This window comes from Jaculus jaculus, chromosome 19, assembly GCF_020740685.1.
Source record: "Jaculus jaculus isolate mJacJac1 chromosome 19, mJacJac1.mat.Y.cur, whole genome shotgun sequence".
In the NCBI taxonomy this organism is placed as follows: domain Eukaryota; kingdom Metazoa; phylum Chordata; class Mammalia; order Rodentia; family Dipodidae; genus Jaculus; species Jaculus jaculus.
In genome coordinates, this window is record NC_059120.1 from 54,436,995 (window position 1) to 54,576,760 (window position 139,766).

At 48.3% G+C, this 139,766-nt stretch overlaps 5 protein-coding genes and 1 non-coding gene across 13 annotated transcripts; 4 read left to right on the plus strand and 2 right to left on the minus strand.

Annotated features, from left to right (window-relative positions):
* The first annotated feature begins 712 nt into the window (after window positions 1-712).
* Tars2 (threonyl-tRNA synthetase 2, mitochondrial) lies at window positions 713-21,833 on the plus strand. Of its 6 annotated transcripts, none has more exons than XM_045138197.1 (18): window positions 713-853; window positions 1,076-1,272; window positions 3,189-3,312; window positions 6,243-6,367; window positions 7,723-7,840; window positions 7,929-7,993; window positions 8,241-8,319; window positions 11,419-11,565; window positions 13,239-13,337; window positions 13,679-13,878; window positions 14,602-14,764; window positions 15,166-15,303; window positions 15,479-15,556; window positions 18,139-18,239; window positions 18,479-18,634; window positions 18,730-18,802; window positions 20,371-20,485; window positions 21,498-21,833. In XM_045138197.1, the coding sequence occupies exons 1-18, from the start codon at window positions 767-769 to the stop codon at window positions 21,644-21,646; spliced, it is 2,214 nt and encodes a 737-aa protein (XP_044994132.1). In that variant the 5' UTR covers window positions 713-766; the 3' UTR covers window positions 21,647-21,833. The 6 variants fall into 6 exon arrangements, 5 of the variants coding, with proteins under 5 accessions (XP_044994132.1, XP_004667089.2, XP_044994135.1 ...); XM_004667032.2 differs by having other exon boundaries at window positions 719-853; window positions 18,475-18,576; XM_045138198.1 differs by having other exon boundaries at window positions 720-844.
* Window positions 21,834-22,198: 365 nt separating this feature from the next.
* Window positions 22,199-30,243, plus strand: Ecm1 (extracellular matrix protein 1). Of its 3 annotated transcripts, none has more exons than XM_045138202.1 (11): window positions 22,204-22,449; window positions 24,056-24,118; window positions 24,199-24,300; window positions 24,405-24,485; window positions 24,583-24,672; window positions 25,707-25,757; window positions 26,304-26,629; window positions 27,052-27,426; window positions 27,917-28,137; window positions 28,454-28,541; window positions 29,445-30,243. In XM_045138202.1, exons 1-11 carry the CDS (start codon window positions 22,374-22,376, stop codon window positions 29,676-29,678), a joined length of 1,707 nt encoding a protein of 568 aa, XP_044994137.1. In that variant the 5' UTR covers window positions 22,204-22,373; the 3' UTR covers window positions 29,679-30,243. The 3 variants fall into 3 exon arrangements, with proteins under 3 accessions (XP_044994138.1, XP_044994137.1, XP_044994136.1); XM_045138201.1 differs by having other exon boundaries at window positions 22,205-22,449; window positions 25,704-25,757; XM_045138203.1 differs by lacking the exon at window positions 27,052-27,426 and having other exon boundaries at window positions 22,199-22,449; window positions 25,704-25,757.
* An 11,112-nt stretch (window positions 30,244-41,355) lies between these two features.
* On the minus strand, window positions 41,356-68,978 carry LOC123455978 (basic proline-rich protein-like). The gene is made up of 3 exons (XM_045137993.1): window positions 68,965-68,978; window positions 66,752-67,383; window positions 41,356-41,597 (listed from the first exon to the last, which is right to left on the minus strand). The coding sequence occupies exons 1-3, from the start codon at window positions 68,976-68,978 to the stop codon at window positions 41,356-41,358; spliced, it is 888 nt and encodes a 295-aa protein (XP_044993928.1).
* Window positions 67,183-84,226, plus strand: Adamtsl4 (ADAMTS like 4). Its single transcript, XM_045138641.1, has 18 exons — window positions 67,183-67,199; window positions 70,285-70,390; window positions 70,596-70,653; window positions 70,930-71,273; window positions 71,379-72,042; window positions 72,215-72,317; window positions 76,639-76,775; window positions 77,168-77,372; window positions 77,961-78,133; window positions 78,272-78,383; window positions 78,486-78,671; window positions 79,424-79,553; window positions 80,022-80,226; window positions 80,901-81,077; window positions 82,006-82,212; window positions 82,325-82,504; window positions 83,193-83,337; window positions 83,460-84,226. The coding sequence occupies exons 2-18, from the start codon at window positions 70,371-70,373 to the stop codon at window positions 83,594-83,596; spliced, it is 3,183 nt and encodes a 1,060-aa protein (XP_044994576.1). The 5' UTR covers window positions 67,183-67,199; window positions 70,285-70,370; the 3' UTR covers window positions 83,597-84,226.
* A 20,665-nt stretch (window positions 84,227-104,891) lies between these two features.
* On the minus strand, window positions 104,892-109,757 carry Mcl1 (MCL1 apoptosis regulator, BCL2 family member). Its single transcript, XM_045138525.1, has 3 exons — window positions 108,982-109,757; window positions 108,292-108,539; window positions 104,892-107,457 (listed from the first exon to the last, which is right to left on the minus strand). The coding sequence occupies exons 1-3, from the start codon at window positions 109,646-109,648 to the stop codon at window positions 107,341-107,343; spliced, it is 1,032 nt and encodes a 343-aa protein (XP_044994460.1). The 5' UTR covers window positions 109,649-109,757; the 3' UTR covers window positions 104,892-107,340.
* Window positions 109,758-130,086: 20,329 nt separating this feature from the next.
* On the plus strand, window positions 130,087-130,219 carry LOC123456158. The gene has a single exon (XR_006634372.1). It is a non-coding gene; the product is annotated as a small nucleolar RNA SNORA33 (small nucleolar RNA).
* Window positions 130,220-139,766: the final 9,547 nt, after the last annotated feature.

Here is a 139,766-nt window from a genome sequence, read left to right on the forward strand (position 1 = left end):
TCTGAACATGAGTTCATTCGCAGTGGCTGGAAGCCCTGGCACGCCCATCCTTTCTGTATCTCTATCTGTCTGTATCTCTCACTGCTCGCCAATAAATAAAAATTATATATATAGGGCTGTAGAGATGGCTTAGCAGTTAAAGTGTTTGCCTGCAAAGCCAAAGAATCCTAGTTCGATTCTTCAGGACCTATGTAAATCAGATGCACAAGGTGACGCATGCATCTGGAGTTTGTTTGCAGTGGCTAGAGGCCCTGGCGGGCCCATTCGCTCCCTCTTTCTCTCTCAAATAAATAAAATACATACTTAAAAAATTAATTAAACTAATCAAATTTTATATATATAATCTAGTTAATGTCCAGGATTTACACTAGGTTCTGTTTTCAATGTCGGTGCTCGTTTCCTGTGAACCTTAAGGACAACGTATAAGAAATTCCATGGTGAAGAAAAGTAACTGATATTTCTACTGTTTTTTTCCCCTCTCGCCCTCTAGAGCTCCGCTCGCGTCCTCAAAGCTGCGGCTCCGCCGTAGCCACTTCCGGGATTGCGGGCGTGTGTAACAGCTTCCATCTTCCGGTCAGCCGGAACCACTTGCACGGACTCTCGTGCTGTGAGGGGTGTGCGTCTTCGGAGCTCCCGGAGGCGGTGCCAGGCCAGAGTGGCCGCTGCGCTACCCAATCGTCAAGGAGATTGTTGAGGTAGAAGCCAATGAGAAATCGAGCGTGGAAGCGGCGATGACCCGAGGATGGAGGCACCCAATTGAAGCAACATGGGGCTCTGTCACAAGTGGAGACCGCTGGGGCTCCAGCTGCGGCTCCTGGGGTTGCAAGCCCGCGAGCTACACACGGTGCGTGAGGTATGCAGAAGTTTCCGGCCGTGTAGCCCCAGCCAGAGCCCAGGGCACAGGCTCAGCCAGGGCTAGCTGTCCCTAAACCTGCTGAGTCCCTGTCGTCCCCCAGCCTAAGCCCTGTATCTCCCACTCCCCCTTAAAACCGGGGATTACATGCCCACGAACCCCTCCCACCCCCAGAAGTAATCACAGGATGCGTGGTTCCTCCTAACATAGTTTTCCTTCAAGGCCTCTGTGCCGACCCCTCCACATGGGTTGGCAGAGCGACGTGGCCTTTTTGAGGAGCTGTGGACCGCTCAAGTGAAAAGGTTAGCAAGCATGGCACAGAAGAAACCCCAAACTATTAAGATATCACTTCCTGGAGGCCAGAAAGTGGATGCTGTGGCTTGGAACACGACCCCATACCAACTAGCGCAGCAAATCAGGTATCCGGCCAGCACTGTATCAACCCCAATTGCCCTTCCATTTTCTCTGCATCTGAAGGGGAACGAAAACATGATCTTCTTGTATCTGTGTCCTCCCTCCCCCCACACCCCGCCCTTGTCTGTACTCTCATTAAGAGAACATTTTCTTTTAAAATTGTATTTGTTTTGGGTGATATATGAGAGCAGGTACACACCTGAAGCTGGTCATAATTTTTGGCTTTGTTTTGGAGGTGGGGTTCGAGGTAGGGTCTCCCTCTAGCCCAGGCTGACCTGGAATTCACTATGCAGTCTCAGGTTGACCTTGAACCCAAGGCGATCCCCCTACCTCTGCATCCTTGAGTGCTGGGATTAAAGGCATGCACTACCATGCCCGGCTTAATTTCTGGCTTTTTAAAAGAGGTCTGGGGGGCTGGAGAGATGGCTTAGCGCTTAAGGCATTTGCCTGCAAAGCCAAAGGACTTGATTCCCCAGGTTTGATTCCCCAGGACCCATGTAAGCCAGATGCACAAGGTGGTGCATGCTTCTGGAGTTCGTTTGCAGTGGCCCTTTGTGCCACCACGCCCAGCACATCTTAATTTTTTATTTAAATATTTTAAATTTTTATTTAACCCGGGCATGGTGGCGTGCACCTTTAATCCCAGAACTTGGGAGGCGTAGGTAGGAGGATCACCGTGAGTTCAAGGCCACCCTGAGACTCCCTAGTGAATTCCAGGTCAGCCTGAGCTAGTGTGAAACCCTACCTCGAAAAAACAAAACAAACAAACAAAAAATGTATTTAAGAGAGAGACTTAGATAGATAGATGATAGATAGATAGAGATGTATGTATGTATGTGTGTATGTGTGTGTGTGTGTATATGTGCATATGTATGTATGTGTGTATGTATGTGTGTGTATATATGTATGTATGTATATAGATGTGTAGAATGAGCACAACAGGGTCTCCAGCCTCTGCAAACCAATCCAGATGCATGTGCCACTTTGTGCATCTGGCTTACGTGGGTACTGGGGAATTGAACCTTAGACTTTGCAGGCAAGTGTCTTAACTGCTAAGCTATCTCCCCCCACCTTATTATTATTATTTTTTTAATCTTGAACCTCTGACCTTCCTGCCTCCACCTCCTGAAGGCTGGGATTGCAGGCTTTCGTGCACCAGCATTCCTGGTGTGTGCAGCCAACTGAGTTGTATACCCAGCCCCTCCCTTCTTGTTTTTCTTTTTGAGACAGGCTCTCTCTGTACTCCAGGCTGGTCTGGAACTTGAGAAAATTCTGCTGCAGCCTCCCAAGTGCTAGGAGTACATGTTTGAACTCTCCCCCCACCTCCCGCCTGGCTAGTCTCCTTGCCAGACATGATGGCACAGGTTTATAATCTCAGTATTCAGTAGGTAGAAATAAGAAGATAAAGAGTTCAAGTCCAGCCTGGGCTATCACAGAACCCTGTCTCAAAACAAAACAAAAAACTAAGGGGTTGGGAAGATGACTCAGTGGTTAAAGGCACTTGCTTGTAAGGTCTACTTGTCAGGATTCAGTTCCCAAGCCACCGACATAAACTGGATGCAAGCATCTGGTGTTCATTTGCAGCAGCAAGAGGCCCTAGCATGCCCCCCCCACCCACACACACATGCATGCAAATAAATAAAATGCCTTTTTTTCCCCCTTGTTTTGGTTTTTCAAGGTAGGGTCTCACTGTAGCCCAGGCTGACCTGGAATTCACTATGTAGTCTCACAGTGGCCTTGAAACCACAACGATCCTCCTACCTCTGCCTGGTGTGCGTTTTTATTACTCTGGTGTGGGTTTTATTACTCTGAAACCTCATTTCCACTTTACAAGTTTAGAGTTGCTTTGATAGTAGCCTCTCTCTTTCCCGGTGGATTGTAACCTTCACTTTTTCTTCATGTGCACTCCCTCCTGCAAAAGTTTAACCCTGGCTGATACTGCAGTGGCTGCTCAAGTGAATGGAGAACTTTATGATTTGGAGCGGCCCTTAGAGACAGATTGTGACCTCAGATATCTGACATTTGATTCCCCAGAGGGGAAAGCGGTAAGTTTCTTCCACGTGGAGAGCATGTTGCCTTGTAAACTGAATAATATTTAAGCAGGATTCCCTAATTTTTCTTTTGCCTTAATTTCTCTGGAAGTGGGACCTAATTACAGACCTTATTGAGCATTCGGCACTTCCTAAGCTGAAAACATACAATTAAGCAAGTGCCATTTGTACTAGTGAAAAAAGGGAGAGCTGAAAAACAGATGTTAATATACCTATTCATCCTCCATAAGTCTTGGTTATATACAGGTTAAGTCACCCATGGTGTGTTTTCAATTTGATTGTTTTCTGTAACTGAGCACACATCCTGGTGACCTCCCCACTTTGTCCTTTCATGCCAACTCAGGTAACATAGACCTTGTCTATTAAAATTAGAAAAATGGAAGCTGGGCGTGGTGGCACACACCTTTAATCCCAGCATTTGGGAAGCAGAGGTAGGAGGATTGCCATGAGTTCAAGGCCATCCTGAGACTACATAGTGAATTCCTGGTCAGCCTGGGCTAGAGTGAGAGCCTACCTCAAAAAAAAAAAAATAGAAAAAAGGAATTCTTTAATGATCTGAGTATAAATAAGGCTCCAAATCTATGAGTGGTTCTGTCACAGTAGATTATTCCTGGACTAGAAAACTGTGGCACTATAAAACCAAACAGAAGGGCTGGAGGGATGTCTTAGTGGTTAAAACATTTGCCTGCAAAGCCAAAGCACCATGGTTTGAATCTCCAGGACCCATGTTAGCCAGATGCATAAGGGGGTGCATGCATCTGGAGTTCATTTCCAGCGGCTGGAGGCCCTGATGTGCCCATTCTCTCTATCTGCCCCCCCAAAATAAATAAAAAATAAAACCAGAGGGCTGGGAGAGCTCATTGATAGAGTGCTTTCATACCGTGGTTGAGAGCCTGCGTTCAGTCTTCCCCAGCACCACAAAAAAAGAAAAAGAAGGGGGGAAGACAACAACAATAACAAAATACCACAACTCGTAAGAAACCATTGTTTGGGGGTTTTGTTTGTTTTTTAATATTTTTATTTATTTGAGAAAGAACCAGACAGAGTGAATATGGGAGCACGGGGCTTCCTGCCACTGCAAATGAACTCCAGCTGCATGCACCATTTTGTACATCTGTCTTTATGTGGCCATTGCAGAATGGAACCCAGGCCATTAGGCTTTATAAGAAAGCTCCTTTGAGGGCCAGAGAAATGTCTTAGCGGTTAAAGCCTGTGAAGCCTATGGACTCCGGTTTGAGGATCGTTTCTCCAGGACCCACATTAGCCAGATGCACAAGGGCGCGCACACATCTGGAGTTCATTTGCAATGCCTGGAGGCCCTGGCGTGCCCGTTCTCTCTCTCTCTCTCTCTCTCTCTCTCTCTCTCTCTCTCTCTCTCTCTCTGTCTGCCTTTCTCTCTCTGTCTGTCACTCTCAAATAAATAAAAAATGAATAAAAAAGTTTTTTAAAAAAAGAAAGCTCCTTTGACCACTGAGACATCTCTCTAGCTGTCTTCTAGGTGTGTGTGTGTGTTTGCACATGTGTGTGCAGATGTGCATGCCCTGTGCACATGCATGCATAGGCTGGGGTGTAACGTCAAGTGTCCTCCTCTGTCACTTTTCCACTTTCTGTCCCTGAAACAGAGTTTCTTATAGAGTGTTGAGCTCCCCATTCTTTTTTTTAAGTTTAAAAATGTTATTTATTAGCCAGGTGTGTTGGTACACGCTTTTAATCCCAGCACTGAGGTGGCTAAAGGAGGAGGACCACCATGAGCTCAAGGCCAGCCTGCACTAAAGTGAGACCCCTGCTTCAAAATTACAAAAAACCCAGCACTCAGGAGGCGGAGGTAGGAGGACCGCCATCAGCTGAAGGCCCATAACATCTGGTGATGCCCAGCTTTTTACACAGGTGCTGGGAAGCCAGATACACAAGAACACATGCGTCTGGAGTTCATTTGCAAGGCTAGAGGCCCTGGTGTACCCATTTCCTCGAGACAGTGTTTCACTCAACCAACTAGAGCCGCTGACTTCTCAGTCAGACTAGCCGACCAGCCAGCCTTAGCCATTCTCTAGTGGCTGCTCCTCACAGAACTGGGATTACTGGCCGGCCTCACCCAGCTGTTTATCTGAGCGCCAGTGCGAGGGGACCACACTCTAGCTGAGCCAGGCCTCAGGCCCTCATGCTTGCCCTGGAAGCGCTCGCACCCATTTTCCCATTTTGCTTTTTCCTTCTTTATTATTATTATTAATTTATTTTTTGTTTTTGTTTTTCAAGGTTGGGTCTCACTCTAGCCCAAGCTAAACTATAATTCACTATGTAGTCTCAGGGTGGCCTAGAACTCGTGACAGTCCTTCTACTTCTGCCTCCTGAGTGCTGGGATTCAAGGCATGCATCACCACACCCAGCTATTTTTTTATATATTTTTTTTTATTTGAGAGAGGGAAAGAGTCAGAGGGAGAACTGGCACACCAGGGTCTCTGGCCTCCAGGGCTGAGGCTTTTTTGTAGCCAAAGAAGAAAGGTTGCTGGCTTCCTGCTTCTGTTCTTCTCCTTTACTTAATGACCTTTTACTATGTAGTAGTCACCCTCAAAATCTAGTGCTTGGACTGCAGGGATGGCTCAGCAGTTAATGGCGCCTGCCTGCAAAACCTTATGATCTGGGTTCAATTCCCCAGTACTCACGTACAGGCAGATGCACAAAGTGGCGCATGTCTGTAGCTCATTTGCAGTGGCTGGAGATTCTGTCTGTCTTTCTCTGCTCTTCTCTCTCTCCTCACAAATAAATAAATTAAAAGTTTTTTTTTAATCTAAATTCTTCATTTTGTGTAGTCTGTCTTAGAAGAACCATACCAGTGTTCCTACCAGCTTCTCTGAGAAAAGGATCAGAGATCTGGGAGTTAAAAGGAAGTTTGTGAACTTAAGCTTTTGCTTTTCTTGTGGTCTCAGATATTCTGGCACTCTAGTGCCCACGTTCTGGGGGCAGCAGCCGAACAACTACTGGGTGCTGTTCTCTGCCGAGGTCCAAGTACAGAATGTGGCTTCTTCCATGACTTCTTCCTGGGAAAAGAGAGGTGAGTAGTTCAAGAGAGGCCGATGATTTTGGTTTCTAAGACTGTTTTCTGGGACCTCAGGCAAATACAATTTGGAGGAGAAAGCTGGAGGAGGTCCTCTAAAGGCCTCAACTGTAATATTCGTATCAGCTTTCCCCACTAGGTCATGTCTCTCTCCTAACACTTTTTTAAAAAATATATATATTTTTTTTGGCCTGGATATCCATGACCTCACAGTGTCTGACACTACCTACACAAGACCATCATAATAGGAGGAAAAAATCATGACATCAAAATAAAAGAGAGACTGATTGAGATTAGGAGAATGGAGTTTCAAAGGGGAAAGTGCAGGGAGGGAGGGTATTACCATGGGATATTTTTTATAATCATGGAAGTTGTTAACAAAAAAAATTTTAATATTTTTATTTGAGAGAGAAAGAGGCAGATAAAGAGAGAATGGATACATCAGGGCCTCCAGCCACTGCAAACTCCAAAGACATGTGCCACCTTGTGCAGCTGGCTTATGTGGGTCCTGGGGAATTGAACCAAGGTCCTTTAGTTTTGCAGGCAAGTGCCTTGACCGCTAAGTCATGTCTTCAGCCCCTAACACTTTTTGACTCTATATATTTTTCAGATTCATTCACTTAGCCTGTTTTATTTGTTTTCAAAGTAGAATCTCATTCTAGTGGAGTTGACACTGGCCTCAAATTCTCAGCCATCCTATTTCAACTTCCTAAGTGCTGGGACTAAAGGCATGCACTACCATACCTGGCTTCGACCTTTATTTATTTATTTATTTTTAAGCTTTATTTTATCACTTATCCAACACACATCAGAAAGCATATCAACAGTGCATCTTATAGGAAGTCAGCTTACAACAAAACTGAACAAGGCAATTTTGTATATAGAAAAAGTTTTCAGCAAAAAGTATGCAATACAGTTCATTGAAACACAGTGTTCATACATTTTAGGTGTAAAATAAAAGTCCTTTGTTACTCAGCAAGAAAATGCAAGTTTGAAAGACTTAAATGAAAATCAGAAATTCAGGGATTTGAGAAAAGAACCTCTTGGTACACATCTATCTACATTTATAGTCCCACTTAGTAATTAAAATAAAAAACCCTCACAAATAAGACACCACACACATGCACACACAAATTAAAACCTCCCGGAGTGCTGGGATTAAAGGTGTGGGCCAACACACCCGGTTTCCAGGAGGTTTTAATTTCCAGATTGCCATCAGCTGGGGACCTAGCATTTTTTAACACCAAGTTTATGGGGGCCACCTGAATCAAACCACCATACTTTCTTAGAGGCAGAACTTTACTCCCTAGCCACAAGCTAGTCACTCCCAGCCAATGAAGTCCTCTTTCCAGGACAGTCCGGGGGTCTGACTTACCTGCTTTGGAACGGATTTGCCAGGAGATTGCAGCGGCTGCTCAACCATTCCGGAGGCTCGTGGCTTCCAAGGATCAACTTCGCCAGCTCTTCAAGGTAAGGTGACAGAGCACAGCTCTAAGAAGAGGAGGACGCTGTCTGACAGGACATCTTTGACTTTGCTGTTGTTTCTGCCTTCTTCCAGGACAACCACTTTAAGCTTCAGCTAATTGAGGAGAAAGTAACAGGTCCAACAGCAACAGTATATGGGTGAGTCTTGTCAGGGGTAAAGAAAATGGGGAGTTAGGGAAGCCGTGAGAAGGCCAAAGTGGGATAAAGGAAGGAAGAGAGAAGATAAATACTCCAGAGAGAGAAATGAAAGATAATTGGTTTTTTTTTAATGTGCCTTTGTGTTCTTTGCCTACAAAACAGTTCCTTTCTGTCAGCTAAAAGCCTTGAATGAGAAAATGATAGTGAAGAATCTAGAAACCAATACCTGGCCTCCTCTTTCTTCCAGATGCGGCACGTTGATCGACCTTTGCCGGGGTCCCCACCTCCGGCACACGGGACAGATTGGAGGGCTGAAGCTGCTCACGGTCAGTTGTGGGGTCACGTGTAAGCCGGTGCTCCTGTCTGTGCAGAGCTGGCAGAGACAGGGAAGACAGTCCTCTCTCCCAGCCCATTTTTGCTCTCATGCCTAAGGAGGGAAGGGAGGTGAAAGACACTTTAGTCCTCCCCCATTCTAGAATATGCTAGTTTTTGTTTATTTTTAGCTTTTTCAAGGTAGGGCATCAGTCTGTAGCTCCAGGCTGGCCTCAAATTTACAGCAGTTCTCCTACCTCAGCCTCCTGAATGTTGGGAGTAAAATGGGTACTATCACACCCAGCCTTAGGGTTTCTTTTTGTTCTTTTTTTTTTAGTTTTTTGAGGTAGGGTCTCACTCTGGCTCAGGCTGACCTGGAATTCACTGTGTAGTCTCAGGGTGGCCTCGAACTCACGACGATCCTCCTACCTCTGCCTCCCAAGTGCTGGGATTAAAGGCAGGCATCTCCATGCCCGGCAGGGTTTCTTTAAAAAAAAAAAAAAAAAAAAGGCCTTTCAATGTAAATTCACTGTGTAGTCTCAGGGTAGCCTTAAATTCATGGTGATCCTCTTCTGCATCTCAAGTACTGGGATTAAAGGTGTGTGCCACCATGCCAGGCTATTTTATTTATTTGAAAGAGAGCAAGAGAGAGAATGTACTTGCTAGAGCCTCCTGGCACTGCAAACAAACTCCAGACACATGTGCCACCATGTGCATCCGGCTTACATGGGTACTTGCAAGGAGTTAGAAAGGGGCAGAGGGAGAGAATGGTCACGCCAGGGCCTCTAGCTGTTATAAATGAACTCCAGACGCAGGTGCCAGCCACCTTGTGCATCTGCCTTATATGGTTATTGGGGATCTGAACCTGAGTCTTTAGACTTCACAGGCAAACCCCTTAACCACTAAACCATCTCACCAGCCCCCAAAATATATTTAAAAAAAAAAATTTGAGCAAGGCACTTGGATTGCCACGAGTTCAAGGCCACCCTGGGACTGCATAGTGAATTCAGGTCAGCCTGAGTTAGAGTGAGACTACCTCGAAAAAGAAGAAGAAAATGTTCTTTCTAGATCTCACGAACTAAGGATGGGACCAGGTAGCAGGGACGTAAGAGATGTGTGGAACAAAAAGCCCTGTACTGCACCTTTAACCATTTACACGGTCTTCACACCAGTGAAGTATGTGCTGCAGGGAGATCCTGCTGTTGTTCGTATCTTTAAAACGAGACTTCCTGCCATGCGTGGTGACGCACACCTTTCATCCCAGCACTCAGGAGGCAGAGGTATGAGGATACATTTTTAAAAAACAGTTTGAGCGAGGCACTTGGATTGCCACGAGTTCAAGGCCACCCTGAGACTACATAGTGAATTCCAGGTCAGCCTGAGCTAGAGTGAGACCCTACCTCGAAAAACAAAAACAAAAGAACAACAACAAAAAAGACAGATTACCTGTACTGCTGGGAAATCCACAAAGTAGCGACAGTGTAAACGGAGCTAACCCTGTTGGAAGTGTTTGAGGAAAAGTGCTGTAAAATGTAGATTCTAGTCGGGCATGGCTGCGCACACCTTTATCCCAGCGCTCGGGAGGCACAGGTAGGAGGATCGCCGTGAGTTCGAGGCCACCCTGAGACTACATAACGAATTCCAGGTCAACCTGGACTTCTAGAAACTCTACCTCAAAAAAACAAAGTAGTTTCTCTCAAATTGTTTGCCTATAACCCTAGCACTTGGGAGGTAGAGGCAGGAGGATCATGAGTTCAAGGCCATACTCAGCTACATAAGGAGTTTGAGGCCAGCCTAAGCTCTATGAGAATGTCTCAAAAAGGAAGAAAGCAAGCCTGGTGTGGTGGCGCATGCCTTTAATTCCAGCACTTGGGAGGTAGAGGTAGGAGGATTGCCGTGAGTTCAAGACCACCCTGAGACTACATAGTGAATTCCAGGTCAGCCTGGGCTAGAGTGAGACCCTACCTCAAAAAAACAAAAAAAAAAAAACAAAAAAAACACAAGACAAAACTTTGTGCTTTCTTATTACTTATTAGTGCCATCATTAAAGAAAAGGACCAGGTATGGTGATGCACGCCTGTAATCCCAGCACTCAGGAGGCAGAGATAGGAGGATCACTGTGAGTTTGAGTCTAGCCTGGGACTACAGAGTGAGTGCCAGGTCAGCCTGGGCTAGAGTGAGACACTATTTCTAAAAACCAAAAAGAAAAAAGAAAAAAGGAAGCCAGAGGTGGTAGCCCACACCTTTAATCCCAGCACTGGGAGGTAGAGTAAGAGGATTGCTGTGAGTTCAAGGCCACCCTGAGACTCCATAGTGAATTCCAGGTTGCCTGGGCTAGAGCAAGACCTCACCTTGAAAAACAAAAAAAAAGGAAAGTCAGAGGATTTTGAATTTCCTATGACTAGAAAAAGGATATTATTGAAAGGTTGACTTTTGTAGCAGCTGTGTGGCATCTTGATAAGAGGTGGATAGACTGATATTTGACCATAGTTTAGTCATTATTAGGAGGGGGTGAACAAAGTACAAGGGTACCAGTAGGGCCATGAGAATGGGGAGAAAAAGACAGAGGATGTAGACAGGGTGGTCTAGAGGATGAAGGTGCCATCCTATTGGTGTTGATGGAAGGAGAAAGTATTGTGAAAGTTGAGATGGGCTGGTCGACAAGGGTGTTCCTATGCTACTTAAAACTGAGGCTTGATAATGGTGGATAGTTGGATGTTTATTTTTCTAGGTGATTAATATAACAATGTTAGGCTGAAATGCTTGGACTCAGGTCACTTTCCCCAGTTAGAAGTGAAGTTTCTCCTCAGAGAATGGGCCTCACAAGTTATGCTCCCAGTTTACCAGCAGGTCATGATTAGACTTAGAAGAAATTCAGGATCTGAACAGAACCTCAAGTGTGGGTATTATCGTTAAGTCACTGTAAATTTAAAAGAAATTCGGTACCTGGAGAAAAAAAGTACTCAAAAGTTATTCCAGTAAGAATTGATCTTTTTTTTTAAATTAGATTGTTATGCTCTATGGAAAAAAAAAAAAACAACTGAGGCTTGAAAGAAACGTCATGTGCCTTTCAGTCCTTTCATCTGCCCTCCATTCCCTCTCCCTTCTCACAGAGCTCATCGTCCTTGTGGAGCTTGTCAGAGGCCCCTGAGACACTACAGAGAGTGTCGGGAATTTCCTTCCCCACAGCAGAGTTGCTGAGGGGCTGGGAAGTACAGAGGGAGGAAGCAGAGTTGCGGGACCACAGGCGCATTGGGAAGGTACAGACCTTGGCAAGAGAGGGAGGTGGGCATACGGGTTGGAGAGGGAGGAAGGAATAACCCATAGTAAATCCCTCCCTCCCCCCACTTTCCCCTTTGAAACTCTACTCTCCATCATATTCCCTCCCGCTCTCAATCAGTCTTTTTTTTTTATTTTGATGTCATCATCTTTTCCTCCTATTATGATGGTCTTGTGTAGGTAGTGTCAGGCACTGTGAGGTCATGGGTATCCAGGCAGTCGTAAGGAGTTCTACCTTTGCTTTGGCTTTTACATTCTTTCCTCTACCTCTTCCACAATGGACCCTGAGCCTTGGAAGATATAATAGAGATGTTTCAGTGCTGAGCACTCTTCTGTCACTTCATAGCACCATGGTGCCTTATGAGTCATCTCGAAGTCACTGCCATCTGAAAAAAGAAGCTTCTCTAACCAAAAGTGAGAGTAGCATTTAATATATGGGTATGAACATTACAAGAAGTGCTTACTGGGTAGTTTGGTGAGCATACTATATACATTTAGCCAGACAGCAGCAGACATTACACCCCTAGGGCTCATGACTACCTCTGTTGTGGGTTTTCAGTATCAGGGATATATTCCCTCCTATGGAGCGGGCCTCCAGTCCAATTAGAGGGCAGTTCATTTTCACCATAACAGACATGCCACTATTGCACCCACTGGCTCATTTGGCTGGCTGGCCAAATTTAAGGCTTGCAGTGTCCACTGTTGAGGCAGGGTTTCACTCTAGCCCAGGTGAACCTGAAATTCACTCAGTAATCTCAGTGTGGCCTTGAACTCCCAGTGATCCTCCTACTTCTGCTTCCCCAGTGCTGGTATTAAAGGTGTATATCACCATACCTGGTTAGTATGATTTCTAAAAAAATATTTTTATTTGCAAGCAGAGGGAATGAGAGAGAGAAAATGGGCAGGCCAGGGTCTCTTTCCACTGCAAATGAACTCTAGATCCATGTGCTGCTTTGTGCATCTGGCTTTACATGGTTAACTGAGGAATTGAATCCAGGCCATCAGATTTTGCAATCAAGCACCTTTAACTACTGAGCCATCTCTCCAGCTCTGGTTTGTTTGTTTGTTTGTTTTGTTTTTTTCTTTTTTTTTTTCTGAGGTAGGGTCCCACTGTAGCCCAGGATGACCTGGAATTCACTCTGTAGTCTCAGGGTGGCCTTGAACTCACAGTGATCCTCCTACCTCTGTCTCCAGAATGCTAGGATTAAAGGCGTGCACCACCATGCCTGGCTGTTTTTATTTTTTAATATGTATTTGATTTGCAAGCAGAGGGAGACAGAAAGAAAAGAGAGAATGGGCACACCAGGACCTCCAGCTACTGCATATGAACTCCAGACCTATGTGCCACCTCGTGAATCTAGCTTTTTGTGGGTTCTGGGGATTTAAACATGGGTCACCAGGCTTTGCTGGCAAGCATCTTAACTGCTGAGCCATCTCTCCAGACCCCCTGACCTCAAACTTGCTGTATAACCAAGGATGCCTTTGAACTCCTGATCCTCCTACATCCCCATCCCAAGTGCTGGGGTTACAAGCATGCACCACCACACCTGGCCAAGAAACGCGGTTGTGAATGTTCTCACTCAGAATGAGCAGCTCCATCGTTTGTTTCTCCCTCCAGAGCTTCCCCTCACTGACAGCCACCATTCTTCTCTAGGAGCAGGAGCTCTTCTTCTTCCATGAGCTGAGCCCCGGGAGCTGCTTCTTCCTGCCTCGCGGGACAAGGGTGTATAATGCCCTTGTGGCCTTCATCAGGGTAAGGAGGGCCCGAGTCCAGGAAGAAGGAAATGAATGACAGCCTCGAGAACTTAAAGATGTTCGAGTTGGGCTAAGAGAGTTGATACATGCCCTCAGTAGGCTGAGGCCAGCCTGGGCCACATAGCAAGACCCTGTCTCAAAGGGAAAATGAGATGGTAAAGTGTTGCTGACCATTAGCAAGACCCTATAGTTGTGTGATTGGCAGTGAAGGAACGTAGGAAATGGATACGACATTTAAAAGCTTGTGGCTTTGGTCAGCATGGTCTGGGAGGCCAGGAACATGACCCAGCAGCCTGCCTGCATCAGGTCCTTCCAGTTACATTGACTTTCCCTTTGCAGGCTGAGTACGCCCGCCGTGGCTTCTCAGAGGTGAAAACTCCCACACTGTTTTCAACAAAACTTTGGGAAAAGTCAGGGCACTGGGAGCATTACAGGAAAGACATGTTTGCCCTGCAGTCTCCAGACCCTAACTCTAACTCTCAGAGCGGCCATGCCAAAGGTACACTCGCCCTCAAGCCTATGAACTGCCCTGCCCACTGGTAAGTTAATTGCAGGAGGCCTGGGTACTCCCAGGGCTGGGGTAGCAGTCAACCAGCTAAATGTAGAGGGGTAGAAAGCATCTTGGGAAGTTGATTTGAACCTTGATCCTGCCCTGTAGCAGGCTGTCAGTTTGGGAAAACCAGTCCTCCTCTTGGAACTCAGTCTCCTTACAAGTAGCTGCATGTCCATCACAGAATGTGGACGTAACAAGTGATGCTGTTACTCTGTAACCAACAGGTTGGCCTGGGGCCCAGGCACTGTGATGAATGAGACTGACAGCACTTAGCGGGAGGACGTGCCATGCGGGAGAGGGGGATAGCTCGTGTTGCAGAGGAGCTACGCAAGCAAGGCTGGGGGTGGTGGGACATGCCTGTAATCCCAGAACTTGAAAAGCACAGGCAGACAGCTCATGAGTTTGAGACCAGCCTAGGCTACGTAGTGAGAACCTGTCACACAAAAAAAGAACTATAAGAAAAGAGAGAAGCCAGGTGTGGTGGTGCACGCCTTTAATCCCAGTGTTCATGAGGCAGAGTTAGGAATGCTGTGAGTTCAAGACCACCCTGAGACCAGAGTGAATTCCAGGTCAGCCTAGGCTAGTGAGACCCTACCTCAAAGAGAAAGAGAGAAAGAACAATAGGAAGAGACGAAGTAAGCCAAACTGGGAGCAGGACCGGTGTGCCAGGCTAGTTACCCCCGCCTGAGCCTTCTCTGCCCCACCCCAGCCTGATGTTCGCCCACCGGCCCAGATCCTGGCGGGAGCTGCCTGTGCGTCTGGCTGACTTCGGTGTCCTGCATCGGGCAGAGGCCTCTGGCAGTCTAGGAGGACTAACCCGACTCTGGGGCTTCCAGCAGGATGATGCACACATCTTCTGCACATTGGATCAGGTGGTCTCTCTCTGCCTTCCCAAAGCCTGTCTCAAACCCCTCTTCAATCTATTTGTGATGCTTCACTTCTCTGACCTGTAGTTGTCCATGCTGCCCTCGATTCATAGCCAAGGGTGACCTAGTCCTCCTGCCTCTGCCTCCTGAGTGCACCACCCTGCCTGGAGTGAATGGTACTGGGTATGGAGCCCAGGGCTCGGTGCGTGCTTGGCAGGCATCCACCAGCTGAGCTTCATCCTCAGCCCCCCCCTCCCCCCGTTGCCCTGTTTTACTATAGATACAATCTGCCCCTGCTTTCTTCTGTTGCCTCTCTGGGCTTTTCTGTCCATTTCCCCAAAACTACTGTGAACCTGAATAACCATCTAACAGGCACATGCTCACCCACCCTTATTTGCTACCCATAGCTGGAAGCAGAGATCCGAGGCTGTCTTGACTTTGTCCGCTCTGTGTATGCCGTTCTCGGCTTCTCCTTTCGCCTGGCACTGTCCACACGGCCATCCGGCTTCCTAGGGGATCCTTCCCTGTGGGACCAGGCTGAGCGAGTGAGTCGGCCATGGGGAAGCAGGGGCAGAGAAACTGCTCCCCAGTGGAAGAGGAGGGGAGATGGTAACCAACGTTCTCAGAAAGAAGCAAATGTTGAAGAAGTCACTTACTGTGGGCTGAAGGGCTCTCCTGCTCATGAAGTCTTAAGGCATATTCCTCTCATTCACTCTATAGGTCCTTCAACAGGCCTTGGAAGAATGTGAAGAACCCTGGGATCTTAACCCTGGAGATGGTGCTTTCTACGGGCCCAAGGCAAGCTGGGATCCTGCAGAGAGTTTTATTTATTCATATTCAGTTTTTTTTTAAATATCTTACTTGCCGGGAGTGGTGGTGCACACCTTTCATCCCAGCACTCAGGAGGCAGAGGAAGGAGGATCACTGTGAGTTAGGGACCACCCTAAGATTGCATAGTGAATTCCAGGTTAGCCTGAGCTAGAATGAGACCCTACCTTGGAAAACAACAACAAAATTAATTAAAAAAAAAAAATATATATATATATATATATTTTTTTTTAATTTTGTTGTTGTTTTATATATTTATATATAAATTTAATTAATTTAATCATATTCAATTAAATATATTATATATAAATATGTATATAATATAATAATTACATATATATGTAAAAAAATATATATATATTAGGGGCTGGGGAGATGGCTCAGTGGTTAAAGGTGCCTGCCAGCCTGGGTTCAGTTCCCCACTGCCCATGTAAAGTCAGATGCAGTGTGGCACATACTTTTGGAGTTTGTTTGCAGCAAGTAGCCCTGGTGTGCCCATAGCCTCTGTCACTCTCTTTCTCTCTCTTCTTTTTCCTTTGTCTTAAATAAGTCAAACATATATATATATATATGCATATATATATACATATATATGTGTATATATATGTATATATATATGCATGTGTGTGTGTGTGTGTGTGTGTGTGTGTGTGTGTGTGTGTGTGTGTATGCATATATATATGAGACTACATAGTGAATTCCAGGTCAGTCTGGGCCAGAGCCAGACGACCCTACCTTGATAAACCAAAAAAAGAAGAATGAAGCTGAGTATGCTTATACATGCCTGTAACCCTGGCTAGTTAGGCGGCTGAGGCATAAAGTTGTCATGTTGAAGGCCAGCCTACATAATTTAGTGAGAGGCTGTATTTCAGTTTTTAATATATTTTATTTTTATTTATTTTTTTGAGAGAAGGAAAGAGGCAGAGAGAGAGAGAGAAAGAATGGGTGTTCCAGGGCTTCCAGCCCCTGCAAAGGAACTCCAGACACGTGTGCCACCTTGTGCATCTGGCTTACATGGGTCCTGGGGAATTGAACCAAGGCCCTTTGGCTGTGCAGGCAACTGCCTTAACTGCTAAGCCATCTCTCCAGCCCCTCAGTTTTAATTTTTTTATTTTATTTGCAATCATGTGTGAGTGGGGGGTGGGGTGCATGACAAGAACTCCTGTTGATGCAAATGAATGCCCCTCCTGCTGTATGTGGGTAGCTGGGGAGTTGAACCCAGGATGACAGGCTTTGTAAGCAAGCACCACTGAGCTGTCTCTCCAGCTCCTGTCTTAATTTTTTGTTTGTTTGTGGTAGGGTCTCACTCTAGCCCAGCCTACCCTGGAATTTACTATGTAGTCTTAGGGTGGCCTCAAACTCATGGCAGTCCTCCTACCTCTGCCTCCCTAGAGCTGGGATAAAGGCGTGCACCACCACTCCTGGCTTTACTTTTTTTTAATATTTATTTATTTACTTGTGAGGAAGTGGTGGGGAATTGGCACACAAGGGCTTCATGCCACTGCAATTGTACTTCAGTTGCATGCAACATTTTGTGCATCTGGCTTTACATGGGTACTGGGGAGTTGAATCCAGGCTGGCAGACTTTGCAAGCAAGCAAGCTTTCATTGCTAAGCTATCTCCCCAGTTCCCTATTTTTCAATTTTTTTTGTTTGTTTTTGTTTTTGTTTTTCAAGGTAGAGTTTTGCTCTAGCCCAGGCTAACCTGGAATTCACTATGTAATCTCAACAGTGGCCTCAAACTCATGGTGATCCTCCTACCTCTGCTTCCCACGTGCTGGGATTAAAGGTGTGCACCACCACACCCGGCTTCCTATTTTAAAATTTATTATTTATTTTTTTGTTAGTTTTTCGAGGTAGGGTCGTGCTGTAATTCAGGCTGACCTGGATTTCACTATGTAGTTTCAAGGTGGCCTCGAACTCATGGTGATCCTCCTACCTCTGCCTCCCAAGTGTTTATTTATACTTTTGAGGTAGAGATTTCACTCTAGCCCAGGCTGACCTGGACTTTACTATGTAGTCTCAGGGTGGCTTCAAACTCATAGCCATCCTTCTTCCTCTGCCTCCCAAGTGCTGGGATTAAAAGCATGTGCCACAATGCCCAGCTTTTATTTCAAATTTTTTTTTTTTCCAGGTAGGGTCTCACTCTAGCCCAGGCTGACCTGGAACTCACTCTGTAGTCTCAGGGTGCCCTCGAACTCTCGGCGATCCTCCTACTTTTAACTCCCAAACGCTGGGATTAAGGCCATGTGCCACCACACCCAGCTTTATTTCAAATTTTTGAAAGGTCTGGTGATGTAGCTTGATGTAAAGTGTTTGCCTAGCTTACACAAGCCCACAAGTTCAGTCCATAGTACTGGAAATAAAGAGTTAAGGACCTGCATTGAGCTGCATTGAGAGTTGGAAACAGGAGACAGGTAGGCCACCCTGAGACTACAGAGTGAATTCCAGGTCAGCCTGGGCTAGAGTGAGACCCTACCTTGAAAAAGCCAAAAAAGAATGGCATTGTCTCTAATTTTCCTCTTGCCCTTCCACCTTCCATCTCTTCCCCAGATTGATGTCCACCTCCATGATGCTCTCGGTCGGCCCCATCAGTGTGGGACAATCCAGCTGGACTTCCAGCTGCCCCTGAGATTCAAGCTCCATTACAAAGGGTACAGAACTGTGGCCCGGCCCCCTTTCCCTTGACAGCCCGTGGAAGGAGGCGAGCAGTTTCCCTGTGTACCTTTCTCACACAGTGCCCTCCCCTCCCCGCCTCCAACTGAGCCGCCCTCTACACCCTCCCCTGAGTGTTGAGTATTTCTTGATAAGTAGAAGGTGATTTGAGGAGCACGGTTTGTGGCACTCTTCCATCATTCCACCCATTCCTCTTCTCCTTCTCCTTCCAAGGCAGGCAGGGGCCCTGGAATGTCCAGTCCTCATTCACCGAGCGGTGCTTGGTTCTGTGGAAAGGCTGTTGGGAGTACTGGCCGAAAGCTGTGGGGGAAAATGGTGAGAAATCTGACACCAGATTTCCCGTTCTGGTCCTCCAAGTCAGTCCGTGTTCCAGGTGCTATCCCTAGCCCTATCCTGTTTTCTTCTCATGTCTGCGCCATGCAGCCAACCAAAGTAAACAATTTGCATTCCCTGTTCCCTCCCAACCAGGCCCCTGTGGCTGTCCCCATTCCAAGTGATGGTCATCCCCGTGGGGACAGAGCAAGAGGAGTATGCCCGGCAGGTGAGGAGCTGGAAGCAAAGGGAGGGGCAGAAGCAGGAGCGATACAGAGTCTGGCCCTCTGGCCCTGGGGAGAGACAGGCTGTGCAGAGTAGTAGGAAGGGGCGCATCCCTTAGACCAGGCTTGAGTGGCAGCTCTTCCATGTGCTGGAAATTCTGTATCTGAAAAATGAGACCAGGGCTGGAGAGGTGGCTCAGCAGTTAAGATGCTTGCCTGCAAAACTTAAGAATCTGAGTTTGATTCCCCAGTATCCTCATAAAGCACTAAGTGGCACATGCATCTGGAGCTTGTTTGCAGTAGCAGGAAGCCTTGCAATGACCATTCTCTATCTTTGCCTCTCTCTTTCTCTCTCTCACACATAAATAAATAAAGAAATAAAGCAGCTGGGCGTGGTGGCACACACCTTTAGTCCCAGCACTTGGGAGGCAGAGGTAGGAGAATCGCCATGAGTTTGAGGCCACCCTGACACTACATAGTGAATTCCAGGTCAGACTGGGTCAGAGTAAGACCCTACCTCAAGAGGAAAAAAAAAAAAAAAAAGGAAAGAAATGAGGCCGGGCAGAGTAGCACACACCTTTTATCCCAGCTCTTGGGAGGCAGAGCTGAGAGGATTGCTGTGAGTTAGAGACCAGCCTGGGCTAGAAGTGAGACCCTACCTCAAAAAAAAAAAAGACTAATATTTGCCTTATAGAGACATGTGAAAATTAAGTAAATGAGGGGCTGGAGAGATAATTCAGCGGGCACAGTGCTTGCTGCATAAGCCTGCGGACCTGAGTTTGGATCCCCAGCCTGCACATAAAAGCTGGGCACAGTGGTATGTGCCTGTAATTCCAAGACTGAGGAGCGCAAGGTAGGCCCTAGGGTGTGCTAGCTAGCCGGCGTTCTAGCTGATTCAGTGAGCTCTAGGGAGCCCTGTTACAAAAGAAGGTAGAGGAGCCTGAGGAGATGGCTCAGCAGTTAAAGGGGCTTGCTTGCAAAGCCTGACAGCCCAGGTCCCATTCCCTAGCCACCCTTTTAAAGCTAGATGCAAAAAATGGTGAAAAATCTGGGGTGGTGGTGCACGCCTTTAATCCCAGCACTTGGGAGGCAGAAGCAGGGGGATTGCTGTGAGTTGGAAGACACCCTGAGACGACATAGTGAAGTCCAGGTCAGCCTGGGCTGGAGCAAGACACCAAAAAAATCTAGAAAAAAGTGAAAGGATGGGTGTGGTGGTGCCTGTGAGTCCGAGGCCAGCACGAGACTACGTAGTGAATTCCAGGTCAGCCTGACATGAGACCCTGGTGTGCCCACATATACCACACACCTACTCATGCCCCCCCCCCAAAAAAAAAATCCAGGCATGATAATGCATGCCTTTAATCCCAGCACTTGTGAGGCAGAGTTAGGAGGATCGCAGTGAGTTCAAGGCCACCCTGAGACTACATAGAGAATTCAGGTCAGCCTGGGCCAGGGTGAGATCCTACCTTGGGGGAAAAAAGAAAAAGATGGGCAAGGGTGGAAGAATAATGTCTGACTGGCCTACCTCAAGCTTCAGTGAACTTTACTTTTTGTCCCCAAACCTGTGTCCCAGGTACAGCAGTGTCTGCAGGCTGCAGGACTAGTCAGCGACCTAGATGCCGACCCTGGACTGACCCTCGGCCGGAGAGTCCGCCGGGCCCAGCTCGCCCACTACAATTTCCAGTTTGGTGAGAGACTGGGTTAGCCTGGGACCTTGGCCTGGGTTGTGCCGTCTTCTGCCCACTCCGTCTCCGCAGGTTGGCTGTGTGCAGACTTGGGTGCTCCTTACCGGAGCCGGATTCATTTGCCCACTAAATTCCTTTCCAAGGCTCCTCCCCAAAAGCACTTCTGCCCCTCAGACCTTAACCCTACCCTAAGAGGTTTCCATTAAGCTAATTAGCCAAAGCTAGCATCAGAGAGAAAGGGACAAGAAAGGGTTAAGAAGGCATTAACTGGAGCCAGGCATGGTAGGCAAGCTTATGATCTCAGCCCTCAGTAGCTAGACCAGGAGAATCGGAGCAGAGGGAATCCCAAGATCAGGGTCAGCATGGGCTACAAAGCAAGGCTGGATAAGAGATACGGGGTGTGGCTTGTTTAGGGCACTTGCCTAGCGTATAAAAAGCCCTGAATTTGATAACCCTCCATGGGGGGAAAAAACCCAAGGCGTTTTTAATTAATTGAGCATCTTTGTTCTGTATGTGGGCTGAGTCATGTCCGAGGGGAGTAAGGCTCCTTTGTCTGTGCTCAGAAGCTCAGAGCTCATGACAGCAAGGGCTCCTGGGCCAGACCGCGATGATTCTGCAGTGCGGCACGCCCTCTTACCTCGCCAGCCCTCTGCCCAAGCTGTGCCCGGTCCCTGGGGCTTGGACGTATGTGTTCTACCCCTGCTGTCTCCCCTTTCCTGCAGTATACCCCTCCCCGCAGTTCACAACATAGTTTCTCTGTGTCCTTCTCCATCTGTCTGTCGTTCTTTTACTACTGCCTGGGCCCTGGGTTCCTGAGCTGAAGGCATGTAAGAGCCTGGGCCATCTCCTTACCTCCTCGGTGAGCACAGGACAAGTGCAGTGTGGGCGTGGCTAAATACACACTTCTTTAAGAGCCCCTCTAGCGTGCGCTCCCGCCTTCCTCAAGACTTAGGCTCGAGTTTCTGCAAAGCACAAAGAAAATTTGTTCTGAGACGGCAAACCTGTCCTCTTGTAGTGGTTGGCCAAAAAGAGCAGAGCAAGAGAACGGTGAACGTCCGAACGCGAGACAACCGGCGACTCGGCGAGCGGGACTTGGCTGCGGCTGTGCAGAGGCTGCTGGAGCTGCAGAACACCAGGGTCGCCAATGCTGAAGAGACGTTCTGAGCCCTCGTCCCTAGGTGGGGCAGAAACCTGTGAGAGCCACCAGACTTCCTAACACTTCAGCCCGGCTGTCAACCCAGAATTCCTCCCAGTCCCCAGAAGTGCATGTGTCTTCTGAAAATCGACTTGGTTTGGTGCTGCACAGAGGAGGGAACTGTGTGTGGATATGAGGAGAAGGAAATGGAAAAAAAAAAAAACAACAAAAACTTGCAGCTGCTTGTTGTGTCTTAATCTCTTGTCTCCTAAGGGTGTAAAACGGAGTTCCTCTTTGTCCCATACCCGCAGACGGCTGTCCTTCTGTCGGGTCCTTAGGGCCCTGTGCCCACCCCAGTTCAAGGAGAGTATCAGATCGCTGCGCCGAGGGCAGCAAGTAGATTGGGAAATGGAAGCACTGAGGGCTCTGATACCCCTTGCTCCATGATTCCTGGGGTCACAGGAATACTTCCATCACCTCCATTCCGGTCCTTCCTCTAAGGAGGCTCCAGAGTGAGAAGGAGGGGCTGCCGGGGGCGGAGCCGCGGGTCTGAGTCACTCAGGGCAGGAAGCTGAGGCATAGCATAAAGGAGGCCGGCGGCCGCCTTGAAGTCTTGAAGTTCACAGCAGCAGCAGCAGCAGCAGCAGCAGCAGTGAGTAGTAGAAGGAGCGCCTTCCAGCAGCGCAGCCCTCACTCAATCCAGGTCTGCCCGACAGCCTAGCTCTGCGTGGCCACTAAATCAGTCCTGACCCCAGGATGGGGACAGTGTCCAAAGCAGCCTTGGTCTTGGCCTTTTGGGCCATGGTTCTTGGCTGCTGCTCCTCTGAGCGAGGTAAGTAGGAAGTGGGCTTAACAGTTGGGAAGGGGCCTGGCTCCCGACAGCTCATCACCTGCATTTTTCTGTACAAGCCTACAGTGAGTCTGGGACACTTGAGCCTTTGTAGCCAGGGAGCCTGTGATAGGGGAGGGGTGCCTGGAGATTGTTGCTAAGAAACACAGACTTGAAGTCAAGCCGACAAGAGAGGGCAGGTAACTTCAGTGAGCCTCTGTCTAACCTGGAAGATGTGTGCGGAGGGACTGTGAGGGAGGAGAACGGAGCCCTTGGGCTGCTCCAAACCGGTCCGCAAACCCGGGATCCTTGACTGACTCACTGGTTAGAGGAAGAGTTGGGGGTGTCCATCCACACACTTTCCCACCATCGGGCACATACACTTTCTGCTTTGATGCCTGAACAAAGCAACTCTTGACTTGAGGGAAGGAAATCCCTGGGAGAGTATCGGGGAATCCACTGGACCTAGTAAAGCTCTGTCTCATTGTCCCAGTTCCTAGTCTGGTGCCCACGGGTCAGCTCCCAGGACTTCCTCTCTCTACCTGCCCCAGTCCTGAGAGAGATGGGCACAGGAGAAGCCAAGACGAAAAGGAGGCACTTCAGTCACAAAGTCAGGCAGTTGTGGTGGCGCATCCCTTTAATCCCAGGCCAAGGTAGGAGGATCACCACGAGTTCAAGGCCACCCTGAGACTATGTAACGAGTTACAGGTAGCCAGGAGACCCTACCTTGAAAAAAGCAAAAAGTCATCAAAAAGCCTAAAGATGATGCTGGGCGAGGTGGCACACACCTTTACTCCCAGCACTTGGGAGGCAAAGGTAGGATCACCGTGAGTTCCAGACCACCTGAGATGAGATAGTGAATTCCAGGTCAGTAGGAGCCAAGTGAAACCCTGTCTCGGGGTGTGTGGGGGGAGGGAGAGCTTAAGATGCTTAAAGGGCAGGGAAAGAGGGCAGGTACCCCACCTTCTGAAAACTAGAGAAACATCACAACAGAGCAGCTGTGGGAACAGCCACAGTCCTGAGGGAGACACTGAGGAAATTGGGGCCTCTCCAGTGCCACATTTCCATTTAGGGTCAACCTCAGCTGGGTAGAGCCACCACAATGCCAGGGTTTCTCAGAACCCAATAAGTCACATCTAGGTTTGCTGGGGTGGGGTCAGGGAAGATGGGGCAGGTGCAACACAGAAGTGGTTCCCATGTCTTAGTCTCTAAATTCTTGACCTCCATAACCTCCCATCCATTAGGGCCAGGAAAAGCCCTTTTCAAAACTTCCCCTGGTGGTGCATGCCTTCTATCCCAGCACCTGGGAATCCTCCAGAGGTAGGGTCACTATGCGCTCAAGGCCAGTCTGGGACTATACATTTCCAGGTCAGTCTGAGATAGAGTGAGATCTTACCTAGAATAATAATAAACATTAAATTAATTTTTTAAAAATGCCCCTGAGCCAGGTGTGGTGGCACATACCCTTTAGTCCCTGCACTTGGGAAGCTGAGGTAGGAGGATCACCATGAGTTCAAGGCTACAGAGTGAGTTCTAAGTCAGCCTGGACTAGAGAGAAACCTTAACTTTTGGGGAGGAGGGAACCTGCCCTGACTTTTCCTTCCTCCAGATCTCAAAGCTTCAGGGCCAAGAGAGCTGAAACCAGAGAACCTCTTCCAGAACTTTGAAGAAGGTAAGAGTTGGAGAAACAGCTACAAGATTGGAACTCAGGAAGAGTTGTAGATTCTAACTGTCTTCCCCTCTTGCCTCCAGTTGGCTATGCAGCACCCCCATCCCCGCCCAGACCCCGCCATCTCCCTGCAGATCACTCTGACCCTTCTCTGTATGATGCTGACTTTGAGGAGCAGAGGGAAGGTAAGGAGAGCAGGTCTCCAGGTGGGAGCGGGAAAGACAGCCACCCACCCCTCTCCCCACCTGGCTCGAAGGGCTAGGCTGTTCACACACACCCCATTTTGTAGTGCGGCCCCCTCCCTCTCCAGAAGCCAGCCCTGTCCAGGAGGAAGAGTGGCCCATCCCCCAACACCCCATTGAAAAGCAAGGTGAGCGCTTGCCTGCTCCTCCACCTCCATCCTACCATGGTCTCCATGACTCTGCTCTGACCTGCACTCCCCCGTGCTCCCCCCCCCCGTCTTGCAGTGCACCCCCCTCACCGTCAGGAAGCCTACCCCCTCCAGGAGGAGCTGCCCCCACCCGAACTGGGACAACAACCTAGTGAACAGAAAGAAAGTAAGAGACTCTCAGCGTCCTTGACCCCAGAGTGCGGGTTTGGGAGGAGGACGGGTTGGCAGGCTCACCCGCTTCCTACTGCTCAAGCTCGGCTGAGTTACTGCTTCTCCAAACCTTAGTTTCTTAAGCTGTACAGTGGAAGAAATGATGTCAAGGTCTGGGGAAGTAGGTCAGTTGGAAGAGTGTTTGCCTAGCATGCATGAAGCCCGACATGAGTTAAACCAGGATTCCAGGGGTTCAGGCAGAAAAATAAGAAGTCCAAGGTTGCCTTTAATCCCAGCACTCGGGAGGCTGGAGGCAGGAGGATCGCTGTGAGTTCGAGGCCACCCTGAGACTACATAGTGAATTCCAGGTCAGCCTGAGCTAGAGTGAGACCCTACCTCAGGGAAAAAAAAGAAAAAAAGTTGTTCAAGGTTCAAGGTTGCTGGGGTGGTGTGGTGGTGGTGTCTCATACCTTAAATCCTAGCACTTAGGAGGCAGAGGGCGGAGGATCACTGTGAGTTCAAGGCCAGCCTGACACTACATGGTGAATTTCAGGTCAGCCTGGGCTAGAGTAAGACATTGTCTCAAAATACACAAAAAAGAAAAAAAAAAAAAAAAAAAAACAGGGCTCATGCCTTTAATCCTATCATTTGGGAAGCCGAGAAAGGAGGAGCTCCGTCAGTGAGTTCTAGGTCAGCCGCTCTAGGAAACGTGAGACCCTGTCTGGAAAAAAAAAAAGGAAATCATGCCTATTGATAGTTCTGTGATTAAAGTGATGTAAAATAGCATTTATTTTCATTTGCCTCTACTGAGTTGCTCCCCGTGAATAGCCAGCGGCTATTTTCTAGAGATGCTCATCCCAGCTTGATGTTGTTTGTTTGTTTTGGTTTTTCGAGGTAGGGTCTCACTGTAGCCCAGGCTGGCCTGGAATTCACCATGTAATATCAGGGTGGCCTTGAACTCATAGCGATCCTCCTACCTCTGCCTCCCCCGTGCTGGGGTTCTAGGCACCAGCATGGTGTTTGCTTACACATCCCCTTTCACCCCAGTAGACCCACCTCTGTCACATCAGGAGGAGATCATCCAATCCAAGCAGAAAGAGGGTAAGTGACTGCGCTGGTCTGTCCCATCTTCTGCAGTAATGCTCAGTCCCTGGGGAGAGGAGCAGGCCCAGAGCTTCCAAGTGCAGCCCAGGGAGCCAAGGCAGAGGAAGGGTAACTCCTTGTGTTTTTCGGTTCTCTTTTTCCTTTCAGTCAGTTACTCTGAAGATAAGAAGCACAGATTAACTAACTTCTTCCTTGTTTTTGCTATGCCCTCCCAACCCTTCTTCTTTTTTAACCTTTTATTTTTATTTTATTTATTTATGTATGTATGTATTTGTATTTGAGAGAGAAAAGGCAGATAGATAGAGAGAACAGATAGATAGTGAGAATGGACAAGCAGGGCCTCTGCAAGTGAACTCCAGATGCATGTGCCATCTTATGCATCTGCCTTTATAAGGGTCCTGGGGAACAGAGCCTGGGTCCTTAGGCTTTGCAGACAAGCCCCTTAACCACTAAGCCATCTCTCTAGCCCCTAACACCTTCTTCATTAAGTTCTTTCAGTTTTGGTCTATTCCTCTCCTTCCTACCCTGTTTTCCTGATTCTAGAAAAATCAGCCCCCTTCGTGGGACAGGGCCCTCCAGAACCTCGTTCTTGGAATCCAGCCCAGCACTGCCCACAGAGCCGCCGTTTCCGAGGGGGCTGGGGCCACTGGCTGGATGGCTTCCCCCCTGGCCGACCTTCTCCAGACAATGTGAACCGGATCTGCCTTCCTGAACGCCAGCACGTGGTCTACGGCCCCTGGAACCTGCCGCAGACTGGCTTCTCCCACCTCAGTCGCCAGGGAGAGGCCCTCAACTTGCTGGAGACTGGCTATTCCCGCTGTTGCCGCTGTCGCAGCCACACAAACCGCCTGGACTGTGCAAAACTTGTGGTAAGGGGACTGACAGTGGATGCTGGGCCTGTCTTTCTTTCTTTTTTTTTTTTTTTTTGGTTTTTCGAGGTAGGGTCTCACTCTAGCCCAGGCTGACCTGGACTTCACTCTGTAGTCTCAAGGTAGCCTCGAACTCATGGCGATCCTCCTCCTACCTCTGCCTCCCTAATGCTGGGATGAAAGGCGTGCGCCACCACACCTGGCTTGGGCCTGTCTTTTAACCCTTCAGACAGTACGTGTGTGTTGTAAGAGCTAGACACTTCAGCCTGGCTGCGAAGGAACCTTAGGGTCTTGCCAGGAGAGCAGAAGGCATTCTATGCGGTTTCCTTAATCTACCTGCCGACGGGCCCTTTGCTGGAGCCTGGGAGGAAGGCAGGAGTGTGGGCCGTGGGCTGCTGGCCTGACCCCCCCTCTTGCTCTAGTGGGAGGACACAATGACCCGGTTCTGTGAGGCTGAGTTCTCTGTCAAGACCCGGCCCCACTGGTGCTGCAAACAGCGGGGGGAGGCACGCTTCTCCTGCTTCCAGAAGGAAGCGCTTCAGCCAGATTACCAGTCCCCCGCCTGTGCCGGCCACCAGCCTGCCCTTTCCTCGGGCCCCGAGCTGCCTTTTCCCCCTGCGTTGCCCACACCGGACAACGTCAAGAACATCTGTCACCTGAGACGCCTCCGCTCGGTGCCACGCAACCTCCCAGCAACTGACGTGGTCCAAAAGCAGCTGTCCGCCCTGGTGCGGCTGGAGGCCGAGTTCCAGGCCTGCTGCCGGCAGGGGCACAACCTCACCTGCACACGGAAGGCCGTAAGTGGGCATCCCAGCCCTCTGGGGAGCCTGCCTGCCTGCCTGCCTGCCCAGATCCACCTGCTGAGTCTATTGGCCCATCCATGCACCTCCCCGTGAGCACGTCCACGTTCGTCTGTGTGTGGCTTGCGGACTGTCCGCCTACCGTCGTGTCTGTCCGCGTCTGTCCGCCTTGAGCTCCGTCCACCCGCGACCTCACCTGTCCTGCCATCCATCCATCCACCCACCCACCCATCCATTCATCCATCCATCCAGCTCTGGCCTCCCTTGACCCTCCCCCACCTACTGCTCCAGTTCATCTCCAGTGGCCAACTGGAAGGCTCATCGGTGCTTCCTCCTGTGCCTCCGCAGCCGCCTCCTTGCCCTCCAGTTCTTAGCCTCACCTCTGCCCGTGGGGGTTCATCTCATAGCGGAGGGTGTTAGGAAAGCAGATGGTGAGGAGGCAAGGGCCAGACACCCAGGCCGCTGACGCCCCCTCTCTGGCCCACAGTGGGAGGACACCCTGGACGGCTACTGTGAGAAAGAGCAGGCCATAAAGACCCACCAGCACTCCTGTTGCCACTACCCTCCGAGCCCCGCACGAGACGAGTGCTTCGCCCGCCGGGCTCCCTTCCCCAACTACGACCGGGACGTCTTGACCCTCGACCTCAGCCGAGTTACCCCCAACCTCATGGGCCAACTCTGTGGAAATGGAAGAGTTCTCAGCAAGCAGTGAGTCTTGCCCAGATCTTCCCGACACTTTTCTGCCCCCAAAATATCCCTCCTGGGGTTCCTCTGAAAAAAAGCAAAAAAAAATCACAGTATCCCAGTACCATTGGGAGTTTTCTTTGGTTGGGGTGGGGGGGCCGGGAGTTTTTTGTTTGGTTCCCTCTACACTCCAGGCTGGCCTTGAACTGTCAGTCCTCTATAGCCTCAGCTCCCCAAATGATGGGATTACAAGTGTGAGCCACCACACCACACCCCAGTACCATCTGGGTGCTAAGGAATGCAGAGAGCCTGAGGCCTGCCTCTCTCATACCCACTACAGTAAACAGATACCTGGACTGATCCAGAACATGACCTCCCGCTGCTGTGAGCTGCCCTTTCCAGAACAAGCCTGCTGTGCTGAGGAGGAGGTAAGTGGGTGGGGAAGAAGGTCATGACCTCCAAAGAAGGGCTTGGATATAGCTCAGTGGTAGAGTGCATGCCTAGCATATGTGAGGCCATGGGTTCGATTCCCTGCCCTGCAAAATAATAACCATGACATTTCCTGAGAAATGCAAGGAATTAGGAACAGGGGCTGCCCCTCCTCTTTAGAGCCTCAGATTCCTCATAGAAAAGGACTAGTGGAAGAGTGTTTTGTTGTTGTTGTTTAATTTTTATTTATGAGAGAGAGGGGGAAGAGAAGGAGAATGGGCACACCAGGGCCTCTAACCACTACAAATGAATTCCAGACACATGTGCCGCCATGTGCATCTGGCTTACCTGGGCTATGAGAAATCAAACCTTGGTCCTTAGGCTTCATAGGCAAGCGCCTTAACCACTAAACTATTTCTCCAACCTGAGATTTTTATTTTATTTTAATTTTTTGGTTTTTCAAGGAAAGGTTGCACTCTAGCCCAGGCTGACCTGGAACTCACTATGTAGTCTCAGAGGGGCCTCAAACTCACAGCGATCCTCCTGCCTCTGCTTCTGCCCTCCCTAGTGCTGGGATTAAAGGCGTGCACTGTGACGCCTGGCCTGAGATCTGTTTTTCATGATTGCGGAAGTCTCCCTTTCTGACATGACCTCCAATTCCTAAGTTCCTATTGTACCTTTTCTGGGCCTCAAGCTTCTGTCATTCCAGATGTACACATCTGTCCCTCAGCTGTCAGTCACAAGGAATTAGCTATGCAAGGAAGCTCACATGATCTCTGGGCCTCTGGAAGGGATCCAGCCGGGAGGGGCAGAGCACCTGACAGGAGCACGTCGGGCACACAGGTACCCCAGCCTGACCTCTGACCTCCCCTATCATTTGTTTTATTATTCTCCTGTTGCAGAAACTAGCCTTCGTTGATGATCTGTGTGGTCCCCGACGGAACTTCTGGAAAGACCCTTCCATGTGCTGTGACCTGAACCCTGGAGATGAACAAGCCAACTGCTTCAACATCAACTATCTGAGGAGTGTGGCTTTAGTAGCTGGAGACCCTGGGGATGCCAAGGGGCCACCTGAGCAGGGGCCAACTCGGGGAGCAAATGTCAGCCCCACTTCTGAGGCCAAAAATGAAGAGTGAGTCACCCAGAGCCTCGGGGGATTAGATGGAGAGAACCGCACCCGGCTCCACCCTCCTTGAACACTCATTACAGCAAACGCCTCTTGGATTTGGTGTCCTCATTGTCTGCAGCCCACAAGCACACCCTCCTGAGCTGCCTTGGATTCCTGCACTTCCCGGCCCTGCCCCAACTGACTGAGCAGAAGACCTTCCAAAGGCCATGGCAGGACCATAGCTGAATGGTTTGACGTCACCGCTGGACACAGTGAGCACAGTCAGGTTTTGAAAGGAGCGCCAGGGCTGGGTAGGTGACATCGTGGTTTAAAGAGCTTGCCTGTGCAACCTGAGAACCCAGGTTTGGCTCCCCAGAGCCCACGTTAAGCCAGATGCACAAGGGGGCACACGCATCTGGAGTTCGTTTGCAGTGACTGGAGGCCCTCGTGCGCCCATTCTGTCTCTGTGTGTGTGTGGTAAATAAATAAGAATAAAAAATGAAATCCAAATCTGTGGGAACCCTCCCTGGCGCCTGTGGGTACCTGTTGGCTATGGGGTCCTCTTCTTTCTAATAAGGTCCTGCACAATCTCTCTCTCTCAAATAAAAAATTTTAAATAAGGGCTGGAGAGATGGTTTAGTGGTTAAGCACTAGCCTGTGAAGGCTAAGGACCGCGGTTCGAGGCTTAATTCCCTAGGACCCATGTTAGCCAGATGCACAAGGGGATGCACACATCTGGAGTTTGCAGTGGCTGGAAGCCCTGGCGTGCCCATTTTCTCTTTCTCTCTCTGTCATTCTCAAAACAAATAAAAATAAACAAAAAATTTTAAAATAAAAAGGAGTAACACCTTGTGAGCTAGCTGTCAAGATGCAAGGAGAAAAAGATAGTCCATGTCCTTAATGGGCCCCACCTGACATTTACTTTTGAGTGCTAGGGGTAAAATCTTGACAAAGCTAAACATATATTCTACCACTGCACCCAGCCAGAGTTACTTATTTATTTATTTTTATGATTATTAATTTTTTTTTGAGGTAGGGTCTCACTTTAGACCAGGCTGCCCTGGAATCCACTCTATAATCTCAGGGTGGCCTTGAACCTAAAGCGATCCTTCAACCTCTGCCTCCCGAGTGCTGGGATGAAAGGTGAGCGCCACCACGCCGGGCTGTAGTTTTAAATTTACAGCAGCCTAGGACATGGACAAAGTGAAGCACATGTTCCACTGCACTACATATCCAACCCAGCCTGAAATTTTATATTAGTTATTATTTTTGGGGGGAGGGTGAATTTTTCCAGGTAGGGTCTCACTCTAGCCCAGGCTAACCTGGGACTCACTCGGTAGCACCAGGCTGGTCTCAAACTCACAATGAGTCTCTTCTTCAATGATAGAATTAAAGGCATACACTACCCTGCCTGGTTCATATATATATATTTAGTTTTCTGAGGTATGGTCTCACTCTATCCCAGGCTGTATTTATATATTAAATTTGTTTATTTATTTACAAGCAGATAAAGATAGACAGGAGGGCAGGAGAGGTAACTTTGTAGTTAAGGCACTTGTCTGCAAAGCCAAAGGACCTAGGTTCAATTCCCCAGGACCCATATAAGCCAGATGCACTAGGTAGCACATGTGTCTGGAGTTCATTTGCAGTGGCTGGAGGCCCTGGTGCACCTATTCTGTATCTGTCTCTTTCTTAAAAGTTTAGAAAATACAACCTGGCTGGGCGTGGTGGCGCATACCTTTAATCCCAGCACCCAGGAGGCAGAGGTAGGAGGATTGCCATGAGTTCAAGGCCACCCTGAGACTACATAGGGAATTCCAGGTCAGCCTGAGCCAGAGTGAGACCCTACCTTGAAACACCCTTCCCCCCTAAAAAAATACAACCTGTCTTGAAGTTGCTCACAGTCCATGATCCTGTTGCAGGTATAACCTCTTATTTATCTGTGATATAGGGTGGCCAGGATGCTCTGAGCAAGAGCTGGGTGGGATGAGATGGGATGTCAAGCCTTGTCCAGGAGAGAAGTAGATGCAGGTCCAAGAGCAGGCACAAGGAATGCTCCTTCCTGTTCAGCCACACCCAGCTTGCCTGGTTTTTTGTGTGGCTGTGCGGATCGAACTGGGGTCCTTGGGCTTGAGCATCAAGTGCTTTTACCCACTGAGCCAACGCCCCAGACCCTCAGGTTTGGATTTGTTTTTGTTTTTTGATCTGTTGAGGTAGACTCTCTGTAGCCCAGGTTAACCTGGAACTCACTCTGTCATCCCAGGCTGGCCTTGAACTCACGGTGATCCTCCTACCTCTGCCTCCTGAGTTCTGGGATTAAAGCACCACCACACCTGGCAGTTGCTTTTTTTTGTTTGTTTGTTTGTTTTGTTTTTTGTTTATAGAGGTAGGGTCTCACTCTAGCCCAAGCTGCCCTGAAATTCACTACGAAGTCTCAGGGTGGCCTCGAACTCAGCGATCCTCCTACCTCTACCACCTGAGTGCTGGGATTAAAGGTGTGTGCCACCACACCCATCCAAAAAAAATTTTTTTTTTTTTTTTTGAGGTAGGGTCTCACTCTGGCCCAGGCTGACCTGGAACTCACTATGTCTTCTCAGGGTGGCCTCAAACTCAGCGATCCTCCTACCTCTACCTCCCGAGTGCTGGGATTAAAGTGCACCACCATACCCGGCTCTAAAAAACAATTTTTTTTAAATGACGTATGTCCTTTTATCTTTTGTGCATGTGAAATAAATAAACATATAAATCAAAAGGGGCACATGCATCAGGAGTTCCTTTGCAATGGCTGGAGGCCCTGGCACACCCACTCTCACTCTTTATCTGCTTCTTTCGCTCTCTCTTAAATAAATAAACATCTGTGCATATATGTGAGTGTGTGCATGTGTGTATTCATGTTCACAACATGTATGCCTGTGGGGATCAGAAGGTGACGTCAAGTTGTCTTCTTTGACCATTATCTTGTCTTTCCAATTTTTAAAATTAATTGATTTATTCCTTTGGTTTCTTTACGATAGGGTCTCATTCTAGCCCAGGCTGACCTGGAATTCACTCTGCAAACTGGCCTCAGATGTCATTGTTAGTACTAAAGGCAGGCACCACCACGCCCAGCTCCCTTGATCATTTTCCACATTATTTATGGAGATAGGATCTACTTAAACCTACAATTCTCCTATTTGGCTAGTGGAGCCAGTCAGCTTGGCCCAGGGTTCTGCCTCTCAAACTCTGGAATCACAGGTAAGCTGTCACACCCACCCAGCATTGGCATTTCTGTGGATAATGGGGTTCCAAACTCTCACTGTTTGCCCAGGGGGGTGGGGGATTTTGAGGTAGGGTCTCTAGCTCAGGCTGACTTGGAATTCACTATGTCATCTCAGGGTGGCCTTGAACTCATGGTGATCCTATCTCTTCCTCCCAAGTGCTGGGATTAAAGGGTGTGCTACCACACCTGGCTCAATAAATTCTTTTTTAAAAAATATTCTATTTGGAGCTGGAGAGATGGCTTAGCAGTTAAGCACTTGCCTGTGAAACCTAAGGACCCCTGTTCGAGGCTTGGTTCCCCAGGACCCACATAAGCCAGATGCACAAGGGGGCGCACGCATCTGGAGTTCGTTTGCAGTGGCTGGAAGCCCTGGCACGCCCATTCTCTCTCTCTCTCTCTCTCTCTCTCTCTGCCTCTTTCTCTCTCAAATAAATAAATAAAAATGAAAAAAAAAGTTTTTAAATATTTTATTTGGGCTGGGGAAATAGCTTAGTGTTTAAGGTGTTTGTCTAGGAAGCCTAAAGACCCTGGTTCGATCCCTCAGGACCCATGTAAGCCAGATGAACAAGGGGGTACACATATCTGGAGTTTGTTTGCAGTGACACCCATTCTTTCTTTCTCTGTGCCTCTTCCTCTATCTCTCTCTCTCTCTCAAATAAATAAATAAAATGTTAAAAATAAATAAACTTGGCTGAGGTCAATGGAAATCTTTCTGTAAAAACAATTTATTTATTGATTTGAGAGAGAAAGAGGAAGTGCAAGAGAGATTGAGAGAGAATGGGCACACCAGTGACTCTAGCCACTGCAAATGAACTCCAGATGCATGTGCCACTTTGTGCATCTGGCAGACATGGGTACCGGGGAATGCTTAAACTTTTCAAGCAAGCACCTTAACTGCTAAGCCATTTCTGCAAACTATTTTAAAAATTTTTTAAATATTTTTAGGAAGCCGGGCACAGTGGTACACACCTTTAATCCCACCACTTGGGAGGCAGAGGTAGGAGAATTGCCATGAGTTCGAGGCCATCCTGACAGACTACATAGTGAATTCCAGGTCAGCCTGAGCTCGAGTGAGACCCTACCTCATAAAACCAAAAATGTATGCATATATATACATATATATATATATTTAGAGTAAGAGAGATGGCTTAGCAGTTAAGGCACTTGCCTGCAAAGCCAAAGGACCCAGGTTTGATTTCCCAATACCCACGTAAGCCAGATGCACAAGGTGGCACATGCATCTGGAGTTGGTTCACAGTGGCTAGAGGCTTGGCCACACTTATTCTCTCTCTAGCTGCCTCTTTCTCTCTTAAATAAAAATAAATATTTTATTTATTTATTTATTTATTTATTTATTTATTTATTTATTTGAGAGAGAGGCAGCTAGAGAGAGAATGGGCACACCAGGGCCTCTCACAATCAGGGCCTTCAGCCACTGCAAACAAACTCCAGATGCATGTGCCACTTTGTACATGTGGCTTAAGTGGGTACTGAGGAATTGGACCTGGGTCTTTAGCCTTTGCAGGCAAGTGCCTTAAGTGCTGAGACATCTCTCCAGCTTCTATAGGAGAACTTCTTATTTATTTATTATTTATTTATGACAGAGAGGGAGAGAAAGAGAGAGGGCTGGAGAGATGGCTTAGCAGTTAAGCACTTGCCTGTGAAGCCTAAAGACCCAGGCTCGATTCCCCAGGACCCACGTTAGCCAGATGCACAAGGGGGGTGCATGTTCATTTGCAGTGGCTGGAAGCCCTGGTGTGCCCATTCTCTCTATCTCCCTCTTTCTCTGTCTGTTGCTCTCAAATAAATAAAAATTTAAAAAAAATTAAAAGAGAGAGAGAGTGGGTGTGCCAGAACCTCTAGCCACTACAAATAAACTCCAGACACATGAGCCACCTCGTGCATCTGGCTTACGTGGGACCTGAAGAATTGAATCTGGGTCCTTAGGCTTCACAGGCAAATAAATGCCTTAATGGCTAAACCATCTCTCCAGCCCAAGGAGAGCTTTTTTTTTTTTTTTTTTTAATTCTGAGACAGGGTGTGGCTGTGTAGCCCAGGATGTCATTAAACTCAAGTCCTCAAACTTAAGTCCCCTTGCCTCTCTCTCCTCACTGGTGACACTTCAGGGGTGCACACCACACACAGGCTTCATGCATGCTAGATAAGCATTGTAGCTGAGCTATGCACACAACCACATTGTTGATATTTTACTATGCACGCCTCAAAGCATTTCTAACATATCACCTCTCAAGAGACAACTTAAAAAAATATTTTATTTATTTATTTATTTGAGAGAGAGAAACAGGTGGGCAGCGTGGAGAAAGGGTGGGTGGGCTGGGGCCTCCAGCTGCTGCAAATGAACTCCAGACACATGCACCGCCTTGTGCTTCTGGTTTATGTGGATCCTGATGAATCGAACCTGGGACTTTTGGTTTTACAGGCAAGCACCCTAACTGTGAAGCCACCTCTCCATCCCTTATGAAAACTTTTTTTTTTTTTGGGGGGGGGTTTCAAGGTAGGGTCTCACTCTGGCCCAGGCTGACCTGGAATTCACTATGGAGTCTCAGGGTGGCCTCAAACTCACGGTGATCCTCCTGCCTCTGCCTCCCGAGTGCTGGGATTAAAGGTGTGCGCCACTACACCCGGCTGAAAACTTTTCTAAAAAATATTTTTTATTTATTTATTTGAGAGAGAGAGAAATAAGGAGACAGAGGGAGAGAGAGAGAATGGGTGTGCCAGGGCATCCAGCTACTGCAAACAATCTCCAGATGCGTGTGCCCCTTGTGCATCTGGCTTACATGGGTCCCAAAAAGTCAAACCGGGATCCTTTGGCTTTGCAGGCAAGCGCCTTAACCGCTAAGCCGTCTCTCCAGCCCTTATGAAAACGTTTAATGAATCCTTAAAGAAGCCTTTGTGCAAGTGGCTGTGAGCTTTATCTGATACAAGGTAGAGTTGATGAACAGTGCTGAAGACTGCTGGGGTTAGAAACCATTAATGTGCATTGGCATAAATTGTGAGATTTTTTCCCCCTCACAGTTTACTTGTCTGGGTGTGGGAGAGAACTGGATAATTAGATCTATCCAAAAACGGGAGTTTATTGGCAAGCTGCTTTTGTTCTTTCTCTGATGAAATAAATAAATGTAAACATGGCCAGGCGTGGTGGCTTGTGTCTTTAATCCCAGCACTCAGGAGGCAGAGGGAGAGCTAGGAGGATTGTCTAGAGCTAGACCCTACCCCTCAAAAAAAAAAAAGAAAAGAAAGAAAGAAAGAACGTAAGAGCCAGAAGGGTACCGCTCCCTACATATAATTGTCTGGACAGAAATTGGCCTCCATATCCAAGATCTCACAGTGCTAGTAATACCCACACAAGACCCTCATAATAGGAGAAAAAGATGATGACATCAAATTAAAAGAAAGACTAATGGATACAGGGAGGGGATATGACAGAGAGCAGAGCCATGAAGGAGAAAGTGGGGGAAGGGAGGGAAATACCATGGTTTGTGGCTGGTAAGTATAGAAGTTGCCATACACACACACACACACACACACACACACACACACACACACACACATCCATCCATACATACATTGTGGCCAGGCTTCAATCCCAGCACTTGGGAGGCACAGGTAGGTGGATTACCATGAGTTCAAGGCCACCCTGATATTACATAGTGAATTCCAGGTCAGCCTAGGCCAGAGTAAGACCCTACCTCAAAAAAAGGGGGGGGCAGGGATGAAAGAAAGGATGGTACCAACATATGTTGTTTACATACTAAGTTATGTCCATATCTAATAAAAATAAATTAAAAAAAAAAAGTAAAGTAAATGTGGACTTTGGTACCATTCTCTCAAAAATTGAAGCCTTTTAGGTGCTGAGAAGAAGTGACGGAGGAGTGCTCAGCACTGCAATATCTCGATCACACCTTCCAAGGCTCAGGGTCCATCGTGGAAGAGGTGGCGGAAAGAATGTAAGAGCCAAAGGAAGGGTAGGACTCCTTACAACGTGCTCTCCCAGACACAAAATGGCCTGGATATCCATGACCTCACAGTGCCTGGCACTACCTACACAAGACCATCGTAACAGGAGGAAGAGATCATGACATCAAAAGAGAGACCGATTGAGAGGGGGAGGGGATGTGATGGAGAGTGGAGTTGTGAAGGGGAATGTGAGGTGGGGGAGAGAATTACCATGGACTATTCTTAGGCAGCAGCATTCAACCTAGAAGTCTTTACAATCGCTTACTTGCCTATGGTGTGCATAGAACATAGAAATCTCTAGATTTCCCAGAGTGTAAAAATGGTGTGCGTGTGTGTATTTGTGAGGGGTCTATGATCCAAAAAGGCTCCTCATTTAACCACCAAAATAGATTCACTGCAACACATCAGGGCTTGGAGGATGAGCAGTCACATCCCTGCTTATTGACAAGAGGGAGTGTGACGCAGAGGTTGAGGTGGGGACTCTGGACCTTGCCTGGGCTGGCCACCTTTGGGAAGTGACTTAGTTCTTCAGTCTTCCTTCATTGAGTGGGGATTCTTTCTTGCACAGGTTGTTGTAAAGGTTACATGAGTTGATGCATGCCAGTGCTTAGGCTATGCCTGGAAGTCATGACTAACAGTGATGTGTCTGGACAAGCATTTAAGCACAAAGACCAAAGATTTTAAAAATAAAATAAAGATTTACTTATTATTATTTTTTTTTTTTTTAGAGAGAGAGAGAATTGGCACACCAGGGTCTCAGCTACTGACATCACACTCCATATGCGTGCGCCACCTACTGGACATGTGAGACCTCGTACTTGCCCCACCTTTGTGTGTATGGCTTTCATGGGATCTGGAGAGTCAAACATGAGTCCTTAGGCTTTGCAGGCAAGCCATCTCTCCAGCACACCCACACCACGTTTTTCTTTTAAATTTAAAAATTTTTTAATTTATTTATTTGAGAGCGACAAACAGAGAGAAAGAGGCAGATAGATGAGAGAGAGAGAGAATGGGCACACCAGGGCCTCCAGCCACTGCAGATGAACTCTAGATGCATGTGCCCCCTTGTGCATCTGGCTAACGTGGGTCCTGGGGAATTGAGCCTCGAACCGAGGTCCTTAGGCTTCACAGGTAAGCACTTAACCGCTAAGTCATCTCTCCCACCAAGCCATCTCTCCCGCCCTTCCCACTCTTTTTATTATTTTTCTTTGGAGAGAGAGAGAGAGACTGTTGCAGTCAGGTTCACATTGCTGGCAATAGTCACCCGACCAAAAACAGCTTGTGGGGAAAAAAAAAAAGGTTATTTTGGCTTATAGCTTGAGGGGAATCTCCATGATGGCAGGGAAAATGATGGCATGAGCAGAGGGTAGACATCACCCCCTAGTCAACATCATGTGGACAATAGCAACAAGGAGAGCTTACCAAACACTGGCAAGGGGACACTGGCTATAATACCCCTAAGCTGGCCCCCAACAATACACTGCCTCCAGGAGGTGTTAGTTCCCAAATCTCCATCAGCTGGGAACCTAGCATTCAGAACACCTAAGTTTATGGGGGACACCTGAATAAAACCACGAGCGAGTGAGAGCGAGAGCCAGAGAGCGAGAAAGAGAAACTGACACACCAGGACCTCCAGCCAATGAAATTGAACTCCAGATGCTTGTGCCACCTAGTGGTCATATGCGACCTTGCACTTGCCTCACCTCACCTTTGTGCATCTGGCTTACCTGGGACCTGGAGAGTTGAACATGAGTCCTGAGGCTTCGCAGGCGAGGGCCCTAACCATTAAGCCATCACTCCAGCCCTTTTAAAAAATCTTTTTGCCAGGCGTGGTGGCGCACGTCTTTAATCCCAGCACTTGGGAGGCAGAAGTAGGAGGATCGCCATGAGTTCAAGGCCACTCTGAGTCTACAGAGTGAATCCAGGTCAGCCTGGGCTGGAGTGAGACCCTTCCTCAACAAACCAAATTAAAAAAAATCTTTTTATTATTTTTCTGTTGGTCATAGTGGCACACACCTTTAATTCCAGCACTGGGGAGGCAGAGGTAGGAGGATCACCATGAGTTCAAGGCCACCCTGATACAACATAGTGAATTACAGGTCAGCCTGGGTTAGAGTGAGACCCTACCTTGAAAAATCCAAAAAAAGAAAAAAACTTTTTTATTATTTTTCTTTGTCAGAGAGAGAGAGAGTGAGCGAGCGAGCCCTGGGTGCCATCTCCAGAGATAACAACAGCAACTACTTCCTGGGATTGCTGTGGAAGGCAGTGACTCACAGGACCCGCTCTCCCTAGAGGCGGACCGTAAAGCCGGAGCTGCCATTTAGAATCAGGCTGTTCCTTCCAGATTCTCACAACCTTCCCAATCTGAAACCTTCCCAAGCACAATGTGCTTTCTCATAGCTTTGCACACCGTCACGTTTGGTCTGTCTCACCACAGCTGCGCAAGCTGAACTAAGACCCAAAGAGACTGAACCCAGAGCCTTGGTCTGTGCTCTTCTTCTGGGGATCTGAACTTGGGTCCTCATGCGGATGTGCCAAGCCTTTTACCCAGTGAACCATCTCTCTCCCCAGCCCTTCCCTTCTTCTACTTCTCTTCTTCTTCTTCTTCTTTTTTCATTTTTATTTATCCACTTGAGAGAGAGAAAGAGAAAGCTGGGCGTGGTGGCACACACCCTTAATCCCAGCACTCAGGAGGCAGAGGTAGGAGGATCACCATGAGTTCGAGGCCACCCTGAGACTCCATAGTGAATTCCAGGTCAGCATGAGCTAGAGTGAGACCCTACCTCGAAAAAAAAAAAAGAGAGAGAGAGAGAGAGATGCACACAGAAAGAGAACAGACACACCAGAACAATCTCCAGATGCATGTGCCACCTTGTGCATCTGGCTTTATGTAGGTATTGGGGAATTGAACCTAGGTCTTTGGCTTTGCTGGCAAGTAAGTGCCTTACCCACTAAGCCATCTCTTCAGCCCTTCTTTTCATTTTCTTCTCTTCTTCCTCCTCCTCTTTCCCCTCCTCCTCCTTTTTTATTTTCATTTTTTATTTTTCAACCTTGAACTCACTCTATAGTCTCAGGATGGCCTCAAACTCACAGTGATCCTCCTACCTCTGCCTCCTAAGTGCTGGGACTAAAGGCATGTGCCACCATGGCAGGTTTTTTTTTTTTTTTTTTTTTTTGAGGTAGGGTCTCACCCTAGCCCAGACATATCTGGAATTCACTATGTAGTCAGAGGATGGCCTCGAATTCACGACGATCCTCCTACCTCTGCCTCCCAAATGCCAGAATTAAAGGCGTGCACCACCACAACTGCACCCCCCTTTTACTATTCATTTATTTGAGAAAGATTGAGGACAGAGAAGGATGTGAGTGTACCAGGGCCTCCTGCCACTGCAAAGGAACTCCAGACACGTGCACTGTTCCGTGCATCTGTTAGGAGACAGAAATTGGCATGACAGCTTACAGTTGATAGACCCTAAAGTGAATCATTTTCTTTTGGCTAAGTGTAGGAATTGGCCTATAAGGAAAAAATTAAGTCATTAGCTCTTTAATACTGGTCAGAAATGTCAGAAGGATCTGACTCCTTGAGGGAGTCCATCCATTCCCTACTGAGAAGGCCCTTCCTAAAGAGTTGCCCCAGCCAGGCATGGTGGCACACACCTTTAGTCCCAGCATTTGGGAGGCAGAGGTAACAGGATCACTGTGAGCTCAAAGCCACCCTGGGACTACATAGTGAATTCTAGGTCAGCCTGGGCTAGAGTGAAACCCTACTTCAATAAGCAAACAAACAAACAAACAAACAAAAAGAATTGCCCCATTTTAGACTGGAGAGATGGCTTAGTGGTTAAGGTGTGAAGCCTAAAGACCTAGGTTTGATTACCCAGATCCCATGCAAAGCCAAGATGCACGTGGTGGTACATGCATCTGGAGTTTGTTTGCAGCAGATGGAGTCCCTGGTGCACCCATTTTCTCTCTCTCAAATAAATGAAATATTTTTTAAAAAGAAGAAAATTGGCGTGGTGTAGTCTAGCACGCCTTTAATCTCAGCACTCGGGAAGCAGAGGTAAGATTGCCCAGAGTTTGAGGCCACCCTGGGACTACATAGTGAATTCCAGGTCAGCCTGGGCTAGAGTGAGACCCTACCTCAAAAAAAAAAAAAAAAAATCAGGAAGGAAGGGAGGGAGAAAGGAAAGAGGGAAAAAAAGGGAGGGAGGAAGGAAGGAAGAAAGGAAGGAAGGAAAGAAGGAAAAGAAAGAAAGATAGATAGAAAGATGGAAAGAAAGTAAATCCAAGCCTGGCGTGGTGGCGCACACCTTTAATCCCAGCACTTGGGAGGCAGAGGTAGGAGGATCGCCCTGAGTTCGAGGCCACCCTGAGACTGCATAGTGAATTTCAGGTGAGCCTGAGACAGAGGGAGACCCTACCTCGAAAGAAACAAAGAAAACACAAAATCCAGTAGAGGCACCGCCGGCTAAGGTCGCCTCGCTGGTTGGCGCTCGTGCCAGTCTGGAACCTCCCTGGTTGTCTGTGGAGCCTGGGCCGGTGCCAACACCCAGGGACTGCGGCTGCCCTCCACGCTACTGGGGCGCAGGATCCCCGACCTCGACTTTCTCCCTGGGGAAGGCTCGCTTCCTCGCGGGGCCCCCGACCCCGACCCCGACCCGGGCCCGCGGGCTGCGGCGGGTTCGCGGCCGCCCTGGGCGGGGCCCGCGCCTGCAGACCGCAGGGGTGTTGGCGGCCGCGCTGGAAACGCTGATGGAAACGCTTGGACTCGGCCGAGCTGGAATCGCAGAAGCCGCTCGCTTGACTCACAAGAAATCTTCATGCATAAAATCACAATAGGGTTTTTGTTAGATGTTCACTGGGGAGGGAGGGAGGAGGGAGTGGCTGAGAGATGGTGGGAAAGGGCCGCGGGAGCAGGCTGCACCCGGGAGCCGGAGGAACGGGGAGCCGGAGGAATGGGGTCCATCCAGGGGCCTCCAAAGTCCCCTTCACAAACCTTTACTTCCCAGCACGTAGGAGGATCACCATGGGTTCGAGGGCAGCTTGGGACTACATAGTGAATTCTAGGTCAGCCTGGGCTAGCATGAGACCCTACCTAGAAAAACCAATTATATATATATATATATATATATATATATATATATGTATGTATGTATGTATGTATGTATGTGTATATATATATGTGTGTATATATATGTATACATATATATATGTGTGTGTGTGTATATGTATGTATGTGTATATGTGTATATATATATATATATATATATATATATATATATATATATATATATATATATATCGTCGGACCCAGCTAAACCAGACAGGTGTACACCAGGGCTATACTAGCGATATGCTATGTCAGTGTGTGCTACACGCCCGTACATTCATTCATTCATGTGTACCCGGATGCTCATTCACAACGGCCAAGTTATAGAATCAGCCTGGGTGACAAAAGCGGATGAACAGATAAAGACAGTGTGGTCATAAATGCACGAGGAAGGGCTGGAGAGATGGCTTAGTGGTTCAGGGTGGCCTCAAACTCACCGAGATCCTCCTGAAGCAGGATTTTGGGGTTCAAGAGGGGTTCCCCAGAATTTATGAACCCCCCAAGTTTCAGGTTCTGTCCTATCTTTAATAAAGAATTAATAAAGACATGGGCTGGAGAGATGGCTTAGTGGTTAAGACATTTGCCTGCAAAGCCAAAGACCTTGGTTCAATTCCCCAGGACCCACATTGGCCAGATGCACAGGGGGGTGCAGGCGTCTGGAGTTTGTTTGCAGTGGCTGGAGGCCCTGGCATGCCCATTCTCTGTGTGTGTGTGTGTGTGTGTGTGTGCATGTCTGCCTCTTTCCCTCTCTCAAATTAATAAATTAAAATAAAAAATATCTTAAAAAAGAAAGAAAGAAAAGAGCCAGGTGTGGTGGCACACACCTTTAATCCCAGCACTCAGGAGACAGAGGTAGGAGGATCACCATGAGTTCGAGGCTAACCTGAGTCTACATAGTGAATTCCAGGTCAGCCTGGGCTAGAATGAGACCCTACCTCGATAAACCAAAAATAAATAAATAAATAATAATAATAACAATAAAGACAGACTCAAGAAGGATAAATTATTTAGGGAGAAGTCACAGTTTGTAGGGCTTACCTAAGGGAAGTTGGGATCTAGGAAGAGGCTGGAGCAGAGTCACACATGTGGAAAACACAGTATAGTCCGTGAGATTCGTTAAGAGAAATTGAGGATTTTTTAAAAGGAATACACAGGTGTAAGGGAGCTAGTATTGGGAGATTTAGAAGATCACCCATAGCATCCACCCTGAGTTTCCCCAAGGAAGAAAGTTAAAAGGGTAATTGGTGGTGGCTTGAGGAGGAATGGCAGAGACAGGGTTACACTCAAGGTTACCCTGAGTTTAGAGCCTTTACACAGGCCTAGAGTTAGAGAAAGCTCCCACGTGGCAGGTCCTGGTGTGTAAGGAAAATGCGCATGCACATGGTAGATTCAAAGACCAAAGGAAATTCATACATGTAATCCAAGTGGGAAATTATTCCAAACTGTAAAACGGAGGCCAGGTGAAAAGTTCAGATCAAGAAGCAATGCTAGGGCTGAAGAGATGGCTTAGTGGTTAAGTGCTTGCCTGTGAAGCCTAAGGACCCTGGTTCGAGGCTCGATTCCCCAGGACCCACGTTAGCCAGATGCACAAGGGGGCGCACGCATCTGGAGTTCGTTTGCAGTGGCTGGAGGCCCTGGCGCGCCCATTCTCTCTGTTTCTCTATCGGCCTCATTCTCTCTGTCACTCTCAAATAAATAAATAAAAATGAACAAAAAAAAAAGAAAGAAAGAAAGAAAGAAAGAAACAATGCTAGGGCTGGAGAGATGGCTTAGCAGTTAAGGCGCTTCCCTGGGAAGCTTAAGGACCTAGGTTCGATTCCCCAGTACCCACATGAGCCAGATGCAAAAGTTGGCACATGCGTCTGGAGTTTGTTTGCAGTGGCTAGAGGCCCTGGTGTGCCCATTCCTTCTCTCTCTCTCTCTCTCTCTCTCTCTCTCTCTCTGTCTATATGCCTCTCTCTCAAATAAATAAATAAATAAAATATTAAAAGAAGAAAGAAGCCGGGCATGGTGGCGCACATCTTTAATTCCAGCTCTCGGGAAGCAGAGGTAGGAGGATCACCGTGAATTCCAGGCCACCTTGAGACTGCAGAGTGAATTATTCCAGGTCAGCCTGGGCTAGTGCTAGAGCTCAAAAAATCAAAATAAATAAATAAATACAAATTTAAATAAATTTTAAGAGCTATCTTCCTCCTATCCTCCTCCACGCTTACCTTGACCTTCCGAGTGCATGCATCACCATCCCTGGCTTACACCCAGCTTAAAATATATATATTTATTTGAGAGAGAGACAGAGGGAGAATGGATGCACCAGGGCCTCTAGTCATTGCAAACAAACTCCAGATGCATGCACCACCCTGTACATCGGGCTTAAGTGGGTCCTGGGGAATCGAACCTGTGTCCTTAGGCTTCCCAGGCTAGTGCTTTAACCACTAAGCCATCACTCTAGCCCTCTGACTTTTTTTTTTCTTTTTTTTGAGGTAGGGTCCCACTCTAGCCCAGGCTGACCTGGAATTCACTATGTAATCTCAGCGCGGGCCTCAAACTCACAGAGATCTTCCTACCTCTGCCTCTGGAGTGCTGGGATCAAAGGCGTGTTCCACCACGCCCAGCAACACACCCAGCTTATTACGCTGGTGCTGGGAATTGCCCTCAGGTGTACGTGCTTGCTCGGCCAGTGGTTTATAACTCTCTGAACTTTCTCCCCAGCCCCATAATGAAGTTTTAGTAAGTCATGAATGAAATCAGCTGAACATGGTAGTCCACACATGTAATCCCAGCACTTTGGGCGGGAGGGAGGGCTGAGGCAGGAGGATCTCAAGTTCCAGGCCAAGACAGTTGAGACCCTATCTCCAAAACAAGTAATTAATAAAACCCCAGTTCATTGTGAAGGACTGACGCTGGAGAACAATGGATAGGTGGCAAGGAAGGTGTTACCTCTTGTCACTGCTGTATCCCTAGCCTTGCTTTCTTTTTCTTTCTTTCTTCCTTTCTTTCTTTCTTCCTTCCTTTTTTTTTTCATTTTTCTTTCTTTCTTTCTTTCTTTTTTTTTTGAGACAGCAAGGGAGAGAGAGAAAGAAAGAATGGGTGCACCAGGGCCCCTTGCCACTACAAAAGAACTCCAGATGCATGGCCCACCTTGTGCATCTGGCTTATGTGGGACCTGGAGAACTGAACCTGGGTTCTTGGGTTTTGCAGGCAAGTGCCTTAACCACGAAGCCATCTCTCCTTTGTTTCTTGTTCAGGGTGTGTGGTCGTTTGAATGGATGGGTGTATCCCCCCCAACACCCCAATAGATCTGGTTTTATTAAAGCTTCTGGGATTCCCAGCTGCCTGGCCTGCAGAGGTGTCACTGAGGATGGATCTGGAATTCCAGCCTTCAGGTATGCAGAGCACTTGAGCGCCGCCTGGGGTTCCTGGAGTGTGCTGCTGGCCTGAGGTGCTGGTGGCGTGTCTCGGTGTGGGCCTGTGTGAGCCGGCCAGCTTCTTCCACCATTGTGGAATTTCTCCTGGATCTGTAAGCTTCAAATAAATCCTGTCCCGCCCATAAACTGTGTCTGTTTTGGAGGTTCATCCCATCAACGTGATGCTGTCTACGATAGGGCGTGACAGAGATGTCAGGTCCTCACTTCGGTGGCCCGTTTCCCTGACCTGTGCTCCCTCCCCTGAACCCCAAAATCTTGGTGTCTGAAGGCTGCACCTCCTTGCTAAGGTCTTGCCTTGCATGAAGTCGCCAAAGCAAATGTCTGCTCCTCTGTTCACGCTCCTGAGCCCAGCGCCCCGTGGGCTCCTGCAAGCTCGCATCCAGCTCTGCGCTGATCTCCGTGGCCTCAGGAAGGAGTCGGGGGTCCAGCAGCAAGGCCTGTCTATGCTTCCAGTAAAGGCTTAGCCTAAAGTCCACGCCCCACGCAGGTGGAGGCTATGGTGACAACATTCTCTCTAATCTTGCCAGAGTCTTGGCTTGGGTTTGTTTGACCCCAGCCAGGTCGGAATCCCTCCCGGCCTCAACCATGGGCCAGTGGCGGCGGAAAGCAGCCACACTTCAGATCCTCCAGAATCTGGGGTCACGAGGTGAAGAACAGTTAACCCTGATGACAGGTCTCTGGCAGGCTGCGCTGCAGGCTAGGGCTGCCTGGTGCCTGGCCACACACCGCGGGGACAGACCAGGGTGGCTCAAGGTCAAACCAAAGAGTGGTTCTTGTTCTCCTCTGGCTTCTCCCTGGTTCTCCCTGGTGGGGTCTGTGGAGTGGCCTCCTTTGAGGTGTGAGAGAACAATCCTGTAGATAAATAAAAAAATACCAAAACCAAAAAAAATTTTTTTTTCAAGGTAGTCTCACTCTGGAACAGGAAGAACTGGAATGCACTATGTAGTCTCAGGGTGGCCTCGAACTCACAATGACCCTCCTACCTCTGCTTCCCAAGTGCTGGGATTAAAGGCGTGCGCCACCACGCCCAGCTCAAAATATTTTAAAAACATTTTTTTTTTATGGGCTCGAGAGATCGCTTAGTGGTTTAGGTGCGTGCCTGCGAAGCCTAAGGACCTAGGTTAGATTCTCCAGGTCCCACTTAAACCCGATGCACATACTGGCGCATGCATCTGGAGTTCGTTTGCACTGGCTAGACGCCCTGGAGCGCCTGTCGTCACTCTCTCTCCCTCCCTCTGACTATAATAAATAAAACCTTAAATTATATATATATGTGTGTGTGTGTATACACACACACACATATATATATATATATATATATATATATATATATATATATATATACACATATATGTGTGTATGTATGTATGTATATATGTATATTTGTTTGTTTGTTTTGTTTTCCTAGGTAAGGTCTCACTCTAGCCCAGGCTGACCTGGAATTCACTATGAAGTCTCAGGCTGGCCTCAAACTCATGGCGATCCTCCTACCTCTGCCTCCCAAGTGCTGGGATTAAAAAAGTGCGCCACCACACCCAGCTCTTTTTCTTTTTTTTTTAAATGAGAGAGAATGGATGTGCCAGGGCCTCTAGCTGCTGCAAGCGAACTCCAGATGCGGGCTACCATGTACATCTGGTTTATGTGGAACATTCTGGGGAATTGAACCTGGGTCTTTAGGCTTCACAGGCAAATGCCTTAACTGCTAAACCATCTCTCCAGACCCATTATCACATAATCTTCAAGGCCAGGCCTTGTGGGAGAAATCATGACCCAGGAGGCAAGGTTAATCACTGTACAACTATGAATTGACTTTTATTTTATATTCATTTATTTATTTTGGTTTTTCAAGGTAGGGTCTCACTCTAGCCCAGGCTGACCTGGAATTAGTCTCAGGGTGGCCTCGAACTCACAGTTATCCTCCTACCTCTGCCTCTCAAGTGCTGAGATTAAAGGCATGAGCCATCACACCCAGCTATTTTTGGGTTGGTTTGTTTGTTATTTCTCGAGGTAGGGTCTCACTCTAGCCCAGACTGACCTTGAATTTAATCTGTAGTCCCAGGTTGGCTTCGAACTCATAGTGAGCCTCCCACTTCTGGCTCTGGAGTGCTGGGATCAAAGGCGAGTGCCGCTATGCCTGGCCTCAGGTAGGAATTTAGAACCCGATGATTGAAAATGCAGCCTTCCTATAGACACACTATGACACCAGCTGGGTGGACTAGAGGTGGAAAACCCACTGGGAGAGACAATGTCACAGCACCACAACAGGGGCTTCTTAGAAGGAGTGGCATTTGAGCTGCTTGAAGAATGAGCAGGAGAGACGGGCGTGGTGGTGCACACCTTTAACCCCAGCACTCGGAGGCAGAGGTAGGAGGATTGCTGTGAGATCAAGACTAGCCTGAGACACTACATAGTGAATGCCAAGTCAGTCTGGACTAGAATGAAATCCTACCTCAAAAAACCAAAATAGGGGCTGGAGAGATGGCTTAGCGGTTAAGCGCTTGCCTGTGAAGCCTAAGGACCCCGGTTCGAGGCTCGGTTCCCCAGGTCCCACGTTAGCCAGATGCACAAGGGGGCGCACGCGTCTGGAGTTCGTTTGCAGTGGCTGGAAGCCCTGGCGCGCCCATTCTCTCTCTCTCTATCTGCCTCTATCTGTCTTTCTCTCTGTGTCTGTCGCTCTCAAATAAATAAATAAAAAATGAACAAAAAATATTAAAAAAAAAACCAAAATAGAAAAGAAAAGGAAAAAAAAAAAAAAAAACAGCACTCAGGAGGCAGAGGTAGGAAGATCGCTGTGAGATCAAGACCACCCTGAGACTATGTAGTGAACTCCAGGTTAGCCTGGGCTAGAGTGAAACCCTACCTCAAAAAAAAAAAACCCAAAAATAAATAAATAAAAATAATAATGAGCAGGAGGTGAAGGGTGGGGAGGAGAGGGTGTCTCGTGGACATGAGTCAGGTTTTCCATTGATAACCATCACTGTCATCCACACAACAGGTGAGGAGGGTTTAAGTCACGTGGGTCCCTGAATGTCAGGTAAAATGTCAGGTAAAAGTCTATGACAGTCTGTAGCAGAGCCCCATGCTCACCTCTAAGCCCAAGGTGAGTCAGTTTCTGGAGCCGTCATAAAGACATCGAGCAAGATCATGTTCCTGATGGCTAATATCGATCGCCAACTTCACAGGAATCACTTAAAAGACGCATTTCTGGCCATGTCCAGCACCTTAACCACTGAGCAATCTCTCCAGCCCCCTTCCATATTCTTTTTGTTTGTTTGTTTTCAAGGTAGGGTCTCACTCTAGCCCAGGTTGACCTGGAATTCACTGTACTGTCTCAGGGTGGCCTTGAACTTGTGGCCATCCTCCTACCGCTGCCTCCCGAGTGCTGGGATTAAAGGCGTGAGCCACCCTGCCTGGCCCCCTTCTATATTCTTGACTCTGGCTATGTCAAAGCCAAAGAAACAGAGAAACCAGTACGAATTATTTAAAATATATTTTGCCGGGCGTGTTGGCACACGCCTTTAATCCCAGCACTTGGGAGGCAGAGGTAGGAGGATTGCCGAGAGTTCAAGGCCACCCTGAGACTACAGAGTTAATTCCAGGTCAGCCTGGACCAGAGTGAGACCCTACCTCGAAAAACCAAAAAAAATAAAAAAATAAATAATAAAATAAAATAAAATATATTTTAGTTATTTATTTATTTAAGAGAGAAAGAGAGATGAGTGGGTTTCCAGAGAGGTTTAACTGAGGGAAGACCTGAGCGGAATGTGGGTGGCACCATTCCATGATAGGATCCTGGACTGAGTACAAAGGAGAAAGCAGGGGCTGAGGAGATGGCTTAGCAGTTAAGGCTCTTACCTGCAAAGCCAAAAGATCACGGTTCGATTCTCTAGAGCCCATGTAAGCCAGATGCACCAGGTGGCGCACGTGTCTGGAGTTCATTTGCAATAGCTGGAGGCCCTGGTGCACCCAGTCTCATTCTCAATCTCTCTCAAATAAACAACTAAAATGTTTAAAAAGAAGAAAGTGAGATTCATCTCATTCTAAGACAGGCAGAAAAAGAGAGAGAATAATCATGCAGGGCCTTCAGCCAGTGCAGATGAATTCCAGACACATGCACCGCCTTGTGCATCTGGCTTTATGTGGGTCCTGGGGAATCGAAGCGAGGTCCTCAGGCTTCGTAGGTAAATGCCTCAGCCGCTAACCCAGCCCTCCAGCCCCAAGCTTCTGCACTGGCGCGACAGTGTGAACAAACTGCCTCTTGCTTCTGCCTGCCACTCCTTTCCCCACCATGACAGACCGTAACTCAAACTGTGAGTCAAAATAAATAGACCATCTCTTCCTTAAGTTGCTTTTGCTGCAGCAGAGTTTTCAATAAGCAAACTTCCTACTATAGAGCAAGTCTGGGAAGGAATGAAGGTGACTTTAGGATACTGAAGAAAGAAGGTCCCAGAATCCAGAGATGAGAAGTCGGGAGCACAAATTGTGGGAGATTTCAGACTTCGACAGGGATAGGCTGAGTGGGCCGCTTCCCTCCCCGACATAAATAAGTTTTTAGACTAGTCCTTCCATTTCTTTTATTTTATTATATATACATATATACATACATATCTATATCTACATCTACATCTACATCTATATCTATATCTATATATAGCTATAGCTATCTATATCTATATCTATCTATAGCTATATCTATCTATATTTATTTATTTATTTTAGGTAGGGTCTCATTCTAGCTCAGGCTGACCAGGCAGTCATTCCGTAGTTCCAGGCTAGCCTTGGACTCACATAGATCATCCTACCTCAGGGTCAGTGTGTGCCACTACTCCTGGCCCCTTCCATAGCCTTTTGTTTCTTTTTTCAAGGTAGGGTCTCACTCTAGCCCAGACTGACCTGGAATTCACTGTATTGTCTCAGGGTGGCCTTGAACTCACGGTGATCCTCCTACCTCTGCCTCCCGAGTGCTGGGATTAAAGGCGTGCGCCACCACCCCCACCCTGCTTCTCTATTCTTGACTCTGGCTATGTCAAAGCCAAAGAAACCAAGAAAATTCAGTACCAATTTTTTAAAAATATATTTTATTTATTTGAGAGAGTGAAAGAGGGAGAGAGAGAGAGAGGGAGAGAATGGGCTGAGCTCACCAAAGCTTCCAGCCACTGCAAATGAACTCCAGACGCATGCGCCCCCTTGTGCATCTGGCTTACGTGGGTGCTAGAGAATTGAACCGGGATTTTTGGGCTTTGCCAGGCAAATGCCGTAACTGCTAAGCCATCTCTCCATCCCCCTTAATTTTTATTTATTTATTTATTTGTGTTGAGGGAGGCAGTCTCTTAGCACTACAAATGAATCTGGCTTTGTATAAATAGCTGGGAAATTGAGTTAGAGTTAGCAGTCTTTGCAAGCCAGTGCCTTAAACTGTTGAGCCATCTTTGCAGCCCCAAGAAACCAGTTTTTAGTTTTTTGGTTTTTCGAGGTAGGGTCTCATTCTGGTCCAGGCTGACCTGGAATTCACTCTGTAGTCTCAGGGTGGCCTCGAACTCACGGCGATCCTCCTACCTCTGCCTCCCGAGTGCTGGGATTAAAGGCGTGCGCCACCATGCCCGGCTCCAAGAAAACAGTTTTAGCCCCAGTCTGGGGGCTTTTCCTTGCTGAGAAAACACTTCTGCCTCACAAACACAATCTCACCACCTTGGCACTACGATGCCAGAGTGGCCACAAGGGAAGGTGGGATGAATCTCCCAGGCTGACAGGGAAGTTTCCACACCCCAGGGGAATGAGTTCTTGGCATGGTGTTAGTTGTCACTGAGAAACCAAGTGAAGTATACTTGTTCCTACAGACCTGTGTGTGAGGGTGTAAATTAATGTCAGGTCCCCAGCAAACTTCTGAACAGGCCACGGCATCCCTCCTGGGTGTGCCGAGGGCCCCGCTCCAAACTGAGGGCAGCCAGCGCCTTGGCTGCACCATGTCCAAGGGGAATTGTCAGGCACACTATAATGAGAGGCCCCTGGGGTAGACAAATGGCTGCTGGTGTTGGGCAAGGTGGTCCCAAGGAGGTGACAGACCCTCCTTTGAGACAGAGCCGTCTCTCCAAGGACTGATCTAGATCCTGGCTTGGGGCAGTTGAAGCTGGAAAGAGAGAGGGAGGTAGAGGGCAAAAACTTGAGGCTGAGCTAAGAGCCGGGACCAGGTCCAGAAGGGAAGAGAATGAGGAAGGCTACAGCAGGCAAGGGAGATCTTCGTTCCAGCCCTAGAGTCAGACAGGTCCCCCTCCCCTATTGGTCTGCCCCATGTCCCCTGGGATGGGCCCGGGCCTGTGGTCAGAGTCCAAGCATGGTACCTCCTGCCTCAGCTTGTGTTTCTCTCACAGAAGGCCCTGGCTCTCCAACTTCTGACTTCAAGTCCTTGGTATGTATAAAATTCTTGTTCATCCTGTGGCTGCCTGGCCCACCTCTGGCCACAGTTGAGTTTTTGTCCCTTATTGCTGCCCTTTTTATGCCTGCCTTCCTTGGGTCTTCAGCACCACCTGTCAAGAGATTAATATGACATTGAACCGGAGAGATGACTTAGCAGTTAAGGTATTTGCCTTAAGGTTTGATTCCCCAGGACCCACGTAAGCCACATGCACAAGGTGGCACTTGAGCCTGGAGTTTGTTTACTGTGGCTGAAGGCCCTGGCGTGCCCATTCTCTCTCCCTCTTTCTCTCTCTCTGCCTCTATCTCTATCTCTCTCAAATTTAAAAAAACAGAAGATTAGTATGACACTAAACTGGCTGTCTCTGGAAATGCAAGGAAACTTGTAGGCACCAGAGCAAGGTTCATGTGGGAAAAGTTCTTAAGGAAGACCTGTAATGAGAAGCTTGAATCACTATAACCCAGGGGAGAAAGAAGACCTGTATAGAGGCTCAGATGATGGGAATAATTCGTTCAGGTTCTTTTATTTTTTTTAATTTTATTTATTTAGAGAAAGAGACAGAGAGGGAGAGAGAGAGAGAAAGAGAGAGGGAGAGAGAGCACACCAGGGCTTCTAACCACTGCGAACGACCTCCAGACGCATGTGCCCCTTGTGCATCTTGCTTACGTGGGTCCTGGGGAATCGAACCTGGGTCCTTTGGCTTCACAGACATGCACCTTAACTGCTAAGCCATTTCTCCAGCCTCTTTTTTTTTCAAGGCAAGGTCTCACTCCAGCCCAAGCTGACCTGGAACTCACTCTGTAACCCCAGGCTGGCCTCAAAATCATGGTGATTTTCCTAGTTCAGCCTATTGAGTGTTGGGATTAAAGGCGTGCACCATCCTGCTCAGCTTGTTCAGGTTGTTTTTTTTTTTTTTTTTTTTTTTTTTGCCCCTGATCTTTTTCAACAATACATTATTTATTTGAGAGAGTGGGTGAAACAGGGTCTCTAGCCACTGCAAATGAACTCCAGATGTATGCACCACTTGTCCATCTGGCTGACGTGAGTACTGGGGAGTTGAACCCGGGTCCATGGGCTTCGCAGGCAAGCGCCTTCACTGCTAAGCCATCTCTCCAGCTTTGCCTCCTAACTCAGAAAGAGGCGACCCTCTCCAACCACAGGCCCTTATCACTACCAGAGCTGATCTCTCTGTGCCTATTCTCCATGAGGAAAATTCTTCATTTACTCCTGCACTGAGATAGGAAGCTGGGCCTGATAATTATATAGACTTATACTTTCCAGAGAGACTCTTTGGGGAGAGAAGATAGGTTTCTGTCACCTTCCTTACCTGAGACAAAATTCAGTATTTGCTGCTCTCAGCTCAGCATTTGCAACTGATACTGGACTTGGACAGGAAGCTTGTGTGGCCAGTACATTCATTAACTGTTAGTCCCAGAACAAAACAAAAACTTCCTCTGTCTTCTGCTTGAGGCCAAGTCCTGGTCCCCTTCCTTCTATGGTCCTTCCATCCACTAGACCATCTGCTCTCCGCAGCTGCTTCGCTTCCTGGGACCACAGCCACCTCACATTTTGGCCTCAGAGCCCCAGAGCACAAGAAGCCTGTCAACTTGAGAAGATGCCACAGAACTCGGCCTTGGTGCCACGTCTGTGGCTGGATTTCTTAGCAACGACGTTGTTCTATCTGGGCGTGGGGGCACACTTTTGTGATTCCAACCATCAGGCGGCAGAGGCAGGAGGACTGAGAGTTCCAGGATAACCTGGGGCTACATGGTGAGACCAACTCAAAAGAAAATAAAAACTAATGGGCTGGAGAGATTGCTCGGTGGTTAAGGTGTTTGCTTGCAAAGCCATAGGATCCCAGATTGGTTCGATTCTCCAGGACCAACGTAAGCCAGATGATGCACAAGGGGGTGCATGCGCCCTTGCGCCCTGGCACACCCATTCTCTCTCTCTCTCTCTCTTTCTGCCTCTCTCTCAGTAAATAAAAATATTTTTTTAGGGCTGGAGAGATGGCTTAGTGGTTAAACGCTTGCCTGTGAAGCCTAAGGACCCTGGTTCGAGGCTCAATTCCCCAGGACCCACGTTAGCCAGATGCACAAGGGGCGCACGCGTCTGGAGTTCGTTTGCAGTGGCTGGAGGCCCTGGTGCGCCCATTCTCTCGCTCTCTCTCTTTCTCTCTCTCCGCCTCTTTCTCTCTCTGTCACTCTCAAATTAAAAAATAATAATAATATTTTTTTTTAAAGTTGGGGTGGAGAAATGGCTTAGCAGTTAAGGCGTTTGCCTGCAAAGCCAAAGGACCCAGGTTCGATTCCCCAGGACAGCTGATCTACATGGAGGAGGTTTTCAGTTTAGCTCCAGCAGAATTTCTCAGTGATCTCGGTGACATAAGCCAGACTCACAAGGGGCACATGCAACTGAAGTTCATTTGCAGTGGCTAGAGACCCTGGCATGCCCATTCTCTCCCTCTCTCTCTCTGATTGCAAATAAATAAATTAATTTTAAGAAAAAGTCAAGAAGATGCTGGTCATGGTGGTGCCTGCCTTTGATCCCAGCACTCAGGAGGCTGAAGTAGGAGAATGGCAGTGAATTTGAGGCTAACCTGGATTACAGAATGAGTTCCAGGTCAGCCTGGGTTAAAGTGAGACCTGACCTCAAAAAGTAATTCTGGGGCTGAGGAGCCAGGCGTGGTGGTGCATGCCTTTAGTCCCAGCACTTGGGAGGCAGAGGTAGGAGGGAGTTCGATGCCACCCTGAGACTACATAGTGAATTCCAGGTCAGCCTGAGCTAGGTAGAGTGTGACTCTACCTCGAAAAAAATAAAATAAAATAAATTCTGGCTTTGGGAAATTCTGACCAAATCTGGAGCCCACAGAGCAGTGACTATGTGTCCAGAGACCCTAGCCACATCCTACTCAATGGGTCACATCCTGTTTCTTTTCCTTTTTTCAAAAACAAAACAAAACAAAAAAAACCCTTTTACTTCAATTTATTTACTTTTTAAAATATATTTTATTTATTTATTTGAGAGAAAGAGGCAGAGAGAGAGAGAAAGGGAGAGAATTGGACAAGCCAGGGCTTCCAGCCACTGCAAACAAACTCCAGATGCATGCGCCCTCTTATGCATCTGGCTTACGTGGGTCCCGGAGAGTCAAGTCGCAGTACTCTGGCTTTGCAGGCAGACGCCTTAATTGATAAGCCATCTCTCCAGCCCTTCCATTTATTTTTATGCTGAATTTACTCTTGTGCCATAAGTTTTTTGTTTCTTCTGGGATGTCTTTGTCTTTGTGCAACTTCCTCTTGGGGCTCAGGAGCAGTCTGTTCTCTTCAATGAGAGCCATCTCCATGTGGCAGGGAGAGCTGGTGTGTGGGTTAAGCTGACCAGGAGCTCTGTAAGTACGGAGGTGCATCCTGGGTGCTTTGTTTTTTGGACCAGAGAATCCACATCTCAACCCTCAAACTCAGCATCACTCTTTGCATTTTTCAGCATGTGCCACAGAAATTCAGCACTCTATTTGGGCCACCAGCCCTGTGTCCAGCCTGCTGTTCAGCCTGGGCACACCTAGCAACTCCACCACATCCTGGGTTTTTGTTGTTGTTGTTTTGTTTTTCCTGAGGTAGGGTCTAACTCTAGCCCAGGCTGACCTGGATCTTACACTGTAGTCCCAGGCTGGCCTCGAACTCACAGGGATCCTCCGACCTCTGCCTCTGAGTGCTGGGATGAAAGGCCTGTGCCACCATGCCTGGCTACATCCTGTTGCTTTATTATTTCATCACACAAGAGCCAACTCAGCCACAAGGGCATGAGACAACATCCAGAAAGTTCTGGAATGTGGGTACAGCTTAGGTGGTGCTCACCACTTCCCGTTGATAGGCTCATCCACAAGCATGGATTGAATTGCTACTATGTGGGAGGTGAGGCGGAAGACATGCAGGAAACACCACAGTGGCCCAGGCCTGGCCTCCTGGGACCGGAGAGACGTGGGGCAGCAGACTGCCTCATAAAGGTCCAGGGGGATGAGCTAACTGGGTCAAGACAAAGCCTGAAGGTCAGCAGGCCCTCATCAGGTGATATAGGCCAGCATGGGACCATGTGACAAGACCCAGAATCCAGGCTGGAGATCAGCCTGGTGTGTAGCAACTGCGATGGGAACCATTTCTGGGATGACAGAGTTGAACAAAGCATGACGTTGAGAGGCAGAAGTCCTTCTGAAAATGGTTCCTATGACCACATGCCCAAAGATAGACAGCTTCACTTCCACTTCTTTCTTTTTTTTGCCTTTTTTTTTTTTCAAGATAGGGTCTCACTCTGGTCCAGGCTGACCTGGAATTAACTCTGTAGTCTCAGGGTGGCCTTGAACTCAAGGCGATCCTCCTACCTCTGCCTCCCGAGTGCTGGGATTAAAGGCGTGTGCCATCACGCCCAGCTTTTTTTTTTTTTTAAGATTTTTTAATTTTCATTTATTTATTAGACACAGAGGGAGAGAGAGAAAAAAACAGAGAGAGAAAGAGGGAGGATGGACACACCAGTACCTTTAGCCACTGCAAATGAACTCCAGGTGCATATGCCACCATGTGCATCTGGCTTATGTGGGGCCTGGAGAATCGAACCTGGGTCCTTAGGCTTCACAGGCATGCATGTGCCTTAACCACTAAACCATCTCTCCATTCCTCTTTTTTTTTTTTTTTTTTTGAGGGAGGGTCTTGCTCTAGCCCAGGCTAACCTGGAATTCACTATGTATTCTCAAGGTGACATCGAACTCATGGCAATCCTCCTATCTCTGGCTGGATGCCCTGGTGCACTCATTCTCTCTCTCTCTCCCTCTTTCTCTGTCAAATAAATAAATAATGGATTATAAGTAAATATATTTAAAGGTGTGAGTCACCACCTGGACTGGCTTGTGCTCTTAATCCTCTTGGTCTCAACCTCCTGAATGCTAGAATTACTGACACACTTCCTCTATGAATGGTCAAAAAGCCTCAGGCAGATTCCTCAAGAGTTTTACTTGATGGGCTGGAAAGATGGCTTAGTGGTTAAGGGGCTTGCCTGTAAAGCCAAATGACGTCAGTTCGATTCCCCAGGACCCACAGAAAGCCAGATTCACAAGGTGGTTCATACATCTGAAGTTTGTTTGTAGTGGCTGGGGAACCTGGTGTGCCCATTCTCTCTCTCTCTCTGCCTCTTTCTCTCTCTCAAATAAAAATTAAAAAAAAATTTACTTGTGATCCTGGTATGGTGACACACACCTTTAACCCCAGCACGGGGGAGGCAGAAGTAGGGTGCTCACTGTGAATCTAAGGGCAGCCAGGGACAAGAGTGAATTCCAGGTCAGCCTGGACGAGTGTGAGACCCTATCTTGAAAATCCTCCCCCCCCAAAAAAAAACCCAGGTCATTTGTGTAGAACACATTTAGATATCATCACTACCTAGACCAGATGGAATGGCACATCTCTAATCCTAGTGCTTGGGAGGTAGAGGCAGGAGGATCAGGAGTTCAAGGTCATCCTTGAGCACAGAGTGAGTTCAGGACCACTCTGGGCTACATGAGACCCTGTCAAGAAGAAACAAGTACAGACAGTAATGTCTGCTTAGAAAACTAGCAAGAACAGTGGTAAAGGTTCTTGCCTGTGAAGCCTAGAAACTCATGTTCAAATCTCCAGGTCCCACATAGCTAGACACACCGTGAAGCAAGTGCACAACGCCACATAGTGCACGCAGCCAAAGGACCCAGGTTCGATTCCTCAGGACCCACATAAGCCATATGCGCAAGGTGGGGCAATCATTTGGAATTTCTTTGCAGTGGGCTGGAGGTCCTGGTGTGCCCATTCTCTCTCTCTCTCCCTCTCAAATGAATAAAAATTATTTAAAAATAAATAAAAGAGCTGGGCATGGTGGCACATGCCTTTAATCCCAGCACTCGGGAGGCAGATGTAGGAGGACCACCGTGAGTTCAAGGCCACCCTGAGACTCCATAGTGAATTCTGGGTCAGCCTGAGCTGAGACCCTACCTCTAAAAAACAAAATTAATTAATTAATTAATTAAAGAAAGAAGGAAGGAAGGAGGAAAACTAGCAAGAAGGAGGTGGAGGAAGAGGAGAAGACACTGGCTTCCTTTCTCACTCTGGAACTGGCCTTTCTTTTTTCCTTTCTTTTTGTTGGGATGAGGTTTCAGTATGTTGCAGTGTTCTCTGCTTTGGGACTACAGGCATGAGCTACCACACCCACTTCTGGATTTGCAAATCTGTGACTATAATAGTCCTCGCTTGAGACAGAGTTACCGTGAGGACAGAGTGAGGTCATGTGTGGAAAGCTCTCGTGGCCACCTCAGGGACAGTGTCCAAGCTAGACCCACATTTTACTATTGCTATGTTATCATTGCTATGGTGCTGGGATTCAAACCCAGGGCTTTTACCCATGCTAATCCCTGCCACTCATCTCTACTTCTGAGCTACATCCTGAGATGCTGCTGCTGCTGCTGATGATGATCATTGGTTTTTTTGAGGTAGGGTCTCACTCTGGCCCAGGCTACTGGAATTCACTATGTAGTCTCAGGGTGGCCTTGAACTCACAGCGATCCTCCTACCTCTGCCTCCTGAGTGCTGGGATTAAAGGTGTGTGCCACCATGACTGGCTTGTATTATTATTATTATTATTGTAGTTAATATTAGAGACAGAGAGAGAAAAAGAGTGTGGGCACACCAGGGCTTCTTTGCACTACTTTGTGCATCTGGCCCTACGTGGGCACAGGAGAACTGAACCCAGACTGGAAGGTTTTGCAAGCAATCAGCTTTAACCACTGAGCAATCTCCTCAGATCATAGGGCATGATATTCTACACTAACCTGACCAAGACTTGATCCCTCACTTACAGACATGCTAAAAAGACAGAGCAATATTTATCCCCTAAATTAGGTAATGTACCTAAACTTGCAGAAGCCCTTCCCTTGTTGCAGATGCTCACTGTGGAAACTGGAGCCTGCCCCCTATTCTGAGTTCTTACCTAAAAAGTATAACTTGGGGGCTGGAGGGATAGCTTACTGGGTAAGGTGTTTGCCTGCAAAGCCAAAGGACCCAGGTTTGATTCCCCAGGACCCACGTTAGCCAGATGCACAAGGGGGCACACGCGTCTGGACTTCATTTGCAGTGGCTGGAGGCCCTGGTGCTCCCATTCTCTCTCTCTCTCTGTAAAATAAATAAATAATTTTTAAAAAAATAGCATAACTTTGGCCTGGAGAGAGATGGCTCAGCAGTTAAAGGCACCTGTTTGTAAAGCCTGATGGCTTGGATTTCATTTCCCAGTACCCAGGTAGTCAGATGCACAAAGTGGCACATGAGTCTGGAGTTCAATAGCAGTGGCAAGCGGCCCTGACACACCCATTCTCACTCTCTCTATCTCTCAAATAAATAATAAACAAATAAATAAATTTTTTAGGTCGGGCATGGTGGCGCACATCTTTTTCTTCCTTTTTTTTTTTTTTTCTTTTTTTGAGGTAGGGTCTCACTCAGGCCCAGGCTGACCTGGAATAAACTATGTAGTCTCAGAGTGGCCTCGAACTCATGGCGATCCTACCTCTGCCTCCTGAGTGCTGGGATTAAAGGTGTGCGCCACCATGCCCGGCTGGTACACGTAGTTCACCCCAGCAGAGGCAGAGGGAGGATCACTGTGCATTTGAGGCCAGCTTGAGCTAGAGTAAGACCCTACGTTGAAAAACAAATCAAAACAAAACAAAACAAAAAAACAGGACTGGAGAGATGGCTTAGCAATTAAGGCACTGGCTTGTAAGGCCAGAGGACCCAGGTTCGACTCTCCCGGACCCACATGAGATAGATGCACAAGCTAACACGTGCATCTGTAGTTTGTTTGTAGCAGCTAGAGGCCCAGATGCGCCTATTCTCTCTCCCTCTTTCTCTCTCTCTCTCAAATAAAAAAATATATATAAATAAAACAAATAAAAAAGCACAACTTGGGCTGGAGAGATGGCTCAGCAGTTAAGGTGATTGCCTGCAAAGCCTCACAACACAGTTCGATTCCTCAGTACCCACATAAAGCCAGATGCACAAAGTGGTGCATTGAGTCTGGAGTTCATTTGCAGTGGCTGGAGGCCTTGGCTTGCCCACACTCTCTCCCTCTGTTTGTCTCTCTGTGATTTCAGATAAATTTAAAAAAAATTTTAAATAACTTTTCTTTATTCCTTTCTTTCTTTTTTTTTGGATGCCAGCCAAAATCCTAATAAAGTGTACTTACCTTTTGGGACTTTTTTTTTTTTTTTCAAGGAAGGGTCTCACTCTAACCCAGGCTGACCTGGAATTCACTATGTAGTCTTAGGCTGGTCTGGAACTCAGAGATCCTTCTACCTCTGCCTCCTGAGTTTCTGGGTTTAAAGCCCCAGTCTTTTCTGCCTTTTGAAAAAAAAAATTTGTAAAATTTTATTTATTGTGAACAGAGAGAGGGAGGGGAAGAGAGACAGAGAAGAATGGGTGCGTGACGATCTCACCACTGGCGCCTCTTGCCCCTGCAGACGAACTCCAGATGCATTTGTGTATCGGGCTTTATATGGGTACTGGGGAATGGCACCCTCCCAGCACTTGAGAAGAGAGATGCGAAAAGAATTAGGCCCAGGGCTGGAGAGATGGCTTAGCAGTTAGGGTGTCTGCCTGAAAAGCCAAAGGATCCCAGTTCGACTCTCTGGGACCTATATATGCCAGATGCACAAGGGGGCGCATGCATCTGGAGTTCCTTTGCAGTGGCTGGAGGCCTTGGTGTACCCATTCTCTCTCTTTCTCTCCCCCCTCAAATAAATAAATAAAATATAAAAAAGGAAAGGTTAAAAAAAAAAAAGAATTAGGCCTAAAATTAGTCGGTAAACTAAAATTTCTAAAAACTTGTGTACTCTGAAAATATAAATAGTAGAAATAGCTTTTTTTTTTTTTTTTTTTTTTTTTTAAGGGGGGAGGTTGAGGTAGTCTCACTCTAGTCCAGGCTGACCTGGAATTCACTATGTAGTCTCAGGGTGGCCTTGAACTCATGGCGATCCTCCTACCTCTGCCTCCTGAGTGCTGGGATTAAAGGCGTGCGCCACACGCTCAGCTTATAAATACTTTTATTAAGAAAGCTAAATCCAGACTGGAGAGATAGATTAGTGGTTAAAGTGCTCACCCGCAAAGCTAAAGAACCTAGGTTCAATTCCCCAGGACCCACGTAAGCCAGATGCACAAGGTGGTACATGCGTCTGGAGTTTGTTTACCGGGGTTGCAGGTCCTGAGATGCCCATTCTCTATCTGCCTCTCTGCTTCTTTTATTCCCCCCTCTCAATTTAATAAAAAATTAAAGAAAATTTAAAAATGAAAAAAAGAAAGCTAAAGCCAGGTGTGGTGGCACATGCCTTTAACCTCAGCACTCAGGAGGCAGAGGTTAGGAGGATCATGGTGAGTTTAAGGCCACCCTGAGACTACACAGTGAATTCCAGGTCAGCCTGGGCTAGAGTGAGACTCTACTTCTGAAAAACAAAATAATAATGATTTTAATTAACCTTCCTTTTTTATCCTTGAGACAGGGTCCACACATTTAACCTGATACTTGTTGCTGACGCATCAGAAAGCATCCTTGTGCAACATTTTCAAGCTACCAAGCCAGGGGAGGTGACAGTTGTAGTAAATCTCATGATCTCTTTGGTCCACAGCCATTTCTTAATGGAAAGGACTATTTTTGACCCTAGTTCTCAACAGCTACAAATGTCACAGGCAGACTTTTCCTCCTCCCGGGCTCCCTTTCTACTTTCAGGCTACAAGTCCAGCCTTCAAGTCCTGCGCTTTATTTACCCCGTCGTTGGGAAGTGGATGCTGATGACGTGTGGCCGGCCAGCGCTGAAAGCCATCAGCCTAAAATCTCGACTTCCCCAGCCGGCTGCTTTTCATCCTCTGCACTGTCCTCTGAGACCTGGGCAGAGGGGCTTTCCCTGTGAATGCAACCTTGTAAATATACTTCTGCATTAGGAGTGTGTGTGTGTGTGTGTGTGTGTGTGTGCACATGCGTGTGTCCAGGAGTCCCTAGAGAAATCATTCCCTCCTGAGAGGTGGGCATTAGCTCATTGCCTTCTCCAACTCTTTAGGAACACAGTCCCCAGGATCTGAGGACATTTAAAAATTATTTTATTTATTTATTTATTTGAGAAAGAGGCAGATATAGATAGATAGATAGATAGAGAGAGAGAGAGAGAGAGAGAGAGGACAGCCACCTCTAGCCACTGAAAATGAACGCCAGACACATGTGCCACCTTGTGCATCTGGCTTACATGGGTACTAGGGAATCAAACCTGAGACCAAACCTGAGACCTTAGGCTTTGCAGGCAAGCGCCTTAACTGCTAAGCTGTGTCTCCAGCCCCTGAGGACATGAATGCTGCATGTGAACCTGGCCACAGTCATGTTTTGGTGAGGTACTTCATGTTTTTGACAGTTTGTTTTTTGTTTTTTGGGTTTGTTTTTTTTTTGGCAGTTTTAAGTGACAAGTGACTTGCCACAATTTTTTTAAACAGAGTGCAGTGTTTTAAACTTCTTTTGCAAAAACAACGCAGAGAGCCAGGCGTGGTGGCGCTCGCCTTTAATCCTAGCACTCAGGAGGCAGAGATAGGAGGATTGCTGTGAGTTCCAGGTAAACCTGGGCTAGTTGAGACCCTGTCAAGAACCTTTCTCTCTGCACTCCCTCCCCCCCCCAAAAAACAGCTTGTGTAGAAAATGTGAAGCTAGTAGGCTGAGGCGGAGACTCCCTTGCCTGTCCCATAACACCCTGATTTAAATATTATTGTTTAAAATAAAGCCTTATATTTGACCAGCCAGGCTAAATAAGCCAATGGGTGCAAGTCTGTTATGTTACCGCCCTCTAATTGGACTGGAGGCCCCCTCTATGGGAGGGAATACATCCCTGATACTGAAAACCTACAACAGGGGTCATCATGAGCCCTAGGGGTGTAACGTCTGCTGCTGTCTGGCTAGATGTATATACTATGCTCATCAAACTGCCCAGTAAGCACTTCTTTTAATGTTCATACCCATATGTTAATGCTACTCTCACTTTTGGTTAGAGAAGCTTCTCTTTTCAGACGGGAGTGACCTTGGGATGACTCAGAAGGCACCATGGTGCCGAGAAATGACAGAGGAGTGCTCAGCACTGCAGTATCTCTATCACACCTTCCAAGGCTCAGGGTCCATTGCGGAAGAGGTGGCAGAAAGAATGTAAGAGCCAAAGGAAGGGTAGGACTCCTTACAACGTGCTCCTCCAGACACAAAATGGCCTGGATATCCATGACCTCACAGTGCCTGACACTACCTACACAAGACCATCATAAATAGGAGGAAAAGATGACATTAAAATAAAAAAGAGACTGATTGAGAGGGAGAGGGGATATGATGGAGAGTGGAGTTCCAAAGGGGAAAGTGGGGGAAGGGAGGGGATTACCATGGAATATTGTTTACAATTATGGGAGTTGTCAATAAAAATAAAATAAGGTATGAATATTATTGTTTCTTCTTCTCCCTCTCTTCTTCCTTTTTCTCTCCTTCTCCTCTTTTTAAATTAAGTAGAACCTTTTTTTAAAGATTTTATTTTTATTTATTTATTAGAGACAGAGAGAGGAAGAGGGAGAGAGAGAATGAGCATGCCAGGTCCTCTAGCCACTGCAAACGAAATCCAGATGCATGTGTCACCATGTGCATCAGGCTTATGTGGGATCTAGAAAATCAAACGTGGGTCCTTAGGTTTCACAGGCATGTGCCTTAACCACTATGCTATCTCTTCAACCCTTAAGTAGAAATTTTGTATGGACACATCATGTGTTAGTACCATCATTTCCCTCCTCCCTGCCACTGTTCCCCCTGGGGCCCTTCCTTCCTTCATTTATTTATTTGTTTGTTTTGTTTTTTCAAAGGTAGTGTCTGTCTCTAATCCAGGCTGATATGGAATTCACTTTGTAGTCTCAGGGTGGCCTGGAACTCATGGTGATACTCTTACCTCTGCCTCCCAAGTGCTGGGATTGAAGGTGTGCGCCACCATGCCCAGTTATTTATTCATTTTTATTTTTATTGTTTTGGTTTTTCGAGGTAGGGTTTCACTCTAGCCCAGGCTGCTCTGGAATTCACTATGTAGTCTCAGGGTGGCCTTGAACTCACAGAGATCCTCCTACCCCTACCTCTGCCTCCTGAAGGCTGGGATTAAAGGCATGCACCACCACAACCAGTGGTAAATACTGCTTTAGGATATTTTCTATTCTAAATTTGTCACATGGGAATTTATTTTATGAATATACATATATATATATGGAGAGAGAGAGAGAATGGGTACACCAGGGCCTCTAACCACTACAAAGGAACTCCAGATACATGCACTAATTTGTGTATCTGGATTTACATGCCTTTAATCCCAGCACTCAGGAGGCAGAGGTAGGAGGATCACGGTGAGTTCGAGGCCACCCTGAGACTACATTGTGAATTCCAGAACAGCCTGAGCTAAAGTGAGAGCTACCACGGGAAAAAAAGAAAAGAAAAGAAAAGAAAAGAAAAGAAAAGAAAAGAAAAGAAAAGAAAAGAAAAGAAAAGAAAAGAAAAGAAAAGAAAAGAAAAGAAAAGAAAAAGAAAAGAAAGAAATAGATGGTAAGACCCTATTGCTGAAGACTCCACATGCTTGGGCTGCAAAGTCACTGAGAAATCAAGCGGGGCCTGAGCTGAAAACCTGCTCCTGGTAGACCAGCTGACAGAAAGCTGGAAGAAGCTGCACCGCATGGCAGCTCTGTGGGAGACAGAAACCATCCGTGGTGAAAACAGTGGACACCGCAAGCCTCAAGTTTGGACAGCCAGACCAAAAGACCAAATGGCTGCAATAGTGGCATGTCTGTTATGGGGAAAACATCCTGCGTGTGCCACCACGCCCGGCTCCACTCTTTAACTGGACTGGAGGCCCCCTCTGTGGGAAGAGAATACATGCCTAGTACTGAAAACCTAATCAAAAGCCTATGGTGGGGGAGGTCATGAGCATTAGGAGTGTCATGCCTGCTCTTGTCTGGCTAAATACATATATTATGCTCACCAAACTTCCCTGTAAGCATTTAACTTAACATTCATACTCTCACTTTTGGTTAGAGAAATGTCTCTTTTCAGATGGCAGTAATCACTGAGATGACCCAAAGGGCACCATAATGCTGACAAGATGTGACAGAGGAGTGCTCAGCAGTGAAACATCTCTATCACACCTTCCAAGGCTCAGGGTCCATTGCAGACGAGGTGGTGGAAAGAATGTAAAAGCCAAAGGAAGGGCAGGACTGCTTACAATGCAATCGTGTCGATAGAAATTGGCCTCAATATTCATGACCTTGCTGTGCCTAGAGCTACCTTCACAAGACCTTCATAATAGGAGGAAAAGATGACATCAAAATAAAAGACTAATAATAATAATTATTATTATTATATTATTATTATTTTGTTTGGTTTTTTTGATGTAGGGTCTCACTCTAGCCCAGGCTGACCTGGAATTTACTTTGTAGTCTCAGGGTGGCCCCAAACTCATGGTGATCCTCCTACCTCGGAAGAATATTTTTTTAATATGAAAAAAGACTGGATGTGGTGGCACAAGCCTTTATTTAATTCAAGCACTCAAGAGGCTGAGGTAGAAGGATTACTATGATGAGTTTAAGGTCAGCCTGAGACTGTATTGTGAATTCCAGGTCAGCCTGGCTACAGCAAGACCCTACCTCCAAAAACAAGCAACCGAACAAACAACCCCGCCCCCCAGCCAAAAAAAAAAAAAACAACAGGCAGGTGAGAGGCAGAGTTTATGATGATCGCCCACACTGCAAAACTGAGCATGGTGGCCGGGCATGGTGGCGCATGCCTTTAATCCCAGCACTCGGGAGGCAGAGGTAGGAGGATCGCCGTGAGTTCGAGGCCAGCTTGAGACTCCATAGTGAATTCCAGGTCAGCCTGGGCAAGAGTGAGACCCTACCTCGAAAAAACAAAAATAAAAATAAAAAAAACTGAGCACGGTGGCCTGTTGTAGCCACCAACACAGCCGGGTTTGGGATACATTCTTTAGATTAAAAAAAAAAAAAAGGCATGGGAGGGGCTAGAGAGATGCCTAAGGACCCGGGTTCGACGCTTGATTCCTCACGATCCACACATGCCAGATGCACAAGGGGGTGTACACGTCTGGAGTTCATTTGCAGTGGCTGGAGGCACTGGCGCGACAATTCTCTCTCTCTCTCTCCATCTGCCTCTTTCTCTCTCTGTCTGTCACTCTTAAATAAGTAAATAAAAATAAACAAACAAAAGAAAAGGCAAGGGCTGGAAAGATGCTTAGCGGTTAGGTTGTTTGCCCATGAAGCCAAAGGACCGAGGTTCAATTTTCCCAGGACCCACATAAACCAGCTGCACTCCACGGCACACCCATTCTCATTCTCCATCTCTGTCTTTCTCTCTTAAATAATTTTTTAAAGGCATCACCACACCTATATCATATACATCCGATCAGCCCATTTTACAGATGAGGAAACTGTGGCAGAGAGGTTGAAGTGCTCAGGGAACATCAAGGAGCTGTCAAATAAAATGCTCAAAGGGCTGGAGAGATGGTTTAGCAGTTAAGGCACTTGCCTGGGAAGCCTGTGGAACCCAGGTTCGATTCCTCAGGACCCACATAAGCTATTCTGGATGCACAAGGTGGCGTATATATACACGTCTGGAGTTTGTTTGCAGTGGGCTGGAGGCCCTGGTACGCCCATTTTTTTTTTTCTGACAAATAAATAAACAAACTTTTAAAAAATGTTCAAGCAGAAATTCAAAGCTAAATGTGTCTGACTTAATTCGGGGCACATTCCTTTCGCTAAGGTCTAGGGTGTTAAAAAAAAAAACAAAACTTTATGATGAAGCAAGCGATGCTCACGGGGACACAGAGGCGGTGGGCTGCGTGCAGGAGAGACCCCCGGGGGAAGGGGTGCGCGCTCTGGGGTCCTGGCACCACCCACGGCGGCCCGGCCTGGCGCCCCGCGCTCACCCCGGGGCGCATCAGGGTTGCTCCGGAGTCTCGGGGTGTCGGGATCCGGGCGGGGCGCGGCTGTCTCCAGTGCCCGGGGCCGTGGGGCGGCGAGGGGCGGGGACGGGGGTCGCGATGCCCGTCGAGCGGCCGGCACCGGGATGGGTGGCCCGCGCGCGGCCGGTCGGGGGTGGGGGTGCCGCGGCGCGTGGCGGGCGTGGCCGGCGGGGACCGGCGGGGGTGGGGTGCGGAGGGGGGGGTGGAGCCCTCGCCGCTGGCCGCCCGAGCCGGGCTCAGGGGCCGAGTGGCCACCGCCGAGCCGGGCAGCCTGGAGACCGCGCCGGGGCGCGCACCGCAGGTAGAGAGCTTCCCCGGGTCCCCCCGGGGCGCCGTCCTCGCGGCCTGGGACCCCCCCCACACACACACCTCCACTCACCTCCGCTCCCCGAGGGCTGGGGGGACTGATCGTCACCCCGACCGACCCCGGAGCTGAGGGTCTCGGGAGACCCCTGCCAGCCCCGTTTCCCTCCGGGGTCGGATTCCTGGGGAGGGGACGGGGATGGGGGGTCTGGTCCTAACACCGCGCGTGGGGGAAGGGCGTGGGGAGGTGGGGGAGAGAGAAAATGAGCCAGAATTCCTACTAAGCCACATGGCCAAGTTGGAAAACATACCGAGACCTCCCTGCACGCGCCCGCCGCCCTCCTCCTCCCCAGGGGGCTTTGAGGACGCGCCCGGGACCCCCTCCGACCCCTCCCCCCGGCCCCCGGAACTGAGTCAGGGTGACTGTCCCGAATGCAGCGCAGCTCGATGGCTGAAGAGGGTGAAGGGCAAGGAGACACCTGTTGTTACTAGAGCTCTGGGACCCAGGAGTGGAGGGCACCCTGAGACCGAGTAATTGTGACCCCTGCAGGACGGGAACTCATGTCCACCAGCGCAGACCTCACTGTCCCGCCCCTCTCCTCCCCTCCCCAACCCCCCCCCCCAGCAATGACCCATTTCCCAGAGGTGATTCCCTGGGGGGTGGGGGTGGGGGGTAAAGGGTTTGATCGCTTTCTTTGATCTTCACTGGGTTAGGTTGTGACCACTTTTTGATCTCCACTTTCACTACCCCCCCCCCAGGCACCAGATTTAAAAATAAATAAATAAATAAATAAAAGGGGGGGCGGCAAAAAGTACAAACGTGCCCTTCCACAGAGGAGAGGGTGTCGGGCCCCCTGTGCAGCTTATGCAGGGGAGGGTGGGGTGCGGGACTTTTCCAGAGAGACAGCCAGGCCTGGCCCAAGCCCCGGGGAGCTCGTCGCCCCCACCCCTCTCTCTTCTCCAGGGAGCTTGACAAAGCCAGCTCAGGATTATGTGTACTGGGTAGACCCAGAGGGCGGCAGGGGCAGACCTGGGATGGCAGAGAGAGGGAGGGGACGGGGCATCACAGAAGGGCCAGGCAGTGCTCATGAACAGCCCCCCCCCACACACACACCTTCCTTCCCTCCAACCCCGAGAGACAAGGCAGGCAGGGGGTCCCTCTCCCATCAGGGCACTTGGCGACCTCAGTGGGCAGCCCAGTCCCCAGACACCTTACCCTGAGCCCTAAGCAATTGATGCTCCTGGCTTAGCTGAGCCATTTTGATCCCTCCCTCAAATTCCCGAGCCCTGGGGTCTCAGGGAGGGGACCTAGTATTGCTCCCAAGCAGCACTTTCCACTTTTGCCTTCTTCTCTCTGTCGTTTTCCTGTCCTGAGCTGGCCCGTTTGGGCAAGAGTTCTTGGATTCCTTTCGCCGTGCCATTCAGGTCCAACAGAAACAGTGTTTTTTTTTGTTTTTTTTTTTTTCCTGGAAAGCACAGCTAAGATGGAATGGGGCGGGGGGGGGTGGCGCGGGGGGGGGAGATGGGTGGGAAAGGCTGTGAGAGAAGGTAGGGGCTGAAAGAGAGGCTTAGGCAGAGTCAGGCTTCGAGGTCCGGGAAGGGTTTCAAATCCTACCTCTTCTGGTGTCCACAGACTTCAGGATAGACTTCTCAGCATTCCAGACTGTGAGGCCTCTGACCTGGGAGCCAGGGTAGCTCCAACTCCTTCCCAGGTTTCCCCAGCCATTTTACAGCCGTGCATCAGAGGAAAAATGAAAGTTTACCAAGAGCCAGTCATGGCGGTGCACGCCCTTAATCCCAGCCCTCGGGAGGCAGAGGTAGGAGGATTGCCGTGAGTTCGAGGCCACCCTGAGACTACATAGTGAATTCCAGGTCAGCCTGGGCTATACCCTACCTTGAAAAAAGTGTGGGGGGAAAAAGGCAATACCTCTGGATAACAGCACCCATGGGGAAGTTAAGAACCCAATTTTTTTTTTCTCTCTCTCTCTCTAGAGATAAAACTATTAACTCAGTTTATCCCAGAAAAGCACCAGAGGTGACTGGGCTTGGTGGTGCATGCCTTTAACCCCAGCCTTTGGGAAGCTGATGTACAAGGATTGGGAGGCAGCCTAGAGCTACAGAGAGAGTTCCAGGTCAGCCTGGGCGGGCAGGAGTGTGATCCTGCCTCCAAAAATCCAAACCAAAACAAAAGAAAAGAAAATTAAAAAAAAAAAAAAAAAAGTACCCGAGGCTCCTAGATGTGCCTGGCTGTGCCTTCCCTAAGGAGATTAGCTAAGAAGGAAAGAAAAAACTGGAAGGCTGGAAGGAAACCAGGTGACTGGAAAGGTCTTGTGTGTGCATGTGTGCAGAGGTCAGAGGTCGACATTGACTACCTTTGTCTAGTGCTGTCCCTGTATTGAGAGTCAGTCTCTCGCTGAACCTCAAGCTCACCGAGTGGGCTAGATTAGCTGACCAGTGAAGCACTGGTATTCCTTGTCTCTGCCCCTGGCCCCAGCACTGGGGTCTTACAGGAGCATGCTAGGTAAGGTCTCACTCTAGTCCAGGCAGAACCAGAATTCACTATGCAGTCTCAGAATGGTCTCAGACTCACAGCGACCCTCCTACCTCTGCCTCCTGAGCGCTGGGATTAGAGGCATGCGCCACCATGCCTGGCCTTTTTGGTGTTTTGTTGTTCTTGTTGGGTGGTTTTTTGTTTGTGTTTGTTTTTCCTAAGGGCTTATTGCTGTTCCCTCTAAAAGGCCCTTGGTCTAACCTCCCTCCTCCACTACTTGCCAGAGCTCCGGGGAGAAACCCGGGCTGTGTCTGGGCTGCTTATCAACAGCCTGTCCTCTGGACTTACGAGGGAGCCGAGTTCCTTTTAGGCCAGGGGGAGGGGACTGAGCTGGGTTGGTAGGGCTGAGGTCAGACCCCCACCCTGGCCTCAAAAGATGACAAAGGCAGTGTTCCTTTTTGCTCCCACCCTTGGGTCCTCTCAAGGGGTGGGCCGGTCTTCCTCCACCCCTACGCTCTCTCGTCCTTATGCAGTCAGGCCTCTAGTCCCCCAGCTGTCTGGAGAGGTAACCCTCAGCCCCGTATCCCCATAGAGCGCGGCCTGTCCCGCCCAGATGCCTCAGTAGCTTCAACGGATCCCCTGCTCCCTGGCTCCCAGAAAACAGCCCCTGGCAGAGCCATGGAAAAATGGCCAGGCAGGTAAGAAAGAGGAGGGGCTTTGGGGAAGGAGGTACAGTTTGCCCCCAAGCAGGAAGTAGATCCGATCACTGACAGGGGTCCCCTAAGTGACCAGGGACTTCTGCTTTCGGAGAAGTTGGCGGTCTGGGTGTGGGGAGCCTGTGGTGGGTGGAGTGTGGGGAACTTTCCAGCTGGCTCGGATGACCACCCCTGTTTTGATGTGTAGGCCCTGGCTGTACGCAATGCTGTGTCTGTCACTCCCTCAGCTCTGCTTAGATCAGGAGGTGAGCCCTGGCCAGCCGAGTCATTGTTGGGAGTCCTTCCATGACACCCCGGCCCCCAACTTACCTCTCCCATTTCCCACTGGAAGGCTTTGGCCCCTTGCTCTTCCTTTGCCAACTCCTTGTCACAGAGCACACAGAAGGCCTCGTCCAGCCCCTGCTAATGTATGTCCCCTTGGACAACTAACAGCCCCTTGAACCTTGGGTCTTGGAGTCATAGATCCAGGGTCAGCTCCTTAGGATCACTCTCATTCTGTCTGACCTTTTCCCCCTATGCAGGTATTATCTGGACACTCTCTCCAGACACCCTCGGAGGAGGAGGGCAGAGTCCCAGAGGGTGTCTGGGGATCGTGGGGCCAGTGGAACTCCTGCTCCCAGCCTTGTGGGGTCGGAGTGCAGCGCAGGAGCAGGACATGTCAGCTCCGCCCAGGCCTGTCGCTCCCTCCCCGGCCCCCAAGACATCCAGAAGCCTTTCGGTCAAGGGGCCAGGGCCCTAGATCCCAGACTTCCAGAGAGCCCCTCCCCCTGCACAGGCCACAGCCTCGGGGAAGGGGGGGCCCCCTTCAAGGTCCTGCTTCCCAACTGGGCAGAGAGGAGACCCAAGATACCGAAGGAACCCGGAGGTGAGGGGAGGGACCAAACTTTGCCAGCTGACCTTTGGTGCCCGCAGTTGGACTGGGGGAGACAGGCTCAGAGGTAGCCAAAGCTGGGACTCCATGTTTTCTCAGGTCTCGGGTTCGAGACTCCATCAAGCCAGGGATGTTTGGTTATGGGAGAGTACCTTTTGCCTTGCCACTGCATCGGAGCCGCAGGCACCCCCGGAAGCCGCGCAGATCTGAGCAACCTGAAACAACTTCTAAAGGGGATGGGCCTCCTTCACCCCAGATTCCAAGAGCAGACAGCTCTGCTCCCCAGACTCAGCTGCCAGAACTGCCTATCCACTCCAACAGCCCCTCAGCAGAACTTCTGAGGCCTGAAACTACTCAGACACACGCGTCCCCCAGAACTGACCCTGCCCCCACACAGTCCCATCCTGGAGCCCAGGTTTTTGGCACAGGGCTCCTCTCGCCTACCCAGTCCTCTGGAGAAAATGGTTCTTTTCAGGGCGCCCATCAGCTAAGAACACCAACTTCCCAGGCTTGGACCAGTCCCCATGGAGGAGAGAGACACCCTGATCCTCTCCGTTCTGTCTCTCGGCACCGGGCCCAGGACCGAGGCCAGCAGAGCAGGGGACACTGGCGACCTAGGGGGAGTCACCACAGGTCCCCAGAAGGCTGGCTGCCTCTGCTGAGCACTGGCCCCCACAGCTCCCTGTGGAGCCTCTTTACTCCCAGCAGCCCTGACCCCAGATGCTCTGGGGAGAGCGAGCAGCTGAGAGCCTGCAGCCAAACGGTGAGCGCTTTCCCGGGCACCCGAGGCCACACCCAAGGGAGACAGGGGCCCTGGCATCTGACCTCCTCCTCGGGGGCAGGAGACTTGGTTCCGGCCCATGGAGTGGACCCCGCTACTCCCCCAGTCTCCCCTCATGCTTCTAGCCCAGCTGACCCCTGTGTCTCCTCCTCAGCCCTGCCCCCCAGAGCACCCAGACCCCAGGGCACTGCAGTGCGCTGCCTTTGACTCGCAGGAATTCATGGGCCAGCTGTACCAGTGGGAACCCTTCATGGAAGGTGCGGTTTATAGCTTTCGTTTTAAAGGCTGGGTATGCTGGCACACGCCCTTTCTTTTTAAATTTATTTGAGAGACAGAGAATGGGTGCGCCAGAGCCTCCAGCCACTGCAAACGAGCTACTATGAGCCAAAATTGTGCATCTGGCTTTACGTGGGTACTGGGGAATTGAACCTGGGTCCTTTGGCTTTGCTGGCAAGCACCTTAACTGCTAAACCATCTCTCCAACCCAGTCATTTGATTTTTTTTTAATTTATTTTATTTATTAGAGACAGACAGATGGAAAGAGAGAGAGGGAGAGAGAGAATGGGTGTGTCAGGACCTCCAGCTGCTGCAAACAAACTCCAGATGCATGCTCCACCATGTGCCCATGTGCATCTGACTTATGTGGGACCTGGAGAATCAAACCTGGGTCCTTAGGCTTCCCAGGCAAGCACCTTAACTGCTAAGCCATCTCTCCAGCCCTAAAGAAGTTTGTTTATTTATTTATTTATGTTTTATTTATGAGAGACAGGGAGAGAGAGAGAGAGAGAGAGAGAGCACTTGAATTTTTTTTTGAGGTAGGATCTCACTCTAGCCCAGGCTGACCTGGAATTCACTATGTAATCTCAGCGTGGCCGCGAACTCATGGCAATCCTCCTACCTCTGCCTCACAAGTGCTGGGATTAAAGGTGTATACCACCCAGCTTTTGAGAGAATTTCTATTTTTATTTTATTTTTAAAAATTTTTTTGTTTATTATTATTATTTATTTATTTGAGAGTGACAGGCAGAGAAAGAGGCAGGTAGAGAGAGAGAGAGAGAGAATGGGCACACCAGTGCCTCCAGCCACTGCAGACGAACCAGATGTGTGCGCCCCCTTGTGCATCTGGCTAACGTGGGTCCTGGGGAATCGAGCCTCGAACTGGGGTCCTTAGGCTTCACAGGCAAGCGCTTAACCGCTAAGCCATCTCTCCAGCCCAAATTTTTATTTTTTTAATCATTTTTATCTTTTTTTTTTCTTATTTTGAGAGCAACAGACATAGAAAGAAAGAAGGAGGGGGAAATGGAAAGGGAGAGCGGGAGAGAGAGTAGGCACGCCAGGGCCTCCAGCCACTGCAAGCAAACTCCAGACCCGTGTGCCCCCTTGTGCATCTGGTTTATGTGGATCGTGAGGGTCCTTAGGCTTCACAGGCAAGCGCTCAACTGCTAAGCCATCTCTCCAGCCCACACTTGAATTTTTTAAAAAAATATTTTTATACGGTTAGACTTGAATGTTTTAAAATGTATTTTAGGCCGGGCGTGGTGGCTCACGCCTTTAATCCCAGCCCTCGGGAGGCAGAGGTAGGAGGATTGCCGAGAATTCAAGGCCACCCTGAGACTCCATAGTGAATTCCAGGTCAGCCTGGACCAGAGTGAGACCCTACCTCGAAAAACCAAAAAAAAATAAAATAAAATAAGATGTATTTTATTAGTTTAGACAGGATGTATGTCTCTAGAAAAACAAAGTACTTTCTAAGCTGTAAAGGGGCGTGTTGTTTAACTTTTATTTTTTGGCCTGCAGGGATATTTTATATTAATATATCCAAAGATAGAGAGAGAATATGAATAAACTGGTATTCTTGTACCAAAAAAAATTTTGTTTATGATGGGCATGGTGGCATATACCTTTAATCTCAGCACTTGGGAGGCAGAGGTTGGAGGATCACCGTGAGTTCAAGATTACCCTGAGACTGTATCTTGAAAAACCAAAAACAAACAAACAAACACATTTTTAATATTTATTTACTTGCCAACAGACAGGCAGTATGAGTGTGCCAGGGCCTCTTACCGCTGCAAAGGAAGTGCGACACATGAGCTTCTTTGTGCCTCTGGCTTTATGTGGGTCCTAGGGAATTGAACCTGGGCTGGCAAGCTTTGCAAACAAGGGCCTTTAACTGCTGAGCCACATCCCTAGGCACCATCACTTGATTTTTGGCCTTTCTCAAATTGACACCAAGACAAACTTTCATGAACTGTGAACTTACATAATCATCGATGTTAAAAAAAAACTTTTAAAAGGGGGGCTGGAGAGATGGCTTAGCGGTTAAGGTGTTTGCCTGTGAAGCCAAAGGACCACGGTTTGACTCCCCAGGACCCACATAAGCCAGAGGCACAAGGTGGTGCATGCATCTGGAGTTTGTTTGCAGTGGTTAGAGGCCCTGGTATGCCCATTCTCTCTCTCTCTCTCTGTCTGCTCTCTTGGAGCTGGAGAGATGGCTTGGTGGTTAAGTACCCAACTTCGATTCCCCAGAACCCACATAAGCCAGATGCACATGGTGGCACATGTGTCTAGAGTTTGTTTGCAGTGGCTAGAGGCCCTGGAGTACCCATTCTCTCTCTTTTCTTCTAATAAATAAATATCTGCTCTTATTCTCTCCCTAATAAATAAAAAACATCTTTAAATATTAAAAAAAAACTTGGACCAACATGGTGTCACATGCTGTGAGTCCCAGCACTCGAGAAGCTGAGGCAGGAGGATCACCATGAGTTTGAAGCCAGCCTGAACTAGAGTGAGCTCCAGGTCAGCTTGAACTAGAGTGAGACCCTCCCTTGAAAAAAAAAAAAAATTGTGGTGGCTCACACCTTTAATCCCAGCACTCGGGAGGCAGAGGTAGGAAGGTCACTGTCAGTTTGAGGCCACCCTGAGAATACAGAGTGGATTCTGGGTCAGCCTGGGCTAGAGTGAGACCCTCGAAGAACAAAAACAAAAAAATATTTTAAAAAAACAAAACAAAAAACTAAGCGTAGTGGTGCAGGCCTTTAATCCCAGCACTCCAGAGGCCAAGGTAGGAGGATCAATATGAGTTCAAGGCCTGCCTGAGAGTATGTAGTGAATTCAGGTTAGCTTGGGCTAGAGTGTGACCGTACCTTGAAAAAACCCTGTGTGTAACACGTCTGTAATGAGGCACACACATACCTCAGCACACACACACACATACCTCCGCACACATATCCCAGTCAAGGACAAACTGGGGTGTCAGTCTTCACCTTCCCCCTTTTCTTTTAGCTTGTTTTTGTGTTTCGAGGCAGGGTTTCTAGCACAGGCTGACCAGGAATTCACTGTGTAGTCACAGGGTGGCCTTGACTTTATGGTGTGATCCTCCTCCCAAGGGCTGGGATTAAAGGCGTCGCCCTTCCACCTTTTTTTTTTTTTTTTTTTGGTTTATCGAGGTAGGTTCTCACTCTGGCCCAGGCTGATCTGGAATTAACTATGTAGTTTCAGGGTGGCCTTGTTCACCAATGCATGCATACACTAGACTAGCTGGCCAGTTTCTGGGGAGAACCTTGTCTCCACTTCCCATCTCACCAGAGGTGTGATGGGATTAGAGACCTTCACAAGACTATGTCTAGTTTTATTTGGGTTCCAAACTCAGATCATCATGCTTACACAGCAAGCACGTAACCCAGTGAGCCAGCTACCTAGCATCTCAAAAAAAAAAAAAACCCTCTTCAGGGCTGGAGAAATAGCCTAGTGGTTAAGGCATTTGCCTGCAAAGCCAAAGGACCCAAGTTTGACTCCCCAGGCCCCACGTAAGCCAGATGCACAAGGGGGCACATGCATCTGGAGTTTGAAGTGGTTAGAGGTCCTGGCGTGCCCATTTTTTCTCTCTCTCTCTCTGTCTACCTGCCTTTTCTGTATCTCTCCCAAATAAATAAAAACAAAATATTTTTTAAAAAATAAGAAAAAAAAAAACACCTCTTAATCAGTTATTACAAAGCCTGAAGACCCAGACTTGATTCCCCAGTACCCACATAAAGCCAGATGCTCATAGTGGTCTACTTTCTCTCTCTCTCTCTCTCTCTCTCTCTCTCTGCTTGAAAATAAATAATTAAAAAATAAAAATAAGCCGGGTGTGGTGGCGCACGCCTTTAATCCCAGCACTCGGGAGGCAGAGGTAGGAGGATCACCGAGAGTTCGAGGCCACCCTGAGACTACATAGTGAATTCCAGGTCAGCCTGAGCCAAAGTGAGACCCTACCTCAAAAAAACCAAAAAAAAAAAAATAATAATAAAAAATAAAAATAAAAAGAGGTGGGAGGATCGCCATGAGTTCGAGGCCATCCTGAGACTACATAGTGAATTCCAGGTCAGCCTGGGCTAGAGAGAGACCCTACCTGTGGGGTGGGGGGAAGCAAATCACCTTGATGAGCTTCAGTGACATGGAAATGGCTGTGTTCCCTTCCTCCCTAGAAACTTAGCTGGCAGGTAACTTAGAAGAAACTGCTGTCAGGGCTGGGGGGGGGGTGCCTTTTCTCCTTGCGGGGAGCCCAGCTCACCGACCACCTTCCACCTTGCCCCTTAGTTCAGGGCTCCCAGCGCTGTGAGCTGAACTGCCGCCCGCGGGGCTTCCGCTTCTACGTGCGTCACACCGAAAAGGTGCAGGATGGGACCCCGTGTCAGCCTGGAGCCCTCGACATGTGCGTGGCTGGACGCTGTCTGGTAAGGACAAGGCAGGGTGTTGGTGTACACAGGGGCCACACGCAGGTCCTTCGGTTCATGATTGCAACAATGAAACAGCAAACAGAAGTAGGAGCTGCCTGTCACCTCCAAGCCACGCTGGGCCGAGCCCAGGGGTGCTGGCTAGGCAGCGCCCCACCAGGCACGCCTGTGCACCCCACCAGGTACGCCTGTGCACCCCACCAGGTACGCCTGTGCCCCCCACCAGGTACGCCTGTGCACCCCCAGGCCTGGCCGGGGGGGGGGGGGGGGGGCAGAGGGGCTGACAAAAGGGCCAGGCCCTGGTGCACTGAGCTCCCCAAGGGAAGCAGGGTCGGGTGCGAGGCGGCGTCTGGCTTTCGTGGGTGGCCCCTGCCTCACCTCACTCTCCCCAGAGCCCTGGCTGTGATGGGATCCTTGGCTCTGGCAGGCGCCCGGATAGCTGTGGAGTCTGTGGGGGTGACGGTTCTACCTGCCGCCTCATTTCGGGGAACATCACTGACCGGGGAGGCCCCCTAGGCTATCAGAAGATCCTAGGGATCCCAGCCGGAGCCTCCCAGATCCATATTGCCCAGCTTCGGCCCAGCCCCAATTACCTTGGTGAGTCCCGGGATCCAGGCATCTGTGATCTGCACTCCACACCCTCTTCAGCACAGCCAAAGCTCAGATGGGTCAGGAGTGCCCGCCCTCGCCCTTAATCCCAGCACTTGGGAGACAGAGGTAGGAGGGTCACTGTGAGTTCGAGGCTACCCCTAGACTACATAGTAGTCTACATAGTTTAGCCTGGCTAGAGTAAAACCCTACCAAAAAACAAACAAACAAAAAAAAAAGGCCAAATGGCTGGAGAGATGGCTCAGTGGTTAAGTCACTTACCTGCAGAGCCTAATGACCTGGGTTCAGGGTTCAGCTCTCCAGTACCCATGTAAAGCCAGACGCACAAAGTGGCGCATGCACCTGGAGTTTGTGCGCAGTGGTTTAGGGGCTCTGGTGAGCCCAGTCTGTCTGTCTATGTCTCTGTCTGTCTGTCTTAAGAAAGGCCAAACAGGACGAGGCTGGTGGTCTTCCCTGCCCCTGTGAACCAGGCTGAGATGGCTCTCGGGGTCCTTGGGTTCCGGGCGGGTCTAGGAAGTGGCAGCAGAGGACAGTATTAGTGACCTCACGAGCCGTGGCTTTCTGGATCTCTTTCAGCACTCCGAGGCCCGGGTGGCTACTCCATCATCAACGGAAACTGGGCTGTGGATCCTCCAGGGTCCTACCCAGCCAGTGGGACGGTGTTCCAGTATAACCGTCCCCCTAGGGAGGAGGGCAAAGGGGAGAGTCTGTCAGCTGCAGGCCCCACCACCCAGCCTGTAGATGTCTACGTGAGTCTGGGGTCCCGGGAGGCTGGGAAGGAAGACCTCTCCCCTCAAGGCAAAGGGGTGCAGACCAAGTGGTAGGGAAGGTTAACATATGCCTCTCTTGTGACCCCCCCCAAACATTTGTGCCTTCTCTTCTACCAGATGATTTTCCAGGAGGACAACGCAGGTGTTTCTTATCAATATGTCGTCTCTTCCCCTCCTCCAGTCCTGGAGCGCTTCCCACCAGAGCTCCCTGCCCTCCAACTTCAGCCCGGTAAGACAGATGCGGATTCCTCCACCTCAAAGAGGAGGGTGAGGCGGTGAGGGGAATGCCATCTCATCTGCCTCCCCCCCCCCCCGCCCGGGCTCCTCTTAGAGATGCTGAGGGGAGAGCCCCAACCTGCTTCTGCACCCCGTCCCGTCCGGACCCCAGGCACCCTCCAGCGTCAGGTGAGGATCCCCCAGGTGCCTGCCCAGCCCCATCCCAGGTCACCCCTGGGGTCTCCAGCCGGATACTGGAAACGAATGGGGCACTCCGAGTGTTCAGCATCCTGTGGCAAAGGTGAGACTGCATGCCTGGATTCTTGGCACCCCCAAATCCCCAGCTGTTTCCTTTTTTTCCCCCTTTTTAAAATTATTTTATTATTAAAATTTATTTATTTATTTGCAAGCAGAGAGAGAAACAGAGACAAGAGTGAGTGAGAGACAGAGACAAAGAGAGGGCACACCAGGGTCTTCCGCCTCTGCAAACCAACTCCAGATGCGTGTGCCACTTTGTGCATCTGGCTTTATGTGGGGTCTGGAGAATAGAACCTGGGTCATTAGGCCTTGCAGGCAAGCACCTTAGCCACAGAGCCATCTCTCCAGCACCCCCTCCCATCCTTTTTAAAAATTTATTTATATGAGAGAGAGGAAGGTCAAACCATGGCCTCCAGCCACTGCAAACGAACTCCAGACGCATATGCCACCATGTGCATCTGGCTTACGTGGGTCCTGGGGAATCAACCTGGGTCCTCTGGCTTTGCAGGCAAGCGCCTTAACCACTGAACCATCTCTCCAGCCCCATCCCCTACTTTTTTTTTTTTTGAAGCAGGCTCTTACAGTACCCTAGCCTGGCCTTGAACTCATCACCATCCTCCTACCTCAGCCTCCTGAGTGCTGAACCTAACAGCATGAGCTACCATATCTGGCTTCCAAACCCCCACACCGACACTGCTGATTCCATGTCCTGGGTCGCGGGAGATAGGACCCCGTGTGTCTGAAACCCCACTGGAACTGGACTCTGAGTCATCTGCTCTCTCTCATTCCCTGCAGGTGTCTGGCGCCCCATTTTCCTCTGCATTTCCCATGAGACCGGAGAGGAGCTGGACGAACACAGCTGCGCAGCGGGTGCCAAGCCCTCAGCCTTCCCGGAACCCTGCCATGGCCCGCCGTGTCCTCCCTAGTGAGTATGGCCGGCAGGGAGGCTTGGGGCCCTCAAAATGCAGTACCTGCTCCCTGGCTGGCACCTGGACTCTGCACTAAGCTGCACAGGTGCTGGCAAAAGGGAGACATGGGATTAAAAACACCTATCGACAACAAATAGATATCTCAGGCTGGGCGTGGTGGCGCACACCTTTAATCCCAGCACTTGGGAGGCAGAGGTAGGAGGATCGCCGTGAGTTCAAGGCCACCCTGAGACTCCGTAGTGAATTCCAGGTCAGCTTGAGCCGTAGTGAAACCCTGCCTCCAAAAACAAAAAAAAAAAAAAAAAAAAAGGAAAGAAACAAATAGATATCTCTGGTAGTCTACTCTCCGACAAGGAACACAAGACTCCTAATACAAAATGTGCCCGCCTACCTCAGAGGGCCACCAGCCCAGCATGCCACCGACGTGGCACGTGTGTCACCCCCGTCTTTGCCCAAACCCACAGCTGGGAGGCTGGCGAGTGGACGTCCTGCAGTCGCTCCTGCGGCCCCGGCACCCAGCACCGCCAGCTGCACTGCCGGCAGGAGTTTTCAGGGGGCGGCTCCTCCGTGCCTCCAGAGCGCTGTGCACATCTTCCCCGGCCTGACACCACCCAGCCCTGTCAGCTGCGCCTCTGTGGCCACTGGGAGGTCGGATCCCCCTGGAGCCAGGTGAGTGGGCCCAGAGAGGTAGACACCAAAGGACTACAGCAGTAGTGTTTTTTTAAACCTTCTTCATCGGCTTTTTAAAAGTCATTTATTTACTCACTTGAGAGAAAGAAAGATGCAGAGATAGAGAGGAGGACAATGGGCGCACCAGGGCCCCTAGCCACAGCAAGGGAACTCCAGACGCAAGAACCACCTTGTGCATCTGGCTTACAGGGGTCCTGGGGTATCAAACCTGGATCCTTAGGCTTCGGAGGCAAGTGCCTTAACTGCTAAGCCATCTCTCCAGCCCTGAAACTATTTTTAAATAGTTTATTTATTTATTTGCAAGGAGAGAGCGAGAAGCAAGTAGAGAGAATGGGCACACCAGGGCCTGTACTCATTGTAAACCAGTTTCCAGATGCGTGTGCCACCTTGTGCACCTGGCTTACGTGGGTCCTGGGGAATTGAACCCGGGTCATTAGGCTTCGCAGGCTGGCGTCTCAACTACTCGCTGAGCCACCTCTCCAGCCGCAGAAAGTTTTTACAATAAGGTCTCATATGATAAGAGATAAGAGACTGAACCAGGAAGTAGAAGCCCAGAGCTCAGTGATCAGCTCTGCAGCCACAGAGTTAGAGAGTGGGTGACGCTCGGCCTGGGTTCTCCTCCCCGGCCCCCAACGACACCCCCCCTCCTCCAGTGCTCTGTGCCCTGCGGACGAGGCCAGAGGAGCCGGCAAGTTCGCTGTGTGGGGAACAACGGCAGTGAAGTGAGCCCGCAGGAATGTGCTTCGGGGCCCCCTCCGCCACCCAGCAAAGAGGCCTGTGACATGGGACCCTGTGCCACGGCCTGGTTTCACAGTGACTGGAGCTCCACGGTGGGTCTCCCACTCCCTTAGCCACGTCTGACATCCCTGGTGACTATGTCACAGTCTTTCTAACACAGCTCAATAAGCATTATTTATTTATTTGTGGTTTTTTTTTTTTAAGTGGGGGGGGAGAAGGGACTGAGGCAGGGTTTCACTCTAGCCCAGGCTGCCCTGGAACTCACTCAGTAGCCCAGGCTGGCCTCAAACTCACAATGATCCTACCACTTCAGTGGAGTTCTGGGACGAAAGGTGTGTGCCACCATGCCTAGCAATAAGCATTTATTGAGCAAATGCTTACTACATTGCCTAACCCTGAGAACTCAGAAGTAGACAAACCTTATTCATACATGTAACCCTAGCACTCGAGGCTGAGACAGGAGAGATCGCCAAGAGTCCAAGGCCAACCTGGACTAATAATGAGATCGGGGATAGCCTGATCTGCAGTGTGAGATCCTGTCTCAAAAAAATTAAAGGCGCACGCCTTTAATTCCAGCACTTGGGAGGCAGAGGTAGGAGGATCACCATGAGTTCAAGGCCACCCTGAGACTACATAGTGAATTCTAGGTCAGCCTAGGCTAGAGTGAGACCCTACCTCGAAAAAAAAAAAAAAAAACACACACACACACACAAAAAAAAAACAAAAACAGTGGGTTGTGATGGCACATGCCTCTAAACCCAGTACCCAGGAAGCAGAGGTTCGAGTTCGAGGCCAGCCTGGGACTCCATACTGAATTTCAGGTCAGCCTGAACCTTACTACAAAGAAAACAAAACAAAATTAACCCAAACCTTGACATTCAGGTCAGGGCACCCCGTTGTTTCTCCTCGCCTGGCTGGCATCTCTGGGGCATCCCCGAACCCCCACCATCAGCTCCCCCGGGGCCCCCAGTTCAAGTCACTAGCACCTCCCTTCACGCAGGCCGCTCTGCCCCTCCGCAGTGCTCTGCTGAGTGTGGGACGGGGATCCAGCGGCGCTCGGTGGTCTGCCTCGTGAGTGGGGAGACCCTCAGGGTGGGCCAGGAGGAGCCAGGAGCCGGCGCCGGCGAGCAGGCCTGTCCTCCCAGAAGCCGCCCTCCTGACATGCGTGCCTGCAGTTTAGGGCCCTGCGAGAGGACGTGGCGCTGGTACACGGGGCCCTGGACTGAGGTGAGCTGGGGGGGGCTGGGGCGGTGGGGGGGGGGCTCAGAAGGGGGACAGCCAATCTCGATGGGGTTCCCTATCGGTGATTGTAAGAAGGATGTCCCTTGTGTCCGCCCAGTGCTCTTCAGAGTGCGGCTCTGGCACACAGCACAGGGACGTTATCTGTGTGTCCAAACTGGGGGCCGAGTTCAATGTGACTTCTGCCAGCAACTGTTCCCACCTGCCCAGGCCCCCTGCCCTGCAGCCATGTCAGAGACACGCCTGCCAGGACCGCTGGTTTTCTACAGCCTGGAGTCCGGTGAGTGTCTGGCTCCTGTGCCCTGCTTACCCTGGGCACCTCTCACTGCACCCTTTCCAACCCACCTGGGACCTGAGCTTTTATTTTGAGAGCGACAGGAAGAGCGAGGGAGAGAGAGAGAGAGAGAGGGAGGGGGGGGGAGAATGGGTGCGCCAGGGCCTCCAGCCACTGCAAATGAACTCCAGACGCGTGCGCCCCCTTGTGCATCTGGCTAACCTGGGTCCTGGGGAATCGAGCCTCGAACCGGGGTTCTTAGGCATCACAGGCAAGCGCTTAACTGCCGCTAAGCCATCTCTCCAGCATTCCTTTCCCCCCTCCCCCGCTGAGCTTTTTTTTTTTTTTTTTTTTTTGAGGTAGGGTCTCTGGTCCAGGCTGACCTAGTATTAACTCTGTAGTCTCAGGGGTGGCCTTGAACTCATGGCAATTCTCCTACCTCTGCCTCCTGAGTGCTGGGATTAAAGGGGTGTGCCACCACGCCCGGCCCGCTGAGCTTTTTATGTTGTCTCACGTCCCATAGACTCGGAGGATAGGTGGGCCCTCCCCATTTGGAATTATATACTGTCGTCCCCCCCCCACCACCAGCACCCAGTAATGTCCCATCACAACCTTTCAGAAGAGGGAGGTGGTGGCCTGGGGAGGAGCTTCGGGCACTACACCGTTCTGATGTCACAGCCATGGTCTCCCCCAGTGCTCTCGCTCCTGCCAGGGAGGTGTGCAGATGAGGGAGGTCCAGTGCCTGAGTGCCAACAAGACTCTCAGCACCCGGTGCCCTTCTCACCTGCGACCTTCCAGGAAAAGGCCCTGTAACGCGCAGCCATGCAGCCAGCATCCGGGTAAAAAGAGCCCATCCTGCCAACCTCCCAGATGGTGGGGTGCGGGGAGGTGAGAGAGACCCGGGAGGAGCGGGCATCACCTCCAGATGGAGAGGGGGGTCACGGGCCTCCTCTGTCCTCAGATGATCAGTGCGAGGACGGCTCTCCACACTGCCCCCTGGTGGTGCAGGCCCGGCTCTGCGTCTACCCCTACTACACGGCCACTTGCTGCCGCTCTTGTGCCCACGTCCTGCAGCGGTCAGTCGTGGGGCCCTCCTGAAGTGGGTCCACGGACCCTCTCTCTTCTTGTTTTCTCGTGCCATCACTGGACACCCACTGAAGTCTGCTCTGCACCCTCTGGCTCCCGAGCCTGTCCCAGCCTCACCTGGGCCACGTCCTCCGGGGCGAGCAAGGGTGGCAAGGTCAGTGGCAGTGACTTGCTCTGTGGCTGGGTCTGCCCTGGTGGCGTGGTGGCCCCGACGGCCCCTGGATGTGTGTCCTCATCCATGCGTATCGCCTTCCAAAGAGCAGCTCCACTGAGAAGGGACAGGGAGGGGGACGGGACGGATGTCCTGAAGCTTTTGTGAGCTGAGGATAGCCAGGTGGCCATTCCTCGCCCGTCTGAGCTACCTGAAGGGTGGTCTCCGCCACAATTGCAAGTTTTCATGTTCTAAGCCATCCTGTTGTCGCCGATTCCCCTCTCCCGCACTTTCCAGGCCTCCCTGATTAGCCAGGGCTAAGAGGTCCTACCTTACCCCTGCAAGAAAGACCACTTCCCCAAAGCAGGGACCAGCTGGGCAAAGTGGGCATAAGACACGCTAGCCCTCGCCCCCACTTTACACCTCCTAAGATGGTCCCCACCCCAGAACTAATTTATTTTTTATTAAAGTTGATCGTGACAAATAAGAAACAGGCTCTTCACTGTCCTCATGGGCACCTGGCCAGCAAGCCACCTGAGTTGTGAGGGCAGAAGGTGGGGTGGCAGGGCGATGGCCCCGAGGCCTCCAAAGGAGGGTGACGAGCCAGCCGCCTGCCTCAGAAGGTTCTGGCATCCTGGGCAGCCCCAGCCCTGCAGGCTGGGCCTCGGCCACTAGAGGCCACCACTTCTCCCAGTTTAGGTGTGGCCCTGGACTGTGTGTGACTGGTGATGGGTTTCCTGATAGGTTCTTTCTATGGTCTCCGGGAATCCCTTAGGTCTCCTTTCAGCTCCAGGCTCAGCTAAATGGCAGCTGGTTTTGGGGGGCGGGGTGGGGTCACTTTTCCAGCTCTCTTTTTGCTGGCTCCGTCTCCCCAACCTTCCCCATATGTTGCTCTCACCCATGTCCCAGTGAAACTCTGGGTCTGTGGCCTTCCGTGGGGAAGGGAAGTGGCTCCGCTCCCCCCGCCCCCACACTCAGCAGAAACGATTGCGGGAGGAGCCTGGCCTGTTCTGGGGACTTGGGGCTGGGTGAGGGAGGAAGCGAAGCAGTACGGGATGTACTGCCAGAGACATTCCTCGGAGATGCCTCACCCCGTCCCGCCCTCCTCCCCCTCCTCCTCTCAAGGTAAATAACTGGCTAGAGGTGGCAACCCTCTAGCAAGAAGCCCTGACCCGCCCTGACCACTTGCTCTGGGCCAAAGTCACTGAGGCAGCCCCGCCCACCTTCTCTACCAGCTTAGCTGGGGTCAGCCAGTTAGTTACTTAAGATTGGGTCTGCAGATTGAGACCCTGCCTCAATGGAAAAAAAAAAAGAATTTTGAGGTAGTATCTTTGTGAGTTTGAAGCCATCCTACACTATAAACTGAGTTGCAGGTCAGACTAGGCTAGAGTGAGACCCACTTCAAAAAACAAACAGCAACAAAAAGAGGGCTGGGGCTTGAAGAGGTGGCTCAATGGTTAAGGTGCTTGCCTGCAAACCCGGAAGACCTGGGTTCGATTCCCAAGTACCCATATAAGGCCAGATGCACAAGGGGCACATGTGCCTGGAGTTCCTTTGCAGTGGCTGGAGGCCCTGGTGTGCCCATTCTCTCTCTGCTTGAAAATAAATAATGAATACTTTTTTTTTAAGTGAGTCGGGCGTAGTTGTGCACGCCTTTAATCCCAGCACTCAGAAGGCCGAGGTAGGAGGATGGCGGTGAATTTGATGACACCCTGAGACTACCTAGTGAGTTCCAGGTCAGCCTGGGCTACCTTCAAAAACCAAAAACAGAACAAGAAAGATGAGAAAAAGGCTAGGTGAGGTGGTGCTCGCCCCTAATCTCAGCAATGAAGGGGGTAAGGGAGGAGAATCACTCTTGATTTCAGGGCTTGTTGGGGCTACCCATAGAGTTCCAGGTCAGCCTGGGCTAGAATGGGACCCTGTCTCTAAAAATAAAAGCTAAAAAAAAAACAAGAGGGGAGGGAGGAAAAGAGAAAATGAAACTGATTTGAGCCCAGGGCAGCGGGTGTGGGAGGGAGTGCAAAAGCCATACCCAGCATCTAAGAGGTGTCAAAAGTGTGGGGGACCAGGGAAAGGGAGAGAGGCCCGAGCAAGGCCCCCGGGCGGGCTGTGAAGGAGGAGCCCCAGGGTGGGTGAGGCGTGGCTGGGGACGCAGGCCCGCCCTGCGATTCCTGGAAGTTGGGCTGGGTGGAGGCCTGGGCTCAGCCGACTTCCCCTCCCTTTTCAGGCCTCTGTTGCTGGGCGAATTTGGAGTTTGGCTTAGGTCTGAGAGCCAATCACAGATGGCAGCCATAGTCCTTGAAGGGTTCCCTCAACCTCAACACCTTTCTTTTTTTTCTGATAGCCCTTAAGCTACCTCAGCCCATTTTTTGCTCTCATTTTATTTACTTTTTTTTTTTTTCTTTTGATTTTTCAAGGTAGGGTCTCACTCTAGTCCAGGCCAACCTGGAATTCACTATGGAGTCTCAGGGTGGCCTCCAACTCATAGTGATCTTCCTACCTCTGCCACCCGAGTGCTGGGATTAATTATATTCGCCACCACGCCCCGCTTTTGCTCTCATTTTAAAGCTAAGATTCGCCCAGCACGGTTGTGCACACCTTAAATCCCAGTACTGTGAGTTCGAGGCCATCCTGAGACTCCATAGTGAATTCCAGGTCAACTCTGGGCTATAGTGAGGCCCTACCTGGAAAAAAAAAAAAAAAAATTCAACATAGTCCCTAAGGTTTCTGTTTTCTGATCACTGAAGTCAGTATGGGGCCAGTGTGGGGGGACCTGGGAAGAGGAACACAGGTCTCACAGCGACCCTTTCCCCTGGCCCTCTTTAAGGGGGTCTGGGGCCAAATCCTTATGACTTTGTTGGCTTGTGAAACTGTAGGTTCTGAGGAAGGAAGCTGCAACTGAAAAGGCAAGGAGGTGTGGTGGAGAGGCCCCTGATCTCAGGGCACTGGGAGTCATTTTGAGAAGGCCTGGGAGGAAGTAGATCCTTGAGAATGGGACCAGGCTGGGCAGTGACAGGAACAAACTCTAGGTTCACGCACAAGCATGCAGAAGTTGGGGAGTTGCATGAGGAGCCTTCGTTTCTCACTTTGCTGGGGGGCTGGTTTGTGGTTCTACCATATAGATGACCTTAAAGGTCTCAGAAGTTGAAGCTCAGTGACAGACTGCTTGGTGTGCATTAAGTCTTAACGCCATAAAAAGCCCAAGTCGCTGGGCTAGAGAGATGGCTTAGTGGTTAAGTGGTTGCCTGTGAAGCCTAAGGACCTGGGTTCGAGGCTACGTTAGCCAGATGTACACGTGCGTCTGGAATTCGTTTGCAGTGGCTGGAGGCCCTGGCGTGCCTATTCTCTCTCTCTGCCTCTTTCTCTGTCACTTTCAAATGAATAAATAAGCAAAAAAAAATTTTTTTTAAACCCAAGTGAGGTTGGAGAAGGCTCAGCAGTTAAAGACACTCATTTGCAAAGTCTGACGACCTGGATCCCGCTCCCCAGGGCCCGCGTAAAGCCAGATGCACACAGTGGTACATGTGCCTGGAGTTCATTTGCAGTGGCGGGAAGCCCTGGCAAACTCATGCTCACTTTCTCTCTCTCTGTTTCTCTAATAAAAAATTTTTAATTAATTAATTTATTTTCTTTTATGGTTTTTTTGAGGTAGAGGTTCATTCTAGCTCAGGCTGACTTGGAATTCACTCTGTATTCTCAGGGTGGCCTCAAACTCATGGCGATCTACCTACCTCTGCCTTCCAAGTGCTGGAATTAAAGGTGTGCACCACCATGCCCAGCTATTTTTTACTTTTTAAAAATCTTTTATTTATTTACTTAAGAGAGAGGCAGAGAGAGGGAGGCAAATAGAGAATGTGTGTGCCTTGAAAAACCAAAAAATTTTAAAAAAAGAAAGAAAGAAAGAAAAGAAAAAGAAACCATGCTGCACACCTTTAATCCCAGCCAGAGATGAGGTAGGATGATCACTGTAAATTTGAGGCCAGCCTCAAAAAAAAAAAAAAAAAAAAAAGAGCCAAAAAAAAAAGGCAAACTGGGCTGGGATTCCTATCTCCCTTGCTCAGGATAAATACCCCGTACTCAACTTCAGCTGCAGCCTTTGGACTAAATTTAGCGCCTAGACTTTCCCAACTGCCTAGGCCGTCCTTATAAGCAGATGTGAACAGCTGCGGGGACGGGCTTGGTGGAGTTTCAACACTCCCTCCGCATCCACTCATCCAGAGCCCGTGCACCTCGCCGGTAATGGCAGTGCTGCCGAGCACAAGAACCAGGTTGCTGGGCCAGGGCAGGAGCGCCTCAGCCCAAGCCCAAACGAGAGCAAGGGTGGAGGACCTCGGGAGCCTCGGGGGACAGTAGGATGTGACAACAAATCCCAAGGAACAGCTCCCCTCCAACCACCCACTGTGTACTCCAACCTCATAGTCCTCTGTCATTTCTTTTGTTATTGTTGTTGTTTTTGTTTTGCCAGGTAGGTTCTCCGTCTAGCCTAGGCTGACCTGGAATTCACGATGTAGTCCCAGGCTGGCTTCGAACTCACAGCGATCCACCTACCTCCGCCCCCTGAGCGCTGGGATTAAAGGCGTGCGCCACCACGGCAGCCTGCTCTCTCAGTTGCAGGGACTTTGTTTCCACTTCTCCCTCACCAGCGCTGAACCTGGGAACCGCGCACCTTGCCCAGTAGACTCTAGAGGCGGGTGTTCCCAGCCTCCCCAGAACCTGTCAAACCCACCAGCGACGCTGCTGGGTTGGCCTGAGCAGAGGGGTTTGTTTGTCACAGGCAGGTGACGAACAGGTGAGAGAGGCACCTTTCTTGTAAAGGAAATAGAAGTCTCGGGAAAGTCCCTAAGTCTAAGTCTGTCAAGAAGAGAAATAAACAGTTTGGGTTAACCTCAGGGCAGCTAGCACCAGTTACCAAGCTGATTTTTGGGGCTCCTTGGCCTCGGAGTTGGAGGAAAATTACTAAAGGAGGGCGTTTCAAGGCTGAGGTCAGAAGGTGGGCAGGGTTTGCAAAGAGTGCCCAAGGCTTGTTTCAAAGCATGAGACGTGGCAATTGGCTCCCAGGAACAGCCATCAGCTGTGTCAGCTGAAGGCAGCTGTGGAGAGAGCAGACAGAAATAAGAGCAGGATGTGGTGCCTTTACTCCCAGAACTCCCTGCCCCCTAAAGAACAAGTGCAAAGGGGGCTGGAGAGATGGCTTAGCGGTTAAGCGCTTGCCTGTGAAGCCTAAGGACCCCGGTTCAAGGCTCAGTTCCCCAGGTCCCACGTTAGCCAGATGCACAAGGGGGCGCACGTGTCTGGAGTTCGTTTGCAGAGGCTGGAAGCCCTGGCGCGCCCATTCTCTCTCTCTCCCTCTATCTGTCTTTCTCTCTGTGTCTGTCTCTCTCAAATAAATAAATAAAAATTAAAAAAAAAAAAGACAGTTCCACAGATATGAGTGAAAATAAATGTGAGTAAAACTGGAGCAGGAGTTCGGCAAATCGGAAATCTCCCGAGGGTCAGGAACAACCTGCCTGCCCACTTGGCCAAGCACTTTGATTGCGTAGTTTTTTTCTTTTCTTTTCTTTCTTTTATTTGTTTTCTTGAGGTAGGGTTTCACTCTAATCCAGGCTGACCTGGAATTCACTATGGAGTCTCAGGGTGGCCTCGAACTCAGGGTGATCCTCCTACCTCTGCCTCCCAAGTGCTGGAATTAAAGGCGTGCGCCACCACGCCAGGTGATTGCCTAGTTATTTATTTATTTATTTATCTATTTATTTATTCTTCTTTGAGGTAGGGTCTCACTCTATCTCACGCTGACCTGGAATTCACTATGTAGTCTCAGGGTGGCTTCGACTCACTGTGATCCTCCTACCTGCCCCCACGCCCAGCTTTTTAATAAAAAGTTTTTTAAACATTTTATTTTTATTTATTTGAAACAGAGAGAGAGTGAGAATTGGCACAGCAGGACCTCTAGCTACTGCAAACAAACTCCAGACACATGTGCCACCATGTGCATCCAGCTTACGTGGGACCTGGAGAATTGAACTGGGTCCTTAGGCTTCTCAGGCATGTGCCTTAACCACTAAGCCATCTCTCCAGCCCTAGTTTTTTTTTATTTTGTATGGCCTTCAAGGTGAGTCTGATTTTTCTTTCTTTTTAAAAATATTTTGTCTTTATTTATTTGAGAGAGGCAGCCACTGCAAACAAACTCTGGACACATGCGTCCCTTGTGTATCTGGCTTACATGGGTCCTGGGGAAACGAACCAGGGTCCTTAGGCTTCATAGTCAAACACCTTAACCGCTAAGCCATTTCATGGGCCCGACAGCCAGAATTTGATTTCCCAGGACCCACGTGATGCCAGATACATAAAGGCAGAGGTAGGAGGATCACTGTGAGTTTGAGGCCACCCTGAGATTACACAGTGAGTTCCAGGTCAGCCTGGACCAGTGCTATACCTTACCTTAAACAAAACAAAATGAAACAAAACAAAATTGGGTTCAAGAGAGGTGGCTCAGCAGTTAAAGCCTACAAAGCCTAACTCCTGGTTCTATTCCCCAGTACTCATGTATGCCAGAAAATAATAATAATAATAATAATAATAATAATAATAATAATAACTGAGTTGGGGGAGACAGCAGAGCTCCTCCCCAGCATCACCACCTCCTCTGTGGAGCTGTTGTTCCTTAAAACAGAAAACAGGGCTGGAGAGATGACCTAGCGGTTAAGCGCTTGCCTGTGAAGCCTAAGGACCCCGGTTCGAGGCTCGGTTCCCCAGGTCCCATGTTAGCCAGATGCACAAGGGGGCGCACGCGTCTGGAGTTCGTTTGCAGAGGCTGGAAGCCCTGGCGCGCCCATTCTCTCTCTCCCTCTATCTGCCTTTCTCTCTGTGTCTGTCGCTCTCAAATAAATAAAAATTTAAAAAAAAAACACAGAAAACAAAGAAAGGGCTTAGGGGAGGGAGGTAGCTCAGTGGGAGAGCTAGAGTTTAGCATGCCTAACTCCAAAAAACAAAACAAAACAAAACAAAAAGACAACTGAAAACAAGCCACATCATTTCAACACACACATACACATACACAGAATCTCATTTCAACACAGTTGTTTCCCTGTTTCTGTTTCTCTGCCTCATGAGGGATTTCTGAGAAACGAGAAAACGTCACTTCCCACAGCTTTGGTCTGCAGGGTTGTTTTTTGTTGTTGTTGTTGGAACGGGGTCTCCATAGCTCCAGGAAGACCTCAAACTCACAGCAATCCTCCTGCCTCTGTCTCCCCAGTGCTGAGTTTACTGGTATAGGTCACTTTGCCTCTAGCCTCTATTTAAAAAGAGAGAGAGAGAGGGAGAGAGAAAGGGAGGAAAGGGAGGGAAGGAGGGAGGGCTGGAGAGATGGCCCAGCTATTAAAGGCCCTTGCCTGCTAAACCTGGCTGCTTAGGTTCAATTCCCTAGTACCCACGTAATGCCAGGTGCACAATGTGGCACATGTGTCTGGAGTTTGTCAGCAGTGGCAGAAGTCTCTGGTGCACCCAGCCTTTCTCCCTCTCCCTTTCTCCTCCCTACTCTTTCAAATGTTTGCAAACCTTTAATCTAGCACTCAGGGGTCAGAGGTAGGAGGATTGCTGTGAGGTTAAGGCCAGTCTTGGGACTACAGAGTGAGTTCCAGGTCAGCCTGGACTACAGTGAGACTCTACCTAAAAAAAAATTAAATAAATAAATTAAATAAATAAATAAATAATAAATAGCCAGGCATGGTGGTACAGGCCTTTAATCCCAGCGCTCAGGAGGCAGAGGTAGGAGGATTCCTGTGAGCTCAAGGTTACCCTGAGACTACATAGTGAACTCCAGGTGGGCCTGGACTACAGTAAGACCCTACCTCAAAAAACTAAAAGAGGGAGGGAGAGGGAAAAAAAAAAAACAAAACTAAAAGAACGCCTGGAGAGATGGCTCAGCAGTTAAGGCGCTTGCTCTTTGTAAAGCCTAAGGACCCAAGTTCGACTCCCCAGGACCCACGTTAGCCAGGTGCACAAGGGGGGTGCATGCGTCTGAAGTTCGTTTGCAGCGGCTGGAGGCCCTGGCATGCCCATTCTCTCCCCCCCCCCCCCCCCCCGGCTCCTTTCTCTCTCTCTCTCTCTCTCTCTGTCTCTTCCCTCTCTCTACTAAATAAATAACTAAAGGTGGGAGTTGGACCCTTGGATAAAGCTGTGGCCCGCATAGCCTGCCAGCCTGGGGTCGACTTCCCAAAAGTGGACGCGAAGTGGCACATGTGTCTGGACTTTGCCGGGGCAGGAGACCTTGATGCATGCACAAACGCAAGACAAAAACTCCTCCAATCCAGGGTGGTACTTGGCAGTTACAGACATTCACTCCCCTTGCCCACTTTTCTGGGCCCTCTGTCCCAGCACCTTGTCCCAGGCTAACTTGAATAAACACGCACATGTGACCACGCAGCGGCAGGAAGGCGACCACGTGGGGGGGGGGGTGTTTAAATTAATTCTGAATGGAATGCGGCCTCAGCCAGTCAGGGCGCCGAGCTGAGTTCTCCGGCGCTGACCCTGGGTTTATACAAGAAGCCAAACAATGAGCTCATGCGCGAGAATGCAGTCTGTGGGAAGTCTGGGCAGCCAGAGCAAACTGGTTTTCTGAATCACCATTGGAAAGAACATTCATTGAGTCTCCTCATGGGAACAGGATTAGGGAGAGTGGGAGCCACCGTATAGGCATTTTTAGGGTCCAGTTTAATGACATCCAGACATCGTCCCCTAGGACAAAATTCTGTTTGCACAGTATAGTGCTCTCAAGCCTGTGCTTAAAATCTTGCTTCCTGAGAAAGGAAGGGAGGAGGGTACTTAATAGGTTGATATTGTATATATGTAAGTACAATGATTGAGATGGGGAGGTAATATGATGGAGAATGGAATTTCAAAGGAGAAAGTTGGGGGGGGGAGGGAATTACCATGGGATATTTTTTTATAATCATGGAAAATGCTAATAAAAATTAAAAAAAAAGAAACGTGCTTACTTTTCGCAGCTAGATGCATCTAGCAGGTGAAGGAAGGGCGAGAGCTCTAGGGTCCATAAAGGCTGATGAAGCCGGGGCATGGCGGCGCACGCCTTTGACCCCAGCACTCGGGAGGCAGAGGTAGGAGGATTGAGGAGAGTTCAAGGCCACCCTGAGACCCCATAGTGAATTCCAGGTCAGCCTGCACCAGAGTGAGACCCTGCCTCAAAAAAAAAAAAACCTGGGCTGGAGAGATGGCTTAGCGGTTAAGCACTTGCCTGTGAAGCCTAAGGACCCTGGTTCGAGGCTCGGTTCCCCAGGTCCCACGTTAGCCAGATGCACAAGGGGGCACATGCATCTGGAGTTCGTTTGCAGAGGCTGGAAGCCCTGGCGCGCCCATTCTCTCTCTCTCCCTCTATCTGTCTTTCTCCCTGTGTCTGTCGCTCTCAAATAAATGAATAAAAAATAAAAAAAAAAATTAAAAAAAAAAAAAACCTGTGTGTGTTGGTGTTGCGGGGGTCACGTATGTGTGCACGCGTCTATGACAGGGTGACTGTATGAAGATCAGAGGACAGCCCTCCTCTCTGCTATGTTTTTTATTTTTTAAAATTTTTAAATTAATTTATATTATTATTATTATTATTATTATTTGGTTTTCCAAGGTAGGGTCTCATCCTAGCTCAGGCTGACCTAGAATTCACTATGTAGTCTCAGGGTGGCCTTGAACTCACAGTGATCCTCCTACCTCTGCCTCCCAGAGTGCTGGGATTAAAGGCGTGCACTACCACGCCCGGCTTTTTTTTTTTTTTTTTAGATTTCATTTTTATTTATTTATTAGAGACAGAGAAAAGGGAAGAGAGAGAGAGAATTGGCACGCCAGGGCCTCCAGCCACTGCAAACGAACTCCAGACACACGTGCCCCTTGTGCATCTGGCTTATGTGGGTCTTGGAGAATTGAACCTGGGTCCTTTGGCTTTGCAGGCAAACACCTTAACCGTTAAGCCATCTCTCCAGCCCCTGGGGTTCCTTCTTAAGAGGAAGAATATGGATCAGAGCAAATGGAATTGCTGGGTTTCCCCCTCATGTAAAGCATCTGGAAGAATTTGAAGGAGTGGTGCAGGGGATGGGACCGTTACCCAGACTGGAAGCGTGTGGCCGCCTTCATATCGAGCTCTTACAAGTGCCTTTGCCAGGCTGACACATTTGGATGACTTCACCTGTGAAAAAGTAGGGTCTGGTTTCTTCTCTAAAGTGTTCAAGGTCCAACACCGAGCTTCTAGTCAGGTGATGGCTCCTCAGATGAACACGTTGAGCAGTGACGGGGGCAAGGGTGGTGAAAGAGGTGCAGCTCGTGAACAGGCTCCCATCCAGCGTCCTTAGAGACACAGAGAGAGACAGAGACAGAGACCAGGCGCGCCGGGGCCTCCAGCCACGGCAAACCTACTCCGGACGCATGCACCCCCTTGTGCATTTGCCTTACTTGTGTTCTGGGAAATCGAACCTGAGCCCTTAGGCTTCTCAGGTTGATGGGTGTGTGTGTACATCAAGGACAACTGCATGCCCTTACAGAGGTAAGCCTTCAATAGGAGACTTGCCTTAGTGACAGCATTTATGATTCCACTGTTACTTGTATACGTAAAGTAAAATATATGTGTATTTAAATTTATACCAAAAAAAAAAAAAAAGAGGAAGAGGAGGAGGAAGAAGGAAGGAAGAAAAAGAAGAAGCTGGGTGTAATGGTGCATGCTTACTAGGGAGACCAAGGTAAGGAAGATGGTTCAAGGCCACCCTGACACTACATAGTGAATTCCAAGTCAGCCTGGGAAACAGCCAGACCCTACCTCAGAAAACAAAAACAACCTGCTGGGTGTGATGGCTCACACCTTTAATCCCAGCACTCAGGAGGCAGAGGTAGGAGGATCACTGTGAGTGTGATGACACCTTGAGACTCCATAGTGAATTCCAGGTCAGCCTGGGCTAGAGTGAAACCCTACCTCAAAAAACAAAACAAAACAACAACAAAAAAAGACCTTTGTCATACACAAAAAAGCAAAGAAACAAGAAAGGGGGATGGCAGGGGAGATGCCTCAGTGACCAAAGGTGCTTGCTTTGCAAAGCCCAGAGGCTCACATTTGTTTCTCCAGTAGCCACGCAAAACCAGATGCACAAAGTGGCATATGCATCTGGACTTTGCAGCAACTGGAGGCCCTGGGACATCTATTCTCTCTCTCTCTCTCTCTCTCTCTCTCTCTCTCTCTCTCTGCTTGCAAACGAAGTTTTGCAAAGAGCACTGCTGGCTGGGGAGATGGGTCAGTGGTTGGAGGCAACTGATTACAAAACCTGATGGTCTGGGTTCAATTCCCCAGTATGCATGTAAAGTGGCATATGTACCTGGAGTTTGTTTGCAGCTGCAAGAGGCCCTGGCCACATCCATACTTGTTCTCAAATAAATAAATAAATAAATATAGTAAAACAGCACTTAAGGGCTGGAGAGATGCCTCAGCGGTTAAGGCACTTACTTGCCTGCAAAGCCAAAGGACCCAGGTTCCATTTCCCAGGACCTACTTAAACCAGCTGCACAAGGTGGCGCATGCGTCTGGAGTTCATTTATAGTGGCTGCAGGCCCTGGTGTGCCCATCCTCTCTGCCTCTTTCTCTCACAAATAAGGGAAAAAATATATATACATATACATACATAATAAAAGCACTTAATATACGTTGTCTACATGACCTGACTTACCACTGCAGACTGGCAGAGTACTGGCATGGGCTGCTCCTGATGGGCATGGCTGACTGGGAGTGGCTGCAAGCTGCTGTCTGCATCTCCAGAGTGTGAGCCTGCTAAAACCACTACCCTGGCAGCGGTGTGTGTGTGTGTGGGTGGGGGGATAAAATCAACATTTGAAATGGTCTTCTGATTTCTTTCTCCCTCCCTCCCCCTACCAGGTAGGTTCTCTCTCTAGCCCAAGCTGGCCTCAAACTCACAACGATCTTTCTACAGAGTGCCCGGATTAAAGGTGTGAACCACTTTCCCAGCCTTGAAGTGGCTTCTGTTGACTGCATATGGCTCTGAAAGCATTGTCAAGTTGATCAGCTGTACTTGGAAAAGATCCTCACACACATTTCCCAATGGAGCTATCACTGGCCTATGTAGGTGAACTGCAAAGGAGAAAATTGCTGTGTTGTGGGAGGCACAAACAGGGTGAGTGCTGTAAACTCAAGTTCAAAGTCAGCTTCTTTTACATGCTCACGTTCAAGCCATCCAGAACACAGCAAGAGTGTCTCAGAAAAATAAATAAATAAATTTAAACACCTGTGATCCTAACACTTGGGAAGTAAAGGCAACAGAATCAAGAATTCAAAGCTAATCTCTCAAGTAAGGTGTTCAAGGCTAGTCTGGGCTACAAGAGACCCTGTATCAAAAAAATCCAAAACAGCCGGGCGTGGTGGCGCACGCCTTTAATCCCAGCACTTGGGAGGCAGAGGTAGGAGGATCGCCGTGAGTTCAAGGCCACCCTGAGAGTACATAGTGAATTCCAGGTCAGCCTGGGCTAGAGTGAGACCCTACCTCTAACCCCCACCCCCCAAAAAAAAATCTGAAACAAGGGGCAGAGAGATTACTTAGTATTTAGGGCACTTATCTGTGAAGCCTCAAAACCCTTGATAAACTCTCCAGATCTCACGTAAGCCAGACTCACAAGGTAATGCAAGTGTGCAAGGTCACACATACGCACAAATGGCACATGTGTCTGGAGTTAGACTGCAGTGCTTGGCGGACTTGGTGCGCCAATTCTCAATTTCTCTTTCTCTCTCTTGCTCAATGTCTCTCATAAAAAAAAATTTAAAATAAGAGCTGGGCGTGGTGGCGCATCCCTTTAATCCCAGCACCAGGGAGGTAGAGGTAGGATGATCACCGTGAGTTCAAGGCGACCCTGAGACTGCATAGTAAATTCCAGGTCAGCCTGAGCTAGAGTAAGACCCTATCTCCAAAATCCAAAACAAACCAACCAACAAACAACAACAACAATCTAAAGAATTTCTGGCCTGATGCAATAGTACCAGCTCCTTGGAGACTGAGGCAGGAGGGTCATTTGAGTCTAGGAGTTCAAGGATCACTGGGCAAAGCACTGACACCCATTTTTTTTTTCTTTAACTTGTGTGTACGTGGGCGCACCAGGGTCTCTCTCTCTCTCTCTTTTTTTTTTAATATTTTTTGTTTATTTATTTATTTGAGAGCGACAGACACAGAGAGAAAGACAGATAGAGGGGGAGAGAGAGAATGGGCGCCCCAGGGCTTCCAGCCTCTGCAAACGAACTCCAGACGCGTGCGCCCCCTTGTGCATCTGGCTAATGTGGGTCCTGGGGACCCGAGCCTCAAACCGGGGTCCTTAGGCTTCACAGGCAAGCGCTTAACCGCTAAGCCATCTCTCCAGCCCGGTCTCTCTCTTTTTAATCTTTTGTTCAATTTTATTTATTTGAGAGCGACAGAGAGAGAAACAGGCAGAGAGAGAAAGAGAGAGAATGAGTGTGCCAGGGCCTCCAGCCACTGCAAACGAAGTCCAGACACATGTGCCCCCTTGTGCATCTGGCTAACGTCGGTCCTGGGGAATCGAGCCTCGAACCAGGGTCCTTAGGTTTCACAGGCAAGCGCTTAACTGCTAAGCCATCTCTCCAGCCTGCACCAGGGTCTCTTGCCACAGCAAATGGAAACCAGACACACTTGCTCCACTTTTTCCCTCCAGTTTCACATGGGGAACTGAACCAGGGCCCCATGCTTTTGCAAGCAAGTGTTTTTAATCACTGAACTATCTTCCCAGGTTAAAACAAACAAAACCAACTGACTTCTGACCCCTATCTTTCCAGGTGCTTCCAGGTAACTAAGACAGCCTAAGATAAGGCTGTAAAACACACTAGGGGTAATTTTTTCACTCGAATCTGTAAAATTCTGTAGCTACCAAAACAGTTTCTTTGTTTTGTTTTTCAAGGTAAGGTCTCACTCTAGCCCAGACTGACTTGGAATTCATTGTGTAGTCTTAGGCTGGCCTCAAACTCCCAGAGATTTCCTACCTCTGCCTCCTAAATGCTGGGATTAAAGGCTTGCACAACTATACCCAGCCCAAAATGGTTTGAAAGGTTGTTTTGAGAGGGGGAGAGGATATGAAGGAGAGTGGAGTTTCAAAGGGGAAAGTGAGGGGATGGAGGGAATTACCATGGGATATTGTTTACAATTATGGAAGTTGTCAATAAAGAAAAAAAGATTGTTTTAAACTAGGTGTGTGGTGGCTCATACCCACAAGTAATCCTGCAGGAAGATCACTGTAAAATTGAGGTCACAGGGAGGTAGAAAAGTATCTTAAAAAAAAAAAAAGGAGGGGAGGCTGGAGAGGTGGCTTAGTGGTTAAGCACTTGCCTGTGAAGCCTACAGATCCCAGTTCGAGGCTCAATTCCCCAGGACCCATGTATGCCAGATGCACAAGGTGGCACATGCATATGGAGTTCGTTTGCAGTAGGTGGAGGCCCTGGTGAGCCCATTCTCTCTCTATGTGCCTCTTTCTCTCTGTCTGTCCCTCTCAAATAAATAAAAATAAACAAAATTAACAACAACAAAAAAAATAGAAGCTGGGCATGATGGTGCATGCCTTTAATCTCAGCACTTGGGAGGCAGAGGTAGGAGGATCTCTGTGAGTTTGAGGCCACCCTGAGAGTACATAGCGAATTCCAGGTCATCCTGAACTAGAATGAGACCCTACCTCGGAGGCGGGGGGGGGGGGGGATAATATGGCGGGGGCTGTTGGGAGAAGCAGTGAGAGATCCTGGTAACTGAACACACGGTCCTGTGAATGGCACCCTAACCACTTATATCCTACCACAAAAATAGCCTTTTTTTTTTCCTGAAACAGCAACAATTCCGATCACAAACAGGGCTGGTGGTGTAGCTGAGGAGTGGAGCGTTGCTTAGCAGATGCGAGGCCATGGGTTCAAACTCCGGCACTCCTCCCCAACGCAAGCCAGGAATATAAAATCGCAGACAAGAGCTGCGGATGTGGGTCAGTGGCAGACTGCATTCAGAAGGCTTTAGGTTCAATCCCCAAAGCAGGGTGGTGTTAGGGTGCCTGGCAGCATTTACCTGTCTTGGGGAGGCAGAGGCAGGAGGGTACATTATGGCTCCCACGGCAAAGTCAGCAAAAGCAATCACCCTGAAAGGCAAGTGTTTGCTATGGGGTGTTCTTAGTCATTTGTACTTTTTTTTAAAATTTTTTTTTAAGCATCTAGCATCCATTTGTAATGGCAAGAGACCTGACATGCATGTGTGCACACACACGTAAATAAATAAAAATATTTAAAATAAAAAATTTTAAAAGATCATGTTCTAGGCTGGATAGCTCAGCAGTTAAGGCACTTGCCTGCAAAGTCTGACCCAGGTTTGATTCCTCAGCACCCACATAAAAGCAGATGCACAAAGTGACATGCATCAGGAGTTTGTTTGCAGCAGCTAGAGGCCCTGGCATGCCCATCCCTCCTCTCTCTTTTTCCTTTCCTTTATCTGCCTCTCTCTCTCAAGTAAACAAAAATATTTTTTAAAAAGATGCTAAGCCAGGTGTGGTGGTGCAGGCCTTTAACCCCAGCACTCGGGAGGCAGAGGTAGGAGGATCTACATGAGTTCAGGGCCACCCTGAGACTACGTAGTGAATTCCAAGAGAGCCTGAGCTAGAGTGAGACCCTACCTCAAAAAACAAAAACAAAATCAACCAAACAAAAAAAGATGCTGAATACATACATGCCTGATACAGAAAGCCTGTGCATGACAGGGGGAGTCATGAGCGCTAGGGGTGTCTGGCTAAATCCATATCTTATGCTCACCAAATTGCCCGGTAAGCACTTCTCTTAATGTTCGTATTCATATATTAATGCTACTCTCACTTCTGGTTAGAGAAGCTTCTCTTTTCATATCTCAGTGACCTCTGGGATGACTCAAAAGGCACCATAGTGCCGAGAAGACGTGACAGAGGAGTGCTCAGCACTGAAACATCTCTATCACACCTTCCAAGGTTCAGGGTCCATTGTGGAAGAGGTGGCAGAAAGAATGTAAGAGCCAAAGGAAGGGTAGGCTCCTTACAACGCCCTCTTCCAGACACAAAATGGCCTGGATATCCATGACCTCGCAGTACCTGACATTATCTACACAAGACCCTCATAAAAGGAGGAAAAGATGATGACATCAAAATAAAAAAAGCGATTGATTGAGAGGGAGAGAGGATATGATAGAGAGTGGAGTTGCAAAGGGGAAAGTGTGGGGGGGGGAGTTATCATGGTTCATTGCCTATAATTAGGAAGTTGTCAATAATTTAAAAATCAAAAAAAATTAAGATTTATTCATTTATTAGAGACAGAGAGGAAAAGAGAAAAATTGAGAGAGAATGGGCATGTCAGGGCCTCTAGCCGCTGCAAACGAACTCCAGATGCACATGCTGGCATGTGCATTTGGCTTACAGAGACCTAGAGAATCAAACCTGGGTCCTTAGGCTTCACAGGCATGTACTTTTTTTTTTTTAATTTTTTTTTTTTTTTGTCTATTTTTATTTATTTGAGAGTGACAGAGAGAGAAAGAGAGAGAGAGAATGGGCGCACCAGGGCCTCCAGCCACTGCAAACGAACTCCAGACGCGTGCACCCCCTTGTGCATCTGGCTAACGTGGGACCTGGGGAACCGAGCCTCGAACCGGGGTCCTTAGGCTTCACAGGCAAGCGCTTAACCGCTAAGCCATCTCTCCAGCCCACAGGCATGTACTTTAACCGCTAAGCCATCTCTCCCTCTCCAGAACCCCCACTTTTTTTTTTCAAGGTAAGATCTCATTCTAGTCCAGGCTGACCTGGAATTCACTATGTAGTCTCAGGGTGGCCTTGAACTTACGGCGGTCCTCCTGCCTCTGCCTCTCAAGTGCTGGGATTAAAGCGTGCACCACCATGCCAGGCTTTTAAAAATTTCTTTATTAAAGAAAGAGGGGAGAGAGAGAGAGAGAGAGGGTTAGCCAGTGCCTCTAAGCGCTGCAAAGAAACTCCAGATGCACATCCACCTTGTGCATCTGACTTATGTGGGTTCTGGGGAATTGAACCTGTATCCTTAGGCTTCACAGGCATGCATCTTAACCGCTGAACCATCTCTCCAGCCCGGTTCAGACTTCTGACTCAGCTTTAGCTGAGTTTACAGGATGCGCCCAGCTGGTGTTAGGGTTTGCAGCTGGCTTTCTTTGGTGCTATTATCTCAACATACCTCTGCTTGGGAATTTTTGGGGGGCTGGGAATGGAACCCAGGACCTTGTATATTCTACATGCACTCAGCAAATATACTTTTTTATTTATTTGAGAGAGAGAGAGAGAGAGAAGGAAGCAGACATACAGAAAGGATGGGCATGCCAGGGCCTCCGGCCACTACAAATGAACTCCAGACACCTTGTGCATATGGCTTACGTGGGTACAGGGGAATTGAACCTGGGTCCTTAGTCTTTACAAGCAAATGCCTTGAGAGAAAGAGCCAGGTAGAATGGGCATGCCAGGACCTCTAGCTACCTTGTGCATCTGGCACTGGGGAATCAAAGTCGGGTCCGTAGGCTTTGCAGATAAGCACCTTAACCACTGAGCCATCTCTCTAGCCCATATTTTACATTTTTTTTGTGTAAGTGCCCTTGGGATGCCCATGCCAGAACAGAACTCGTTTGCCAGGTGTTTGAGCGGTGAGGCTCTTGCTGATTCAGGAGCTCACTGCTTTTGGTTAGCCAGCCAGGGTGATTCCCTTCCTCTGCTCCACCCCCTTGCATTGTAGCTACAGGCCTGAATGGCCACACCCAGCTGTTTCCGGTGTTCTGGAGACAGCTCAGGGAGGAAGCACATGAGCTCTTTTCCTTTCACTGTGTGTGTGTGTGTGTGTGTGTGTGTGGTGGGGGTGGAGGGTCTCCTGACATAGCCCACACCTATCTTGGAGTCTTCCTGCCCAGGCTTGCACATGATGGGGTAACTGTCGCAAGTCACCAATCCAATTTCATTTATTTTTTGGTTTCTCAAGGTAGGGTTTCACTCTAGTCCAGGCTGACCTGGAATTCACTGTGTAGTCTCAGGGTGACCTCGAACTCAGTGGTTCTTCTACCTCCCCAGTGCTAAGATTATAGGCGTGCGCCACCATGCCCATCTCCAGGTTTATGACTTAATAAAAGCTGCTGCCTTTACATAGTGAGGCTCCAGAACAGGATAGCTATTTAAATACAGTCAAAATTGAGTGGGAAAAGGGACACAATCCTGTTTGCATGACTAGGGTTTGGTGCTCAAAGAGGAAAACCAGTTATGCAAACCTCACATTTGCACATTTCCATGGCGAATCAACTCCTTTTCAAAGTGCTTGAAAACAAAGGTAGGATAAATTTTTTAAATTGATGCTTATTCTCACTTCCTTTTTTTTTTTTTTTTTTTTTTTTGAGGTAGGGTCTCACTCTAGCCCAGGCTGACCTGGAATTCACTATGTAGTCCCAGGGTGGCCTCCAACTCATGGCGATCCTCCTACCTCTGCCTTCTGAGTGCTGGGATTAAAGGCGTGCGCCACCACACCTGGCTCACTTCCTTTTGTTAAAAAAAAATATTTTATTATTTATTTATTTATTTGACAGACAGAGGGAGAGACAGAGAGAATGGGCCCGCTAGGGCCTCCAGCCACTGCAAACAAACTCCAGAAGCATGTGCCCTCCGGTGCATCTGGCTAACGTGGGTCCTGGGGAATTGTACCTGGGTCCTTTGCCTTTGCAGGCAAACACCATAACCCCTAAGCCATTCCTCCAGTCCCTCTACCCCCCTTTTTAATGTTCTTATTTATTTGAGAGAAAGAGGGAAAGAGAGAATGGGTGTGCCAGGGCATCCAGCCACCTTGTGTAGCTGGTTTATGTGGGGCCTGGAGAATCGAACCTGAGTCCTCTGACTTTGCAGGCAAGCGCCTGAACAGCTAAGCCGTCTCTCCAGCCCTCTCACTTCCTTTATGGAGGTGAAGGGAAAAGCATGGGAACAGTACTGGGAACTTTCAAAACAAACATAAGGTCACATTCTTTTCGTCTCAAGAGGAAGAGATTGCTACAGTGACTGCTCTACTGGCAAAAATGCACTAATTTTGGCATGTTTTGATAATCAGCTGGGGAGATGACTGAGCCTCTAGAGTGCTTACTCTGCAAGTATGAAGAACTAAGTATGCATTGGGGAGGCAGAGGCAGGGCTAGCGTCATGAGTTTGAGGCCACCCTGAGATAATGAATTTCAGGTCAGCCTGGGTTAGAGTGAAACCCTACCTCAAAAAATAAAGTACAGCCGGGCGTAGTGGCGCACGCCTTTAATCCCAGCACTTGGGAGGCAGAGGTAGGAGGATCGCCATGAGTTCGAGGCCACCCTGAGACTACAGAGTTAATTCCAGGTCAGCCTGGACCAGAGTGAGACCCTACCTTGAAAAACCAAAAAATAAATAAAAAAAAATAAAGTACAAAAACTGGGCTGGGTTTGGTGGCGCACCCCTTTAATCCCAGGACTTGGGAGGCAGAAGTAGGAGGATTGCTGTGAGTTCGAGGCCACCCTGAGACTACATAGTAAATTCCAGGTCAGCCTGAGCCAGAGTGAGACCCTACCTCAGGAAAACAAAACAAAAAGAAAAAACAACTAAGTTTGGATCTCTGGCATCCATGTCACATTTGGGCATGGGAAGTCATGCCTGTAATACCAGCACAGTGAGACATGAGCAGGAAGATCCCTGAAGTGTTTAACCGGCCAAGCTAGTCTAACTGACCTGGTGAGCTCCAGGTTCAGTGAGACACTTCTTAAAAAAAAAAAAACAAAAAAAAAAAAACAAGGTGGCCAGTGAGTAAGTCTCCACCCACACCTGGGAACAAACATGTGCCCACGCACACACACACAAACAAAAAATCCGGGGCTGGGTAAATGGCTTAAAGCCTGATGACTTGGGTTTGATTCTTAGTACCCACACAGCCAGATGCAAAGTGGCCACTCTGAGACTACATAGTCAATTCCAGGTCAGGTGCGACCCTACCTCGAAAAACAAAACAAAATCAATACATATATATTTGGAAGATGAGAGAGAAGAGAATGAGCACACCAGGAACTTTGTGCATCTGGATTTACATGGGTTTTGGGGAATCAAACCTGGGTTGTCAGGCTTCCCAAGCAAATGCCTTTAACCACCATTGCCCACAGCCCTAGGTTTTTGATGTTTTTGTATTAAAAGTACAGGATGGGGCTGGAGAAATGACCATGGTTAAGGCACTTGCCTGCAAAGCCTAAGGATCCAGGTTCAATTCCCCAGTATCCATGTAAGCAAGATGCCCAAAGTGGTGCATGTAGGTGTCTTTGGTCTGTTTGCAGTAGCTACAGGCCCTGGCACACCCATTCTTCCTCCTCCCCATAAATATCTACCTTTCTCAAATAAGGTGGTTGCCTCAAAAGCCAAAGGACCCAGGTTCAATTCCCTAGTACCCACATAAGCCAACGCACGAGGTGGCACGTGTCTGGAGGCCCTAGTGCATTCATGCTCTCTGCCAAATAAACTGTACGTGTGCATGTGCGTACAGGATGAAAGCCGGGCATGGTGGCGGTGCACGCCTGCAATCCCAGCACTCGGGAGGCAGAGGTAGGAAGATCACTGTGAGTTGAAGGTCACCCTGAGGCTACTTAGTGAATTCCAGGTCAGCCTTGAGCGAGACCCAACCTCCAAAAACAAAAACTACAGGATGCGCTAGCCATGGTGGAGCAAGCCGAGTTGGGAGGCGAAAGTGGAAGGATCACTGAAAACCTACCTCAAACAAGCAACTAACATAAAGGTCAGGGAGGGCTGGGGTTGTAGCTCAGTAAGCAGAGGTTTCGCTTAGCAGGCACAAAGCCCTGAGTTTGATACCCAGCACCACATAAGCCAAGTCTGGTAGGCCATAACTGTGCATGGGAGAGGAGGCAGGAGGATCAGCATGACAGTCTCAGAACACAGAGCAAGGGACTGGGAGAGCAGCTCAGCTGGCTGTGTTCCTTGTATGCAAGAATGTGCTGATTCACAAAGGTGATTTGCCTTAGTTGCTTAAACTTTGTGAATAGGCTGATTCTCCGTAAAATTTGCAGTTGAGGGGAAGGAAGCTTAGAAAAAGACCCACACCACACCTTGCATTTGAAAATGATTTATTTTTTCCCCTCAGGAAACACAGGAAGTTAGGGGAATACACTTTACAACCCCTATTTTCAGTTGGTCCCGACCCTTCTGGCACAGCTGTCAAAAACGCTAGCTGTTCTACCAGAACGAAGGTGTTCACCAGCTCGATGTGCGCGCACGCGGGAGGCCTGCGTGCTTTCCCTGAGAGAAGTGTAAGACAACAGCTGCTGAGAGCCATCTTCACAAGCAGGCACCCCCACTCTGGAGGGAGTGCAAGTTGGCACTCAGACCTTGTGCCTCTTCTCCCTATTAACCACCTTCCACAAAGCAGTTGGGCTCCCTAAGCCCTCGTGGCCCTGGTCCCAAGACAACAAACAAGAGCCTAGATTTCAGCAGTCACTCACGCCTAGCAAGATGGGAGGTGGGCTCCTACTAAACACCAATTTGTATCTCTGTGCTTATTTCTACAACTGGATATGGATGGAGAGAACAGGGCCTTCTAGTCACCTCAAACATTTCTAGGACTTAAAAACTACATAAAGTGCTTTCAGATCTTGACGAGACAAACATGGCGTAAATTCGCGGTTTATGGTTAAGCACGGTGAACACATAAGGACAACTGGCTCCAGCAAGACGACAGGATGGCTCTGCGGTGGCGGTTCTTCCCCATTACATTCCTCGTCAGGCTTATTTCATCTGCAGTCCACACTAAAGGTCAGGTTCTGAAGCTGCAGCTTTCAAAGGACGACAGTTCAATCAAGCTTTTCTTCGGTTTGCCAGTAGCTTTTATGTACTGAGGCTTAAGAGAGCCCACCTTTCTCTAAATTTCAGTGAGCACATTCAAACTTTAGGGAAAGCCACCTAAGATGCAGCTCCCACTTCTGAAAATTCCCAACAGGGCACGGAAGCAAAGACAGGATAAATCAACACCTGAAGATGCCAACTCAAGGGACAGGGACTTCCTCCCATCCATCCCCAGGGCTGCTCCTGTCATGGCACAATGGGAGAAGAGGTGTAAATGGCTCCTAACAAGACAAGGCTCATGAAAAAGGAAGGTCTGCTGGCTCCAGGGGGTAGGAGGAAGATTACTCAGGCTTCCTGTAGGGTGGGTCACAGTGCAGAAAACATGAATGGCTAGTAAGAGTTCAGGAAAGGCAAAATGATGATGTAGAATCAGAAGGGCAGAAAAAACAAGCAAACATGTCAAGGAATGACAGTACAAAATAAAGGGTTACGTTCAAAATAGTATACCAGGTTTGAAATCCAGAGAGGCCAATACAACAATTGAAAACAAAGCTTGGGAATCATTAGCAGAAAAGAAATATTAAATATTTGTTTTATTGACAATATCAGGACCAGGCTCAAACCTGCGTTTCAACAAGCAAAACTCATAAATAGCACCATGGTTAGGGAGTTTAGCCTGCTTTTCCCCAAGGCATTTTCCTGCTTTCCCAAGGCATTTTACAATTTATTAAACAAATGGGATCAAACGTCTTTCATCTACCTTGATCTTTAGATACTTACCAAAACCAGATTGGAAAATTAAGCCTACATAGTTGTGAGTCAGATTTATTCCATTACAACCAGGCTACATATATAACTGATTCTGTATATATTCTAGAACTGGTCATGACAAAATTTAGAAAAGCTGTAAGAAATAGATATCCAACTTGCAAATTTCAAAAGGGCATGAGAAAAACTAAAGCAGAGAGTTAGCTCTCTTTATATTCAAAGAAATAGACTTTCTGTATAAATATATACAATTTTTACAGGCAAAAAAATTTACAAGTTGTTTCTGTCTTAAAAATTGAGGATATTCAGCCTGTCTAATGAACCTTGAGTCAAGTAATTCTTGGCTAATGAACTAAACCAAGCCAAAGTAGAACAGGTTTAAAAGTCCTGAACACTTGGACTTTGTCTTCAAGAAGTATAGCTGGGAAAGCTAATTACAGAGAGAAAAAGCTTCCCTTCACATACTGGTACAGTACTGAGGCTTCTAGTCATAGTTTGGTTACTTGTAGCTTACATCCATGGTACACACCTCACTCACCGCCTTTGTTAGTGCTTCTATTTTAACCTGACAGAAAAGCGATGCGTCTGCTGGGCACATTTCTTGAATTCTATGACTAGACTGGCTACTGGCCACTACTGTGGTTCTAGACAAGTAACACCGTTCCACCCACGCACCTTCATTAAATCTATAAGCCCGCCGCCCTCTGTGGCATCCCAAAGTTTGCTTGTTGCCGAGAGTTAGCTTGCTTCTTTCAGACAGTAATTCTTCAAGGGGGAGTACTTGTCTCATGCCTTTATTCTTGTTAGCCACAGCCGCTGGCTTTCTGGCTAGAAGAGCGGAACTCTTGGGTTATTAAAGCCTGAACAGCTTCACACATACACGAGTTCACAGCAGCATGTGGGTCTGGAGGCTGCAGCTGGTTAGGAGTCCACTATTGCACTGACAGGGCTATCTGATCAGATAAACCAAACCAGCCCCTACTCCAGCAACACCCGCAAATGCCAGCAGCACATTTCTGACGCCCCCTTCTAGGTCCTGTACATGGAAGAACTCCACAAACCCATCCTAGAAAACAAAACAAAAGAAAAAGCACAGTTTTCAACTATGGGCTTCTGCTGTCTTAAGACTATATAGAGAAAAGATGAATTACGATGTCTAAAGTACCCCAAACAAAACCGAGAATCAATTATCCACTCCCAGGGGTGAAATGTCTGCTTTTGGAGTTCCTCAGTGAGCATCCACATAGTTAAACTTGACGGGTACAACCTGAACGAAGGAGCTCTGAGTGTGCTCATTTCCGAACCCCACCATTTCCCATTGGGGCTCAGTGCAGCCTTGCACCAGGACTCATCTGGAGGCCAATGTCTAAAGTGCAGGCTAGGCCTGTGAGGTGGCTCAGTGGTTAAAGGCTCTCGTTTGCAAAGCCTGATAACCTGGGTTCAATTTCCCAGTACCCATGTAAAGCCAGATGCACGAAGTGGTGTGTGCATCTGGAGGTAGTTTGCATTGGCAGGAGGCCATGATGTGCCACACACATACACTCTCTCTCTCTCTCTCATACAAATAAATAAGTAAATAAATAAGATAAGGAGCCCTTTAGGAGTATAGTTTAGCAATGACCACAGGTGACTTCATTTCTTCATGCCTTGAACCCACTGCTCTGGAGATTGTTCAACTGAACTAGAAAAACAACCCCCACAGAATACAAGACCTTTCCGTGCAGTTCAAGACGGTCAGACCACTTTTTCTATGGACATAATACTCAAACCAACAGCAAGCAACCAGAAACAAGTTAAGTCAGTTCCTGGAAACTAGGGGGAGTGTTATTTGTAAAACCCGTTTGAGTCCTGCATTCCATTCCACTCCAAGGCCCCTTTCCACCTCAAAAAGCAAACTTACCCAGCCTCTTTGTTTGACTAGCCAGTCCCGTTTTGTCCTTACAAGAACATCTGTGATAATTTCTGCTAATGGTTCGATGCAGCTCTCTTGGTTTATGCTCTTCAAATGTTTGGCCACAAAGGCACCAAAAGAAATTAAAGTCACAATCCTGCCCCAGTTTGTTACGCCGTCACTGAAAACATGGACCATCATTCGAGACAAAGATTTAACATCATCTTCGTTTTTAATGTCCAGTTTCCGAAGCATGCCTGAGAAGAAGAAAAGCATGCATGTTCCTCACGGCCTCCTTTGTCTAACCCCGGGGGCACACCGCTTTGCCTTGCCCACCCACAGCGAGGGAGAAAGAGAGAGAGAGAAGAGACAGAGAGGGAGGAAACCGCTATCTGGACTCTCAGGGCCGACCCCACTTGGAACAGTGACATACATATAACCACCACCCTTTCCGGTCTTTGAACAAGAGCAGCCGTTTCCAAAAATAAAATTAAAAAAAAAAATTAATCAAGATGGGCGGAAAACAATGACTCATGGCCAGAATACTTTGGTTGCAGAAATAGGACCAGGCTCTTTCCACGCACCGCCTGCAATCGCATCGTCCCCCCAACCCGCCCCAATCTTTGGTGGAAGGCTCGAGAGAGAATCAGAGAGAAAGAGAGAAGGGGGGGGGACAAGGGACAGCGGCCAGCGCCTTACCTTGGAAGGCCGTCTCGTGGTTGCGCTGCATGCGGTCCCCGACCCGGCGCAGGGTGTCCAGCGCCTTCCGGCCCGCGGCTCCCGCCCCGCCCATGGGCTTCGCGTCCTTGGAGCCCGTGGCCTGTTCCCGGAGGTACCGAGAGATGATGTCCAGCGACTGCTGGTACAGCCCGTCCTCCTCCTCCTCCTCCTCCTCGGCCGGGGGTGGCGTCGACGGCAACGAGCCGTCCGTGCCGGGGTTCTTGGCGGCCTCCCCGACTAACTCCAGCAGCGGCAGGACGGCGGGCCGCTTCCCCAGAGGCTCGGGCTCGTAGCCGTCCAGCTCGTCTTCGGGCGACATGATGGCGGCCGGCGCGTCCATGTCGGCGGGCGGCGGCGGCGCCAACGCCAGCAGCCTCTCGGGGGTCGCGGTGACGTCGCGGGCCTCGGCGCCAATGGGCGTGGGCCGCGCCACCCTCCGCGCGTCGGCTACCGGGGCGGCCGGGGCCCCCGCTTCCCCTTCGCCGGCCTCTCGCCGGGCCTTGGCCGCCTCCTTCGCCTCGTCGGCCGCCGCCGCCCCCGGCCGTCCTCCTCCCGCGGGGGACGCGCCGCCGCTGCCCGCCCCGAGCCCGGCGCCGCCACAGTACAGGTTGAGGCCGATCACCGCCTTTCTCCGGAGGCCGAACATGGCCGGACGTCCGCTGGCCGCCGCCGGCGCCGCTCCGACGGGAATGGGGAAAAGGGCCCCGGGAGCTCGCGGGCAAGGAAGCGGAACTCTCGACTGCGAGGCTTCGTCCGGGACTCACCGTTTTAGGGCCGCGCTGACGCAGGTTTAAAAAAAAAAAAAAAGAAAGAGAGAAAGAATCCCATAAAAGGGGAAAAGGGGCGGAAGCTTCCGGACGGCTGCACACGGCCCGGCGCGGGACCTGACTTCCGGTCCCCGCGACGCCCGGGCCGCCGGTTACGTAACGACCGTTCCGCCCGCGGGGTGGGCTCGGGAGGTTTCTGGAGCTCCGCGTCCCCCTGCGTGCAGCCCCTCATGCGGGGGTGCCCGCAGTTTTATTTATTTATTTATTTATTTATTTATTTATTTATTTATTTATTTATTTATTTATTTATTTATTTATTTATCCACTTATTTATATTATTAGAATGGGCACGCCAGGGCCTCCAGCCACTGCCAACAAGCTCCAGACGCGTCTGCCGCCTTGTGCAGCTGGCTTAGGTCGGATCTGGGGAATGGAACGTAGGTCCTTACACTTCGCAGCCAAGCGCCTTATTCCCTAAGCCATCTGACTTTTTTGTGTGTGTGATTAAAATTACATTTTCTTTATTTTTATTTATTTGAGAGCAACAGACAGAGGGAGAAAGAGGCAAAGAGAGAATGGGCACGCCAGGGCCTCCAGCCACTGCAAACGAACTCCAGACGCCTGGGCCCCCTTGTGCATCTGGCTAATGTGGGTCTTGGGGAATCGAGCCTTGAACCGGGGTCCTTAGGATTCACAGGCAAGTGTTTAACCGCTAAGCCATCTCTCCAGACCCCCCCTTTTTTTTTTTTTTTTTTTTTTTTGAGGTAGAGTCTCTCTCTAGCTCAGGCTGACCTGGAATTCACTATGTAGTCTCAGGGTGGTCTTGAACTCATGGCGATGCTCCTACCTCTGTCTCCCCAGTGCTGGGATTAAAGGCGTGCACCACCACGCTCTGCCTTTTTTTTTTTTTTTTTTTAATGCCATATCATCCTATCCCTTGAATCACCCAGAAGTTGAGGAGAGGATAGGGAAATTCTGTGATACACTAGCTGGAGTACAGTTAGATGATATTAATTAATAGAGTAAACGTCGGGGGCCTGTGGCTATTTTGCTTACTCAGAGCCCAGCAATGTTTGGAAATGGGGACACTTAATGGACTGTGATGAAGAAATGTGGGCCCTGCGTGGTGGCGCACGCCTTTAATCCCAGCACTCGGGAGGCAGAGATAGGAGGATTGCCCTGAGTTCAAGGCCACTTTGAGACTACATAGTGAATTTGGGGTCAGCCTGGGCTAGAGTGAGACCCTGCTTTGAATAGAGAGAAGAAAAAAAAAGGGATCACAAAAGGAAAAAACACTGTGGGTTCTGAGGATGTAGCTCACCTAGCATGGACAAGGCCCGGGGTTCAATTCCCAGGGTGTGCATCTGGAGCTCGTTTGCATAAAACACATAACATGAAGGCAGGAGGATCTGGAGTTCAATGCCACCCTAAGATACATAGTAATTTCCAGGTCATGCTGGGATACAAGAATCTGTCTTGCAAGGCATGGTGGCTCACGCCTTTAATCCCAGCACTTGGGAGGCAGAGGTAGGAGGAACGCTGTGAGTTCGAGGCCACCCTGAGACTACATAGTGAATTCCAGGTCAGCCTGAGCTAGAGTGAGACCCTACCTTAGAAAATAAATAAATAAATAAATAAATAAATAAATAAATAAATATCAGGGCTGGAGAATTGGCTTAGTGGTTAAGGTGCTTGTCTGCGAAGCCTAAGGACCCATGTTTGACTCTCCAGATCCCGCATAAGCCAGATGCACAGAGGTGAGGCAAGTGCGAGATTGCACATGCCCCCTAGGTGGAGCAAACACTGGAGTTTGGTCATAGTGGCTGAGGTCCTGGGCCCACCAATTCTCTCTCTTTCTCTTTAAAATTAAAAAAAATAATAATAATAATAAAAGAAGTTGTGTGGTGATGCATGCTTTTAGTCCCAGCACTCGGGAGGCAGAGGTAGGAGGTCACCATGAGTTCAAGGCCACTCTGAGACTACATAGTGAATGCCAGGTCAGCCTGGACTAGAGTGAGATGCTACCTCAAGAAACCAAAAATAGAGCTGGAGGGATGGCTTAGCAGTTAAAGTGCTTGCCTGCAAAGCCTAAGGACCCAGGTTTGATTCCCCAGTACCCATGTAAACCAGGTGCACAAGGTGGCACACGCATCTGGAGTTCATTTGCAGTGGCTGGAGGCCTTGGCCTGCCCATTATCTCTCTATATCTATACCTCTTCCTCTCTCTCTCTCTCAAATAATTAAAAAAGGCAGGGGCTGGAGAGATGGCTTAGGAGTTAGGCACTTGCCTGTGAAGCCCAAGGACCCAAGTTTGAGGCTTGATTACCTAGGACCCATGTAAGCCAGATGCACAAGGGGCGCATGTGTCTGGAGTTCTTTTGCAGTGGCTGGAGGCCCTTGCATGCCCATTCTCTCTCTTTCTCCTTTCTCTGTCTGTCACTCTCAAATAAATAAATAAAAGTAAACAAAAAATTATTAAAAAGAAAAGCAGAATAGCTGGGTGTGGTGGCACACGCCTTTAATCTTAGCACTCAGTAGGCACAGGTAGGAGGATCACTGTGAGTTCAAGGCCACCCTGAGACTACATAGTGAATTCCAGCTCAGCCTGGGCTAGAGTGAGACCCTACCTCGAAAAACAAAACAAGAAACAGCAATGACAACAAAATGTAAATAGAGGGGCTGGAGAGAGAACTTAGCGGTTAAGGCCTGTGAAGCCTAAGGATCCAGGATTGATTTCTCAGTACCCAGGTAAAGCCAGATGCACAAGGTGGAGGATGCATCTGGAATTGATTTGCAGCAGCTGGAGGCCCTGGTGCGCCCATTCTCTCCCTCTATCTGCTCCCCCTTCTCAAATAAATAAATAATGTAGACTAAGGGCTGGAGAGATGGCTTAGTTGTTAAGGCACTTGCCTGCAAAGCCAAAGGACCCAGGCTCGAATCTCCAGGACCCACATATGCCAGATGTACAAGTGATGCATGATTCTGGAATTCATTAGCAGCAGCTGAAGGCACTGGTGTGGCCATTCTCTCTCTCTGTCTCTCTCTCTATCTCTTTCTCTGCTTTTCTCTCTCCCTCAAATAAAATTTAAAAAAAAAATTTTTTTTTTAAAGTAGACTAAATGGGCTGGAGAAATGGCTTAGCGGTTAAGGCATTTGCCTGCGAAGCCACAAGACCCGGGTTTGACTACCCAGGACCCACATAAGCCAGATACACAAGAGGCACATGCATCTGGAGTTCATTTGCAGTGGCTAGACCCCCTGGCATGTCCATTCTCTCTCTGTCTGTCTCTCTTCTCTCTCTCTCTCTGCTTGCAAATAAATAAAATTAAAAATTTTAATTATTTTAAAACATGTAAACTAAGCCTAATTGCAGCTTCATCTTCCATCTCTGTTCCAGTCCCTGATGCTGTTTACAGAGAAGCCTGACTCATTAGCAGCACCTCTGAGAATGTTGACACTTTTATTTATTTATTCATTCATTTATGTTTTGTTTTGTTTCTTTCAAGGCAGGGTCTCATTCTAGCTCAGGCTGACCTGGAATTCACTATGTGGTCTCAGGGTGGCCTCGAATTCTTGACAATCCTCCTACATCTGCCTCCCAAATGCTGGGATTAAAGAGTAAGTACATTACCACTGGGTTATATTCCCCACCCCTTTTGTGCCTTACTCTTTAAAAAAATTTTTTGGGGGCTGCAGAGATGGCTTAGTGGTTAAGCGCTTGCCTGTGAAGCCTAAGGACCCCGGTTCGAGGCTCGGTTCCCCAGGACCCACGTTAGCCAGATGCACAAGGGGGCGCACGCGTCTGGAGTTCGTTTGCAGAGGCTGGAAGCCCTGGCGCGCCCATTCTCTTTCTCTCCCTCTATCTGTCTTTCTCTCTGTGTCTGTCACTCTCAAATAAATAAAAATTTAAAAAAAATTTTTTTTTTGTTTAATTTATATGAGAGCAACAGAGAGAGAAAGAGGCAAAGAGAGAATGGGCACACCAGGGCCTCCAGCCACTGCAAACAAACTCCAGACACGTGTGCCCCCTTGTGCATCTGGCTAACGTGGGTCCTGGGGAATCGAGCCTCGAACCGGGGTCCTCAGGCTTCACACTAGGCCATCTCTCCAGCCCGCCTTACTCTTTTTGACACATAGATATATTGACCAAGCAGGCCTTGATCTTTTCATTCTGCCTCAGCCTGCACTGTAGCAATGAGACCTGCACCACCATGCCAGGCACTGTTTATTTCAGCTTGGCAGGGTTTCACTCTAGCCCAGGCTGACCTGAAACTCACTCTGTAGCCCCAGTCTGGCTTCAAACTCCTAGCCTCAGCCTACTTCAGTGATGGAACTAAAGGCATGTGCCAACTTGCCCAGCTATCTTTAATTTTTATTTTTAAGAAATATTTATTTATTTGGAAGAGAAAATGGGCACACCAGGGCTTCTAGCCACTGCAAAAGAACTCCAGACACATGTGCCACCTTTGAGCATCTGGCTTATGTGGGTCCTGGTGAATCAAACTTGGGTCTTTTGGCTTTGCAAGCAAGTGCCTTAATCACTAAGCCATCTCCCCACCCTGTTTTTAATTTTTTTTTTTGAGACAGGGTCTCATGTTGCCTAGGCTACCCTTAGATTTACTATGTAGCTAAGGATGGCCTTGAACTCCTCCTGCCTCTGCCCTCCAGGTGCTGAAATTGCAGGGAAGTTTGTGGCCATACCACCCTCATGTGCCCAATCTTACCTGAAATTACAGGGCTATGGCACAGTGGAGTGCTGCCCTTGTAGGCCACTGGGAACCACTGACCCAAGGAGCCCTGCTGTGTGCACTCACTTTCCTTCCTCTACTAATCTAGAGTGGATTGAGCGGGCCTTGGAGGCAGAGGAATAAATAAGGAGTCTGTTCCAATGTAATAGTCAAATAATAATGATCTGGCTGGCTGTAGTGACACACACTGTAATTCCAGCACACAGGAGCCAGGGTTATAAATTCAAGGCCAGCCTGGCCTACACAGTAAGATTCTGTCTTCCAGAAACGAAAACAAAGAAAAAGAAACGAGGGCAAGAGAAATGACTTACTGGTTAAGGTGTTTGACTACGAAGCCAAGCCAAGAGGACCCAGGTTCGGCTACCCAGGACCCATGTAAGCCAGATGCACAAGGCAGCATATGTTTCTGGAGTTCATTTTCAGCACCTGGTGCATCCCTCTCTCCCTCTCTCTCTTTGTGTGTGTGTGTTTGCCCCCTCTGTGTCTCATATATATATATATATATATATATATATATATATATATCTTAAGAAGAAGAAGGGCTGGAAGGATGGCTTAGCAGTTAAGGCGCTTGCCTGCAAAGCCAAAGGACCCAGGTTCGATCTTCAGGACCGACATAAGCCAGATGCACAAGGGGGTGCACCCATCTGGAGTTCGTTTGCAGTGGCTGGAGTCCTGTCATGCCCATTCTTTCTCTCTCTCTCTCTCTCTCTCCCTTTCTCCTTCTTTCTCTCTGTCAAATAAATAAAAAATAAAATAAAATATTTTAAAAAATTATGGTGCCAGGTGTGGCGGCACACACCTTTAATTCCAGGACGTGGGAGGCAGAGGTAGGATTGTTATGAGTTTGAGGCCAGCCTGGGACTGGACTGTACATATTGATTTCCGGGTTATCCTGGGCTAGAGTGAGATCCTCCCTCCAAACAGAAAGAAAGAAAGAAAGAATGAATGAATGAATAAAGAAATGATGGTGCTGAGCATGGAGGCTTACACCTGTTATCCTAGCACTGAGGAGGAGCCCCAGGTCCTTGTCAGCTAATAGCAAGTCTGAGACCAGCATGGGCTACATAAGGTCTTGTGGCTAAAAAACACGTACATGGGCATGTTTGGGCTGCGGGTCACAGAAATAAGGCTGGAGCTGAGCTGGAAAACCTCCTTCCTGTTGAAAGCTGGGAAAGCTATGCTGCCTGCAGCCCCATGGGAGAGAGAAGTCATCAAGGTGGCTGTAAGCAGCAGTGGACCCTGCAAGCCTTAAGGCTGGACAGCCAGGTCAAAAGTGCTAGCTGGCACCACAGTGGCACAGTGGCATGTCTCTAATTGGACTGGAGGCCCTCTCCACAGGAGGGAATGCATATCTGACACTGAAAACCTAGGGAAAAGCCTATGGCGGGAGAAGTCATGAGCCCTGGGGGACTAACCGACTAACCATTGCTCTTATCTGGATTGTTTGGTGGGGGTTCGAGGTAGGGTCTCACTTTAGCAACATTGATGATTTTGGTTTTGGAAAATCTATATGTTACAGTGAGGTTCTTGCCAATACTTAAACTTGCCTACACAGCCTAAGGACTGGACTTCCATTCACTAGTACTTACATAAAATCAGGTGCACAAAGTGGCACAGGTATGTGGAGTTTGTTTGCGATGGCTGGAGGCCCTGGAGTGCCCATTCTCTCTGCCTGTCTCTCTTCTCTCTCTCTGCTTGCAAATAAACAATAAGGGCTGAACGCTGGGAGTGGTGGCGCACGCCTTTAATCCCAGCACTTGGGAGGCAGAGGTAAGAGGATCACTGTGAGTTCAAGACCACCCTGAGGCTCCATAGTGAACTCCAGGTCAGTCTGGGCTAGAGTGAGACACTACCTCAAAAAACCAATAAATGAATAAATAAGGGCTGGAGAGATGGCTTAGTGGTTAAGGTGCTTGCCCTTGAAGCCTAAGGACCCAGGTTTGATTCCCCAGGACCCATATAAGCCAAATGCACAAGGTATTGCATGGGTCTGGAGTTTGTTTGCAGTGGCTAGAGACCCTGATATGTCCATTCTCTATCTGCCTCTCACTCTCAAATAAATAAATATAAAAAATATTTTAAAAAATAAATAAAAGCGGCCAGGAGTGGTGGCACACACCTTTAATTCCAGCACTCAGGAGGCAGAGGTAGGAGGATCGCCGTGAGTTCGAGGCCACCCTGAGACTCCATAGTGAATTCCAGTTCAGCGTGGGCTAGAGTGAGACCCTACCTTTGAAAACCAAAAAATAAATAAATAAAAGCAAACCAAACAATTTAATGTTTATAGTCTATTACCCAGCAGTTCAATCTTTCAATATTCACTCTAGCTGCATTTGACTTTCCCCTGAAACATAATGGCAAAACAAGAAACCCCTCTTACAAGTCTGAAACGTCTAAAAACAAGATGGTTACTATACTAGTTTTTATGTAGTGACACTAGCCCAGACTGAGCTGGAAGGCACCTTGTGTGGAGTGCAGCCTGGCCTGAAACTCACAGAAATTCTCCTATCTCAGCCTCCCCAGTGCCGGGATTAAAGGTGCACTACCACGCCCAGATAATTCCCCCCCACCATTTTCCCCCTGAGGTAGGGTCTCACTGTAGCCCAGGCTGATCTGGAATTCACTATGTAGGCTCAGGGTGGCCTTGAACCTTTGGCGATCCTCCTACCTGTGCCACCTGAGTGCTGGGATTAAAGGCGTGCGCCACTACGCCCGGCTAATTTTTATTTTTCTAGGTAGAGTCTCACTCTAGCCCAGCTGACCTGGCACTCCTTGAACTCCTGGTGATCCTCCTACTTCTGCCTCCTGGTATTAAAGGTAGGCATGGGCTGGAAAGATGGCTTAGCTGTTGAGCGCTTGCCTGTGAAGCCTAAGGACCCTGGATTGATTCCCCAAAACCCATGTAATCCAGCTGCATAAGGGGCACATGTGTCTGGAGTTCATTTGCTGTGGCTGGAGGCCCTGGTGTGCCCATTCTCTCTCTAACTGCCTCTTTTTCTCTCTCAAATAAATAAATATAAATAAACAAAACAGAAATAAATAATTCTCTTTATTTATTTTCAAGCAGAGAGATAGAAGAGGGACAGAGAATGGATATGCCAGGGCCTCCAGCCACTGCAAATGAACTCCAGATACATGCACCACTTTGTGTATCTTTCAGAGGTAGGATGATTGCTGTGAGTTCAAGGCCATCCTGAGACTACAGAGTGAATTCTAGGTCAGCCTGGGCTAGAGCGAGACCCTACCTAGAAAAACGAAAATAGGGCTGGAGAGATTGCCCAGTGGTTAATGCGCTTGCCAGCATAGCCTAACAATCCAAGTTCGATTCCCCAGTACCCATGTAAAGCCAGATGCACAAAGTGGCACGCATGTCTGGAGTCAATTTGCGGTGGCTAGAGGCCTTGCCACACTCATTCTCTGTCTATCTCTCTTCTCGGTCTGTTTCTCTGCTTGCAAATAAACAAAAATGTTAAAAAGAAAACAAAAACAAAAAGCAAGTGCAAAGTTGTGGTGCATGCCTTTAGTCCCAGCATTCAGGAGGCTGAACAAAGAGGAGCATGGTGAGTTCAAGGCCAGTGTAGGGCTACAGAGTAAAGTTGCAGGTCAACCTAGGCTAGAGTGAGATCCTACCTTGAAACACACACACACACACCCCAAAACAAGCAAGTGTAGTTATTTCCAAGATGTTATTGCCTTACTTGTCAACTTTTGTTGGCTGATGTTCTATTGTTGATGTTCGCCTTGGCATTTCCACATCATTACTTGCACACTTCTAAAGATTACCTCCTACCCACTGACGGGCATGGGATGCTGACGGCTTTGCCCCTAGACTTGACGAGGGACTGGATGGCACTCACAGCATGGTACTGCCTCTTTTCTCTCTGAAGAAAGCTCTGCGTGTATGCACACACACACATGCGCTGTGGGCTGTGCATCCTAGGTCAAAGCCGTACCACTGAACTGGACCCCCAGCCCTGGGAGGATTTTTTCAGACAGGTTCTTGCTTTCATACAGTTTAAGCTGGCCTGGAACTTTTTCCCCCTGCCTCAGCCTCCCAGATGCTGAGATTACAGGCATGTAACAACATATGTCAGGTTAATAAAGCCCTTTTTCAAAAAATGTATTTTATTGTGTATATATCAGGTTATACTGGAGAAATGGCTTAGTGGTTAAGTGCTTTCCTGTGAAGCCTAAGGACCCCGGTTCGAGGCTCTATTCCCCAGGACCCATGTAAGCCAGATGCACAAGGTGGTGCATGCATCTGGAGTTCATTTGCAGTGGCTGAAAGCCCTGGCACACTCATTCTCTCTATCTATCTGCCTCTTTCTCTTTCTGTCTTTCGCTCTCAAATAAATAAATAAAAATAAACAAAAAAATTTAAAAAATATTTATTATAGCTGTGTGTGGTGGCGCACACCTTTAATCCCAGCACTCGGGAGGCAGAGGTAGGAGGATTGCCGTGAGTTCGAGGCCAGCCTGAGACTACAAACAGCCTGGGTTAGAGCTAGGCCTTACCTCGAAAAACAAAAACAAACAAAAGAATTTACATATGAGGGCTGGAGAGATGGCTCAGTGGTTAAGCGCTTGCCTGTGAAGCCTAAGGACCCCGGTTCGAGGCTCGGTTCCCCAGGTCCCACATTAGCCAGATGCACAAGGGGGCGCACAGGTCTGGAGTTCATTTGCAGAGGCTGGAAGCCCTGGCGCGCCCATTCTCTCTCTCTCCCTCTATCTGTCTTTCTCCCTGTGTCTGTTGCTCTCAAATAAATAAATAAATAGTGAACAAAAAAAATTTAAAAAAAGAATTTACATATGAGCCATATCTCCCTTATCAAGCCTACTTTACATCCTTCCCCACTCCTTATCTAAATTCCATGTGGTTCAGTCATACTTCACAGGCAGAGTAGTCATCAAGTTGGTAAAATACACACTGGTTGCATCTTTTAATGGAAGAAAAAGAAAAAGAAAGAAGGAAAGAAAAGGCAGCTGGAGTGTGACTTAGCAGTTAAGGTGCTTACTTGCCTGCAAAGCCAAAGGTCCCAAATCTGATTCCCCAGTACCCACATAAGCCAGATGCACAAATGGTGCATCTGAAGTTCCTTTGCAGGGCTGGAGAGATGGCTTAGCGGTTTGGCCTGCAAAGCCAAAGGACCGCCATTTGGTTTGATTCCCCAGAACCCACGTAAGCCAGATACACAAGGGGGCACACGCATCTGGAGTTCATTTACAGGTTGGAGGCCCTGGTGTGCCCATTCTCTCTCTCTCTCTCTCTCCATGCCTATTTCCGTATCTATCTATCTATCTCTTTCAAATAAATAGATAAAAATAAAATATTTTTAAAGTTCATTTGCAGTGACTAGTCCCAGCACTCGGGAGGCAGCGGTAGGAGGATTGCCAAGAGTTCAAGGCCACCCTGAGACTCCATAGTGAATTCCAGGTCAGCCTGGGCTAGAGCGAGACCCTACCTGGAAAAACAAAACAATCACATGAAAAGGCACGTGTCACTTTGGAGCCTTTATTCACTGCACCGTGTCCTCAGCCCGGTTCCAATTTCACATCAACTTCCCGAGGCAACGGGGTGGGTGGACACTGGCAAACTGGATGGAAGCAGGATGAGGAACCTGACAAGGTGAGGCATAAAGAGACAGGTAAACACGAGTCTCCGTAGCAACCGTCTGCTTCCTGTTTTCCTGTGAAACACAGCCACATGGGCCCTGGCCCTGGTGAATGAGTAAGTGTCGGCTAGGGAAAGTCAGGGGGACCCCGGAGCCAAGGGGAAACTGTACAGAAAAGAAAGTCCTCTCTCTCTCTCCCCGCTGTCCTCTCCTCGTCTCTGAGACAGGCTTTCAGATAGTGGATGCTGCCCTTGAACTAACTCTTGTTCTTCCTTCCTTAGTCTTCTCTTCTCTCTCTCTTTTATTTATTTATTTGAGAAGAGGCAGAGAGAGAGAGAGAGAGGGAGAGAGAGAGAGAATGAGAATGAATGGGCGCACCAGGGCCTCTAGCCTCTGCAAACGAACAATCTCTACACACGTGAGCAACGCCGTTTCCATCTGGCTTACGTGGGTACTGGGGAATCAAACATGGGTCCTTAGGTTTTGCAGGTAAGCACCTTAACTGCAAGCCATCTCTGCAGCCCTTCCTTCCTCAGCCTTCGTATCCCAGGATCTCAGGGGTGCGCCGCCACGCCTGGCATAGGCAAGCCCTCTGTTAGTCTGTACCCCAGCCCAAAAGAGCGTAAAGCCCTGATCTTCATTCATAGTAGTCACCGTTCAGGGCTGGAGAGATGGCTGAGTGGTTAAGCGCTTGCCTGTAAAGCCTGAGGACCCCCGGTTCGAGGCTCGATTCCCCAGGACCCACGTTAGCCAGATGCACAAGGGGGCGCACGCGTCTAGAGTTCGTTTGCAGTGGCTGGAGGCCCTGGCGCGCCCATTCTCTCTCTCTCTCTCTCTGTCTTTCTCCCTCCGTCTGTCACTCTCAAATAAATAAATAAAAATAAACAAAATTAAAAAATAAAAGCTAAGCTTCAGGGCTGGAGAGATGGCTTAGTGGAGATGGCTTAGTGGTTAAGGCACTTGACTGCAAAGCCAAAGGACCCAGGATTGATTCTCCAGAACCCACATAAGCCAGATTCCCAAGATGGCGACTATGTCTGGAATGGCTGGAGGCCCTGGTGTGCCCATTCTCTCTCTCAAATAAATAAATCAGCCAGGCGTGGTGGAGCAGGCCTTTAATCCCAGCATTTGAGAGGCAGAGGTAGGAGAATTGCTGTGAGTTCGAGGCCACCCTGAGACTCCATAGTGAATTCCAGGTCAGCCTGAGCTAGAGTGAGACCCTACCTCGAAAAAAAAAAATTAATAAAGTATTTTCCTCCTTTGCTTCTGTGTATTTTTTTTTTCCAACAAATATTCAAGATACAAACAAGCAATACTGAAGAGACAGAGTTATGAAATGCCAGCCCCAAGGGATCCACAGAACAAAGCCAGGTGCCCAGCAGTCATGGTCTGAACCCCCAGAGGTTCAGCCAGGGTGAGTGGTCATGCCCACAGGCAAACATGGCTCTATTCTTTTCCTACTGGAATGATATTTACTTGTTTCCCATGAAAATAATTTTTAAAAAATTTTTTAAAGCTGAGCTTCACACACAACATTTTCTTCTTCTTCTTCTTCTTCTTCTTCTTTTTTTTTTTTTTTTTACCAATTATGTAAATTCCTATCCAACTGAGGAAGCCCCTTGGTGCAAGAGAGGAAGGGCAGACGCTTTTGCTTCTCATTTTTTACCCCAGGTGCAACTTTCGAGGCCATCGAGGGTAGAGAGAAGTGGGAGACTTCTATGTGATGGTGTGGCAGGGAGCCCCACAGGAAGAGGGAAAGGAGAGAATATAGCACAGAGGTGTAGGGGAGATTAGGTGCTGCTGGAACTAGCCCTAAAGACCTGGGTTCAACTCCCCAGAACTCACGTAAGCCAGGTGCACATGGTGGTGCATGCCTCTGGAGTTTGTTTGCAGTGGCTAGAGGTCCTAGTGCATCCATTCTCTCTCTGAAATAAATAATTCTTTAAAAAAAAATTTTATTTAGAAAACTAAATGAAAAAGCATAACTTGGGGCTGGAGAGATGGCTTAGTGGTTAAGCGCTTGCCTGTGAAGCCTAAGGACCCCAGTTCGAGGCTCGATTCCCCAGGACCCACGTTAGCCAGATGCACAAGGGGGCGTAGGCGGAGTTCGTTTGCAGTGGCTGGAGGCCCTGGTGCACCCATTCTCTGTCTCTCTGCCTCTTTCTTTCTCTCTCTCTTCACTCTTAAATAAATAAATAAATAAATGAATGAACAAAAATTTAAAAAAAGGAAAAAGCATAACTTGGGTCAAAGAGATAGCTCTGTGGCTAAGGTGCTTGCCTGCAAAGCCTAACGATGTGGTTCGATTCCCCAGTAGCCACATAAAGCCAGTTGCACAATGTGGTGCATTGAGTCTAAAGTTTGTGAAGTCATTGCCCCTGACCTCTAACAGAAGTTAGAATGTCTTCTCATGAGAGGGGGATACAATTAGCTGACTGGACCCCTGAAGGTAAAAAAGACAGGAAAGTTTGTACTTGTTAGAAATCAAAGATGATCTGACTTCTTATCTCTTGCCTAGTTACCTAGGTCTGATTTTCCACAAACAACCTGGACCCCTCCTGGGAGGGAGGTCTTTGATGGGATTTAAACATTGAGGCAGGAGGATCGCTATGAGTTCTAAGCCACCCTGAGACTACATAGTTAATTCCTGGTAAGCCTGGGCTAGAGTGAGACCCTACCTCAAAAAAAAAAAAACCCAAAACCAAAACAACAACAAAACATCGTGGTTGATCAAGTTCAGCCGCCGGAACTTGGGGTCAGGGCTAGCCTCTTCCTGAGGCAGCCCCTACCCCTAATCAACCCGCTGTTCATCTGAGCCGGAAGACAGCCCACCACCATAAGGTCATAAATACCTTTGCAAGTGGAGGGCAGGTTCTCTGACCACTTGGGAACTTCCAGCACATTTTTCAGCTAGGGACACAACCCGGAGTATTTCTACTGCTTCTCTGCACTTGTGAATCACTATCTCTGGCTAAGCTTCTGTGTCTCTTGCATGCCTGGTCCTGCTCCACCCTGCTGGGAGAGCCCTATCTGAATGGCCTTGGTGTGACCACTCTTTGTCCCTCTGTCTCTCTTCTCTCTGCTTGCAAATAAATAAAAATATTAAGATAAATAAAAAATTAAATATTGGGCTGGAGAGATGGCTTAGTGGTTAAGGCGTTTGCCTGCAAAGCCAAAGGACCTTGGTTCGATTCCCCAGGACCCATGTAAGCCAGGTACACAAGGGGGCGCACGCGTCTGGAGTTCATTTGCAGTGGCTGGAGGCCCTGACACACCCATTCTCTCTCTGTCTCAAATAAATAAATAAATAAATAATTATTAAATAAAAATATTAAAAAAACATAACTTAATTTTTTTTGTTTATTTTATTTCTATATTTGAGAGGGACACACAGACAGAGATAGAAAGAGGTAGAGAGAGAGAGAGAGAGAGAGAGAGAGAGAGAGAATGGGCACACCAGGGTCTCCAGCCACTGCAAATGAACTTCAGATGCATGTGCCACCTTGTGTACCTGGATTACATGGGTAATGGGGAATTGAGCCTTGAACCGGGGTCCTTAGGCTTCACAAGCAAATGCTTAACTGCTAAGCCATCTCTCCAGCCCCACTTTTTTGGTTTTCAAGGTAGGGTCTCACTCTAGATCAGGCTGAGCTGGAAGTTACTATGTAACCTGAGGGTGGCCTCAAACTCTCAGCGATCCTCCTACCTCTGCCTCCGAGAGTGCTGGGATTAAAGGCGTGAGACACCACACCTGGCTAAAAACACAACTTTTTCTTTATTTCTTTTCTTTCTGGATGGCAGCCAAAATCCACCTTTTTTTTTTTTGTTGTTGTTCATGTTTGGTTTATTTTCGAGGTAGGGTCTTGATCTGTAGCACAGGCTGACCTAGAATTCAGTATGTAGTCTTAGGGTAGTCTAGAACTCACAGTGATCCATCTACCTCTACCTCCTGAGTGTTGGGATCAAAGGCGTGCGCCACCAACGTCATTTTTTAAAAAATGCTTTTCTATTTGAGAGATAGAAAATGGGTATGACAGGGCCTGCAGCCACTGAAAACTAACTCCACATGCATGCGCCACCTTGTGCATCTGGCTTATGTGGGTCCTGGGGAATCAAACCTGGGTCCTTAGGCTTCACTGGCAAATGCCTTAACTGCTAAGCCATCTCTCCAGCACTTTTGTTTATTTGTTTTGTTTTTTGAGGTAGGGTCTCACTCTAGCCCAGGCTGACCTTGAATTCACTATGTAGTCTCAGGATGGCCTTGAACTCACAGCGATCCTCCTTTTCACCCCAGCAATTGGGAGGCAGAGGTAGGAAGATTGCTGTGAGTTCGAGGCCACCCTGAGACTAGAATTCTACTAGAGCGAGACCCTGCCTCGAAAATCCAAAAACAAAATGAAATTCAAAATCAGCAGACCTATAAGGAATTTTTTTTTTTTGGCAGAGACAACTTACTGTGACTAAAATCACCCCATGTGAATATTAACTCAGCTGCACAAAGGAAAGTCCTGGCATTCAGTAGATCATGAGTGTTGGTTTGACACTGAGGGCCATGTCTAAAGTGCCTTTTATGATTGGGAAAGTCTGAGTCAACCTCCAGCTTCCTCTAGTGCACTCGTGAGTCACTTCCTCTTCTATTGACCCAAACTTAGACAAACAGCCATGCAGGGTGTCCAGGAACATGACTGTCAGCCCAGCTACGCAGAAGTCTGAAGCAGAGGGCCAGCTTAAACCATGAGCTCCACGTCAGCCTGGACAACAAGGGGGGACCCAGAAAGAGAAAGAAAGCACAGAGGGAAAGGGGTGGAAGCTTAATTAGAGAATGCTGGCCTAGTACACAAGAGGCCCTGGGTTTGAGCTGCCTGAGAGAGGAGGAAGAGGAAAGGAGAAAGTAGAGGAGAGGGAGAGAGATCCAAAAGCACAGGACTTTTTGAGCGCTTTGGATTTTGGGAACTAAGGGTACCAGAGCGCTGCATACTCAGTTTACAGAGGCCGAAACAAGGTTGAGAAATCATCTGTCTGCGTGGGGATGGTGGCGTAGCCTCTGTCACGGAGCTTTTCCTAAACCCACATCCTCTTCTGTGGAACAGCTGATTTCTTCTTTTTCATTCTCTCTCCCTCCCCCCTTTTTCTCTTTCCCCCTCCCCCCAAATCTTCCCTCTATTTTTTTTTTTTATTGACAACTTCCATGATTCTAAACAATATCCCATGGTAATTCCCTCCCTTCCCCCACTTCCCCCTTTGAAACTCCATTCTCCATCATATCGCCTCCCCCGCTCAATCAGTCTCTCTTTTATTTTGATGTCATGATCTTTTCTTCCTATTATGATGGTCTTGTGTAGGTAGTGTCGGGCACTGTGAGGTCACGGATATCCAAGCCATTTTGTGTCTGGAGGAGCATGTTGTAAGGAGTCCTACCCTTTCTTTGGCCCTTTCTGTCTTTTTTATTTTTATTTATTTATTTGAGAAAGGAAAAGAGGGAGAGAGAAAGAGAGAGAGAGAGAATAGGTGCTCCAGGGCTTTCAGCCACTGCAAATGAACTCCAGATGCATGCACCATCTTGTGCATCTGGCTTACATGGGTACTGGGGAATCAAACCGAGGTCCTTTGGCTCTGCAGGCAAGTGCTCCAGTCTCTCTTTCCTTCTTCTTCTTCTTTTTTTGTTTTTCTGTTTTTGGCTTTTTGAGGTAGGGTCTCACACTAGTCCAGGCTGACCTGAAATTCACTATGTAGTCTCAGACTGCCCTCAAACTTGGTGATCTTCCTACTTCTGCCTCCCAAGGGTTGGGATTAAAGGTGTGCGCACCATGCCTGGCTCCAGCCCCATTATTTATCTATGAACGTATGTATGTATGTATGAGAGTGAGTGGACACGTCAGGGCCTCCTACCACTGCAAACATTTAGTCCAAGGGCTGGAGAAGGTGTTTGCAAAGTCAAAGGATCCTGGTTTGATTCTCCAGGAGCCATGTAAACCAGATGCACAAGATGGCGTAGACGCACAAGGGGTACATGTATCTGGAATTCATTTGCAGTGGCTGGAAGACCTGGTATGCCCATTCTCTCTCTCTCTGCCTCTTTCTCTCTCTCAATAAATGAATAAAATATATTTAAAAAGCTGGGTGGGGTGGTGCATGCCTTTAATCCCAGCACTGGGGGGGGGGGAACGGGGGTAGAGGTAGGAGGATTGCCATGAGTTCAGAGCCACCCTGAGATTCCATAGTGAATTCTAGGTTAGCCTGGGCTAGAGTGAGGCACTACCTCGAAGAAAAAAAACAAACAAAAATTATTAAAAAAAAATTTAGTGCAGACACAGGAGGTACTTTATGAGTGTGGCTTTATTTGGGTACTGGGGTATCAAACCGAGGCATCAGGCTTTGCAAGCAAGCCTTTTAAACCATGGAGCCATCTTTACAGTCCCTGTTTTTTTTTAAGGTGTACGCCACCATGCCCGGCTCAAATTTTTTTTATTTTTAAGAACAGGTCCTTAGCACAGGCAGACCCCTAACTCCCTGTGTAACCTTGAACTTCTGATCATCCTGCTTCCACTGGGATTATAGGCATGCACTACCTCATGTGGTTTATGTGGTTCTGGGGACTGGACCTAAGGCGTTAGTCATGCCCGGCGAGCACTGTGCCAAGTGAGCCCTACCGGGCCCTTTTGTCGGATTTCCTAATTCCACCTGTGGCCAGGGGACCTTTCTCCCAAGGACTGTTGAGCTCCTCGATTTCTTCTGTTCCTCTTTATCTCTGTTTGGAAGTAGAATATCACAAGGGCAAGCATATTGGGAAACCCAAGGCTAATTCATTGCACAATTTGTTCCCGTGTCTTTTAATCTTTGTCCAAATGCAGAGCTCTCTTCCTTCATCTTGGTTGCTCGGTTCAGAATCATCCCACCTCTTTTTTTTTTTTTTTCTCTTGAAGTAGGCTGTCTCTGTAGCCCAGGCCAACCTGGAATTCACTCTGTAGTTCTAGGTTGGTCTCGAACTCACGGTGATCCTCCTACCTCTGCCTCCTAAATGCTGGGATTAAAGGCGTGCGCCACTTATGCCCAGCTCAGTCTTTCACGTTCATTCCTCCCAAGGCTGATTGACATAATTTGGATTCATTTAAACATTTTGATTTACTAGCTGGGCATGGTGCCTTTAATCCCAGCTCTCAGGAGGCAGAGGTAGGAGGATTGCCATGAGTTTGAGGCCACCCTGAGACTCCATAGTGAATTTCAGGTCAGCTTGGGCTAGAGTGAGACCCTACCTCAAAAAAACAAAAAAAAAAAAATTTTTTTTTTTTTTTGATGTACTGATCCAGTACTCCAAGCCTTTTAATTTTTTTAAGTTAGATACTTTAATTCCCTCCCTGCTTTTTTTTTTTTTGTCTGTTCAGCTGCTTCCTTTATTAGAAACAAGTGAGATGTACTGAGTGGAACAATATGCATTTGGTATTTCTTCCCCCACCCTGGCAATGAATGCCCCACTACAGCCCAAAGAAAAGCCGAGACAAAAATGTGAAGCTTGCCCTCCCCCACCCCCAGACACAGCGCCTGCCTGTCAGTTTCACTGAATATTTTTTTTCAAAAAAATTTTTGTTAAACTTCCATGATTGTAAACAATATCCTATGGTAATGCCCCCCCCACTTTACCCTTTGAACTCCATTCTCCATTATATCCCCTCCCCTTCTCAATCAGTCTCTTTAATTTTTTTAAATTTAAAAAATTTTTACTTATTTATTTGAGACGAGAGAGAAAGAAAGGCAGATAGAGAGAGAGAGAGAGAAACGGAGAGAATGGGCATGCCAGGGCCTCCAGCCGCTGCAAACGAACTCCAGATGTGGTGTGCATTTGGCTAATGTGGGTCCTGGGGAATCAAGCCTTGAACCAGGGTTTTTAGGCTTCATAGGCAAGAGCTTAACCGCTAAGCCATCTCTTTAGCCCTCTCTCTTTTATTTTGATGTCATGAATTTTTCCTCCTATTATGATAGTCTTGTGCAGGCACTGTGAGATCATGTATATCCAGGCCATTTTGTGTCTGGAGGAGCACGTTGTAAGGAGCCCTACCCTTCCTTTGGCTCTTACATTCTTTCCACCACCTCTTCTGCAATGGACCCTGAGCCTTGAAAGGTGTGATAAGAGATGTTTCAGTGCTGAGCACTCCTCTGTCACTTCTCAGCACCATGGTGTCTTATGCATCATCCCAAGGTCACTGCCCTCTGAAAAGAGAAGGTTCTCTACCAAAAGTGAGAGTAGCATTAATATAAGGGTATGAACATTAAGAGAAGTGCTTACCGGGCAGTTTGATAAGCACATATATACATTTAGCCAGACAGCAGCAGAAGTTATACCCCTAGTACTCATGACTACCCCTGTTTTAAGTTTTCAATATCAGGGATGTATTCCCTCCCATGGATTGGGTCTCCAGTCTAATTAGAGGGCAGTTGGTTTCCACCATGACAGACATGTCACTATTGCACCTGTTGGCTCATTTGGCCTGGCTGGCCAATATAAGGCTTGTAGTGTCCACTGTTGAGTATCTTCACTGGTGATTTTTCTCTCATTGAACTGCATGCAGAATGGCTTCTTCCAGCTTTCTGTGAGCTGGTTACATGGAGGTGGTTATCAGCTCAGTTCTAGCAGGATTTCTCAGTTGCCTTGCAGCCCAAGTATGTAGAGTCTTCAGCAATAGGGTCTTACCATCTATTCTTGGTGGGAAACCAAGGGCCTCAGCAATGGCCTATAATGTTTTGGGGGCATTAGGGACCACCCTGGCCAACAACTCACTGGAAAGTATCTCATCCCTGAAATTTTCTAGCAACAATCTATGGCTCCTGGGTTCCATTGTCCAAAAAAAGTAGGTTTCCATATGATTTATTTATATCCTCTTAGATTTTGATTAGCCCTCCCTCCAACTTTCCTTTACTCCATCTCCTCCCCTGACCTCACATGGGCCTTTTCACCCCCATTAATCTATTTTTCTACTTACATATATACAATACCATCCTATTAAGTACCACCTCCCTTCCCTCTTTTTAAAAATGTATTATTTATTTATTAGAGACAGAGAGAGGGAGGGAGAGAGAGGAAAAAAAATGGGTGCAACAGGGCCTCTAGCCACTGCATTTGAACTCCAGACACATGTGCCACCATGTGCATCTGGCTTAACTGCTAAGCCATCTCTCCAGCCGCCCCCCCTTTTTAATGTGTATGCTGGGTTTCCAAATTCAGGTCCTAATGCTTGTATGGAAAGCACTGAGCCATTCCTTCAACACCTGTGCTCAGTTTTTACTCAGATTGTTGCCTCTGTGATCCTTTAGGTCTGTGTTTTTTGTCTTTCTTGACAGGCTGAGCAAAGAAGGTGTTGCACTTCCATTCTTCTTCTTCTTCTTTTTTTTTTTGAGGTAGGGTCTCACTCTAGCTCAGGCTGACCTGGAATTCACTATGAAGCCTCAGGGTGGCCTCGAACTTGTGGTGATCCTCCTTCCTCTGCCTCCTGAGTTTTGGGATTAAAGGTGTGCGCCACCAGGCCCGGCTTCTTTTTATTTTAATATTTATTTACTTATTTGAGAAAGAGAAAGAGAGAGAGAGTGAGAGAGAGAGAAAATGAGAATGGGCATGCCGGAGCCTCTAGCTGCTGCAAACAAACTCCAGATGCATGTGCTATCTTGTGCATCTGGCACATGGGTACTGGGGAATTGAACCTAGGTCCTTTGGCTTTGTAGGCAAGTGCCTTAACTGCTAAACCATCTCCCCAGCCCCCCCTTTTTTTCTTTTAAAGAGAAAGGATGCATGCAGCAGGGCCTCCAGCCACTGCAAATGAACTCTACATGCATGCACCATTTTGTGCATCTGGCTTATGTGGACACTGGGGAATTGAACCTGGGCGTTATACTTCACAGGCAAAAGTGCCTTAACCATTAAGCGTTCTTCTAGCTCTAATTTTCCTTCTATAAAAAGGTAAGGGAAAGTCAGCTAATTAATTGGTCTGCTTATCTGAATGTGTTTCTGCAAAAATGTCAATAGCTGACAATAGTGATGCCATGTTACGAGCCTTAAGGACAGTTGATGTCATTAAGGTCCCTGAAAATGGCTACAATACCTTAATGTTGAAGCATTTTCATAAGACTTAATTTTAATGTAACTTGTTCTAAGTTTAATGAAAGCTAAGAATTAATAAGTTGTATATTTTTTTGAAGAAAAAAAAGGTAAGGGATCTGGGTGTGGTGGTGCAAACCTTTAATTGAGGCTGAAATAGAAGGGTCACTCTGAATTCAAGGCCATCTTAGAGTTCCAGGTCAGCCTGGGCTAGAGTGAGATCCTACCTCAAACATAAATAAATAGGACTGTAGAAATGGCTTAGTGTTTAAGGCATCTACCTGCAAAGCCAAAGGACCAGAGTTTAACTTCCCAGGATCCTCGCAAGCCAGATGCACAAGCTGGCACATACATCTGGAGTTCATTTGCAGAGGCTGGAGGCCCTTGGTGTGCCCAATCTCTCCCTCTATATCTGCCCCCTCTCTCGAATAAATAAAAATTAAAATAAAAAGCCGGGCGTGGTGGCACACACCTTTAATCCTAGCACTCGGGAGGCAGAGGTAGGAGGATCGCTGTGCGTTCCAGGCCACCCTGAGACTACATAGTTAATTCCAGGTCAGTCTGGGCCAGAGTGAGACACTACCTCGAAACCCCCTCCCCCCAAAAAATACACAAGACAACAGAGCAAACCTCAGGTATGTGAGCTGCTTACCTTCACAGCTTATCTGAGCACTCCCTTACTAGTACTGCAATCACTTAAATTTTTTTTTTGTTTATTTTTATTTATTTGAGAACAACAGACAGAGAAAGAGAATGGGCGCGCCAGGGCCTCCAGCCACTGCAAACGCACTCCAGACGCGTGTGCCCCCTTGTGTATCTGGCTGACATGGGTCTGGGGGAATGGAGCCTCGAACCGGGGTCCTCAGGCTTCACAGGCAAGGGCTTAACCACTAAGCCATTTATCCAGCCCAGTACTTCAGTCGCTTTTGATTTCTTCTCCACATCAAACACCCATTTCCACTACCCATGCTCTTACATGGCAGAGTTTGAACTGCAGTGTCATTCTAATCTACAGCTTCCTGTGCTCTCATTTCGTTGGCTTCTCGATCACCTAGACATTGAGCTTACTCCCTTATTTGGTATCAGGTGGACTCTTTAAACTCCCTGTCACTGGGACCTTTATCCTGTACTCTCCTGTCAAGCCACTTTTATGAGTGTACAGATCATGATCAGGGACCCAGGTCTTCTCTGCTCTTGAACCCGGCAGCTGAGTGCTGCTAAAGAAAAGAAAAGCAGGCTGGGCGTGGTGGTCTCGCTCTGGCCCAGGCTGACCTGGAATTCACTCTGTAGTCTCTTGGTAGCCTCGAACTCATGGTGCTCCTCCTACCTTTGCCTCCTGAGTGCTGGGATTAAAGGTGTGCACCACCACACCTAATATTTTTTGTTTGTTTTTTTGGGGGATAGGGTCTCACTCTAGCCAGGATGGCCTGGAATTCAGGATGTAGTCTCAAGCTGGCCTTGAACTCACAGATGCTATCCTCCTACCTCTGCCTTGCCAGTGCTGGGATACAAGACATCACCACCATGCCAGACTTCACCACTTTTGTTTTTTTATTTTTTATTTTTATCTTTTCTGACTTCACCACTTTCAAAAAATAAAATAAAAAGATGCTGAGCCGGGCTTGGTGGCACATGTCTTTAATCCCAGCACTTGGAAGGCAGAGGTAGGAGGGTCAAAGTGAGTTTGAGGCTATCCTCAGACTATATAGTGAATTCCAGGTCAGCCTGGGCTAGAGTGAAATCCTACCTTGAAAAACCAAAAAAAAAACCAAAATAAAATAAAAATAAAAAGATGCTGAGCCAGGCATGGTGGTGCATGCCTATAGTTCTAGCACTCAGGAGTCAGAGGTAGGAGAATCGCTGCAAGTTTGAGGCCAGCCTGAGACTACATAGTAAATTCCAGGTCAGCCTGAGCTAGAGTGAAACCCTACCTTGAAAAATGAAAAAAAAAAAAAAAAAAAAAAAGGTAGTGAAGGAGTTGGATCAGCACACCCATGGATCACCATGTCCCAATTTATTTATTTATTTATTATTTATTTGGCTTTTTGAGGTAGGCTCTCTCTCTAGCTCAGGCTGACCTGGAATTCCCTATGTAGTCTCAGGCTGGCCTTGAACTCATGGCGATCCCACCTCTGCCTCCCGAGTGCTGGTGGGTGTGCGCCACCACGCCCGGCTCTATGTCCCAATTTATAAGCCAGCAGTGGAGAGTTTACCCACTCGTGCGTCTTCTTGGAGTCCAAGCAGGATTAGGCACACGCCCTCCTGCTTATGTCTCCACTCATGTCTTACTCAGCCTGTTCCCACCCATCATGAACCGAGCACCTAAGAGAGGCTGGCCTCTAGCTGAGTATTCAATAAACACCTGCTGAACGCAACTGGTACGTGACTGAACCTCCGCCACCTGGGCTTGGCACCCACGTTCTCCCTCCTCTTTTCGGAACCCTCCTTGTTCGTTGCTATCACTGTACTGAGCTTCAACTTTGTTTCACTAAGTGAAAACAAGTGTCCAGAGCTGGAGGGGTGGTTTAGTGGTTAAGGTGCGTGACAGCAAAGCCTACCTAAGGACCCAGGTTCATCCCCAGAACCCATGTAAGCCAGATGTACATGGTGGCACATGCATCTGGAGTTCCTTTGCAGTGGTTAGAGGCCCTGGCCCATCCATATTCTCTCTCTAATAAACAAATACTTTTTGTTGTTGTTGTTGTTTTTTGCTTTTTCAAGGTAGGGTCTCACTCTAGTCCAAGTTGACCTGGAAATCACTATGCAGTCTCAGGGTGGCCTTGAACTCATGGTGATCCTCCTACCTCTGCCCCCTGAGTGCTGGGATTAAAGCTCACTATGAGTTTTTTAGACACTTATTTCCTTTTTGAAAAATATTTTATTTTAAACTGGGCGTGGTGGCGCACATGCCTTTAATCCCAGCACTCAGGAGGCAGAGGTAGGAGGATCACCTTGAGCTCAAGGCCACCCTGAGACTTCATAGTGAATTTCAGGTTAGCCTGAGCTAGAGTGAGATCCTACCTTGAAACCCCCCCACCAAAAATAAACAAACAAAAAAAAAAAACTCACGGCAATCCTCCTACCTGTTCCTCCCAAGTGCTGTGATTAAAGGCTATATACACATATATCCCCAGCTGGCTTAGAACTAGCTAGATAGTCCAGGTTGGCTTCAAAGTTGTGATCCTCATGTCTTCGCCTGGGGTTACACGTGTGCACTACCTTTTACTTCTACTACATGCAGGGCTCTCTAAGTGATTCTCAGCCTTAGTTACCCTAACTTTCTCATATTTCCCAGTCCTGCAAGCCAGATTCTATACTTCTACCAAACTATCAGCATTAGTCTCAGTGAGGTTACTAAGGACCAAATCAAGTTCATAATCTTCAAATTTCCCTCCTATTTTTGTTTGTATCTTATAATTTTGTTTTCAAAATTATAATTATCTTATTATGGGGCTAGAGAATTGGTTTAGTGGTTAAGGCACTTGCCTGTGAGGCCTAACGGACCTAGGCTTGATTTCCCTAGGACCCACATAAGCCAGATGCACAAGGTGGCGCCTGCGTTTGAAGTTCATTTGCTGGAGGCCCTGGTGCGCCCTTTCTATTTGCCTCTCTCTCTCCAATAAATAAATAAATAAATATTTTAAATTACTCTCTCAAACTAATACAAGTTCGCTTGTCAAAATTGTGAAAGGCAGAGAAAGTCGATACATCCTAGATTGCAATACCTGACAGTGGTTATCCACTCTAAACACATTTTTTCCTTGAACTTTTGAATTTTTCAACTTTTTATTTCTGGTGTGGCACTGGGGTAGCCAAGGCCTTGGGCATGCTAGGGCATGTGCCCTACCACTAAGCTACGTTCCAGTCTCTAGATACTCTTTATTATGTAGGTGAACTATTTTTTTCTTTTTTTTTTTGTGGGGGGGGGGAGTTCAAGGTAGGGTTTCACTCTAGCCCAGGCTGAGCTGGATTTCACTAGATAGTCCTAGGGTGGCCTTGAACTCTCGATGATCCTCCTACCCCACCTCCTGAGTACTGGGATTAAAGGTGTGCGCCACCACGCCTGCCCAGCCTCCTGACTCTCTTTTGCAGGGCTTAAAAATAATATAAGCCGAGAGAGAGAGACAAAGAGAGAGAGTGTGGCAGGGGTCGGAGGGGTGGAGAGTGCCAGGGCTTTTTTCCACTGCAAAGGACCTCTAGACACAGGCACTACATCCACGCATCTGGCAAACTGAACAACTAGTACCATCAGGCTTTACAAGCAAAGCACCTTTAACCACTGAACATCTCTCCAAGCCCCTGATCCTATGTTCTGCATTCCGTTTAAGGTCCTTTCCCTTTTTCTTTTTTTTTTGGTTTTTCAAGGTAGGGTCTCACTCTAGCTCAGGCTGACCTGGAATTCACTTTGTAGTCTCATGGTGGTCTCGAAGTCATGGCAATCCTCCTACCTCTGCCTTCTGAGGGCTGGGACTAAAGGCGTGTGCCACCATGCCTGGCTTCTTCCCAGTACTTTTGTTTTGAGATGGGGTCTCTATGTAGTTTTAGCCTAGACTGGTCTTGAACCTCCGATGTTCCTGCCTCAGCCTCCCCAGAGCTCAGATTATAGGCATGTGACAACACAGCCATGTTTTGACTTATGAGCTGAAACTCAAAGGCAGGTCTCACACCTACTGGAAGTGTCCCACCACTGAGCTAGACCCCAGCTCTGTTCAGTCTTTATGTTTTTGCTGCATGGTGTAATCTTGAAGTCCTCCAAATCCATGTTTCCAATCTTGATTTCATTTCCAACCTCTTTAAGAAAGATATTTTTATTTTATTGAGAGAGAGAACAAATGAGAATGGGTGTGCCAGGGCCTCTAGCCACTGAGGAACTCCAAATGCATGCGCCACTTTGTGCTCCTGGCTTTATGTGGGTACTGGAGAACCAAACTCTTGGTCACTAGGCTTTAAAGGAAAGCTCCTTAGTCCGTCAAATTTTTTTTTTCTTCAAGGTAAGAGTCTCACTCTGGCTCAAGCTGACCTGGAATTCAGTATGTAGTCTCAGGGTGGCCTTGAACTCACTGTGATCCTCTGCCTCGCAAATTCTGGGATTAAAGGCGTGCATGACCATACCCAGCTAACTTCTTTTTAAATTCATTATGTTTTTCTTTTGTTTTTCAAGGTAGAGTCTCACTCTAGTCCAGGCTGACTTGAAATTCACTATGTAGTTTCAAGGTGGCCTTGAACTCATGGGGATCCTTCTACCTCTGCCTCCCGAGTGCTGGGATCAAAGGAATGTGCCACCATGCCCGGCTGATTTATTATTTTTCATGTAAAGTCTCCTAGCCCGGGCTGAGCTGGAACTCACTATGTGGTCCAGGCTGGTTTCAAATCTGCAGCCATCTTCCTTCCTCAGCCTCCCAGCTGAGGGGATTCTAGGCTTTTATCACCACACCCTTCTGGGCTCAGACTCTTTACATAGCCTGTTCTCCCTGCTTCCAGGACGAAGTCCAAGAGGCCCTTGTGACCTGCGTCTGACTTCCTTCTTCCCATCTCCGGCCTTGCCTGCTCTATGAATTATTTTGTTTCCAGAATGAAATACCTCAGATAACTTAATGACTCTGTTGAAGAAATATATAGTATCTTTACCTGAATAAATTCCACTCCATTTCAGCCTAGCATCTATTTTATTTTCCTGTGTGTGTGGTTGTATCTGTACTCACGCGCATGTGGGTGTGTATGCATGTGGAGGCCAAAGGACACCTTCAGTGATTGTTCCCAGGTAATATTTTATTCTTCTTTATGAGAGAATGGGCGTGCCAGGGCCTCTAGCCACCGCAAATGAACTCCAGATGCATGTGCCACCATGTGCTTCTGGTTTACGTGGGTCCTGGGAAATCAAACCTGGGTCCTTATTTGTAGGCAAGTGCCTTAAGCGATAAGCCATCTCTCCAGTCCCTGCCTAACTTTTGAGATAGAGTCTCATTGGCTTGGAACTCTCCAAGTAGGATAAGCCAGCGAATCCTAGGGATCTGCATTTTTTTTTCTCTACCTCAGTCTCAGGGTGGCCTCGAACTCACTGCAATCCTCCCCGAGTGCTGGGATTAAAGGCATGTGCCACCTCGCCCAACTTGTTTTTTTTTTTTTTTTTAATGTTTTTACTTATTTGAGAAAGAGGAAGATGAGAGAGACAGAGAGGGGGGGGGAGGGAGAGGGAGAGGGAGGGAGGAGCAGAGAACGAGCACACCAGAGTCTCTACCTGCTGTAAACAAACTCCAGACACATGAACTACCTTATGCATCTGGAGAATTGAACATGGGCCCTTTGCTTTGTAGGCGAGTGCCTTAACCACTAAGCCATTCTCTTTAACCTTCAACTTACATTTGCATGCTTCAAGCACTTAACTATTTCCTCAGTTCTTGTGATTTTTTTTTTTTGAGGTAGGGTCTTATTATTATAGCCATAACCGTGTTGACCTCAAATTCACCATGTAGTTTCAGGCTGGCTTTGAACTCAGTAATCCTCCTGCCTCTGCCTCCCAAGTGCTAGGATTAAAGGCATGCATCAGCACACGTGGTTTTTTTTTTTTTGGTTTTTCGAGGTAGGGTCTCACTCTAGCCCAGGCTGATGACCTGGAATTCACTATGGAGTCTCAGGGTGGCCTCGAACTCACGGTGATTCTCCTACCTCTGCCTCCCGAGTGCTGGGATTAAAGGCGTGCGCCACCACGCCCGGCTCGGCTCTTGTTTTTTTTGAGGTAGGGTCTCACTCTAGCCCAGGCTAACTTGGAATTGTGGTGAATATTTTAAAATACTTTTATTTATTTATTTGAGAGAGAGAGAAAATGGGCATGCCAGGGCATCCAGCCACTGCAAATGAACTCTGGATACATGTGACATCTTGTGCATCTGGCTTACGTGGGTCCTGGGGAGTTGAACCTGGGTCCTTTAGCTTTGCTGGCAAATGCCTTAACCACTAAGCCATCTCTCCAGTTCCCATGGTGAATCAGATCAGTGTTCAAGGCCAGCCTGGGTCAGATAGTAGTTCTGGTGAGCATCGACTACAAATGGAACTTGCTTACATTTACATGTATGCCCCACACTTGACTATGCTGTCCTCTCCTCCCAGGTGGATGCAGAGGTGGCATTTTGCTCACAACCTTCATGAAATGCCTTTTCCTTTCCCCTTCAAATGCCACCCTTTCTAAGAAGCCTGTACCAGTGTGCTGGGACACCCACCTCCTGCTGCACGCAGCTCCTAGCCCACCGGCTGGTGGTGTGCAGCAGCTGTGTCTTTATCTTCTCAGTCTTCTCAGTAATTGGATTATAAACCCCCAACTGGCCAAGCAGCTCAGGTTTGTGATCCCAGCACTTGGGGCACTAAGGTAGGAAAAAGACCTGAGTTTGAGGCTAGCTTGGGGTACAAAGGAAAGGCCAGCCAGGGCTCTGTAACAAAACAAATATTGTTTCCAAAAAGAAAAAAAAAAAAAAAAAAAAGAAAGAAAGAAAAGATTTAATTGGGCATGGAAGCACATGCCTTTAATCCCAGCAGTCTGGAGGCAGTGGAAGGAGGATGGCTGTGAGTTCAAGGCCACCCTGGGACTACATAGTGAATTCCAGGTCAGCCTGGACTACAGCAAGACTCTACCTCAAAAAATAAAGTAAGGCGGTGTGGTGGCGCATGCCTTTAATCCCAGCACTTGGGAGGCAGAGGTAGGAGGATTGCCATGAGTTCAAGGCCACCCTGAGATGACAGTTAATTCCAGGTCAGCCTGGACCAGAGTGAGACCCTACCTCGAAAAACCAAAAATAAAATAAAATAAAATAAAATAATAAAAAATAAAAAGTTTTCTAAAAGATTTTTTTCCTGTCCTCCTTGCCTTCTTAAATTCAGTGTGTCCTATGGATGCTATTACTGGATGTTGTATTTTAAAATTTTTGGTGGTCTTGGGGATTGACTGACCTGTGTATGTAAGACAGTGCTCTATGGGTGAGTTATATCCCCAGTCCCCGACCTATCTTTTCCCCCTCCCAACATCAGGGTTTTTTTTGTTGTTGTTGTTCATTTTTTGGTTTTTCAAGGTAGGGTCTTGCTCTAGCCCAGGCTGTCCTGGAATTCACTATGTAGTCTCAGAGTGGCCTCAAACTCACAGTGATCTTCTGCCTCCTGAGTGCTGGGATTAAAGGTGTGAGCCACCACACCTGGCTACAGGCTTTTTTTTTTTTTTTTTTGGAGGTAGGGTCTCACTCTAGCTCAGGCTGACTTGGAATTCACTATGGAGTCTCAGGGTGGCCTCAAACACATGGCGATCCTCCTATCTCTGCCTCCCAAGTGCTGGGATTAAAGGCGTGCGCCACCACGCCGAGTTTCTTTCTTTCTTTTTTTTTTTAATATTTGAGAGAGAAAGAGGCAGATGTGGGGGGGGGGGAGGGGGAGAGAGAATGAGAATGGACAGGGCCTCCAGCCACAGCAAACAAACTTCAAATGCATGCATCTCCCTGTGCATCTGGCTGATAGATACTGGGGAATTGAATCTGAGTCCTTAGCACCATAAGTGGTAAGCCATCTCTCTAGCCCTCTTTTTTCATGGGGGAGAATTGGCATGCCAGAGCCCCTAGCCACTGCAATCGCACTCCAGACACATACACCACCTTGTGTACATGAGTCACCTTATGCTTCTGGCTTATGTGGGTTTTTTTTGGGGGGGGTCAAATCTGGGTTCTTAGGCTTCATAGGCAAATGCCTTAAATGCTAAACCATCTCTCCAGCCCCCCACCCCCTCTCTTGAGACAGAGTCTCCCATTGCCCATGCTGGTCTTCAACTCCTGATGTTCCTGCCTCTACCTACTAAATGCTGGGGTACAGTCTTGCTCTGGCCCAGGCTGACTGGAATTCACAGCAATCCTCCTACCTTGGCCTTTAATCCCAGCACTCAGGAAGCAGAGGTAGGAGGATTGCTGTGAGTTCAAGGCCAGCCTTTATATATACTCACTATAGAGTGAGATCCAGGTCAGTCTGGGCTAGAGTGAGACTCTGCCTTGAAAAAACTTAAAAAAAAAAAGAAGACACTAAGAGTGTAATACAGTTCCTTTCCCAGTGCAGACTTACTCTCCACTCCATACAATGGTCACTTCTTTGAATTTTACAGGCTGGCCTCAGATGGCCTCGATCCTCCTGCTGCCACCTGCCAAGTGCTATGAATACAGTTTTGTTTTTCCAAGGTAGGGTTTCACTCTAGTCCAGGCCGGCCTTGAACTCACAGCAATCCCCCTACCTCTGGGATTAAAGGCATGCGCTACCACGCCCAGCTTTTTTTTTTTTTAATTTTTTTAGCTAGGGTCTTCTCTAGCTGAGGCTGCCCTGGAATTCACTATGTAGTCTCAGAGTGGCCTCAAACTCAGTGATTCTCCCATCTCTGCCTCCTGAGTGCTGGGATTAAAAGTGGCACCACTGACCAGGACCAGGAAGTAACTTTAGTTGGGAGGATCTGATGGATATGGAAGTGGACATGGATTTGGGGACGGCTACAGTGAATATGGAGGTGGACCTGGAGGTGGCAATTTTGCAGGTA

Excerpts from the sequence above, each read along its gene's own strand:
- Tars2 (XM_045138197.1), top strand. The coding sequence starts at position 767 with ATGGGGCTCTGTCACAAGTGGAGACCGCTGGGGCTCCAGCTGCGGCTC. Across the intron at positions 11,566-13,238 it reads ACCACAGGCGCATTGGGAAG|GAGCAGGAGCTCTTCTTCTT; the intron begins GTACAGACCTTG and ends ATTCTTCTCTAG. Across the intron at positions 20,486-21,497 it reads CCACTACAATTTCCAGTTTG|TGGTTGGCCAAAAAGAGCAG; the intron begins GTGAGAGACTGG and ends GTCCTCTTGTAG.
- Ecm1 (XM_045138201.1), top strand. The coding sequence starts at position 22,374 with ATGGGGACAGTGTCCAAAGCAGCCTTGGTCTTGGCCTTTTGGGCCATG. Across the intron at positions 24,119-24,198 it reads CTTCCAGAACTTTGAAGAAG|TTGGCTATGCAGCACCCCCA; the intron begins GTAAGAGTTGGA and ends TCTTGCCTCCAG. Across the intron at positions 27,427-27,916 it reads TCACCTGCACACGGAAGGCC|TGGGAGGACACCCTGGACGG; the intron begins GTAAGTGGGCAT and ends TCTGGCCCACAG.
- LOC123455978 (XM_045137993.1), bottom strand. Across the intron at positions 41,598-66,751 it reads CCCACCGCCTCTGTGTCCCC|GCGCGGGCCCCGCCCAGGGC; the intron begins GTGAGCATCGCT and ends TGCGGTCTGCAG.
- Adamtsl4 (XM_045138641.1), top strand. The coding sequence starts at position 70,371 with ATGGAAAAATGGCCAGGCAG. Across the intron at positions 76,776-77,167 it reads GCGTGGCTGGACGCTGTCTG|AGCCCTGGCTGTGATGGGAT; the intron begins GTAAGGACAAGG and ends CACTCTCCCCAG. Across the intron at positions 81,078-82,005 it reads ACAGTGACTGGAGCTCCACG|TGCTCTGCTGAGTGTGGGAC; the intron begins GTGGGTCTCCCA and ends GCCCCTCCGCAG.
- Mcl1 (XM_045138525.1), bottom strand. The coding sequence starts at position 109,648 with ATGTTCGGCCTCCGGAGAAAGGCGGTGATCGGCCTCAACCTGTACTGT. Across the intron at positions 108,540-108,981 it reads CCACGAGACGGCCTTCCAAG|GCATGCTTCGGAAACTGGAC; the intron begins GTAAGGCGCTGG and ends TCTTCTTCTCAG. Across the intron at positions 107,458-108,291 it reads TAGTCAAACAAAGAGGCTGG|GATGGGTTTGTGGAGTTCTT; the intron begins GTAAGTTTGCTT and ends TTTGTTTTCTAG.